Below are 144,179 nucleotides of genomic sequence, written 5' to 3'. Positions count from 1 at the left end.
TTGTGTTCTCACTGTCGGCTAATTAAGCGACCGAGAAACTACACAGACATGCTTAAGTAATAATAATAATGAGAATAATAGTACAATTAAAACTCCACGGCTGCTTGACTCACTCACTGGATCGCTACGGATTTGGGAGAAAGCACAGATGTGCTCAGGCAGCGGCTCCTCTTCTGAGTTATGGTTCAGTCTTTCCTGGTGGATGGGAGGAAGCGCTTTATATTTGACTAGCAGGTTCCAGGAGAAAACCCCGCAGGACTCTCGGCTCCTCCTTGATTGTAAGTTGCGCCCCGTGGAAGGGAAGAGAGAGAGAGCGCAACATTTCAACACTACCAACTCTTTAAACTCGCCTCTCTACAAAACAGCACTTTCTTCCTCTGACAGATATCCCATTTAAGAGATAGGTCAACTCATAAAAGTAATTCATGATTCTTTTGAGCTATTGATCACCGTTTGATCATCATTTGATCATCATCAGCTGGATTTTCACACAGGAAAATAAATACTTTGCAAACCTCATTGGTGTTTCCATGTTACAGGTGCATTAATGCTCACGTGTAATGATGAAAAAGAGGGTTTTGCAATTTTAGAGTTTTTACGAGTTGACAAGGAAACCTTCATAGAAAACACACCTAACCTGTTTTTGCAGTCTACGCAAGGCTTTACTCACCAGACTAAACTGGTTAACTGGCGTTTCCAGATTTCCACTGAACTCCAAGAGCAAGCAGCGTGACAAGTAAAACGAACACATACCTTTTAAAACTGAGGGAGGACGAAAACAAAACAATTTTTATTTAAATTACTGTACCTTGAAAAATACTTTGGTCATGTTTTTGTAGTCCTTAATAGTTTTGAGTGAACTATTTTTTCACAATTAATCTTCTCATGCTCCCACAAAGAATTGTGATGAGTCTTTTTCTGAAGTTGGGGATGTAGATTAATTTCTGGAACCTGTAAAGAGACCACATCACACACACACACACACACACTACAAACAAATCAGTTTCCTCCTGTGGCAAGAAGCGGCTGCATATCAAATCCTGGAGTTCCTGTTGACAGGATACTCTTGGGCTGCAGCCATGGAGCAGCTCCCACTCTCTCACAAACACACTTGTCAAGCCCGGACGCTGATCACAGGTCAGATAGCGTCTTGATCTATATCACGCATGCAGACTACACACTGGAGGAACACTTCTTCTTTCCTTGCAGGTTGAGTTCACAGGCATCAATGTTAAGTTGCAATATGCATCTTTCGGTTGGGTGGCTGTGCCTGCTCCTTACACATCAAACTGAAGTGTCAGCTTTGTGTGAAACTTGCAGTGCACAGGAACAGGATACGGCACCTGAAGCCACAGATTGTGTGTGGAGCAGGCACATCGGTGATATATAGCGCCACACTTCCTCTTGCTTGTCTGACAGGGGTCACACATTGATGTGTAGTCAAAGTGCCAGTGAAAGTCAGCATGGAAGGAAAGTGAACGTGCGAGATCAAGAGCTAAACATCACATTTGCAATTTGGAATTAAAACACATGAGCGCTCAAAGTTGAGGGATACTGAAATGACTAATAGCTCCTGGTATTAACCGCTGTGTGGGTGAGAGCTGTATCAGCCTGCTGTTCACCCTCTAGAAGACATGTGGCTACTGAAGACCTGGCGGGGTCTGCCTCCATACCAGACGACTGCATGTTTTTAAATCGAGCCTATATCCAAACCTATTTATTAATAGACTATTGTGTTATTATAAAAGTAAAAGCTTTGTCATCTGTCATGCATGGCCTACTGCTACACTTCCCAAGATCATCCTTTTAGTTTCAAAATAAGTGAGGAAACAGAGGTAAGTGGACAATTGCATGGCATATTCTGTTAATGTTAAATAGTTTGTTTTTAATGAAATATGATCATCGCACCCCCTCCGTGCCCTTGCTGAAATTTAGGAGGAATAAAAATCTACATTTCTAAAACCATTTACTCTTTGATAGTTTTATTTTGTATCTATCCACAAACTCATTGTGGTTTCTGTGTGTGGTAACTAACTGAATTGCATAATCCACAGCTATTGATTGCAGAGGAAAAGATACCCGAAACGTCTTTTCGTCACAGGATGACCAATCACCATCTTCACTTTCAGAGGTTTCCGTAAAACCTAAAATAGAGACGAGGAATACTACAGTGTTTTCATGTGCAAGACTGGACGTCTTAGTTTCCCTTTTCCTCCTTTGACTCATACCAGACGACTGCTGAACAAGACAGACTAGTTGTTAAGCTGTCATATTCGGAAGATTTCATAGCATTGTGCGTCACATTTGAAGTGGAAAAGGTGAATCTTCCAGAAACCACCTGTGTTTGAATATACCTGTGTGAATTTCCTTTTACTTTTTGAAATCTCTACAATCAAGCAGATTTTTTACCTCATCTCTTTCTTAATGTTTTTTTTTTTAAGTGCTCCTACAGTGCGCCGTGCAAAAATCTTGACCCATCTGGCGTTTTAATCCCACATTGCTTCAATAATGTTGAGCCCTGGGGAGGCCAATCCATGAATGATAGAGTTCCACTGTGTGTTTTCTATCCAGTTATGCTTTTACTGCATTGGCAGTGGGTTTGCGATCATTGTCGTGCTGAAAAAATGAAGCTGTTGCCTCTAATACAGTGGTGTCCAAACCCAGGCCTCAAGGGCCAGTGTCCTGCAGGTTTTAGACGTGTCCTTGATCCATTACAGCTGATTTAAATGGCTAAATTACCTCCTCAACATTTCTTGAAGTTCTCCAGAAGCCTGGTAATTAACTAATCATTTGATTCAGGTGTGCAGACCTAGGCTGAGCTCTAAAACCTGCAGGACACCAGCCCTCAAAGCCTGGAGCTGGCCAAGCCTGCTCTAATAGGTTTTACACTCACTCTCTCCTGACCTCCTCCATAGATTAGTTGATTTTGATGACCAAAATTTTCTAATTTGGATTCATCACTCCCTAAGTTGCAGCTGATCTTCAGTCCAGTTCTTGGGTTTACTTCAGCCGCTTCCAGTAAAACCATTTCAACTTCAGTGTAGATTTTTAAAGACTTCTTGTCCAGTTTTCTCAAATGTTGAAGGACAGACATGCACACCATGCTCAGATATGTCAGGTTTTCAGGGAATCACCTTGATGGTACAAAACTATTACTTTATGCTTGTCAAACAGTGTCATCTTTGTCATTTTTCATTGGATTCCACTAAAGAAATGGGAACAAATATGTTCTTACTGCAAGCTGCCGGTAATAATCCCATTCAAAATTGGTTCTTTATCAAGTTATATCTTATGTGTAGAAGCTCTGGTTCATCATGCAAGTTTTTTTTTTTATCGCTGAGTGATTCCTAGGTCAGTAATAAGTGGTTAATAAATGGCCAGGGGAGGGGGTGAATTTACGTACACATTATACATACACTAACAAATACAATCCTCTGAAAATGGATAGGTACAAGTATTGGACTGAAACAAAGTGGAAGAGCAGCCAAAGAAAAGCTTTGCCTGGAGGACTATTGCTCAAGAGCACTTAAAAAAGTAAGAAGAAAAGAGTTTAACTCATTGGAAGCAAAACAAAGAAATCGGAGGTGTCTCAATACTTTTGCACAACATTTCTCTTGACCTATGGAGAGAAAAAAAGAGGACACATTCAAAGGGTGATGGACATTTGGATTTATTAAAAACAAAAACAAAAAAACCTTCTGTAGAACTCAAAATAGTCAAGAATTCTTTCATATATCTGCCAAAGCATTATCAAAGTACATCAGTCATGTGACATCAAAGAGAAAACATGTTTCCGTTTCACAAAGCTGACAGAAGCTGTCTGAGTCACTTTAATAAAATGAAGGGGCACGAAGGGGAAAAAAATTAACCACTGTGAAAATGGCCAAATAGTAATGCATTTACATATAAGATGGTAATATACAAAATTATATTGTCCAAAAAATGCATTTTAAGATCGGCCACATTTCCTATGATACTCATTTTAATTCATTGGGCAAGAGAATTCATAGAATGAAGCACGTGTATCATCTAAATATTATTTTTATTTTAAAAAGGGATTAGACGACAGCCATGTCAACTTCTCTCTATATTAAATACATTTTTAAACATAGCTGTATGTCTATACCACTTTAATATCTGAGCAGTAAATATGAGGCTAACTTTGCTAAAGATTGGAAACAGGAAAATGGCTAGTCCAGGTGTACCCTTCTGACTTGAACACTGGTGGTAAAACATGTTGGGGGTTTTATGGGAAGCTCCAGACCTTTTTCCTAGTTTGTATTTCCTGTTGAGCCATGATAGTGGTGTTTTTATTCTCATCTCACTGTCAGCAAGATGTCCATACTATCTCCTCCTACAGCGGTGTGTTCCAGAGGCCACCAGTGCAAGGTTGAGGCTTTTTATAGGTTGCTTCAAGGTTTTTTCCAGTGACAAACACTCCCTATCAGTTTTTTCTACAGTCACTATCTAAAGAATAAGAAGAAGAAAAAAACAGCATCAATGGATGCTTTAACAGATTATTATGGTGTGTATATACAAGGCATTTAATTTCATAATACAAGTACCCCCTTAGGAGTCAGGAGAATAGCGCAGTACTGAGTCACCCTGCCCTAATGTAAACCCTGCTCTTGGTGCTTCCTTTTCTTTTTGGATTTCTTTTCCACCAGCTCTTCCTTCCTGTCTTCTGTTGCTACACTGTCCACCTCATCTCTGTTCTTCTTCTTCTTTTTCTGCACTGTATTTAAATCTAGTGTTTCATCCTCTGCGGGCTCGTGTCCATTTAGTAGCTCACTTTGCTCACTGTGTTTTTTAAGTTTTTTCTTCTTGGTTTGTAATTCTTCACACTCGGTGCTACAGGTGGAGCTACAGTTTTCATTTACTACTTCACTTTCTGCCATTTTTCTCTTTTTCTTTTTTTTCTTTGAACGTTCCTTCTCTTGATCCTCTTTGTCCTCTACTGCAGCGGGTGTGCTACACTGCTCTTCTGCCACCTCATCTGCAGCCTTTTTCTTCTTCTTCTTCTTTTTGGGCTTTTCTGTATCATCATTGCTGTTGTGGTTGAGACAGACTTCCTCAGATGCATTCTGGGCCCCACGAGCCTTTTTCAGCTGAGCCATACGCTGTGCAAAGTACTCCTGCATAGTGAGAGTACTCGTGACAGTCTTAGTGATGGCTTCTGGGTCCTGGTCAGAAGGATCAGGATTCACGCCATCCTCTGCCTCACCCTGCGAGTCACTGCTGTTGCTCTCCTAAACCACAAAGACACGAGTAAGAAGGCAGAGTCAGGCTTTGATGCATCACTTTGAGAATCTACACAGATAAAGACAACAACCAATGGTAGAGCGAGGGGGGGGCTTAAGTGGTCGTCAATCAACATGTAAAAATTACCACGGCAGACTTCAGTGAGTGAAAAGAAAGAGCACACAACAGGATGCTGATTTAACAATAGGTGTTAAAGCCTTAAAATAAGCACTGAACCACATTTATCATCCAGTCATTAATAATCTTCATAAATCCATCAATCCAGCTCTGGGTGTTTGTCACCTATCAGTGATGGCTCCTCACTAGTAAATCACAATAAAAATTTCAGGTACTTCTATTATTTTCTAGTATGTTTCTAAATTCAACAGTCCAAAAATCATCTTCTATTTTGAAATTGTTGCATAATTTCCCTCCTAACATTGATCCTTTGCTCATACCGAAGCTGCAAGCTCGTGGCTGGCTCTGCGTAGCTTTAGCCGCTTTCCTTTTGTTCGCTTCTTTAAAATGTCACTGATCGGCTGGCTGAGGGTGATTTAAGTGTCTGTTAAGGTTTATTGTTACAAACGTTTTCCTGGTGGTCTCCAATGGTTTACTTTGACGAATTTTGTCTCTTCACTCACAATGTAACACTTCCTACGCTAACAAAATGTTTGTGTGTTGCACAAGTGTGTACAAAGCTCTTTGTCAGCATCATGCGTGTTGCACACTTATTAATGCACAGAATAACTAATGCTTTGCGTTATTATTATTATTATTAAACTTTGTTTTACAAGTAAAGAGTTTAAAAATTCTAGACCTTATACCCAATTAGGCCAACAATCCCAATATATGATAAATATTTTTTTTTAAATCGCTGTATTGTGGTGTTGGAAAAACTGTCGATAAGAAGACTAAGTGAATGTAGATTTTTTGCGTTTAGTAAATGTCACAGTGATATTTCATTGCCCGGTATTTCAAAAAGATTCAAACAACTTCAGCCGACTCATTGGCGATGTAGTGCACCTGTATGTGCCTGCCACTAAGATTCATCATTAGTTTAAATCTGAATGTAAGTGAGAGGTGCTCGCATCAGTCATCATCCCCACGTTGATTGTAAAGGTTAAAAAGTAGGACAGTTAAGACTCATTCTGCCGACCTTTAGGCTCCACATTAAAAGGGGACAACTTTACAACTGTGAGGAACAACTACACTCCAGATTTTAACTCCACAGCATGAACAATTTGTCACCTCACCCCTGTGAGCCATTTGTCTTCATTTTCCTAATGGCCTACTCAATGCATAATGATTTGTTCAGAAGAATACAGAAGCTCCTCTTGAGGATCACACCAAACAATATAGCCTTTCCATATTACCTCAGAGATGGTGAATTATTAGATGGCATTTTTCAAACCCTACAGATTAGAGATAAATTGAAAACACTGTTGTGTCGAGTCACCTCGTGGTTTTGGCCTTTAAGCTTTTACATTATGATTACACTACTCTGACCCTCGGCAGTGATTCAGACAGATATGCTAACTAATGTTCGGGTAAAACAATGCATGTATGTTCTGGGACTTAAAAAGGCCTTTAATGTAGAGTGAAGTTACTAGATGTGGCTTTGGTCTTGTGTAGGGATGATGTGCTGTATGTTACTGCATGTAAAAGTGTTTTTTTCCTTTCTTTAAACCAGTCACCAAGGACTTCACCAGGGACTTCAGTGAGCCCCTAAAAGCAATTAGTCTTAGCCAACTAAAAGGCTTTTCATAGTCAATATAGTTTCATCAAGGGAAACGCTATTGTCTTTGTGGTCTGATACACCGATTCGTGTGGTAAAAAATGTCTGAAGAGCAAGAAAGGCTGCAACTTATGAACAAGATTTTAATCTGAACGATCAGAACGGGAATGTTTTGCTGTGAGGATATCCGAGTGTTACATAACACAATCGCATCTACAAAACAACGAAATCAGACGATATGAAAAAACGTGACTGAGGCTAAATGACAACGCAGGTGTTCAAATGGACAAAGTTTTCCACCACCTCAGACCCTGACTACAAAGAACTTCTAACAAGGGGAATGAGGCCCTTCAGGTGAGGTGCCATTATACAAAACTTTTCAACTTCCCTGAGAAAATCTATACTCCCCGTTACTGCACAATGGCATCCTCTCTGCTTGGGAGAGTGGAGATGGAGCTTTGAGCTGACATCGCCAAACAACATGTAACTGGGATTTGGGAAGATGGCTGGGGGCCACTTTAGAACTGCCTGTGAAATTACTCTCAGGAGGGAGAGGGAGGGTGAAAGAGCTGGGAAGAATGAGGGGAGAGTGACTGAGCGAAGAACATCTTCATCATCAGGGAAAGGTGGCTTGAGCTTGGTATGTGGTTCATCCTCACTGCCTGGGGATCTCCATTAGACGCTCATCTGACAGGAGCAGAAGTGCTGTGCTGAGCACAGGCTGGACACACATACAGTATGGGGATAAACCTACAGATCCAGTCAGCATTACTAGCAGCCCTGGAGATTTTTCTTGGCGTGGAGTGTTGAGGGCAACATGTTACTAAGAAACTACTCGGCAGTAATGTTTGGGATCTTGTTTCCCCATATCCAGGTGTGTCTTCTATTCTTTAGTAATTTCTTCTGCTTTACGGCATATGGTACAGACCCAAAACTACAAAAAAGCTGCTTCTTTTAAAAAAAAAAATATATATATATACATATTAGGATTTCACAGTACACTGTAAACCTTGTTGTTGCAATAAGATTAATGGTATGCTAGCAGCAAGAATGGTGGCTGCTTCGTGACTTATAAAGCTTCCCATATTTAGTGTCAGAAGTTGACAAAATTCCAGCGACGATGATGAAACTTGAAAGGAAATCCTTGCGAAAAAAGAACATAAAAAAAGAACAATATAGACAATTTTTAAAAAAAAAACTTAATCTTTTAAAGGCATCTTTTCCTTCATTTACACAGATATAAAAGCTGTATTATAAGGTACCAAGTATCACATAATCACTGTATTGTGGGAGTTTTTGTCACATGAAATGTATTGTCATAGCATTGTGAGCTACTCCATGATTCTACTTTTTATATCATTTTTATCTGTCTCTACATTTTAAAATACTGTCATTAAAAAAAAAACTAAATTGTTTATTTTTAAATGAGAATACACTGAATACTTACGGCCAATTATTCCACTGGTTCAGAAGGGAGGAAAATAGGACACATCATGTAACTTAACAATTTGATTTAATTTTACTGGCCACAACACCTGCAACAGTGAAAATTGAGAGCATATAACTTTTTCACTAAGGCTACGAGTTATAAATGTGTATGATTTATTAAAATCATCCAAAAGAGAACGTCATTTCTTTTTGATATTTTTCCTTTTGACAGTGGTTAGTTTAGATTCACCAATAAACACAAAATAATGTTTTTTACTTAGCATATACATACTAAGCTATCCTTTGCATAAGGATGTACCAAATGTACAAATTTATAATTGCTGGGACTAGACGAATGACTTAAATAAATAAATAAATAAATAAATAAGCCTGTGCTGTAGAACACACCTATATCAAGCCATGTCTACTCCTTCTCCTCCTCTTCTCCCAGACGCAGAACCCCAGGAAAAGGATGCACTCAATGCACTGTGTGCAGTTCTGAGATAAGGCTCCTTCAGCAGAGGAGCGGCCTGGCTGGCTATCGGGCCCTTCCTGCTCCGCTCTCTCCCCTGGCGGGGGCTGGGCAGGGAACACAGGGAGGGTCCACAGAGGGTCCCAGAGAAAAGGAGAGGGTGGGAAGACATTCAACAGGCCGTCTCCTTCAAGACACTCCAGTTCTATCTCTTCTTGGTAATGTAGTCACTGGAAAGCCGATGGTAAGACACGTGGCAGAGGTGCCAGGATACCGTGGCCAACACATTCAGTGGGAGAGTCAATCAAGCCAGCAGAGAGATGATGGAAAGGGTTCACCAGAGTGCATGCAAAACTTTTCTCCCCAGCAAAATGCAGCAAAAAAGAAACAGAACTATGTTCAGTTCATTTATTACCAATTTGCTCTAACGGCTTTTCAGAGCAAGCTGGGCTACTTTATGTCTGCCTACTTCTAAAGAGAACCCAAAAGTTCCAGGACAACAGCTCAAGTAACATCCTAAATTAAGGATTTTTGCCAAGTGCAAGATATGTTAGGTAGTAAGTGATCAATTGGTTGTAATATGTTCAGGTGTAAAAATCTGACCAAACTTTAAAATGAGCCAGATTTTACAGGCAGTCAACCAGATCAAAGGATCTCAGTAACTATAGGACTTGAGGGTGCTAGCAGTCAGGAGTAGAGTAAAGGTCATTACACAGAGAGTGTGTTGCAAAAAAAATCAACATGAAATTCAGAATTTTCTGGATCTAAACTTGCCATGTAATGTGTACACACGAATGCGGTGCATTTTTGTGGAAAAAAGAGAAATACTGCAAATCCATCCACTCAAATTCAAACACAGATCTAGTAAATATATGTAATAACAGAACCACAGTTTCTTTAAAAAAAAAAAAAAAAAAAAAAAAAAAAAAGCTTAAAAAAAAGTTTAGAAAATGCATATACAAACATGCACGTTAAACCTGGGGGAAGTTACAAAGTTTACCTGTATTTGATTTCTAAAAGTCATTAAAAACCAGGTGAATGTGAATAGTTTTGCAGACACAACACGCCTTCCAACTCATGTTAATTAGGATTTGACAATGCTCCAGTTGCTCATTTATTTTCCTAAAAAATAAATAAATAATAAAAAAAAAAACTGCCTGTTTGCATTACTTGCTTTTTTTTCTTCAATAAATTTCTAGCCAATATTGGTCGGGTCTGTAATTGCACGAGTGTGCCCTCATTGTTCTGCCACAATAATAAATTTGGTGATACTCAAGGTCTATGGATCAGGCCCTGATTAGCCAGCTGTCTCTCCCTGATGAACACGCAAGTCCAGCAGCCCCATCCTTCATGAGCCTGATGTGGGCGGACACGGGAAAAGGGGAAAAAAATAGATTGATACTTTATTTCCTGGGAAATAGGTAAATGCTTCAGTTGGCCACTTTAAGTACTGATGCTGCCTTTAGTGTCATTCTTTCATGAATCCTTGTTCTGTATAAATGTGGCCTACACAAAGTAAATTTTAAAACAACAACAAAAAAAAAAAGTAAATAAAATGATGAAGTGTACGCACATCAAATGCCACACACGGTATGAAGCTTCCACAAAGCAATACTTTGCTTAACGCATAGCCTCAGTGTGCAGTTGAGGCAAAACGCATTAAAATGGGTTTGAAAAATTACACTTTGTGCCTGGTGCGAGAACGTTTATCATAAGTAACAAATGAAGACAACATTATGCATGCAGCATGACTGCCCTGTGCTTGTTTAACATTGCAAACGCTTGCTGACAATGCCCCCATCACGAACATTGGGGTACTCCCCCCCATCCCAACCCCAAGCCCGGGGAGAGAACAGACCGTGATTATTTTTCCCAGCTGTGATTTATTAGATTAAAGAGTCAGTGATTAAACGGTAGTCTGCGGCTGTAAACAGCCGAGAGAGCTGGAAATCTTTGGGCGGTTAGCTTTACCAGGCGGTAATTACCCTGCTCTCATGTATTCTAGCTTGGGCTGTAACTAAGAGACAGACACCCTCTTTTCTTTTCCTTTTTTTTTTTTTTTTTTTTTTTTTGTGTCCCACGCTAATCTGCAAGTGTCAGCGAGCTGGCATGAGAGCAATCCACACAACTGCCAGGGAGGTAAAGTGGCAAATGCGATGTGTGTGTGTCTTTTAGGGAGTGGGGGGGGGGGATTTGGCGGGCCTTGATATTTTCGGCGGTCGTGTAAAAGGGCCTGTCAACAAAAACGCTCAAGAAAGGGAATGCTTTGCTCAAAGCAATTAGATGTTATCTGAGAATGTATTAGAGCTCTCCAGCTTCACAATGAGCCCTGCAGCCTGCGCGAATGCACCGCCCTGTTTAAAACTGCGGCAAACACACTGCGACAATGCACGTTTACACCGGCATCCCCTTTCAACATTTGAGTTCTGCATATTAATGGAAAAGTGAGCCAAAAAAAAAAAAAAAAAAATCCTTGACTTTTGGGGTTGTATTTCTATTTACAATGTCATTTTTACAATACAATGGCCTATACATAGTCTCTTTAAATTACATGATATGAAAGATAACTTCTCAGTTTGCTTACATGCCGTAAGTACAGCTGGTACTCTGGCTTTTTCTATGACCAAGCATCCACATTTCCTGGTAATTTTTAACTCACTTTAGTCTCCACTGGCCTCAGTACCAAGCTGTAAAGCATAATAGATTTATTTAAAAAAAAAAAAAAAAAAAAAAGGGTCCTGAAAAGAAATCGTGCTTCTGCGCCATCAGCAAAGTTTCGTCCGACCCCCCTGGCACTTCGGCATCGCATCTTCCAAATGCTCAAGAGCCACCCGTGTCACCCCTGCCCCATATTCCTTAACACGGCAGTATCGGGGGAGCCCCTGCTGAAGCGCGATCCTTCATGTGGACAAGGCGTGGGCAGGAAACACTTGCAACAGGTGCCGCCCGATGACGCTCGATCCTCGGCCCTTTGTGCCGGAGCACGAGTGGGAGTGGGAGAGGCCGCAGGGGTCGCGCTGACCCAAGAACAGGGCGCACCATGCCTACTGTCTGACTGGAGGTTCAGACGTCAAAACAAGGATCGCACTAAATTATTCGCCACCATTTTTCTTCCCTGACACTTTTAGGGAGTACAGAACTAATGAATGGATTGATGTTGGAACAACTGTCATGTCTGTAGTGGTCATAACGGTTAATATAAAACCGTAATCTTTAGATGTTTCTTTTTTCTTATGACTACCAGCCAAGCTTTTAGTTTTCAAACTGGTAAATTGAAAACTCAAGCACCAAACTTTTCCATCATGCTTGGGCGTCTTAACTTTAGTATATAAAAGATTAAAAGTACTAAAAAAAATAATAATGATAATTAATCTCATTCACTTTAATTTTAAACTAGTAGTGGTTTTAAAAATGCATCAAATCATAACTATTATTATTATTGTTACTACTACTACTACTACTACTACTACTGCCACCACCCACTCCCTTAAAAAGAGAAAGGAAGAAGGAAATGTAGGTGGAAAAATAAAACTATGGCTTGTTTCCACCTTTCAACTGAGCTGGCGGCTTTAAAAAATGACTAACTTTTGTTGATGTATGAATCGGCGGGGAGTCTATTTATCAGCAGGCCCTCTGCGGTCGCCCGCTTGGGTCCCTCAAGTCACAAGCCGCGTCGCTCCCCTTTGACTGATTAATTAGCCAATCAGAGGACATTTTTCACTGGGCGGCAGAATGGTTTATTTCAGCTAATGCCGGGGTTTCGAGTTGAGGCCCGTTGGAGCCTCGTTGGCTCTTTCGGCCTGCCTGAGTGGCTGGGCAGAGGGGCAAGGGAGATAAATCAAGCTGGGCTGGCCCTCCATGTGGCTCCCCTAACTAAACCCCCAGAGGAGGGCACGGAGAGCAGGGGTGGTGGAGAAGGAGGGGGGAGGAAGGAGAGCGGGACGCAAGACGGCCAGGGGCACTGCTTGCCTGCCGATAAGAACGGGGAGCAGGGCGCTGCCAAAGTGCCTTCATTTAAAAGTGGCCGGGGCTTTTTTGATATCTCGGCAGAGAGCGCCTGTCATTTGTCATGCGGTGAGTAATTGTACCGAGGGGCACAAGGAGGAGGCAGGAGATGGAGGCGGGTTGCTAGCGTGGGATGGGTGATGGATAACCGAGAGGTAAGTAGATAGGCAGGTGCTACACCGCAACCCTCACAGTAAGGCAGAGTAAATAAGGTTGTTTTTTTTTTTTTTAAGCACATATTTTCATGTGGCTACATAAAAACTGTGGTTATGGATGACATGGGAGATTCTCTAAGAACACAATCTTAGGAAATACTCTTGCACGAGTAAAATTAAGTTACAATCATGCTCAACTACATGTTTGTACATGCAATTAAAAGAAAAAAAAATAAAACAGTGCTTCTAATCCCTGCTCTATCATACACTGTAAGAAAGGAGGGAGTAATGTGCATTTCACTACGATATCCCATCTGTCAGCATACTTAATCACAGATAATCACTTGTCAGTTAAAGTTGACACAAAAATGCTTGTTTAATCACGGTCTGATCAAACATCTGCTGAACTATGCCAGGAAACAGGGTCAGTATGAGTTTCCCTTAAGCTTTCATGTGCATTTCTCATTTTTTAAATATCAAAAATAACAGAAAAAAAATTGCAAAAGAAAAGAAAAAAAAAAAACATGCAGATTTTTCATTATGTACAGCTTTAAAATAAATACATTCTTAACCTGGAAGATAAATTTTCACCTTAAACAGAGCTCTACCCTCTGAACAAGATATTTACATTTAATATTAACACTAAAGGAACAGAGCTGCTGCTCCCTGTAAATAACCAATTAAAATATTCTCATATACTGTTTCCAATACATTCTCATCTTTGATGAATAGAGGCATCTGGGACAGCTGAATGTGTACACACTGTGTGTGTGTGTGTGTGTGTGTGTGTCTGCGTGTTTGTGCGTGTGCGCATGCGCTTGTCTGCATTTCAGGGAGGGTTGTGAGCCGCGATAAGAGGTGAGCAGGAAGCACATCACTGCAAAGGAAGGAAAACACCAGCAGTGGGGAACTGGTGGAAAGGAGGCCAGAGAGACAGCAGTGGGTGGTGGGTGTGATTGTGCTGGAAGATTCATGAGGGGGAAGGAGGGTAGGTCTGGAGAAGCCGATCCAGATTTGGTCAAAGTCTCTTGGCCTCACCTTGTCACGATGCAGATATGTGATATAATGCGACCGGTGGCAGTGGCTTCTGCAAGCCACTACAAATCAACTACACCATTAAGCCAAAGCTCGTCGCTACTAAGGGTTACAACTCCATGGGGCATTGAGATTACTGCAAGCATATATTATACTTTTGCAGCAACAGCAGTTAAATGTAAGCACAGATCAGTGTGAGCTGAGGGTCACTGGCAGCGTCGCCTTCACTCTCGCAGGAGATTCGGCAAAATGCCTAGAGCTCAATTGGTCCATCACCCTCTTTACCTCTTTTCCAGCAACCTCAGATGTTGCTGGGTTTCAACACAAGGCCTCATGGGAAAGCATTGTAATTGTGTTGAGTGTTTTCGATATGGTCAATGGCGTCCCTCCTGGCTGTAAAATAACAACCCATAACCAAACGTTTAGAGAGGAAAAAAATATGGTGTGTATTGCTTGCATTTCCAGTGTTAATCAGCTGGGGAGCAGCTGCCATTGTGATGTTATGGCTCAGCACCTGCTGGGGGAATAGAGCAGGGTGGTTTTTTGTACAATTTATGGATATTTAAGATGCCAATTTCTTCAAGCCAAATGCTCGAGATAAACACAAGAAGCCAGCAAGAGGCTTTTTCTGGGCCTTGGAGTCCAAAAGCTAGATATGTTATTGTTCTTCTGGCCCTCTACTGGGCCAGTAAAAGTTCTAAGAACAACAAAAAAAAGTTTTTATTGCACATTTTTAAATGTGTTATTTTTTTCATAATAAAATAATAAAAAGTTATGTGGGTGCTTAATAATTTCCAGTTCTTCTGTGCATGTAAATCTGTTCTATTAATCAGCTTAGATAATTTTTAATAGCATCTTTTATGTACATGTATTTTTAACTATATAATTCACTCATCTGTCTTTCATTTAAATAAATGACATCTTTGATGTGAGTTTCAATAAGTACGGCTTCATATACCTCCAGAGATAAACACTTGAGCTGATTTTCTGTTTAAAACAGCTTGACAACTTATTTAAAAATCAATAGAAAGATGATGCAGGCAAATTTCATAAATAACATTTTGTTTTTGATATGTAAGCTAAAGGTTCTTACTGGATTCGAAATACAACTCTGACCCGCAGGAGCCTGTAAACCATGTTCCAAAAGCATGAGACCTACCATAACGCCAAATGGCAAAGTGACGTTTGAAGTGATGGGCCCACCAATGCCAAGAGCAAAAAAGAAACTTTTTTTTGCAAGCGTCATCATTTCAGATTTCTGCACACCTCACTGCAATTTTGATGTTCCTTTAATAATGCCCGCTGGCACTCTTAACTAGCTGATGTGACGCTTCGAGACAGAAGTACAGCAAAGCAGGAGTGCGAGGGAGAGGAGTAGGGGGTAAGAGTGCAAATCCCTTAACTGGATTTAGGCGCTCTTGCTGCCATCGGTGGCCTGTTAGAGGTGTTAAAGCTGCATGCTGTGACACGGCTAATCTAGGGCCACGGGCTGCTCAAGGAGCCGTACCCCGCAGAAGCAGAAGGACCAGATGATACCAGAGTTACCGATGGAAGGAAGCATCAGCAACCAATAATCATTTGGAATTACCAAGGAGACACAGATAAGTGCAAGCCAGCTGGGCCAGTGGTGCGGCATCTCCTGCTGGACTGCACGCTTGACTTTGACGGGGTTAAGGAAGATCAGAGTCCTATGCCCTTGCACTAATATTTTAGGAATGCATCCACTGGATTAGAATTACTATCTACAAATCTTTTGTCCGAAGCCACAGGACAGTTTGTTTTTAACTTGTTAAACTAAGTGGATTTGATTAATAAAAATGAAAAACTAATGTTTTTATAAATTATGATATTGAAGTCTCAAAACAACTTTTTTTCTAATTCTGAATGATGTAAATAGGTGTAATCTCTTACCTGATCTTGGACTTTTGCTGATTTAGCCCTCTTCCCAAAGATACAGTTAAGATCTGTTTCACTACGACTGGATAGATCCTTTCCTGAAAGAGTAATAAGCAGAAAAGATTATGTACAAATCATTAACACGAGGCTCGAAAACTTTTGTGCTGTATCACTATGACTCGGAATAAAAAGACCACCTTATGAATTAAAAGGTGATAAAAATTGATTCACAGTCCCATTTTCAACAACATGCACGCTTTCTTTCTTAAACATTGTTTATTGTTTCTCTTTTTTCCAGGCAAACCTTTAAATATTGCAGCTGAGTACCTTTGTGTGTGTTTGTGTGTTGGGGGTGAGCAGAAGGTGGTCACTGAGTAAATAAAAGAAACAGGGTAGGGGTGGTGGGGGGCTGTATTCTTTTTGCAGGGATAAAACGGTAAAGAAAAATAAACTGGACGAAAAGGTCTGCCACGCCACGCCTCCGGATTCCCCTTTTCAAGTGGGTCCTCAAAGACTCCTGAAGCACACAGTGGCTTGTCTCAAGCCTGGGTCCTGTTCATGCAGCTGCATCCTCTTCCTTCAGCGGGGCTCTGATAACATTCGGTTATTTATTGCTTTTAAACCTCTATCTCCCCTGCTCTTGGCTTTGAAAGTCCCTGCATACAAGGTCTAAGCACCAAAACCAAGAAAGTCCGATGAAAAGTAAAATAAATGGAAAGGACGGTGGGGGTGGGGGTGTTTGCTGTGGTGGCTGTCATCTAGTGAACTCCGGTCAGACATAAAAATTATATCCAATTTGACCTTTCTACTGTTTGGATGAGGAAGTGCCTGTCAAAATTGTCAGGCTTTCAGGTGAAAGTGCAAATAACAACGTTCTGATTTAAAAAAAAAAAAAAAAATCCTAGTTTTTCCCACTATGCGTTTAAAGTTGGATGAATACACTTAAATGGGATGAAGCGTGGGTACTGCCTACATGCAGTGGAAAAGGTTTGTGGTTTCCAAGGTCACAGATGAAACAACAGTTATCAGTAGAGACTTACAGAAGCTCCAGTGAACAGAAAACACTGTCAGCGATATTAGAACAGGAGGTCCTCAGCATATATACATGTAATTCACACGGTCTGTTAGGCTCCATCAATTCACTTTGGCCGTGATGCAAAAACATGTTTAATTAAAAGCCCAAAAGCTGGAACCAAGCCAACACAGAGAGTAGCCGATGGAGAGCTGTAGTTAAATTCCGCATCAACCACCCTTGCTGCCCTGACAGGTGATAGATGGAGGTAGCAATTAAAACTGGGTTACTGGTTTATGCTGTGGGCCCTGGACCTAAGCAGTGGAGATTTTGGTGCCTTTCCCCACAAACAAAGGCCATCAATCCTCAGCGCTGGCAGAGAGAGAGCCAGCATGAACAAGATATCAATAAAAAAAAAAAAAAAAGGAAAAAAGAAAGGGAGAGTCGGGAGGAGACCTGCACTAAAAGGGAGAGGTACTGATGATGCTGTGGCCACAATGTTTTTACAGCAGTACTGCAGGAATGCACTGAGCTCAGTGACTGGTTCTAGACCAAGCCAAGCCAATTCTCAAGAATGGGGCAATTCGGCAGAAGTGAGAGGGGAAGACCCGGGAAGAATTTTAAGTTAAACTTGCTTTTGAATCAAAATGTGAGTACAAAAAAAAGTTAAGCAGTACAAACTGAGAGCCAAAAAGAAAACATGGATGATTAAAATAAAGATCATAATGGAAAAATGTTTAATTATGGCTAACAAGCATTAGATAAGAGTACAGATAAACTATTAGATCCGTTTGTTGGAAAGTGCAGATAAGCTGTTATAATAGTTATAAGTAACTGAATCTTTATCTAGCAGTTTTTTCAAAGGCATAATCAATTAGTGACTAAATGGAATCAATAGCTGTTAAATGGAGTGCACCAGTGTTTTGAAATGGTGGGCCAAAAGTTGCAGATAAATAGTTTAAACCAAGGATGTCAAACTTATTTCACACTGAGGGCCAGACAATAACAGAAAAGATCCTTTTTTTTTTTGGCTATTTAGTTGTTTATCTGTTACTTAATTACTTTGGTATAGTTTGAATGCCCATGAGGGAGGTCTTTGTAGGTAAGACAAACTTATGAAAATACAGATAAAAGTCCAAAATTTATGCCCTCTTTCATATTTTCCAAAGCTGTCCAATGGTCTGGAATCTAGGCTTTGCCAGGCCAATTCTGGCTCCTGGGCTTTATGTTTGACACCCCTGACTTAAACAATTCAGAAGCATAACTTCTCTAAACCAAGCTAAAAGTAGTCCAATCTTAGAATAAAATTAATTCAACTGAAGCTGTGCGATGGTGAAGTGTTTTAGATGCAAAAAACTACTGGACTAAATAAACAATGTACTTTAAAATGGCTCAAATGAGGTTGGAATATTCAACCAGAGAAACTATCACGAAAAGACTGACAGTCCATGACAGAGCTATTACCTGATCTTTTCAACCTCTCATGTAACAAGCTTAACAACTCTAAATCCAAGCCTCAACTTGGCAACAGCTTCACAGAGAGGAGAGCGGTCGGTGGAAACTTGCAAACAGCCGTGACAGGTTATATGTTGCCAGGTAACTCTTTGGTTTTAATCTGCGCCATAAACTGAAAACAAAATGATGATCTGTCAAGAGGGCGTGCCCAATACATAAAATACTGTCACCTGCCACTTAGAGAGAACAATAAATATGTTCTCAATTTAAAAAGGTCAAAAATGACAGTTCTCTAGTTCAAAGTGCACTGAACAAAAACGCCTATCAGACCACTGAGAACTGGGAGTCTCAAGTTTCCAATTAAATTATAAGTTGCGTACAGTCAAACATTAAATACCAGCCTCCTTGTTGTTGCGTGACAACGGTTGCCACCTCTTTGTATAGAGACATGTTAAAACGGTGTTATATTCCCAAAGACAGTTGAAGGTCTACGGTCAACAGAGCTGCACTCTCCTTCAAGAGTCCAGCTACAATAATTGCACCTGCAATCCCCCTAAACGGTTTCATTCTCAACATGCCAAATGCAATGAACTGCAAATTTTCCCTTTAGTTTCCTCCGAAATTTTATAAACATCTGGTGGGAATAAGAGTAGCACTTCAGCAGGTTCACTAGCAACATGTAGAAGACACATTTAACAAGAAACTGGTGTGAAACAGTTCAGACTAATGAGACAAAATTCAACTTAAATTTTCAACAACAGAGACCACTATAAAGACGGCCGGGGCATGCATTTATGCCAATGGAACTTGCACACAAGACACACTACGATAAATCAGAGATTAAAAGCAGAATGTGCTCAGATTCAGCCGAAGACATGAGAACCCTTTAAATGAAGCCGTGTTCGTCAGGAAGACCCCCCCCCCCCCAAAAAAAAAAAATGTCCAGAGCTGTCAAACAAGCCCAGGGGTCAACAAAGGCTCCGGTCCACTGGACAGTTTAAAAAAAAAAAAAAAAAAAAAGAAAGAAAATGTGGAGGACCTCACCCATAACTATTCAAACTACACTAAACTAACCGAGTTGTGGATTTCTGTATTTTACACATTTAATTCTTACAATTTAAGCACAAAGACTCGTGCTGACAGCATTTTTTTCTTTTTCCTTCAATGATGGTTTCTCATTTATTACACATGTAGTTAAATTTCTCTACACTTACAGAGAGGGGACCTTCACTGTATGTAGCCCATGATGTAAAAATGAGTTTGACATCTCAAAGTGATTCCAATTATGTGTTAACAGTCATCCTCTCCCATACAGATGTTGATGTAAACCTACTCAAATTAAATCTAAGCTTCAGCACAGTATTTTATAAAATAACTGTCCAGAAACAGATTGGACTAAATTTTATCTTGTATACTCATGAGGCCAAATAACATATTATAAGAAACTTAGTTGGCCATATTTCACATTTCAAAAGCAGTGCACTGTATATAACAATGTAAAGCGACCAGGAAGCAGGCGGAAACAGAATGAGCCAAAGGTGCTTCTGTGTGAGTCACAAAGGTTTCAATCTAAACTAAACTTCACACAGGGCTGTACGAGTACTCAGCATCTAACTCTGATCTGTAATGAACCAAGAAAAAGTGAGCATCAGCATCATCATCCCGCCACGTCCACGCTTTATGCTTTGCGTGTCTCTTGTATAGGTGAATCTCATCTGTCAGGAAACACTCACGCAAAAAAAAAAAAAGGGTCCGTTTTTGGCTCCTGCTAAATTAAGACTACAAAAACAGGGCAAGAGGGTCTGGGGGAGAGACCGAGGCAGTGTTTTATCAGGATGGGTCATCTAATAGGTCACGGGAGGTTGTTGTTTTTGGGGGGCCAGTAAATGGAGATGCCAGATGCCCCAAACAGGAAGCAGGAAGCTGCTATTGAATGACGTAAAGCGTAGAAGGCTCTTCCAGGTGAGGCAAAAGTTGAGGTATTTTGTTTTTGCAGAGCATGCTGACTTGATGAGGTAGATTTTAAGCTAGTGACAAACAATTATTGATTATTTAGACATGTTTACAATCGATGAGTGCACTAACATAGAAAACAAAAATAGTATCTGTATCAGCTACATAATCCAAGTACAAAATAACACATAGTTTCATAATTTCACCAAAGAAGGTAGGTGTGTGATTGTGAAACTATGCTGCAAGCTCAAATACAGCGACTCAGCAGTAAAATATGGGCTAGCAGTTACCCATTTTGGTCCAGAACACAAAAGTCCTCCTTACGCCTATCAGTGTTCTGGCCTTGACCAGCAAATCTTAACTTCCTGACGTGTAAAAGAGCAATGAAAGGAGAGGGGAGAGTTATAAATAACCTCCCCTAGTGCTCACACCAGGCCAACTGACCCAGGACAGGCTGACGGCGCTCTGATCAGCGCCTGTGGTCTGAGACGAGAGCACAAAGCTTAACGAGGGTCAAAGAGGTTGTCTGTCCGTCTCCCTGAGTAGATGGTATGCAGGTGTATATTGGCATCAAAATAAGAAAGCAGGGGGGATTATTTTTGCTTGCAGTTAGAATGAACTAATTATCCTCAATGCGTTTCTAACTTTCTGCTGTGTTAAGAATATAATATCAGGCCTCCTGGCTGACTTTTTAAATTTTTTTAAATAGGATATAGTTTGACAGGTAATTGCTGCAGAGAGCAAGAAAACTGTGTTTAGCATCATATATCTTATCACATTTATCCCGGTTCATCTCGCTCCATTGCCGCCTCATGATAAACCCACCTTTAGTGAATTTCATGTAGTGGACCCTCTTTTTGGATGTCTTGGATTTTTCTTCCAAACTGAAGCCTTTCTGCTCATCTGGTGGAGTTTCTACAGAAGAAGAAAATTGAAGATAAAAGTTGAAATATGACCCAGATTGAGTTAGAAAATTAGAAGAATGTTATTTAGTATCATCATCCGGTAGTGTAAACATGTTTTTGTCACAGCACTGAGGATAATGGTTACTGTGAATATAGCCTTGCCTTTAAGTAACTAAATGTTGCACTGTAGCACCCTCTACTGTCCAACGGGCTGATTGATAAAAAAAAAAAAGACTTTTTTGTTTGTTTTTTTGCAGTTTTGTGTTGCTTGATAACAGATAAAAGTTTTCACTGGTTTTGGAAATGTTACTATTGAATAGGAGTTTGTTTTGCATTTCTTTTAACACCAGCATGCACCAACACTACATGCTTTACAATATAACATTCAGTACTGTGCAGAAGTCTTGAACCATTCCTAATTTCTTTACATTTTGCTTCCAAGGAGCCACACCGTCTTATAATCAAGTGCTCTTGACCAATAGTTCTAAAGGATTTCTGGAGGATTTTAAAGAAATGACAAAACGGCTCAAGCGAGTTGAACAATAAAGGTGGTCATACTAAATATTGACTTTAAAAGTCAGAATTCTATAAACTCTGTTGTTGAATTTTATACTGTATTTCCATGCATGTTTGAACATTTCAATAAATGAATGCATCTATTTCCCATTTTCCTAGTAAAATATATGACTCAAGACTTTTGCATAGTACTCTACATAGTTGATCAATGGCAGAATGAACTATAAAACTAACCAAATACAATTATGAACATGTAGGAAGCCACTATATCCTGGCCATCCAGGATATCATTGTATACTTGACATGCTGCTATGTTGTGCTATGACACAAGACAAGCAGCCTTCATTAGTTTTCATTAGTTTGTCTTATTAAGATATGATCGCCTTTATTAGTCCCACAGCTAAGAAATTTAGTTGTATAAAGTTGATAAAGGTTTATCGAGCTTTGTGTACATACCACTGCTGCTGTTTTGACCATGGCAGCTGTTCAGTTGAGCAAGCAGCTCATTAAAATCATCTTGGTGAGCAATCCACTTATCCTGTGAAAAAATCATACACAGCAACACAATGTGACTAAAAAATGACAGGTTAAAATGACAACTTAGATAATTAATGAGGATTTGTAAAAGTCGAAAAATCTCAAATTACACCATGCAAAACAAAAATGTGGTTAAGGTCAACACAGATGTGACTTTTTAAAAGCCTTCATTTGATTCAAATGTGAAACTGGGCTTTAAACGTTTGCTTACCTCATAGCTGGCATTTGCTCCAAGCCCATAGCTGTCATTTTTAACTTTCACTTTGATATGGTCAGTTGAGCCTTGCTCACTCCTCCCCAGACCCTTAATTCAGATTTGAAAAAGAAAAAAAAAAAGGGGGGGGGGGGGGGGGAGAGAGACACGAGACATGCTCACCAGTTCTTCCAATGTACAGTCTCTGAGAAAAAAACAAAAAAACAATATTAACCGCTTTCATTACTTACCTTTCCCTTGGACCACCCCATTCGCTCAAGCATCTTCTGGCCAAATTTGGAGTCATCATTACTCCAAGCGCTGTTCCTGGGGTCGACAGACCACTTAAGCTTCCTACGAGCTGAACATGCAACAGCAGCACCAGTGTCACATAACACGAAACCAGAACACGTCAGTCACATCGTCTCCTACTTTAAATGGTCTATACGCCTGACTGACACTGGGTTTATGGGGCCAACGCACATATGATTAACACCGATAAAAACAAAGACGGGATGCATTATGCGTGTGTTCATGACAGGAGCTAACCTGACAGTTATGAGAGTTCACAATTGAAGTTTTACACTCAAACCTTCAACCATGCTTCCAGCGAGCTTTCTGCCACAACTTACGATTAAAGAGTTAACAGAGTGCATGTTTTAATAAACTTCTGCATCCCCAGAGCGAAACCTTACAACAAATGAGTGAGTTACTGTCGTTAGGAAGCAGTCAAAAGAAAAAAACACGTGTCCACAGACAGCTGTTAAAAATGCTAATGCTAACTACCGGAATACTTTAATACACAATTCTACAAACTAATGAGCGTTTTCAGGAGGAAACTATGTGACATATGTTGTAGACCGGGTTTTGCAAAAATAACCACCTAAACGTAGCGTCATGCGACGTCAGAAATAAATAAATATATATTAAAAAAGTGAAACAAGTATACATACGCTCAGCGAGCATGGACATCCTGAGGTCCTTTAACAGCTTGACGAAGGTCCAAGAGGGTTCTCAAAATATGCCTGCGCAAAATACACGACTACGGCGGTATCGGAGGTGAATATCGCCTCACGGAAGCAAATGTTGTGTGCCTCATTCATTATGAATGACACTATACTATATGAATTTTTATATTATTTTATCCTGTCATATTATCTTTACTTTATTTGTTAACGTTACAAGTGAATATTTTTCGCAGACAGAGGGCGCTACAGCCAAACAGTCAGTCATTGGTCAGGACAGTTTGCTGCACGTGGCAGCTCACGCGTGCTTAAACAGCCAATCAGAGTTATTCTGGGTTTCTGAATTTAACACTGCTATAATGCTAAATATACAAATACATGTACAGCCCACCTATAGACAATAATTGTTAGACACAAAACTAAAATGGGCTGGTGGTGTGAGTGACATCATAGCAGAAATTAATAAATTAATACAAACAGTTTATATTCCAGCACACATCACAAGACCACTTGGCCAATGTATGTGCAGTGATCCAATTCAGCTGATATCAGCTCCGGATCTTTCAGTCAAGTTCCACCCAAACTATTCTGTGCCCAGGTCAAACAAAGCACTGCATAATGTCCTTCCCATACATGCAGCGGAGAAAGCAATATCACAGGTACATTTGACAAAATGACCTTTGACTATGCAGCAACACATTTCACGAGGTTTTTATATATAGATGATTTGTGAACCAGAAGAACTATAAAAATATCAAATGATTATGGAAATCTCAGTGCAGACCTGCTGTGGAAATATTGTTGTCTGTTTTTCCTTTCCTTTCCTTTCCTTTCCTTTCCTTTCCTTTCCTTTCCTTTCCTTTCCTGTTTTTGTTTTTTTTTTTTAAAGTTGCTTAACTCATGGGAGCAAAGAAGCAAACCTGAATCATCTCTCCTCTCTCACTTAATGCCCGATATCACTTTTCACTTTTAGAAATCCTGTTGAAAGGTCTCTCACTAACAGAAGAAGCACTTGAACTCTGAAAAAGAAGCCTGCTAGCTGCCTTTGAATTTGGCGGCTTTACCCGCAGCAGAATAAACAGTAAATGCACATGTGGGCCAACTGAAGTTCACACAAAATACCGTAGTCATGCTTATGTAACTTAGCACAAACCTAAATAAAGACACAGCAATAGTATCAACAGATGCAGTGGTGGACTCTGTAACAGTGACTTTCACTTTGATCATTGGCATGCTAAAAAATTAAGCTTAGTAGATCATGGTAGATCAAAATCTGACATTTCAACACTCACAGCTGCATCAGTTTTGACGAAATCTCCAACAACACTGATTGAATTGCAGCCCTCTTTCCTGACCTCCTCCTCCAGCCGTTTCTCCCTGTTTACCATCATTAAGAATGACTTCTTGACAGCCACCCTTCCACTGAAACAATTTCTGATGATGCTTCAGTGAACATTAGATGGATCAACTAAAGGTTCAGATGGCTCCTATGGGTCCTGTGTTAGGTCTTTGCTGGGGTTTTGTGCATTTTTTGACAGGCTGCTGGTAACAAAATGCCTAAAGATACGACTTAAAATTGCTCAAGACCCATTAAAACAAGTCACAAAAATCTGGCTCCTTGGAAACAAAATGTACAGGAATGAGGGTTGACTCAAGACTTTGTACAGTGCTGTAGATTTGTGATGTTTACTCTATATAATCTCGATATTCAGATTAGTATGAGCATATTTTAAGGTAATGGGATTTTTGATTTTGCATCTCTCAGCATTTTAAGCTTTACTGAATGAAGGGATATTATCATGTATTTCACCTGCTGTTAGCAACCTTAAAAAATCCAAGAGCACATGGCTCAATATGTTTGTTAGAGATCACTGATCTGCTTTAAAATATATGCAAATTAATTCATTTAAAACATAACAGCTCTAATATTGTTTAACAAGCAGGAAAGAGTTGTTTTCTCAGGATTGATGTTGTCACACTCGCTTTATCTGTAACTAAGAGAACAGCCTGTACAAAAGTTTTTGGCATGGCAAGCTGCCCTCCTTGAGCCCGAGCACAACAGCTTTCTCCTGTGGTGTGCGAGTCTTGAATTTGCTGGAGGTCAACAAACCAATGATTAAATAAAAGGTGTAGAAAGTTTTAATTGTGCAAAAGAACAGGCAGAGCCTAATGAGGCTTTCAAGCACAGAAAACAAACTTCAGAGATCATTTTACACAAACACAGACACCTAATATTGTTGCAGCAGTACATTGCAGGGTCCTAGCTTTGCAGGCAAAAGTGTTAGGATGGAGTAAGTGTTTGCAGAAGCTTTCTGGGAATATTTATCAGACTTCTTAGAAGAAAACCTGAAGAGTAAAACTCTTATTCTTGATATGTTATCCTGGGTCACCTTCACATTTGTTTGTGTAGAAAGAGCAAGAGCAGGAGTTGTTACTACTAAACCATTTATTTTTCATTGAATTCTTGAACAGTGATTCCAAATGAAGATTTCACATAGGATGTTGATTATTGTCTGATATGCAGCTGTTTTGTTCATTCATTGTGTTTTAAGTCACTAAGATGATCACTCAAACTGAACAATTTTGGTTTCCATGTTTTCTGTGCCAAAGACTGAAGCTTGTCCGACAGCCCAGAATAAATATGTCACTAACTGCTACATAGACTCTGTAAATAGGCTGGCATAAAGGTGAAACCCAGCCTACACTGTACACCAACATGTTTGTATGCCACAGAGTCTAGTCCTGAAAGCACAGATTTACTCAGATTAGAAGGAGCGACTCTCATTTTATCTGCTGGTCCAGTGTCAGGTATCACTTGGGGTTTCTAACGGTCAAAACTGTATCAAGGGAACATATAATCTGACCTGAACTGTGGCTGGGGTTAACACCTCAAGCAGGGAATTAGGTTGCATAACCAAAGCCATGAAAGGATCAGTAGCAAAAAGTGTGCTCATCTTAACTCACAAGACAGCAGAACCTACACTTAATCAATCATCATTCATTTTTTCATGAATCTTGAAAGAGTGCTTTGCGTGTTACAGCGACGAAGCGGGTTATATAAAATGCTAAAAGTGCTTTTCTAAGCATGTGCACACCGTGTACTTGAGGTGAAAAGGTCAGATCAGGTCTAAACATCATCAAATTAAAAACGTGGAGCTAAATTTAGAGATAGTTTAACCACGCAGTGCATCAAGGGGAACATAACCCCGCAGTAAAAATTTATTTTACGACAGCTGTAAATATAGCCCAGTTCCAGACGACTGAAACGGAGAAAAATACATTGAGAGATTTGTAACCAACAATATTTCATATTCTTTATTGCCCTATGGGATGAAGCGCTTTCTGCAAACTCATGTAGTGTGAATAAATGTTTTATTTATTTTTATGAATGCTTCCTTCACCCATGCCTGTGTGTAACTGTGTAATGGTTTCACAGAGCTGAGAAGCCCCAGTGATCGCACTCATAGGGAGGCCTATACCGTACAGCAAAGGCCTCTACTGTTTTCTGCTGATGGCGGAGGGTGTTATATGAAGGCTTGTGGTCTTGGGTCCTTAATGCTGGTGGTGTTAGGAGAGTGCCTTGGCCTGCATCCCCATGGCAACAAGCCTCCATGTGGACTAACAACTGGCTGTGGAACAGAGGCTGTGGTGTCTTCGGCTGACTGCGCCAGTGTAACATAATCTCCTGAACACTGTGAGAATCTCTTTACACGATGACGAACAGAGCAGCGGGGACCGAGCAACAAGAGAAGCTCTCTGACTGGCTGGTGGAAGGCAGCGCCCAGGGAGATGTCTTACATAAGAGGCTGAGTTCCACTTACAAGAAGGGGAACAGAAGTAGTAAAAACGTGAGAGCCTCTCTGTTTCCTGCACTACCCTTTAATGCCCCTCCTCCTTGTCACAGACATGTTCACTCGCATTCAGATACAGTCATCCATAGATGAGTTTCTCTGGGAGAAGACTGCCTCTGAGAACTTAACCTGCAGCCAGACCAAACTGCCGTATGCCTCTGTAGTGCATGCCTGCACACGAGTGTAAGTTAGCTGCGAATCCTACAGGTTTTACGTAGCTTTTTTGTTGTTTTTTTTAGTCCAGAATAAGCTTTGCTTTTAATTCACAACAACAGAGAGTGAAAATGGTGCAAATATTGATTTTTATTTTCAAGCCCATAAAGCACAAGACTGCAAGCACACCTGGTGTTATTCAGGAGAGTAGAAATCACATAAAACTCCCATTTTAAAAGGATTTGTACAAGGTAAGGTGGAGGTGGGACTAGTTTGAAATCCCACAGTTTTAAAAGCTTCCCCGGTAGTTTGTTGAGATTTTCAAATAAAAAATAAGAAACCTCTCAGCTTGGAGGTATACCTGCAGTTTTGCCGACACATATTAAGACTGAACAGGTGATCATTAGTGATGAGAGCTCATGAGAGTAAGATAAAAGGCAGCGCACATTCTTTCACTTCACTGACATAAACTCCCCGTCTGTGCTCTTTCTCATGAAGCACAAACTGCAAACAAAGCAAAGCAAGGTCACCTGGAACAGCTACAGCAGTCACTGACACAGAGAAATATGAGACAGGCTGTTGAATGTGTGGAGGACATTGCTGTCCTCAGGGTTACAGTTTATGATCCCGTTTGTAAGGAAAATCCAGCAGCTCTGGTTTATTGAGGAGGACACTTTTCTTTGGGAGGTTTATTTCCTCTTTCTTATTCTTCTGTAGGAGAACATCATTGACTATGCAAACTGGGCCAATATTCTGCATTTTACAAGTTTTTGGTTGCTAATTAATTCCAATTTCTCTCAAATAATCAAGCAGAGAAGTAGTTTGGTGTGTCTCAAATTTCAGACTGCATTACTGTTTGAGATAAAATTTGTTCTGTCAAGATGATCCAACATTGCTTCAATAATGTTGAGGTCTGGGCTTTGGGGAGGCCAATCCATGACTGATAGTGTTCCACGGTGTGTTTTTCTATCTGGTATGCATTTACTGCATTGGTGGAGTTTTTCATAGAATCAGCTAAAGGAATATTAAATACACAATTTTTCAGATACTGTTCATCTGCTGGTGATGCTTTTTCTAATTTTGTCCTTCATTTGTCCAGTTTCCTCAAATTCTTAAAGGCACACCGCACACCATCCTGTGATATACCAGGGTTTCAGCTAGTGACTCTTTGGTAAAAACCTTGTTGGTGAAAAAAAATACAATTTAATTCCTGTCAAAATGTTTTATATTTGATTCAGTTAAAGAAGTGGGAACAAATTGTGTTTTTTGACTGGCTGCTAGTGCTAGTTACGGTATGTGTAGACATTACATTGGTTCTTGCTTTGAGATATGTGCCTTTTTTATATCTTAATAATTTATAGGTCAGTGTTAAGTGGCTTAAACAAAAACTACATTCCTCTGAAAATGGTGAGGTACAAGGACTTGACTAAAAATCAGTGAGAAAGCAGCCAGTGTCCAAAGAAAAGCTTTGAAAGACCTTCAGAAAGCTGGAGAACTGTTGATCAAAACCTCTTTAAAAACAAGAACAAGAAAGTCTGGCTTCTTGGAAGCAAGATACAGTTGCCGAGAAGTTACTCGAAGTTTTGACATTTCCACTATGTAATCTTTATATTCGGATCAGTAAAGAACAGATTTGACGGTAATCTGATTGTCAGTTCTACATCTATCAACAGGTTAAGCTTTGAGCAACCATTAAGGCCAGTAAATGCATACTATAGCACACTTAACTCTGCTGTCAGTAACTAAATTATCCAAGTTCTGATCAACAACATGCACAGCTCACAGCCCAATATGTGTGCTAGAGATCACTGATCTGCTTTAAAACAAATGCAAATGAATTCCTTTAAAACGTAACAGCTCTAACATTCTTTACAGAGAAGGAAAGAGTTGTGTTCTCAGGACTGATGTGTTCACACTTGCTTTATCTGTGACTGGGAGAACAGTCTGTACAAACGTTTTTGGTATGGCAAGCTGCCCTCCTCGAGCCCGGGTTTTGAACTCACTACAGGTCAACAAACTGATGGTTAAATAAAAGGTGTAGTAAATTATTGGAAAAGGACTCACAGTTATGTGATTTCTCTTTTTATTGTCAAAGCTTGCTGTTTGAATGAACAGGCAAAACCTGCTAAGACATTCACATAGAAGACAATCTTCAGAGTTCCTTTTACAGAAATACAGTCTCCTCTAAACTCTCATTTCTCTTTCATGTGAAAATAATCAAAGACCTAATGTTAAAAATGAAGTAACAAACATGGACAGCAACATGTGGAAATAAAGGAAAAAGAGAGTGCTAAGAAGTGCTCCCGCATATTAAAACACCAACAGAATAAATAATTTGTCATGGAATACAAAGAAAAAACAATTCTTAAGAATCCCTGCACCACACTGCTTGAAAAAACCCCCGGATACAATGTATCAGGTATCCATCCCTGTAGGTGATTAGGCTCCTTTATTTGTGAGAGGTTTTAAGATCCAACTCTGTCTAAAGTGCAACAAAGGATACACCTCGTGTACGAGTATACCTCTTGCTTGAGTTTGGCCCCAAAGCTTTAGGCCTAAAATTCCCAGATTATGGAAACTTATCAGAAAAAAAAAAAAAAACCCTTACCATTTGGGTTTTCAAAAGAAAAACATAGAAATGCTTTTAGTTGTACAATGCAACATTCCCCATTTGTTAACTAGATTCCTCAGAAAATATTGCAAAATTTTGCACAATTCTTCAGCATGCAAGTTACCCTTTGTTTCATCTAAACGCAGCTTCATGTTGATAATATTGACACCAATTCAACTCATTGACTGCCCCTCACCCAAATCTCTAAATAGAAAAGGGATAAAAGAGAGCAAAGCAGAGGTGGAGAGACTAGATTCCAGGGATGGGAGTGAGGATTTTCTAGTCCTCATTGACCATAACATTTGAGACAAGCCTGGTCGGTGGCAAGCAAGAAGGACCCTGCTGATGTTACACAGAGAAGTGAGATGATGATGATGACTTACAGGCCATGTTTCTCTGTTCTCTTTGGTCAGTCTTTTACATTATGTACAAAAAGAACATTTTAAAAAAATACTACAATTGATGCAGCGTTGCCTCAGTTAAAACGAGCCATGCGTGTTTCTGAGCCAAAGAAGTTGAGCATCGTCTGAACGAGTTCTGGGAGATCATAATCGTGTTTCCAGGCCCAGTCATTCCGTGCGTTGGAGTCATCAAAGTTCATCGGCCAGCTGTCAGCTGAAAAGGAACAGATTTACAGCATGTGTCAGTTTATCTTATAGGATTTTCACCATCAAAAAATATCAAAGATTAATGAGAAGTTTCTCCTTTAAGAAATCAAAGCCTTGCTTACCAATTGCCTGTCGTACAGGGTCAACCTCATATGTGACCTCCAGCTCAGGCATCTGCTTCTGGAGTTCCTGGGCCAGTTCCTCGGGGGTGAAGCTCATGGCGTTGATGTTGTACGTCCTCATGCTTAGTGTCTCAGCCGGTGCTTCCATCACCTCCAGTGTGGCACGCAGGCAGTCGTCGATGTACATCATGGGGAGCCGTGTGTCAGGTCTCAGGTTGCACTCAAACTTGCCAGTTTTGATTGCGTCGTGGAAAATCTGGACGGCGTAGTCTGGTCAGAGATGGGGGAAAAAAAACAAAAACAAAAAGAGCCTTGTTACAGAAATGCTGAAAAATCTAAACTCTGTTATGCACTTAAAGAAAGTACATTTGTTACAAGAAAGTAACAAATGCAGCAGAATCAAAGTATTCCAAGTAAAATATTTGAGGAACATGCAATTATGAAAAGCTAAACTGTAATTAAAAATCTAACTGATAAGAGGATTTGGGTGTGGTGGCTGAGCAAACAAGTGAAAATATGGAGACACCGGATCAAGTTATGCGATGGCATGAAAAAAAAAAAATGCAACAAGTCATAACAACACTCTGAAATAGATCAGTTGCATAACAAAGTTGAGACTTGATAGCAGCACAGGAATAAGCAACCGTTAAAAGTGTAACCTTATCTGTAGTCTGAAAACACCCTACCTGTTGTGCCACCACCGGGCATGGAATCAGCAGAGATGATTCCAGGATAGCGTAGACAGCGGAAGTCCAGCCCATAACGGTGGTGGTAGTACTGTTAAAGAACAGAAAGAACTCAGCTATTTAGAACAAGCAGGTTCTCAGATGAACTTAGATTTAACAGTCATCAATTGATGATAGATGAAAACAAAACAAAACAAAAAAACGAAACAGGCACATGCACTGAGGATCATCAGTTTTCAGGACATTCTATGGTTTTGATATCAAGTTTGCCCATTAAGAGTTTAGATTAAACTCTGAGCTCTCACCTCTCCCATCAACTCAGCATGTACTTTGGAAACACCGTAGATAGTGCGGGGTCTCTGCACACACAGATCTGGCGTAGGGTTGCGGGGGGATGTGGGACCAAAGGCACCAATGGTGCTGGGGACAAAGAGACGCAAGCCGTGCTCTGCTGCAATGTCCAGGATGTTGTGAAGCCCTGAGAAACAGACAGCTAAACACTCAGCAAGTGCCCCATGAAAAACAAGAGCATCATCCTACATCTTTATGCCCACATGAGACAGATTGGTTACAAATTCACTTACCGGTGATGTTAACAGAGCGTGCCAAGGCCACGTTAGCCTCTCCAACAGCACTGAGGAGGGCGCTGTAGTGAACCAGCCAAGTGATGCGGTTGTTCACCACAATTTCCCGCAGGTTCTTGTAGTCCAGGATGTCTGAGTAGATGAAGGGGCCTGAGAGGGGCGACAGAGATGGATAAGCATTGTAAAGAGTTTTGTTTCACCTTCACTGTGACTGCGCTTGTTTGTCAAGGATGCTCCCTAGCCTTCAGTACAGGCTGCCAATAGGACACTAGTAGTTGATAATGTATGAGAGTATGTGTATTTGGAATTGGTATGTTCTCCATGTTCATAAACTACTTCTGATCATTGCTAAATGTTAGCAAAGTAACTTAAGAAGTTTCAATTCAAATGTTGATTTAGAGAAATTTATTAACACCCCCCCCCCACACACACACACACACACACACACACACAAACCATGACGCAACTTAAAGCATAAAGGAAAAATCAATAATAAAGCAAGAGGCTTTATTTGCAGACACTTTACTATTCAAATGTGCCCATTTCAGTCTGACGCAATATGCTGTGATTTATTTCAAAAGCGTAACAACCTGTATTGCCAAATCCCTGACTTTTTTTTTTTTTTGTAAGGCTGGCATTAGTCAGCAATACACCCAAAAGAGGATCATCATACTGAAAAAAAACACTGTCTGCACACTCTACAAATATTACAGTTGGACATGGCTTTTTCAATAACACCTGGGCTTCGTTGCTGTAAATTTAATGCATTTAGTGTTACTTTGCACAAAAGCACGATTAAGATAATCCATCATTTTAAAATGGTGTAAATGTATTATTTCTTCAGAAGAGGCTCCTAGTCAATCATTTACAATAGTCTCAGCAGTATCTGCAGCACATGCAGCAGAGTATGCATCGCAGCTGAGTGGTTGGTAGTGCCCAGTTAAGAGATATATATATATAGATATATATATATATATATATATATATATATATATATATATATATATATATATATATATATATATATATATATATATATATATATATATATATAAAGAAAAAGTTAAAGAAAAGGGCAAAAAATGTCTTGTATGTACTTGTATATGCTATGCAACGTAATCATTAAACACTGCTAATAGAGTATCTTTTGTGTATCTGAACTGTATACATTTTTATATAGCATATGAGTATACTCACCACTGTGGAAAACGCTGTTTTGAGGTTTCCGGATGTCAGATAGAATGACGTTGTTCTTTCCGTACCTCTTCCTGCGAAGGAACCAATGTTACAAAGTTTGCCTTATAATAAACTGTTTAACTGCAGTGTTACAATTACTAATCAACACAAATCTTGTCATTTATTATATTCGGACAAATTAAAATCCTTACCTCAACAATTTGGCCAGGCCTACACCGAGCTGTCCCAGGCCACCTGCAGAGGTTGGAAGGAGGTGGAAATATTATGAGTGATCTGAGGACACCACACACAAATCAGATGCGCAGCAGCTAATAAGTACCAGCGCTTAGTTTCCATGGAGACTGAAGTACCTCAGGAAGAGAGTGGCCATAAGAAAAAAAGGTCACAGCACTGGACGCCCACATTTTATTTTTTAATGGCATCCCTCTCAGCTCTCATTGCCAAACTTGTCAGAAACCCCGCTGATCTCAAAGTCCCAGAACAGCATATTTTCTAACCCTCATGCATTTTAAAACGGCCTTTTTTTGTTAAAGCATTAGACTAAACTGCATGGCTGCAAAAGACCAAAACCTGATGCTTCATACGTACCTGTGATGAGCACCTTGGGGTGATCTGTTTCTGAGAAGGACACAGAATGGAAGCTGGCATCAGAGGTCACCTGTCGAGGGGAGAAGCTGATGTTGCGTACAGCCACCGTTAAGGGCTGGCAGCCACAGCCTGGGGTGCTGAGTAACGCCTGCTTGGCCACCTTGCTGAAGATCCTCATGACAGGCATGTTGGTACCTGGAGGAAGGGAACAATGTGTCTGTTTACTTTTAGGTGACACTTTGGTTGGTAAATTCCAATGAAAAAACAAGTCTAGCAGAGCTCTACAAATCTAATGAAAGCCAATTTGCATTTATATTTAATTAGACTCTGGCATCATTTGGTGGCCTCACTTCGCAACATTTTTGTCATGAGGTTTTCGGCTCATTTCCAAGCCTCAAGCTCTGAGAGGTGGACAAAGAAGTTTTAAACGACAAAAGTGGCACTCGGAAATTTTTTATTTTAATTCCCTTAAAAGGCAGATTGATCAAACGCATCTGAAAACACTGAGATGAGAGAAAACATACCAAAAGCGAAAACACGATTGCAACAAATGATATGCTAATGACATGATGCAGAGAAAATGAGTGCAATGGAAGGATCAAAGCGCATAAAAACACCAAAACAGTCAAAGTTAAGCAAAACTTTAACGCAACATGACTCTAACTATATCTATCTATCTATCTATCTAAAAACATTATAAAACACGAACACCACATGTCATTAGAAAGGTACAGAACTGCAGAAAATTAAGCATACTGAGCTACTATTTCATGCAAAAATAGCGCAGTAAAACTAAATTTGTCGTTCATTACGGGACGTCTAGACTTTTACGCAACGCATCACTTCAGAAAAGACTTACCGAGGGTTCAAAGAGCTTCCTACTAAAAGAATGAACGGAGTTACTTTGGAGTATATATATACTGCCCTGCCTTCAACGAGAGCCAATCAAGGAGAGAGGGCGTACGGCGGCATACAGTAGCCTTGGAAAACTGTGCCAAGATCAGGGTGGCATGGACTCAGAGTCGGAATGTGCTTTCATTTTGTTTGCCTTCATTTTCTTACAAATATATATTGAACCATAAAATTATTAATAACAGAGATCACGGATTAAGCATAAAAACATTACTTTTGCACAAAAGCACGCTCTCCCGCTCCATCATGCTTGTGGCCTATCCCCTTCTGAGCGCATGTGCTGTTCAATATTGACCCAACATCGTTTAAGGTACTCATCATATAAGCCCCCTGTTTAACATGAGCTCAGTCTGGCTCCCTCCTCTGCTGACACAGCTCGCCAAGACTCCTTTCTATGGGACATGCCGATCGTTTAATTCCTTAACGTCAGCGTAACTGATCTCCGTACCCTCCAATGCGCAGCTGCTTTTCCACGAAGGCGAAACTGCTGCTGGTGGACGAAATTCTGAATGAGAGCAACCACTATTTTAGATCCTAAATATTTTTCTCTGTCTGAGCTCAGCACGTCACTGTGACTTAGCAACCGGCTGCACTTCAGAAAAGGACTTTGCTTTGGTTTAAAAAAAAAAAAAAAGAGAGAGAGAGAGAGAGATGGTTTGATCGGGTCGGGATAGAAAGGTTAAACACACATGATTTAAAAAAAGAAAAAAAAAAGAGTGGAAGCACGAATTGATAAATTGCGCATAATTTCCCTAAAATTAAATTTTAAATTTCCCTAGAAAAGAGGACTAATTAAAAAACGGCCAGGTTCTTAAATGTAAAAGAAATAAAATATCGGGATCGGTGCACTCACCAGATAATCTGCAGTTAACACAGCCACACACAGAAAGAAAGCTCCTCTGCGATTTGCGTCTTTTTGAGAATGGGATGCTGACGTGACGTTCGTGTTATCTCCGTTCAGTGTTGCATCAGCTCAGCTGCGCCTTCAAGCTATATATCAACGACCATCTGCTTAAGGGGAAGCCGGCTTTCTCTCGGATTGGCGGAGACCCGGAGGTGCGGTCTTCCCTCGCAGACCACTCCCTCCCCTGGCGTCACCGACGCCCGGTCAATCTTTGTGCATCCACGTAATCTGAGGCCACGCGGTTTATGCATTACTTAAAAATACCCGAGGCTGCACATTGGCAGGGGATGGTGTGATCGTGTCAAACGTGCAAATACTGTGGCAAATACACGTTTACCATGACACTCGCATTCACATGATGAACGTGGGCTCAAAGTCCAGCTTCAGATCAAGAGTGTCCACTCTAAATCGCAGGAAGAGTTTAGGATATAAGGCCCTCGCCTTTTCAGGCGACCAAAGAAAGGGGGCAGTTGACGTGAAAGGCCGTGAGGTGCTATTCTTCATCAGTTAAGTGGGTAAAAAGAGGAATGGAGTAGGTTTAAAATGTGGTTTTCAGTTTCCTTTTGGAAGCTGTGGCTGTGAATCTGCAACATGCAGTCAAATGAGATGAAAGTTAAAGTGCCTAAAAAACTGTGAGCTCAGCAACATAAAAGGGACTGAACTTCAACAAAGGGCAACAGTGGGGTAGATCATCACAGCATCAGAGTTGTGCATCCGAGAAAGCACTCTCCAGCAGGTAAGCGTCTTCATAAGTGAAGATAAGTATAAGAAATACTTTATTAATCCCAGAGTTGGGAAATAACTCCGTCTCAGCAGTTATCCTAGTCGTTTCCATTGAGAAAAACACAATCCAGAGAGAAAATACAGACGGTTTAGCACAAGGTGCAAACAAGTCATCAGTCACAAGAACAAAAAGGTCACATTAGATTTATGCCAAAAAATACAAAAGTCAAAAAAGCTCAGCAAGATCAATCACATGTGCCAGAATGAGGGGGGGGGGGGAATGTTTTATAACTACATGGGAATATGTACCAGTGTAGTAAAACACATTTCGCTATACTGAAAGCAAACAGTTCAAATGCGTTCATGTCTTTATGGATATGGATGGTGCACAATTTAGAAGTAGCAGACGTCTACGTAAAGCAAAACAAGGTGTTGAGCCTGATGCAGCCCTGCAATCAATGAAATTGAGCGATTACAGGATGGACTTTAAAAGCCATTTAACACCAAATCCTTGGCTTCACTGGAGTTTTTGTGACCTGGCAAAATTAAAAAAAAAATAGAAGCTCTCCAGCCTCTTTGATTTGAATCTAGATGTTTATCAGTGAACGATATGATGAATGCACACACTTTGTTTGACTTTCAGGTTTGTTTGCAGGAGATAGAGCCGAGTCAGAACGACTGATGACGTTGCTGAATGGAGCAAGCAAAGGGTGGGCTTAAGGCCTGCACTGGAATATGAGTGGAGCATGCGAGCACACCCCCATGCCTGTCATGACTGACAAAGAAACAGCTACCCGAAAAACAAGTTGACCTGATCTTTGGCAAGGAAAACAAGATGTAATTTTTTCTCAAAAGAAAAAAGAAATAATAAATATATTTTTCCTTTCAACCGCAAACTGGGATAATCTTCTAAGTAACCTGCAATTCCAGGAAATGTGAGACAAACATGACACTTGATAGCTGTGAGGTTACATAGCTCAGTGTCACTACTAAAAATGGGAATCAAAGTCTCTTATAAACCAAGCTATAGTTTCTATCTAAAATATTACTTGATAATACACAAAATCCTTCCTTGCTTCAAGAGAATTTTAAGGGTTCCCTTGTGAGTAATAAACATGAAATTAGGGTATTGATAGACACAAAGACTTAATGATACAGACAGAAGAGTTGTGGCTGACCAGCAGCACTGTAAACACTTACTGCAACATGGATATCTCTCCCTATGAAGCAGATGACCCTTGGCTATTTTTTGCCCCAGTCGCCGCATCAGATGATTGTGTCGTCACAGCAGTGGGAACATATTTTATTAGGGTGCTGTTTACTAATCTTTGGACAGACTGCCAAGGACAGGGTACATAACGTGGATATTTTCTAGGACTTCTTTCTGGTATTTGGAACCTTTGGAAGGGGGAAAAATAAATAATACTGATATATTTAAAGCAGATTTTTGTCCACATGAAAATAATGGAACAATGACCCTGACATGTTTACATTAAAAAGTTGTCCTGTTGAGCCACAGTCAACAGTTGTCCTGTTGACTGTATATAAAAGATGGACACAGCCTCCAAGTCAATGTGTCAGTCAATGAGGAAATGCCTTATAGTGGGATTATTTCTAATGGCCAGCAGGGGGCGATGCTTTTTCCTGCAAAAGAAAGTCAGACTGTAAAAAAAAAAGAAAAAAAAAAAAGAGTATGTTAAAAACAAATGTACTATTCTCTTCATCTCTGAATTCAACAATAAACACCTCCCTTCTGATTTTATTGTTTTTATTATACAACACTAAATGTGTACTCCTTACCTGGTTGTGATTGGTTACTGGAGGTTACTGGCAGTTGCTGTGAAATTGCTGACGTTGCACTCACGCAGGCCTACTGACCGACCAGCCTGGAAACCACCGTTCACTGCAGAAAAACATGTATTCTGCATGTGGTAGCTGGTAGTCAGTAGCGTGAAATTGTTCATAAATAAGTATAAGGCGCTGCACTGAAAAGCCCTCTGTGATTGCTTTGGTTGTTTCAGCTTGCTGCAGTCAGTAGGAATTTGCATGGAAGACGCTGATTTGTCTGCAAAAATACGCTACTCGACAAGCGGAAAACGTGAGAAGTGCAACACAAACTGTGAACAGAGCACGTTGACCTTCAAAGTAAAAGTTGAGCCTTTTGATATGTGTCGGTTGCACAAGTAAGGTCCAAATTTTACTTTGAAGGTGAACGTTCTCAGTATACCGTTTGTGTCACATCTTCTTTCAGACTCATCTCAGACAAGTCAGTGTCTTCCACCTTCCATGGCAGTGAGATCCACCACCAAGTCATCTCATATAGTTTGAAAATACAGAGTTGGAGATGAAGCTGAGGCTTTGAAAAAGGTCTTCACATACCAAGGGCTAACATTAGGGTAGCCCTTGGTATGGGTAGGGTAGGTATATTTTATTGCTAAATGCTCAATTTACAGCCAACTAGGTGGCTTTCACTTTGTTTTCTTAAAACAAAAAACAAAAAAAAACCTACTGTGATTAGAAACTAGCTTAATGAGACTGGTGAGACTGAATCACGGAAAACTGAATGATGCACAGACTGTGTGGTGATTAAAGAACTGAAACGCTTCCTTTGTTGTGATACAGATTTTAATGGCGTGAAAACTTAAAAAAACAACAACAACTTTTAATCAATATTAGATTTTTCAAGCATTCTGATCAGCAGGAAAACAAAGATATGTACACATAATTTTGAATCTGGATTTTACAGTAAGGCATTGCACAAAGTACAACAGACAAGATTATTTATCTACTGTGTGACATTACATTTTTGAATTTTGTCAACTTTTTTACAAAGCGAAAATCACTTAGGCATCACACAACTATAAGAAATGTTCTATTCATGCACACACGAAATATACATGTAAACTTTCTCTTTGTCAAAGCATTTCAAAGTAGTGGAAGTAAGTTAAGCTTAGTGTGATTATTAGTATTAGTATTGAGCAGACATTGAGATAAATCATAGATCATTTACTTTGTTACAGGCAATCAAACAAAACTGGCCAAAGATGGCTGCAGTGAATTTAATTTTTAATCCCAGACCATAATAACAAAAAAATATATTTATATTTACAACGCTAGATGATGTTTTTCTAATGGTACTACGAAAGAGTGCACTGAAAGATGAAAGAACTAAGGTCAAAGAGCACTGCGGGTTTCAGCCTGCCATAATGACACAGACGATGTTTTTATGCAGCTTTACTGACCGCTGAAGTTTAGGATAATTCCTATGTTTGTGAGATAAGTATGAGCTTGGATGTGAGAAGCTGACAATTAAGTACATTTTCCAGAAGAGACAAGTTTTGGAGTGTAACATGTGTGTAGGTTAGTTGGATACATATTGTCCTGTTTGATATTTGGACATTTGCCATCTATTATGGCAACAACTGATGAGAGATCGTTTTCAAAGTGGGAGTAAAATTGATTTGCATATACGTACATACAGATAAAGAAATGCTTTTGACACAAAGTGCATCAGTTCTGAATGTTAAACTCAAGAAGTCAGAGATGCTCAGCAACCGATCTAGTCGTTAGATTATTGTTATACGTGGTTACATCAAATCGTTTGTGTAAATTCTGGCTGTGATACTGGAATGTCAAGCATTGATCTGATATTTTACATATTATACAAACCTCCCTCCTCACTGGCCTGACCCTACCTACGCTTAGTATGTCATCTCAATGGGCAGCAAAAGCACATGCTCCCTTACAGCACCCTATATGTTGCCATAGTTACTCTGCAGCGGTCTAATGGTGTACACATTCAGCAGAACTTTTATGAAATATGTGAACCCTGTAGCAAATGAGACACTTTTTTTCTCCAGCTGTCCCTAAAATGCCCCTTTAATCCTCTACTACACAAGATCAGTGCTGAGAAGCACAAAAGGGTCCACAATATCGTTTTTACACATCGCGTGTATAGAAATGGAAGCCGGCAAGTACGAGTGTGGGTGTTTGAAGAGGCTTGGCAACAGTGAAATCAGCCGCCCAGTCACAGTACAATCTATAGAAATGAGCAGTAGGCATGTGCAGGTCTGGCTGGACACTGATATTAGACCACAGTGTGATAAGGGAGGTTTAGCGTTTATCTGCACTCTGAGAAATGGCTAACATTACGGCGCTTTTGTTTCTAAATGTTTTCCTCTTACTCGAGTGTAGTTTGCAATGAGTCACCATGATAAAAATGTTTTTCATTAAAGCGTCAAAATTGAAGTTCATTTAGTCGCGTTCATTCTCTAAAGAATAACTTGACAATAATGTTGTTTTCTTACATTATGTTTTAAAAAGGGGAAGAAAAAAGTTTAAGGCTAAAGCTGGGATGTCTGTGATTGTTTGAATGTACCATCTCAATTACTTTTAGAGGTCTCTCTCTCTCTCTCTCTCTGTCTCTTTATGGCGTATGCAGCAGAGGATCTTCAGTTTCAAGCTGGGCCAGCTGCCTGCGCAGGCTGTTTACTTTGGTCTGAAGCTCCTTGTTGTACTCTATTATATGAACCATTTCCTCATAGGCCTCATCCAGACACTTGGAGGAGCGGTTCCAACGAAGGAACACTCCTGTCACAGAAGAGCAGGACCAATCAGAAAACAACAATTCACAAACTGGTTTCTTCCAGTTCTGGTTTCTTCTAAACACTGCAGTCTCACAACCTTGATAGAGGTTATGTAAGTGTTCCGTGTGCAGCCACTGTACACTAATGGGAAAACATGCACCTTTCTTATGATAACACATACTTACACATACACATACACACATAATTTCGATAAATAAAACAAACAGCTAACAGATAAAGTGTATTATCGTGCTGGATGTGGTTCTTTGTGGAGCTTTGAGTTGGAGTACAAATACAAGATTCTGACATGTCTAAAACTTAAAGCAGTCTCGAAAAACAGTTCACACAGTTTGTGCTGAGCGCAAAAAAAACAAAACCACTGGATCTTAATGGTGGTTGGAGGCTGTTGGCAGAGAAACAGGTGTAAACACAGAGGAGCTGTATGACTGGAATGAACCATCGCTTTACTTGTCAGTCATAAGGAAAGCCAGTGTGTCAACAAACTGAGGTTTCTGAACCCAGTAACACGTCTGTAGATAACACTACTCAATAAGATCTCAGTTATTTTAGTTCTTTTTAAGTTTGTGTCATTGATAACAAAATACTTGTGAAATGTATGGTGGCTGCGGAAGGATGTGCATGTCCATTCCTATGTTTACGCAATATTTGGAACAATGAATTAACTGCAGCCAACTTTGCCCTTTGCTAGAACATGTGCTGTAACTTGGATCTGTACTCCAAATGCCCATTGATATATTTTTTACTGATATTTAGACACACTTGCCTCTGATCCCTCAGTGAATTTCTTGTTGTTTAGCTGACATTAAAGCCTTGCTTTTACCCAATTTCCTCACCTTTAATGAAAAATAAAAAATCTTGTCTTTTGCCTGATCCCTTTAGGGGCTCACCACAGTGGATCATCCTTCACTGCATCTATGAATCTTCTTCGTAGTCTTCCTCTTTCCTTCCTGCATGGTAACTCTATTATCAACATCCTTTGTCCAATATACCCACTATCCCTTCTCTGCACATGTCCAACCCATCTCAGCCTTACTGCTAGTACTTTGTCTCTATATTGCTCACTGTGAGCAATATTTCCAGTATTTCTTTGCATCTTAGGTCGTTGGCATCATATTGTAAATTTCATGTTTTGGGAAAAAAACCAAAAAAAAAACCCCTGTCATTTTTTACTCTTCTTTTAAATAAGCTTTGCTGCTGATGTTTTAAGACACTTAGCTGTGTCATCAGTGACTGTCAGAAAAGAAGGACGGAAAAGCCCTTCGTTTAGTTTGTGCTGATAAATAAATCCTTCTACCCACAAGTTGCAATCACCGTGAAAAACCCTATGCACAATTTTTTTCCCTCTATATTTTCAGAAATATCATTATCATAAATTTCCTTGAAACACCATTACATAGTTTTGAGGCTTTATCGCCCATCCAAGAACCAAGAACATGCAAACTCCACACAGAAAAGCCCAAGATGGATAATTGACATTTCACCTGTCCTGGATTTTATTACACAGTTATACCCGTGTAATTCAGAAATAATCCTGAAATCCTTTTGCTCATTAACTTTTTGGAATTATATTGAATTTATAACCTTTGTGTCTTTTGTGAATAGTGTTGACTGCTTTCCATTTCTTTCCTTTGTATTTGTAAAGTCTTTTTCTAACTGGATTTTAAAATGTTTAAAAGTCATGTTTATCAGTGTTTTAACTCTTACATGTCTTTTAGCTATTTTTTAAAATTTAATTTCAACAGTTTAAATTGTGGTTTCACTTGTCTGTGTGCAGCACCCTATTTAAAATCTGCTGTTCTTAAATGTGCTACACAAATAAAATGACTAAAACCTCCACATTTTTACTCAACACCTTTAAAGTGATCAAACTGCAGTCCAATTAAAAAAAAACATTATCTTAGTGCATTTTTTGTTTTTTTAATTAAACCATTATTTTTATTCAATGTTATTTCGCTAAGAATTACACAGAACTTTTGGGATGTAAAGATTTTACACACGCCATCAGTTTCTTTTAGTGTCCACATCACCAGCTAGAGTTCAGGACTTCCATTGGGTCTTTTAAGGTGGGCTGAGGAGTGTGCGTCACTTTCTATGAAAGAGCTGCATAAGCAGGATATCACATGCTCCACTCAGTTCTTATGCATTCCACTTCATATAGCGTGAACGTGATTCTAAGGCTTTAGGCAGTAAGAGAGGCCCCATGCACAAAATGCATGAACCTAATGACCTCTAGTTGGTCTGGATTCCCCCTCCCCCAACTTTTCTTTATGAATGGTCTAACACAGATCTCCCCAGGGCTTTGTTGTGCTTGTTCTACTATGCTGAACCCACTGACATTAAGACAACCATAGTTAAGAATAAGAATAACCACCATTATTAAAGTTGTGGGGGGGGGGGGGGGGGGGAAACCCTCATCAATTAAGAGTTTAGCAAATCAAAAAATGCTTTAAGTTTCACTGCAGTCACTCAAATTCACAATTTAGACAAAATTCAGACTTACATATTCATTCTGAATTTCTTAAAATCAAATTAGTTCACTGTCATTTCAATAAAATTGAATTGAATTGTCAGTGGTTTAAAAAGTGTGAAAAATGTGAAAAAAAAGTAATAATTTTAAACCAAAAACAATGATGATATAATGCTAACACTGGTAAAGCTGGTTTTATCTGGCAATTTAAATAAAAACGATCATGTAAAATTATCAAATAATTTTGATTTAAAAAGATTTGGGATCACATTTATATACACTGATATTCTGATATAACCTCCACTGATACATGATGTTTGTGTTTAATGCCAAAAGGCACTTGTGAAAAAACAGCACTTTAAATTACCCACAACAGATTTTGTGGTTGTACGCCTGTATCAGTGCTTCTTTATTTAGCACTATTTTGCTACTTATGCTTTACCATAATATCATCACACTGCCTCTCAGTGAGGAAACTGTCTGTAAAAAGACACACAGGCAGGCTGAACATGTCACGGACACACCTCAGGAGCATTTTGAACAATTTCCCAAATGCCAAAGTGTGTTCTACCTCTTCTTGTAAAATGATTCATAATGCTAGCTATACTGGAAACTTTTGCACAAGTACCACCTCTCCACCAAGTTACATGAAATTCAGCTGAGTCATCTTGCCGAGTTCCAGGTGGCAGGTCAGACAGCACTGATCACATACCTCACCTAGTAGCTGTACACGACATGACAAAGCTGCAACCAACAGTTCGTTCACTATTGGATAATCATGGGACTGAATGCTTATCTTTACTAAAGATCAAAGGTGACTGTAAAAGGAACAAACTGACGTGCAACATTTTGTTTATTTATCTAAAATTATTTGCTAATAATATCCTGTACAATGTATGTATACTTGTCTTCATGCTTGTAACCTTGGAAAGCACAAATAGCTGGTCCTTGGGTCCCAGTGGCTGTCAGGGTCATTCAGGGTTCAAATGCTCAAATCAATGGTGCCCCCTACTGGTGAGATTTCAGAACGTATGAGTGAGCAAATGTGTATTTGTAATTGTGAGTACGCCCAATTTCTAATCGTGTACCTGCGGCTACAACAGCAGTTTTATCACCTGATCCTCACGGTGGGTTTTTAGATATTAACCTACTCCATCTTCAGACTGAGAACTTACTTAAAGCATGAGTCAAAACTGCAAAATATGTACAGCATGTGGTCTCACTGGACTGCTTTCAATGAAGAATATTAACATGTGCCATTTAATTGCTTTCGTGTTGTAAATGAGACACTCCGTGTAACAGTTGGATTTAATGTATGTATAAAAAATACATAAATACAGCTGAAACTTAAATAAAGATTAAATTTAAAAAAAAATACTCCCAGCTATAAATGTTCCCTTAAAACATACAAACTTAAAATTATTTGGCACGTTTCCTTTTTTTTCACTTTAGGAAACTTTCTTTTATAAAAAAGGAAACAAGGTCTGAAAATTAAATTTGCTGATTTTTCTATCTATCCATCTATTATGGATCACAGAGGCAGATGTCTTTTGTACAGACACCCAGACCTCCCTTCTACCTCCTCATCCTCTTCTTAAGAGATACCTACGAATATATTTGTTTCTTACCTTCCCACAGCAGCAGACTCTGAGGGGCCACAGATGGCCAGATCACAAGACTGTTGGGCTCGTAAAGTGGGTTGGTCATACGCTCCAGCTCCTGCGGCCGATTCACCCATGACCAAAGGGACACAGTCTTTTCAGGCAAGCACAGTTTGGCTCTGTGAAAAAGACAGAAATGTGTCAGACTGACCAATAAGAAAACTGGTTCACGGCTGTTTTATCAGAGGTGGTTCACAGCTGCAGGGAGCATCGTGATTTTTGCATGACCTAACTATCAGCAATACAACAAATAATAACAAATGATGTATTCTTAAACTACGTAGGGTGACACCCACATTGACATCCACATCACACAGCTGAAAGCATAGCCCTGACATAAACTGAAGGTCTTACATCAGCCAACTCCTATCTTACCTCTCAGCTGCACTGTTGCCCAAGAATGTCCCAAACTGAGATGCGTAGGCGTGTTCGAAAAGCAGTACCAAGAAACTCTCGTTGAATTCAAAGGAGCAGGGAAATTGGCGAAGGATCTGCCACACACAGTCCAGGAAGAGAAGAAAGACAGGGGCCTCATGGCGAGGCTTGCTGTTGGAGAAGGCAGACTGGGCACAGCGCTGCTGGAAAGGGTGACCAGCCTGTGTAAGCAGTCAAAGAGGTGAAATGAGTGGAAACACTCACACTGTGGAGGAGAAGGTGAAAGAAAAGACAACGTTTGGCTCTAAACAATGCATCAAAGCTCACCTGGAGCCACTCCCGCTCTACCAGGCTTTGAAAGCCTTTAACGGTCCTGCAGCCGGGATCCAGGATGATCTGAGCCAAGGAGGTGACCTGCAGGGTGGAGTCTGTCCCTTCTGTACCGTGAACAAGCACTGACGCTCCCTCCCTGAGATAAACACACGAGCCCACAGTCTGTCACTGCTCGCTGCTTTTCGAGTTTATGTTTACTGGGACATGAGGACAACCAAATGAAAAACAGACCTGTCAATACACTGGGCAGCCAAGCAGGCAGTGGTGAGGATCTCTTTGACATTAGTTTGCCAGTTGGAAGCCTCCAACTTGCTTAACCAGCGGTCCATGCTGTGGGACTGATCGTTACATGCCTCCACCAACTTAATCAGGCTCTCCTGAAGGACATTATACCTGCAAAAAACAGATTTATTTAGATCATTTAAAGTATGAGATACATTTCAATCAGTTTCCACTTTATCTAGTCTTCTCAGTAATACTTTACAATACAGCCCACAACTAGGGGTGTGATTCCCTTTTCATTAAATTAAAAGTTAATGTATTTTATTTGAAAATACATTGTCATTATATTTACCTGCAAATAATTAAAAGTAGGGGTAACGAGTCAGCTTTTTACAGGAAATTAAAACACAAGTAAATTTAAGCCGTGCAATTTCTTGGTAATTTTGCAGAAAAACACAAGTTGCACTTTTCAGTGCCATATTATAGAGTGGATTAATCGTGCCTTTTTACATCTTTGTTTTTTTAATATTCTTTATGTTGATGTGCATGATGGACGTTCTATTATTCAAATGTCCTTAAGACGTGTTCTCCCTTATCAGCTTACAAGAAAAAACAAACACCTTCAAAATCTGCTTGGCTATCTAACTGTATAATGATGAATGATGAAGCCAAGTATTTTTTTCTTTCACAATCACTTTTCAAGCAAAACTTTCAAAAGGAGTGTACAGTAAAAAGAGTGTCTCTGTTCCTGTTAGGCAGTTAGTTAGGCAAGGTTAAGCAACTCCATAATCCAACCCAAGCTGGGAAAAGTACAGTGTACTTATGATGTAAGATGGGGGAACATTGTTTGTTTTTTCAAGAAATTTAATGCAGTGCCTAAAATGAAATACTCTATCATTTGTATCTGCTTTCTTGCAAAACTGCCAGAATTCAGGCACTACTTAAATGTACTTACAGTATAATTATTCCTTTGTTTCCTGTATAAAGGTGAGTTGTTACCCCGTATTCTAGCGAACCCACCTTTAAGCATTTATAGGCAATTATGACATTTTAATTTCTAATAAAATAAATTGAAATTCCATTTAATCATGAGGGCAACAGACTCTAAACAGGTCGTATTATAAAGTGTTACTGTCTTCTTAATATCTAAGTGTCCAATCACCTTTCAGTGGCCTTGTGGATCCTCCTCCATTGTGGGTAGTTGGCCTCCAACTCAAACCCTCCACCTCTGGCTTTGGCCTGCTGAGCAACATTGATAGCACGTGTATCAATGATGTAACCACGCTTTCCTGGCCGCAGAGTGGCGTTGATCAGCTTCTCGTCCTCCTTACACCGTCGCCCATTGGTGCCTGTCAGTGGCTGTCCTGCTCGCATCATCACCTGAAAGTGGAAGTGATTTGTCAGCCCCTATAATTAGAAATGGCTACTTTTTTTATGTCCGATACGATATCATGAATTTGGATATCTGTCGATACTGATATGAATCCAATATAGTCTATTTTATAATCAATAAAACTGTTTGTTTTCTTAAAATATCTTGCTGCATTTTGTATATGTCTAACAGTTTTATTACAGAAGCTCCTTCATTCTAGTCTAAACAACAGTGTCTCAGTAACTTTCCACTAGAGATGGTCCCCTCTTATCTGCATTTTCCCAGCATGAGCGAGAGTCTGCAGCTTTCTACTCCCCAAGGACACATGATCTCATGCTTTTATTTTCAGGGCTGTGTCCACTTAATACTACACTATATAACTTTATAACACTTATTAATAAAAAAGCATAGCATTATTGAGGCGCTGAAAAATTATTTATTCCCAACAGTTCATACTCAAATTTAAAAAGACAAAACACTAAAGCTATTCTATTACACTTGCAAAAAATATACTGCATCCAAAATATTTTGCATTTCAGCAATACTTATCTTTTTATTTAAACCTTCAGCAGAACTGTAAATCTAAGTATTTAAAGTAATACTCAAAAAGTAATTTAAAATGCAGTTTTATGCAAATTTCAAAAACTCTTTGGTTCTAAAAAAAGGAAGTGCAATATCAGCACAAAATAATGCTTATATTCAACAACAACAAAAAAACGGGTTGTAGAATGGACCCTTTTATATTTAAAGCTTAGCACAAATAGACATCCAGAGTGGAAAGCAGTGCAAATGAATGCAAACACGCCTTCATGACGCTCATGTTTTATCAAGATGGATGTCAGTGTAAGCTGTTTCAATCACATTTAACCTGAGACTGATTTTTGTGTAATTTCTATACAAAACACAAGTATGAAAAAAAGTGTTTTTCATAGTTTTTTGGGAACCATGGAACTGTTTAGCCTGCAACACAATTTTTTTTTTCCCAAAGTAAATCTTGAGTCTATCCATTGTACGGTCAGACGCACAGACGTCCGAGCTCCATATATCGGTTGTTAAGCTTAACATAAGAATGCTTTACAAACATTCAGAGATGAACTTACACACTTGCTTTACTTCTCTGGGACAGCTTTCTCAGAGGTGAAATACCGGTTTGGCAGCACGTAGCGAGGCTCCAGATGCTTTCAGTGACAAGCAACTCCAGACCACCGACAGGTCTCCCACGCAACAGCCGCACTATCACGTGATGCATACTGCTCCGACGTGCTAAGGTCACTACCTGGGTTAAGCCATTTTGCAAGTTTTGTGAGGTGCTTTTGTTATATTTAATGGATTGGGTTACATTTTTTATTTCTCCCTGATATCCGATCCAGTAATTTAGTTCAGGATCGGACCGATACCGGTATTGTATATTGGATCAGTCCATCCCTAGCTATAATGTTCAAAAACACAAACGATGAGAAGCAAAAGAGACGGTCAAAGGCAGAGTAATTATTTTTCCTTGCGCTTACCATGCCGTTCTTCTTGTGGTAGTAGCTAAGTACTGGAAAACGGCCACCGTGACGGAAAGTAGCTACTTTCTTCAGCGTTTCATCATCAAAATCTTTGGGTACTGCCACTAGTGGGGGGTATGACGGACACAAGCTGAAGTCTTTGTTGACCTCACTCAGCCTCCACTCATCTGTCTGCAAAGTGCGGTAGAGGGGATGGAGAAAACAAAACAAAAAAAGGTCCAATAACCCTGATTCAAATTGAATTACTCTGTAATGTCACCTAAACGTACCATGGACTCCAAATCTTTAAAAGCATTCTGGGGAAGAAATGAATTCCATCCATCCTCTATGACTTCAAACATTGGCCGGTAGAAGAAAGGGTACATCAGGGAGACTAAATCAAGAGTGGACAGAGCCTTGAGAGGAATGAAAACATTGACTTGTTATTCACAATATTAATCACATGCAGAATTTAACTTGACATGACAAAAACAAAGAGAGCCTGAGAGAAAAATATAGCGTAGCTAAAAATAATCACTCTCTTTCTGACGGGGAGCCTTTGTTCTTACCTCGATAGAGCTGGCAATGTTGAGACACTCCTCCATACCAGTGATTTCAAGCTGAATCATTCTCAGGTCTTTGCATTTGACAGTGATGTGCCCCAAAGACCCCACAAATCTAAAATTTAAAAGGTGAGCACAATAAAGAGGATGAATGTCATGAACAAACACAGAGTATCAGTGAACTACTCTGAGCCCTACAGCTCGGCTTTCTGTGTGTAATTTCTATGTTATCGTCATGTTGGGTTTCTGGAAGAATCATTGAAACAACTTTTAGTTTGACTGTAGATTTAGTGATTGTTATTAAAGGCAGTATCAGTACTCAGTGCTCAGTACGTAAGCTCTAAGCAGCAATGTGCCCCAGCTACAGATGAAAGAGTGGATTGGCCAGTATCCAAGTACAATGAGCTGCATAAATCCATTCTTAATGGATTAATGTGAAGGCATCTGCATGAAGTTTAGTCAGAAAGGCAGGAGGATTTATGAGTCATTTGCTTTACAATGAAAGAGACAATACAGTGCTGTGAAAATGTATTTGCCTGCTTCGTTTTTTGTTTGGTTTTTCTGCATATTTGTCACACTTTAATGTTTCAGATCAAATATATTTTAATATTAGACAAAGACAACCTGAGTAAATGCAAAGTGCCATTTTAAAATGATGTAATTTATTAAAGGAAATGGATATCCAAACCTACCTGGCACCATCTAAAAAAAACCTAATAACGTTTTGCCACCCTTGGCAGCAAGAACTGCAATCAAGTGTTTGTGATAACTGGCAATGAGTCTTTCAGAACACTTGTGTGTTTCAGACCAATGTCCTGGTGCATAACCAAAGTGTGCTTGAGTTTCAGGGCATGAACTGATGATTGAACATTTTCCTTCAGGATTTTTGGGTAGTGGGGAATTTATTAAATACAACAAGCCATCCAGATTCCAAAGCAGCAACGGAGCTCAGACCATCACACTAACACCACCGTGTTTGACTGTTGGTATGACTTTGTTTTTTAAATAAAATGCCATGTTAGTTTCATACCAAAAGGTTCAACTTCTGTCTCGTTAGTCCACAAAGTATTTTTCCAAAAGTCTTGGGGATCATCAAGATATCTTTTATAAAATGTGAGACAAGCCCTTTGTGTTCTTTTTGGTCAGCAGTGATTTTTCACCTTGGAACTCTCCCATGGATGCCATTTTTGCACAGCATCTTTCTTATTGTTAAATCATGAACACTGGCTTTAACTGAGGCCTTCAGTTCTTTAAAGGTTGATCTTGTGTCTATTCAGACCTCCTGGATGTGTCAGTGTTGGTCGGCTAGGCACTCTTGGGAAGGTTTACCACTGTTCCAAGTTATTCTCCATTTGGAAAGCCCATACCAAAACCTAAAATTAAACCTTAAGGTAGTCTGCAGGTTATTAGGCCAATACTGGAATAGAAACTGACAGTTAAGTACTAGGCAAACCTCCTGAGGCTTGTGTGTCCAACCTGATTTTGTGTCCAACCTAAAATGTTTTAAAACGGTACAATTACCAGAAATAGCAGTGAAGAAAAACAAATTCTTTGCCACTACAAGCCCTGTGTCTGTAACCAGTTAATGTTAGTTTCTCTAACCAGTTTAACTATAAGCAAGTTATGCATATGGACACTATTAATAAATAATAATCGGATCTGCAGCATGCACTAAAAAACAGGCGGAACTCAAACGGATTTTAACAAATGCATGCCCTACTGACCTGCATCTATTTAGGGTAGGTGATGTACCATTTTCACAAAGAGATTACATAACAGTCATTTAGAAAAACAATAACACAACGCTGTCACCTCTTCTCTATCGAGTCAATGTTTGAATGAAGCAGCCACAGCTCCTCCGTGTTGTCCTGTCTGGAGGAGAGAATCAGGTGATGACCAGTCAAACACAGAGTCCCCTCCACAGTAGGCATGAAAGGCCTGTGTAGGACAACCCCGTCCACCCTGGGTGTCTTTATCAGCTCTGCAAACTCCATAATCTGACCAGACAGAAAGAAAACAGCCGCGGTGATTTTAAAGCATAAATACAACGCTATTGGTTAGGTCATGCTACTATTATTGTAAAGACAGGCCAGCGCAACCTCTGTCGACATATATGAGACATATATTGTGTACGTCCATGTCGGTTAACAGTAAAGATGAAAAAGTACTGCAAAAATCGGTCATCTTGATAAAGTTATTCTATTCCGGAAATTAAACCGCTAACGTCAGCTAGCAGGCTAATCGTGACAGAAAGGAGGATAATTTGCCATAAAAAACGGCCGACATTTCAAAACTCAAGCCAAAGCACAAACATCACGTGTAATATAAATATTAAAATCAACAAGGAGCGTTTTTCATCAATACTAAAAAGATTTATCGTACAACTACCTGACACTGTTTTCTTTTATTTGGTCGCAGGTCGATGCTGGTACGTTAAGAAAAACACGCCGACTAGAAACAACCGACTTTTCTCGGCTCAGTTTTGCATCCCAAATTCCGCAATTCTCATCTAAAACGGGAAGTGACTCTGTGCTCTCCTGTGTTTTTTAACATTAGCGTTATACTTTAAATCTGTAAAGCCCCCGAAGAACTTATAATGTCCATATATTATATATAAGTATGTTTAAACATACATACAGCAACATAGTGAATGAGTTAGAGTTTAGTGGTTTGGAGGCAGCGTCAGATCTGTGGTTCATCCACAAGGCTTCTGAAAATCCGTGAAAGGCTGTTTCATTTTAGTGTCTGTGTGTTTGGGGTCTACCGAGAATATCAAAAAAGGTCACTAGGTGGTGACATTGGAGTACGTTTGAGAGATTTCTGGCTTTCAGAAGTCTAAACAGTATTGCCCTGATTTCACCGGGTACATAATGTATGATGATAGATGTGCTGTGAGACATGTTATACATTTAGACATGTTATTTAAGATTAAGTTTAAAACTTTCCTTTTCGATAAAACTTAGAGTTAGTGCTGGATCAGGTGACCCTGAGCCATCTCTTTGTAATGCTGTAATAGGCTTAGACTGCTGGGGAGCTTCCCATGATGCACTGAATCACGTACCTCTTTTGACTTCATGCGGGTTTACACACACTACTCAATTTAATTATTGGCAATTATTAAACTCTGGCTCTCTCTCTCCTGTCTAATTGAGTCTGTTTCCATTGGAGATTTCTCCTGTTAACAGAGAGATTGTCATTCCCTCAGTTTCCAACTGCTTCCTTATAGGAGCTCATCTGGTAATAGAAGTTTCTTTCTAATATTGTAGGTTCTTTACCTTACAACATGAAGCAACTTGGTGTGACTGTTGTTGACAATTGTTGCTATAGACTGTAAAAAAAAAATTTGAATTACACTAAATTATTGATCCAGCCTGGTGGTGGAGGCCTGATAATACCACTGATCACAGATAGGTATGCAAGGTAAGACTGCAGTAAGTCAGGGAAACGCACAAGCTGTAAACTACAATGTAAATGTATCAATACAACTTAGACAACAACAAAAAGAAAAAATAAGTGGACAACAATGACCTGCTGAGTCCGGTATACAATTGAAAAAAGAGGAGTTAAAGTGAACTGAAGACAGAGTTTTAACAGTTAATATTAAGTCCAATGATTCAAGGCCCCAAAGGAAAAAAAGTCTAGTGTTGGGTCTTTGTGTAGTTCCAAGTACAGTTTGACAGGCTGGTGTAGCAAAGTTTAACAAGGAGAGCAAAGAGAAGTCATATCTGGCCTGAGGAAGAAGAGGAGGGGGGGGGGGGGGGGTAGAGAAGGAGGAGCCAGTAGGCAGCTGGCAGGGGCAGAACTGACACAGGAGACTTCAGTACCCTTAAACACAAATGACAGAGGAGGAGGGGACCTACTGACAAGGCTAAGCATGAGCTCAAACTAAACTGCACTTTTCTGCTTTATGGATGCTGATTAAATAATCAGGAGATTAAAAAGCTGCACACACTCATACTCATTAGAGATAATGACATTTTGACTCGGGCTTTAAAGATCATGTGTGCGCTGCATTAGCTGAAGGCGGCTGGGGAGTTTATTCTAAAGAAAGGGCGTGCAGCGGGGGGGGGGGGGGGGGGGAGAGAAGAAACGTTGCCTGAGGTTTTTGTCTTAGCTCTCTGAATAGCGAGGACAACTGCCTGCTGAGATCTTAAACCATATGAAGGAACACACAAGGAGTCTGAACGGCAGACTCCCTAAAGAGGTGAACGCTTTTGGAAAGAGAAGAAGAATAGCAGATAGCTTGGCAGAGGCTACTGTGGACCATTTTGTTTTAGACATTCTGAGCATTGTGTGGGTGTGTGGGTGTGTGTCTGTGATGTATTGCAAATCAGCACGGTATTTGCTTCACTTGCAGCCTGTCTAAGCTTCACAATAGATGGTTTGCTCTGGGCCTTCCCAGCCCACATCATAGGGAGCGCTGTATAGACACCAGGGCTAAATTGAATGTGAAACCCAGCATTGCTTTACAAACCAAATAACTGCTCTTCTTCTGGGGAGAAGATGCTTTGCTGTCATGAGATGAACTGATAAAAAATAACTTTCAAACCAAACATGCACTTTACAGAATACAACAGAGTAACTTAACCTCTATCTTTTTTTAAGAGGATGCTCTGAGAAATGTGAAGCTGATTTAGTTTAGCATCTGTTATAAAAGATCCACAACCTACAAAAAAGAAGAATAAGTTATAAATATAAAAGTGGGTGAAGCATAATGACTGTAACTCCGTGGAACGTGGGAAATCACTGCATGTAATTCTTGCCAAAGACGTACCCACATTTCCCATTAAAGGTGCACTGACAGGCTCCCAGTTAACGTCAAACTGTGATCTGTTAAGTGTCCAAATTTTTCGCGAGGGAACTGAATGCTCACTCCCACACTTCCCACAGAGCAATTTTTTGACATTTATTGAGGAGTTCCGAACATGCTGGAACATCGTCTGGCAAATTTTAGGGGCTGGATAATTAGTACCCACACCAACACCAATTACTCACCCGGGCTCTTCATTCATCTTCTGATGAAGACAATCTCATCCATGATTCATTCCTTCACTTTAACCTTCTGTTCTGAATGGTTCTTGTTTGTGTGATGTTATTTTGGGCATGTCCAGTGAATCAGAGCTGTCTGTCAAGGCAGATAATGACTTCAATGTAGTTGCGGAGTCTAACACCAGAATCTGTTGTGATTTTTCACTGTGACAAATGTCTGGATTTGCACTTCTGTGCTCCATCAGTAGGCTTATTGCCTCTGATCAAGTTGATTAAGCTCCTTCAATGAATAGTGATAGAGCTCAGTGTTTCTTTTTTGTAATTGATTAGAACTTCTTTTTCTCTCATTCTTTGTCTTCTATTCCTGGTTTATATACATTTACATACACACACAAACAAAAACAAAGCATGACCTGCCTTCTTAGATTTATACATTGATATTCTGGGGATAATTATTCACATCAGTAGAAGTGACCCATAGTAAAATTTAACATAAGCCAGATAGATGTTATTTACAGCATCACTAATACTCATCCAAAGTAGAGGAGAATCCCACAGTCTTGTTATTAGCTTCTCATTGCCACTTGTATTGATTTAACCTCTGAAATCATAACACAGCCTTGCCTACAGTGCATCATTGATTTGTTCAACCTGAACATATTATTCACAGGATGCCACATTTACATTTGAAGTAAAGCCACACTGCTTCGCAGATTCTTTGTACTTGGGTGGGGATCACACACATACTGCCTGAATAATTTTGCGTATGCCACCCTTAGAAAATCGTCACCCCAGACCTACTCCTCAAAAAAGCCTTATTGTTCCTGCTTTGTATTCTTTCAGCCCTCTGAGTCCATCTGATCCCATGCTATCTGGATGTGTCGATTTTTGTATGTTTAAAATGTTCTCCCACCAATTAAAAGAAAATGTTCTTGGAAATTAGAAATAAAAATATTTGAATTGATGCATGTAACAGCTATTTACATTGCTTTTTCTAACAAATAAGTATTTATTTGTTTATCTCTCAAAATGTTGGGATTTAGGACCAGGTTTGGGGTCATCACTGACCTCACAGGGTTAAAGGTAACTCATTTCTGATCCAAATCACTACTGTAGGTTTGTGTTTTGCTTTTTTGTGTGTAAAATGATTGTTATTACAAGAAAACAGTTTTGTTTTTTAATTATTATTGCTCTGGGGCCTTTTTTTCACTGCCTACCCCAGGCCATTAGACCTGAGTGTGCATCCAGAGTGCTGCTCACAAGGCACTGTTTAGAGACCTGAGGTACTAACGAAGTTATACCTGCTACTCTGAGCCAAATAACTGGTGCTGGAAACGCTCCTCAGAGATTTTGTTTGACATGAGGATCACAAAGTTGCTGCAGTTGGCTGCATATCCTTGATGTAAATCCCAAAGATGCACTATTGGATTGAGCTCTGGTTCCTGAGCTTACTGAAGTAGTGTCACTTGGTGTGGTCTGGTGTGGTTCAAGATTTGATGTGCTGTGCATTCAGAGATGCTCTTATGCCTTCCTTGGTTGTAACAAGTGCTTACTTGAGTTGCTGTTGCCTGTTGCTGAAGCAGTCTGACCTTCTCCTCTGACCCCTGCTTCAGCAAAGTATTTTCACCCGGAGAACAGCTGCTCACTTCATATTTTCTCTTTTTCAGCCCATTCTCTGTAAACCCTAGAGATGGTTGTGTGGGAAAATCCCAGCAGATCATCAGTTTCTGAAATACTCAGACCAGCTCGTCTGGCACCAACAACCATCCAACGCTCAACATCACTTAAACCGCCATTCTTTCACATTCTGATGCTCAGCTTGAACATCAACTAGTTAGGCCTGACCCCTAAATGTAAATAAGTTGCTGCCATGTAATTGGCTGATTCGATACTAATAATAATAATAAGATGATGACTTGATGTACCTAATGAAGTGGCCAGTGAGTGTAAATATTTAGGGATGCTTTTGTTAGTTGAGTACCAGACATGTTATAGTTTTGTGTCCTCCAATTAGTTTTCATTTTAATTTCATTTTGACTGTTTGATTTTGAGTTAGTTTTATTTAGTTAGGGCTTTTTTTGTATTTTTTGTATTTTTTTTTTGCATTTCCGTTTAGTTTTTCATTAGTTTTTGTGTTTTTATTTAATATTGTATGAAGGAACATGCCAGAGGCAAGATAAAGGAAAATCAGCATAAGTAGCACAATACAAAACAGAGCTTTTTGAAAGCAGTTGACTCACAGTTTTGTAGAAATGCTAAGTCTCAGTACAAACTAAAGCCTCATCAGGCAAGCTGTGATAATACATTTTGCCAGACTGACAAGGAGTAAACCTAAGGATGTTTTCTTTATAGTTTGAGTTTATTTGAGTTAGTTGTTCACAAAATCATTTCAGTTCATTTTTATTTTCTTTCCCTACAAAAAATATTTTAGCAAACAAAGTAAAATTGTATATTTCACGTTAATTTTCAGTTTCAGTTTAGTTACAGTAACCTTGTTAGATAGATAACTAGTTCAGACGAAGCGTTCTCAATTAGGGCCTTCGGGAATAAAGACAGAGCTGTCGAGGATTCAGCACTAGACAGCTCCCATCAAGTCCGCACAGGCAGAGCTGAGCAGACAGCGGGGGTGAAGCGGACATGATCCAATCAATCTCACATTGGATATGACCCTGCGTGGCAGCTCAGTGGGCACATTCTAATCACAGTTGTTGAGCCTGCAGCGGACTCACCAGCTCTTTGTTCCCACATGTAACCCGAGGGTGGGGTGGGGGTGCTTTTCAGTATACGCTTAACCCCTCTGATTCCCACTGAAACAAACCCCATCCTATATTTTGTATAGAAGTTACCCATATCGCTTTGTATTGAAAGTCTAAACGTTTACGAGAGAAAATAACCTCATATGCGCTCACACGCATAGCGAAAACCACAGCAGTTCACGTAAACTCTCGGGAGCAGACGTTTTGGGTTTTTTTTTGTTTTTTTGCGTAAGCGGAGGAGCTTCTGTTTGCATCCCACAAACAGTGACTCCAAACTGTGTCAGTGTGATTGATTCAAACACTCAAGACATCACCAAATCACCATCTACATTATGCAGTCGGCCCACTCCTGCATATTTTGGGGCTTCAAATGAGACACTAGATGGCAACCACGTTGGCAGTGAGTCTGTGTGTGCGTGTGTGTGAGTGTGTGTGTGTGTGTGAGTGAGAGAGAGAGAGAGGGGGGGGGGGGTGAGTTACGTCGGCGTGGGACAGTGGAGAGACCGTCTGCTCATGGCACTCCGCTTGCAGCTGGAGGCGAGCTGCAGAGATGGGAAACAACTGAACAGCAGGAAATGAGCTTAATGCGCAGGTAAAAATTGTTGGATCGCAGTCGGACGCATGAGTTGCCAATTAAATTGTTTGAACTCGCAGATTAGATTGTTGTTGCCAGGTGGGAGTAGATCTGCAGTGGAGGGAAAGCAGGGGAAAATGTGCCGCGTCTGTTGCGCCACCGGTGCGCTTTCTGGGGACGGAGCGAGCGACGGCGAAGCGCTGACACCCCGCTTTTAGATGGCTCCAACATTTGGGGTGCAAAACAGGTGTCAGGGAAGTGTCGTCACGAACCCCGGAAGCCGGAGGAGGTGGGAACATCAGAGGGAAAGATGGCAGCGAAATCCGATGGTCGCGGGGTCGTCACCGGTTTCGCCCAGCTGCACAATCTGGACGAGGTGGTGGGGACGGGAGAGGACGACACTCGGGACGGCAGCTCATTCCACATCTGTCACTGCTGCAACACCTCGTCGTGCTACTGGGGCTGCCGGAGCGCCTGCCTGCATTACCTCCGGGGGAAGGGGAAGGGGAAGGGAAGAGATGCAGCGCGACCACCGCAGGAGGAACGCCTCTGGCTGGACTGCCTGTGGATCATCCTGGCACTGCTGGTGTTCTTCTGGGACGTGGGGACCGATTTGTGGCTGGCCGTCGACTATTATCACAAACAGGACTTCCTGTGGTCAGGCCTGACCCTGTTCTTCGTGCTGGTGCCCTCGGTTTTGGTTCAGATCCTGAGCTTCAGGTGGTTTGTCCAGGATTACACGGGGGGAGGACTGGGCTCCGTGGAGGGGCTGAGTAGTCGTAGAGCTACAGCCAGTTTGCAAAGAGACAGGTGCTGCCGCCTCTCCGTCTGGGTCTGGCAGACCCTTATACACATCTTTCAGATGGGACAAGTGTGGAGGTAAGACAAACTTTTAAGTTTGGGCCTCAAAAGAATCGGTTAAGCTCCTAAAAGCGCAGTGTTTCCAGCTCCTCTCGCTCTATCCACTCAGCCAGCCTTCTAACCTCTTCTTGACTGTCACCTGGTATAACCCGATCTTGTGTACATGGCTGGGGTAAAAAAAAAAACATCAGCACCACGGTCATGCCGTTACGCTCGGCTCTCAGCCTCATTGTGGCTCACATGTATGCATTTACATTTTAGCTTATTTCGACATTCAGTCACACCACGCGCGTTTTCGCTGCGCAAATGTGTCCACATCTGCACAGAAATCGCACCGCTGTGCGTGCACCACAGTGCGCCATTGCGCTTTTGTGGGGAGGGAAAAGAGCTATTTGCTCAGACGGAGCAGGTAGTAACCTAAAGCTCGTGTGTGTGTGTGTGTGTCGCTCACATCACAGTGCACAGTCGCCTCAATGCACCCGCTTTCCCCTCCCATCAGATACTCCAACCAGAGGCCAGACGAGCATCTGTTTTCACGGCTCGCAAAAACTACATCTTCCCCCCACAGACATGATGTCATCGATTCCTCTGCGACGCTCGACAGATTTTGGTCCCCAAAATCCGCTTTTTTTGGCCATGCAAATTGATGAGCCGGGGGGACTACGGAGATGCTTAAATGTGTAGATCTCAGCGCGCAATCTGTGACATCTAGAGTCTATAGTAGTAAATGTGACACCGGTGCGCATAGCTCTCCTACTATATGTGGGCTGTTTAGTCGGAGCTTCTGGCCGACGAGTTGTTGTTTTTTTTTTTTTTTTGGTACAGACAGACGCAGTGGCTGGCATTTAATGGGGGGAAAAAAGTAACGCATGACGGCTGCCCAGAGAGAAGTGGGGAAAAATGTAAAGCAGTACACCGTGGGAACCGGCGGAAGGGTCCACCTCATTCTTTTACGGTGTTTGTGTTTGAGAGCAGCCTTCTTGCTCATCGGACAAATGGATTTTTTTTCCTAAGCCGTGACTGATTTTAGTGTGATGCACAATAACATCTGTGCTACGGGCTAAATTACTCACACGCGTAAGAGAAAAATGTGAACTAAAACTCACTGACCTTTATGGAAAAAATGGCACGGGCAATTAAATTAGATTTCTTGCCATTTCTCCAATTTTGAGCCTTGCAGTTTAGTGTAAAGAAAAAAAGCCCAATGTCCTTTTTATTTTCTTGAAAAAAAAAAAAAAACCAAAAAAACAACAACAACCCCAAACAACCTCACTACTACACTAAAGTTAAATTTAGTGCTTGCTGGTGGGTCTCCAGTAGCTTTCCCCCATCCAACCCGTTTTGAGGTACACCTATAGGCTGTTAGACTGATTAGCTGCAGTTGCATTGGCTCATGTTTATTTACTCTAGTGTGGTTCGATTGATTCTTTTTGCTCATGTCTGTAGTGGGTTGAGGGCATGGAGAGTGCTGTTAGCAGGCACCCAGTCAAAGACACTGCTTGTGTTGATGGTAAAAGTGGTTGGTCATATGCATCCTAAGTAAAAATGTACAAAAATGGAGAGAACCCCAATTTGCCTAACCTCATTGTTGCACACTCTGTTTTAGAGAAATACCACTGAGCATTTGCTGAAACACATTAGATATTTGCTTCTCTTCAGTTATTCAGCATGTAAGGAAAAACACTGATGTAAACAATATAATTGATTATGGCTGTATTAATTACACCAGGGTCCTGGTAGACATGCTGGCTCAGTGGCTTGGCTTACAGAGATTTGTAAATGGAAGTGAGCCATCAGTAGTGTTATTAGTCTGATATGACTGTGTGCATCTTTGTTTAGGTGCCTACGAACTCCAGTAAACCCATTATATAATAGCAGCTGGAAAATAGGTATTTTTTCCTGTTCTATTGCCATATTTAAATGAGCTCAGTGCCACACTTGAACTATTTAAAAAAATCTTTTTAAATATATAAACTTCCACATGCAGCTGGCTTGCTTAGCTAAGCTCAAAGATGGAAATGGGGGACCCCAGCCTGACTCTTCCTGTATAATCTCCTCTGGTTGCCTGGTAACTGTTCCCCTGACCCCAGCTGCATAACCGTAAAATAGCAAAGTTAAGTTTATACCAAACAACTTCAACTTTGCATGAACATGAAAAGTAAGAATTTGCACAAGAGAAATCCAAGATGGTTAAAGTACAACAACAGATTAAACGTTGCTTATGAGGAACTCAAGGAAACATAATGTGTTGTTGTGTATGTTGTGACAGCACAAAACCTGGGGGCAGGGGATCATTGTCAGGCCACTTTCTCCCTTTGGACATGATCCGCCTGGCTGCTGGTTTGGAGTGGAGGGTCAGAAGCTGCTCTTGTCAGCTTAGTGAGAGTTCATAACCTGAGCCCCACAGGGATAACAGTTGATATGGAGATTATTAGACGCTGCAAGATGCCACCCTGCCAATAAGCAGCATATGTTGTCATACTGCGCTGCATCATGTGGCGTGCGTATATATTAAACTGTTCTCTACCTAGTTCACTTTGTTGCATTTCATCAGCTGTGTCTGAACTTTGAGAAGCATGTCTTTTGTTTCTTTTATGGGTGATGTTGTTGTTTTTTCATGACTGGATTTCAAATGACCAATAATGGCCATTCTCAGGCGAGCTGCTGCAGTATCAGTTTGTGAAATGTTTTGCCATCATTAATACGAGGAAACAACCTGAAGTGCTGACAGGAGTCAAAAACGCTGCCTCATCATGTCTCATTACTGAGTTCTACTTTCAATTCTACATTCAATTAGCTCCTTTCTTTCCCCCCTCTCCTTCTCTGTGTACCTGAGGACTGAGCCGATGACAGAATCGCCGAGCTTGTTTTGCAGTTATCTGCTTGTTAATTGTTGACAGAGTGGGGAGGATTCCTCTCCCATCTGTAATCCCACTATGACACCGGCTGTCCGTAGCTCTTTCATGTCCTCTCTCCCCGTGAGTCGCCAGCACCGCTGATGGTGTCTCCTTGAGCTTTAGAGATTCTCCTCACATACGCTTAGCGGATCGCACATACACAGCGGTCTCCTGGCAGCACGATGAACAGCTTAATCAGTGTAAGCCCAAATTAGCACCTGGCTGAAAGAGAACTGCATCCAACCGCACCTCATTGCAGGAATCCATACAGAAATTTCAGATGGTTTCAGGAGGTTGGGAATTCCCCGCTGTGTAAAAGTGGCAAGCTCCTGTGCTGTTCCTCCAAAGTGAGCAACACTTGTGCAGCAGCGATTGCTAACCACTAAAAAGTGAATGCATAAACATCACATTGCTTCTTCAGCCACAGATACTGGTATTTGGCAAAACATTTTTAAAGATTGTTCTAACACGACTGAAGCGTTTATTGGTTTAAACAAGCAATCCAGATGTAAGGCAAAACATTCAGTTTACATGTCCCAACACATCTGTCTTCTGTCTTGTGTGGTTGTTGGCTGAAGGTGAAAGTGTGCATCACAGGTTAAAGAAGCGGAAGTCGTGGGCATATTTAAGAGGTTGGAACCATCCAGTATTGTCGTTTTTTAAACCAACCTTAACGATTAAGGTCAGAATATTTCACATTCTTCTGCATTAACTTTGGCCATTCTTGTTTTTTGTTTTTTTTTTTAAGCTGTTTCTCGTCACCTCCCCGACTAAGGGCACATTAAGAAAATATGCATCAGAGCAACAAGTGGCTAGTCTGAGACATCCATTCCCATTCAGCGTTTTAAACATTGTGTCGTTCAGCCCTGGATAAAAGACTGTACGTGGTATATTATGAATGACTATTAAAAGTTTCATGTTGGTGCTTTTATAAGTCCAGTAGGTAGCCATGCGGGTCGTTTGAAAAAACAAAATCCTTCTGAAGAGGTTGTTTTTCTTTTAAAGGTTTTGGTGATCACAACTGGCATTTGAGAAGTAATCTGAAAGATGGTGATAATTTGTCAGAATATAAGAAAAAGGCTGGGGAGCTGAGCCTCTATGAAACGACTGCTCTGCTGGTGTCAGTGCTGAAATTCTACCTCGAGCACCAAGAAAGTTTCAGCACCTCATCTTGGTATTTTTAACCTTATGAGGTCCAGATTTCAGATTACACTCAGTGAATATTAAAGGGTGCTTGTATACATGGAACAGTGTATTGATTTTTTTCTGTCTCCCAGGCATATGCAGCTCTGTTTTTTCACAGTGTTGTAACCACAGTGATGAAGGGGTCATCTGGGAACTGCGTACCGTGTTTGGATATGATCAAATTTGCTTGTCTTATTTTGTATTTGGTGCACATTTTAAATCCTTTCTCTCACACGCTTTAAACCTTCACTCGGTTCTTGACAGTTTGTCAGCACACAAGGGAAAACTTTGAAAGTATTATGAGTTTATGTATATTTTTCATTTTGCTATGTCCATCTGAATCAATAGAGTAGGCTGAAAGGTTTCAATCTGGTTAGCGAGAAAGTAGTATTTTAAATATGGTGTCTAAGATCATCGCTGTGTGTGGGATGTATTACTGCTTTTTTTTCCACTCTTATAAATTTTTTTCCCAACTCAGTGCAAGAAAATGAAAAAAAAAACAAACATCTACAGTGTATATGGAGAATTGCCAGTGAGATTGCTACTCAGACCGGTTAACATATAGCGTCAATCAAATCCTACGATCATCTTGGTTTTTAAGGAATTCTCCAGCTGAACAGAAGCCAACAGCGTGGGGATTTCCCCCCCCACCAATTCCTCACACCCCCTTACTGCAGCAAGCAATGTTTAAACACTGCAAAATCTGGTTGGTTGGATTATGCTTTAATCCAAAAAACAAGAACGGGCTTACCACCAAGCAACACGAAGGAATCGCCTCATGGTCGATGTCTGCCTGTGTTTCAGAGCCTGGTAAATATTAATACAGTCTGCGAAGGAGTCAACAAAAGCCTCCCTGGGCTGGCTGGGCTGCTTGTAGTTGCCAAAAAAGGTTTGTAGACGCAGTGAAGCAAGACACTGAGATGATTCAATGCAACCAGCTGCCATGTCAATGCAAAAAAAACACAAGAAAGACAAAAAAAAAAAAAAAAAAAAAACAGCCGAGAGGGTGAAAGAAGGGAACGATGAAGGCTTGGATGGATTGGTGATTGGCAATTACATATTGAGAGTTTAAAGCGGTGAAAGATGGGAACATCTTGTTCCCTCTGCCGTGGAGGCACTGGAGTATTTTTGGAATGAAGGGAAGGAGCGATCGATGCCTGGGGTCTTATTGGACTGCTTATTCTCTTTGCTGGTAGCAAAGACAGGGAATCTCCTTTAAAATAAGATATATAAAACATATTATGTATTTATATTTACATGCTAAAGACATCAAAATACATCAGCTAGCAAACCTCTATATGCTTCCCCTTTAGAGAACAAAAAGACGATAAGAGCATGCGTGCATGGACACCAAAACACTTGTTTTTTAAAAAATTCAGGTGCACATCTACCTCTGTTGTGTGTTATTTACAGGCAGCACATTACATTCCAATTGGTGGATCACATCAGTGTAACACTGCTCATTTTCTCATTAGCAGTGATAACAGGGAACAAACCTTTAAAGCCAGCTCTCCAAGAAAGCCCCCAATTATGTGACAGAGGAGCCCATCAAAATACAAGAAAAGCCGGCTTTCTTGGGAATGCGCCGCAGCCGGGGGTAAAGAGACAGAAAGCCATAAATGGCAGAGAAATATTTGCCTTAGTCATTTGAGAAGCGGAGATGAGGGGGAGAGAGCTGAAAAAGAGAACTCAATTGCTGTTTTGGTTCCATTTCTTCATGATTTCGGTTGAGGCTGGAGCATTGCTGGAAAACGTTTCATTCAGTGGGTATTCGAATCCAGATGTTTCACCTCTTAATAAACAGATGGGTGATTAAACTGGGTCTTGTAAAAGACTCAACAAGCTTTAGCGGAGGGTTTTGACAACACATGGGTACGTAAGGGTAACCCCGTAAATAAAAGAGTAGCTAACATGTTGGTTCATTCCAGTCTTGTTTCTACAGGCGGTAACGCCAGCTGTTACTGTAGAAGGCTCTTAAGTTCAGTGCAGGGCAAATGAACATGGATAAAAAGCATGTGATCATGCTTGATTTAACCGCCTCAGGCTGGCCTCCTAAGCAAAACAATATTTTGTCATAGACGCCTGAAGGCCCTGATGCTAAATTCTTTCTGCCTCTCCACGCTGTTCAACAGACAGAGGCAGGCTCATGACTGAATATCAAGCACACGGGGGGCAGATGGGTTACCAGACAGAGATCTGTATGCGGATCACACAAACACACACACAGACACACACACACATACGTGTGTACATGAACCTCAAGGGAGTAGGGAGAAGCTGTTTTTTTATACACCTCTTTATATGCAGTCTCACGTCACAGCATCTTGCTCTCTTACAGGAACCACACACCTTGAGAATAACACATTTCCAGGTTCTGTTTCTCAAGGCGCTTTGATCAGAGAGTGGTGAGTCAGCTGGCAGTGAACTCCTCCTGTCCTCCCGTGGCTCTTTCCTTTTGCCTGAAGTCATCTCCTTCACTCTCTTCCTTAGAGAGTACAGTCTGCCTTTTGTTGCTGATTGAGTCAAGCGTGTTTGTGACGCTGGTGACATTTGGAGCATTTTTAATCAGACTACATGACAAATAATGCGGCTTGTCTGTGTTCCAGTTTTGGTGAATGGAGGTGTAGCACCAGATAGCAAGGATTTGGTTCTGTGGGGTGGATTCATATGCAATCTCTGAAAGCAGCCGTGCTGACCATGTTAAGAACCTAAAGTGTGATTTAAATCACTGCTGGCATTAAAATGAGGGTGACATCACAAGGGCTATGTCCATCTTTTATATACAGTTTATTGGCAGTAATATCAAACGACTTCTTAAACTGCCCATCACCTTTTGTTTTGTTTGTGATTGTTGTACGAAACCATACATTTATTAATGATTCTAAAGTAAACATGTCTTTAAAAGGCACCAGTGGGCTTGTGAGTGCCTCAAACAGGGTAAAAATGTCCCGAGAACGGGGCTAACATGGGTGTTTTCATTCAAACCCAGCCTTATCTTTACATTTGATTAGACAAATACTCACCAGATTCAGAGTATTGTTCAATTTGCCTTTGTGTATGCTAACATGTTTACACTCGTCTTTGCTGCTCGCTACAGTTGTAGCTTGCCAGCTTGTGGAAATTGGCTTGTGACGATGTAGGATTTATTGACTCTGAAGTCTCTTGTTTGCTCAGCGTGGCGTGCGGCTGGTTTTATTGGTTGCATCATTTCGGTTCCCGGTCCTCCCTACAACTGTCTGCTAATCCCATTCTCCTCTAAACAAAACCCTAAATCGGCCCTTTTTGCCACTTTCCCCTTTGAAGCCTTCGCAACAGCACGTGTGATGTATATTCCCCCATTACCCAACTACATATTCTACTCAGAGAAAATCATTACGTGGGCCCATGGGCTATCCAGTGCGAGCTGAAATACTCACATACAAAAGCTATTTTTCATCTAGAGTCCCTTGCCTAATAGCTGCATCTCTAATATATATTTATGCCCCTTTTTCTCCTGGAATAGGTGAGGCCCACACTCCCAGATGGACCATTTGAGTTCATCATGTGTCCTCCCCGTATAGTCTCTCTATCCATTAGTGCTTCATAAGCTCTATCTACCCTAACATATGTTTTTATTTTTATCCCTCTCTCTCACTTACATCTATTAATGTTCTCAGCCTCCTTATAAACCCCATTACTCCCCCCTTCATCTATCCTGGAAGTAGACACCACACAGTCTTATCCTCCCCTGCTGTAGTTAGAAAGATGGGGCTCTCTACACGGTGTGCAGTGTCCCTTACCACTAGTTAAAGTCATGATGCTGCCTCCCTCCCCTCTATATTTCTCTCTATGTCTGTGCCTCTCTCTCTCTCTCTGTTGCCTTCACATAAAGCTGCATTTGACCTCCATTTCTGTCAAGGAAACTGGAGCATCTGGCTCCTGCCCCATTACAACACAGCGCCTCTTCCCTCCCTGCCTTCCTTATCCTGCCATACCACCCATCTTATGCTCCCTGCAGAGCCCATTTTCAGATCTCCCACGTTCCGTTCCTCATTTCAGCCCTGACAAAACGTCTCGTTCCTGCAGGAAACTGTTACACCTCGGTTCAAGAGTCCACCTGTGGCGTAATGGCTCTATTCTCGCAGCTCATGGCATTCCTTTAGATTCACAGCTTTTCACACGGCCACTTATTTATGCTCTGCTGAAAAGACCGCACGCAACAGAGCAAGTCATAGTTCACGTCGTAAAAAAAGGGAGAGGGCACAGTCTTTCATTGTAAAATCTGAAGCGTCTTCGAAGGTGCATTGAATGAGATTTCGATGCTAGGGCAGAAAAACAGGTTTAAAAAGGTTTGCTGGTATTGCAGATCCCACTGAGAATCAACACCCGGCCGTGCAGTGCGTGTGTGTGTGCGGTGCAGCTTATGGCCACTTTTCAACTCAAGGCAAAATAATGTTAGTTCAGAGAAGCTGCAGGCAACCCACGAGATCACACCAGCTGACTGTACACAAGCTGTTCAGTGTGAAGTGGAGAAAAACAAGCAACAGGTGAAGGAAGGAAAACATCAAGCCAAACAGAAAGCAGTCTTTCTCTCAGTAATTGAACCGATAAATCGAGTAGAACATATAACATTAGAGTGAATAATAATGCAAAGTATGCAAGTGTTTTGCTGATCGAAATAAAAACTCACTAACAAGTGATTCCAACAGGACGCACGGCATATTCTGCTTCTGCAGGTTGTGTAAGGAGCTGGAAGAATCTGGTTTGATATAAGCAAGAATATTTTCTGCAAGTGGGTAAAAGTTGTTTTATTGCCACTTTAAAGAAGATATTTCAGCAGACTCTTACATAACAATGTGAACAAACAGGTTCAAAAAGCTTTTAAAGACTTTACAGCCTGAGCATATATCATCCCAAAGGAGCTCAGGTGACTATGGAGGCCATTTGAGTGCAGTGAACTCACTGTGATGTTCAAGAAACCAGTTTCAGGTGATTTGAGTTTTAAGACATGCTGTGTGCTTCCTGCTGGAAGCAGCCATCAGAAGATCCGCATGCTGTGCTGTGGTCAAGGACGGACACCATCAGCAGCAATAATCAGGTAGACCATCGCATTTAAACAATGCGTATTTTGTGCAAAGGGATGCAAAGTTTGTCAAGAAAACATCCCCCACACCATTAAACCACCAACAGCAGCCTGATAGAAGGCAGGACGGAGCCATGATTTCATGTTGTTTACACCGAATTCTGAACCTGCCCTGTGAATGTTGCAGCACAAATCGAGTATCGTCAGACCAGGCAACATTTTTCCAATCTTTTATTGTTAAATTTTGGTGATCCAGTATGAATTTTAACCTCAGTTTCCTGTTCTTAGCTGACAGCGGCAGTGCCTTGTGTGGTTTTCTCCCCGCTGTAGCCGATCTACTCCAAGGTTCAATTTGTTGTGCGTTCAGAGATGCTCTTCTACATGCCTTGGCTGTAACAAGCACTTATTTGTGTTACTGTTGCCTGTTATTGAAGCAGTGCACCCATTCTCCTCAGACCTCTGGGATTAACAAGGGCATTTTCACCCAGAGAACCACAACTCGCTGGATATTTTCACTTTTTCATACTATTGTCTGTAAAACCCAGACCCTGGCTGGTTGTGGGGAAAACCCAAAGTATATCAGCAGTTGATCTGATGATTGGTTTGAACTTTTGCGACCATGTCTACACGCCTCAGTGCACTGAGTTGCATTTGGTTCGCTAATTAGATATTTGCATTAACCACCAGTTGAACAGGTGCATCTAACACATTACAGTATGCTACAGTCGAGGTCTAAGCAGTTAATTTTTCAACAACTATTAGTTTCCACATGAAGTATTCATAAGAGGTGCATAAATGATGACTGGATATTTTACAACATAATAATCCATTCTTAACAGTGTGAAAACCAACACTGAAAAACTATTTATACACACAAGCACACATACACACACATACTCACTCACACACACTTTGATGCTGTCTGCGCTTTATTCATATCTAGTCTGTGTCTTGAAAGCTGGCTCAGCAGTGTTCAGTGAAGACCACCATTGTTTGAGTCTAATCATGGCCGACGCTCCAGGCGTCAGTTTGATAAACAGACAATCTCTGCTTATAAATAATTGAACAGCCCCGTTAGTTCTCATGCTCTCTCAGTGTCACACTTGCAGTGTTTCACACTCTTCTCTTCTCATTCTCATATTTGCATGGTGATACCCTGCTTAGTGAGCTGTTACACTCACTGAGAAATTGGGAATGTGACGATAGAAAGTCAAAAAGTGCGCACGCACTTTCAAAAAAACCCCAAAACAACGTGATGTTGTGCGGAGCGTGCACGCCGTCTCAGCTCGCTATGCCTGGATTTACCCTCTGAGACAGTTTTATCTAGTCTTTTGCTGAGGTACTGTAACACTTCCCTCATTCTGGCTTTCTTGCAAACAGATGCTCATGAAAGCGATCCTTTTCTCCAGATCCCAACAAGGAAACAAAAAAGCACATTTCTTTACAGTATGTGTAAACCCACATGCTTGAATTCATCTTGGGCTTTCACGCATGACATTTACTGTAAGAAAAACATCTGTTCTGTCCTACATAATGTTTGTGGCCTGCTCGTATTTAGAACAGCCTGTATTCAGGCCTCTTGCTCAGTAGTCCATCGCTGTCCTTCTTGTGTCCTTCTTTTCTTCTTTATGATTGCGGCTGGATGGATTTTTCCTTTATTCTGGTGGCTGTGGTGAGGCAGAAGAGCTAAATTGGGTTCTTGTGGAGGGCTGAGCATCACAGGAGAGAGTTCATCTGCTCAAGAGACCAACAGTGATCAGTTAGATGTCATACATCACCACCACTTCAGGACTAACAGGGAAGGGGGTTCATTAAAAGTGCATTTCATATGTTGGGACTATTTTCTCTGTTTACCAGTCATTTTTTTCTCTCTCTCTCTCTCCTCTGACTCTTGCCCCTCCTCATATCCTTCTGTCTTTGTTTCTATTTGTGTCTGCTCTTTGCACTTCCTGCTTCCCCTCCCACTCTTCGCCTTCATCCCTCTGTTTTTCAGCTCTTATCTCATGTCTGTTTGTCCTCAGAGCAAATTACATATTAACAGGAGTCTGAATGTTTTGTGCTCAGCAGGCCATTTAAATGCATTGTGGTCATTATGCCTGGCAGCAAAAGCAGCAATGCCCAAACAAGTTCCTATAGATCGAAACGGTTGCCTTTGCAAAGGTTTTTTATGAACTGTAGAGTATGCAGACTTTTCCCCTTTTCTGCAACAAAAGCAGCAAGACTGACTTTATACTTAAGTCGGCTCTTACTCATATCTAAATCTGTTTGTTTCCAGCTACGTGTGCAAACGTGTGAACAGGGATACATGCATAGGCGGCGTGAATGTTCTTTTGCCTTATGTTTCGATGAGTGTTCAGAAGCACTCGGCTCATCTCATATGGTATAGTGTAAAACATCAGATTATATGCTGTGAAGTTTTGCTCTGCGGCAGCACAACAACACTTCTTATGTCAGATTCAGACCTATATGAAAAAAGAAAACATAAATCCAAAGGTTCTGAGAGAAGAACGACAGAAAGGGAAATACGTAAGACGACAGACATCGCACAAAATAAAAGTTAAGCTATATATGTGCGCACCGGGTTGATTCTTTGCAGTGTTTGTAGTCAAGATGACTGAGCAGTCTGAGCGCTGAATTCAGGTCAATTTCCCCCAGAGACAAGGGTTTCAATGCCACTTCTTAGGCACATACATACATATACACTTGTGTACAGTTTAATATATATATATAATATTATGAACATGGAATTCTAGTATATAAGGAATAATTATATACAGTATGGATATGGATTATGGGCCCAATATGTCAGTGAACATTGCTCCATTTGGTTCTTCCCCTGCAGTGTTTTGAGGATGAAATGGAGTCAGTGAGATATTTTCAGCCGCCGTAACTGAGTGGATTAGTCCACTATTCCTTGAAGGGACATAACAGTGTAAAACTGCCACTGTGACTCCCCTGCCTCTATACGGATTACAGGTTCAGAAGAAACAACAAGAAGCGTGCTATGAACATCTCATATGCAGTATATCCTATACAATACTGTCCAAGAGATTTAGATGGAGACGTTTCAGATGGAACACGTGTGATTGCTCCCAAATGTGTTCATTCAGCACACGAATGCACCCGCAAACATACAGTCACAATCTGAGTGAGTAGCAACAAGAAGAACATGGAGTTGCACAGCAGTTGCTTTGGTTCTGGCCTTGATTTTAACTTTACAGTCATATTCTGCAGAGGAGCCTTGACAAGTCCATCTAAGTGCCCAAAAAATATACCTGCAAAGATTCTTGAAGAATGTGTGCAAGTATTAAAAGGTATTAGATCCTGATATATTTTGGCATTTGGTTTCTGCTTAATCAGCAGATTACCAAGAATCTGATGTGAGGGCACACAAATGAATGCTTTGTTCATCTCTCACAGCTTTGGTGCTTGCAACATGTTTATCTTTTTATTTATATCAAGAAACTTTCATGCAGCACATTTCCACCAATGTGTTATGTCATTTCTTGTGTTTGGTGAACAACCAGTTGTAATAAAATCCATCCAAGAAGGAGTTTTAGCAAACTGTCAATTTCTGGATGGCATGAAAATATTACACACCAGCCATTTTTTTCTTTTCTTTTTTTTTTTAGAAATTCAGCAATCCAAGCCATATGGCCAATTTACACATTTTTAACCTTGATGAGCAGTGACGAGCAAACACATTTCCAAATGCTCCACGTCTTTATGGTTGCCATTTTCACCCTGAAAATTGTTAGCAACCCCACTTTCTGTTTGCCTTCCCTCACATTTTGCAGTAAATGGATTTATGCTCTGTGGATTTTTATGTAGAACGCGCCAAGATTAGCAGGACGTTTAATCATGGAGCCTTTTGAAATAAGCTTAACATTTATCCGAGTGCAAGGCTGGGAAAAAAAATAGCATGGGAATTCTTTTTCGTCTGCTCTCAGGAGAAAAGTCCTTGGGAATGGAGAAAAAAAGAGAAAAAAAAAAAAAAATCAAGCAACGCTATCAAATATGTGGGTGTCTTTTTATTGATTTATTCGAGACTATTTTGATGCAGAATTTCTGTGGAAGACTTTGAGGCTTTTCCCACACTATTTTCATCCAAGCGAGAGAAGGTTGCTTATTTGATCATTTATTTTTGTCCACTTTGGCATTTTCCCTCTCACTGCCACAAGAGATTGCTGACTGGGTTTTGTCTTTTTGGGCAAGGCTGAGCTTTCCGCTCCACTCTCTCTCTCTCACACACAAACTTCCCCAGTGGGCACAAATCTCTCTTTTGAAGACGAGTCAGTGTAACAAAACATGGAGCAATATAGATAGTAGTAGAGCATAAGGGCTCCATTTCAAATATGTATTCACAGATAATGGCATTTTCATACCTGATTTTCTCAAACGCTTTACTTGAAAACCTCTCAAAGTGGTGCCTGTGAACCTGTGTGTTACTAAAAACAAAATGCTCTCCTATTATTACCGTAAAACCTTGTCATGTAGAAACTTATTATGATTTATGAACATATTTTTATCTTACTCGTGTAGAACAGTGACACAAACAATACTACTTTAAACACAAGTTGTACATTAATTTATCTCATGATTTAAATTAAATATAGCATTAGCTGTTATCTATCTATATTTACTATTAATGCAATATTTAGTTACATGTAATTCATTCATCACTTTTAAATTATTAGTTTTAAATAACAATTTTCTTGAGCTGGTTCTTTCTAACTGAATAACAAAACATTTTTAATCTTTGCATTTGCAGTTTGGTTTATTAAGATCAAAATCACACATACCTGGAGACTAGCCGGTGCCCCCCTGGCTACCATGGGTCACTAAGGGAAAAATGGTTGGTGGCTGGTCGCTGGCAAATGGACGGTGACATTGGTCGTAATTGCACATACAACCTCCTTGCGATTGCTTTGGTCACTATCAGAAAGTGTGAAAAGTACAATGTAAACTGTGAATGGAGACTGTTCTCCTTAAAAGTAAATGTTATACTTACCATCTTGATGGATGCTCAATCATCCAGGTAAGTAAATCTCCAAAACTTGATTCTGTTCATCTGGACGTAGCGTTTTCAGTGGGAGAAACGTTTCGTCACTCATCGAAGTGACTTCTTCAGTCTCAGTGGTTGTTGATCAATGGTCATGAGAATTTGCATAATTATGATTAAGGAACTGACCTCCCAGCCCACTGTTCCTTCAGTGGGCTGGTTTGAGTCATTATGCAAATATACTGTTTATAAGATTGGGGAAACCTGCAGTCAGCTGAGACTGAAGAAGTCACCTGGATGAGTGACGAAACGTTTCTCCCACTGAAAACGCTACGTCCAGATGAACAGAATGAACTTTTGGAGAGTTATCCTTACCACTGCAACCAACACATTTTAAAAGCCACAGCCTTTTTTTTGAAGGAGAATCTCTGTTTTTGGAGGAGTCACAGTTTATAGTTTGCACTCAGCGAGTAGTGGGCCACAGCTTGCAGATGAGATGGCATCTTTCATGCAAACTGCCAGCAACCATGGTATTCAGTGGGCGAAGCAAGGGAGGTTTTTGGTGCAGCATCCTCTTTGCAACTGATTTCACCCAGTAATTGGCAGCAACCGCTCGCCAATCAGTTGGGGAATACACACTTTTGTGAGTTTTCAATTTTCTAGGCCTGCATGATTGAGGCCTAACGTGCACATACACGTCCCATGACATGGAAAACATTTTGAAATATTAGCAGACATTTAAGACAACTTGCAGTTACATCATTGTATTACTGTCATGAAATGTGAAGAGGACTGAAGTGCAGCTTGCAAACAAACTAACGAATCCTTCAACTAACAAAAGCAAAGACGCCCCAAAGTCTAAAATATACATAAATCCAAAAAAAGGAAGCACACAGCTGATACCGGGGAAAGACAAAAGTCCAAATAATACACGGCTTGGAAAAAAAAATGACAAGGCAAAATTCCAGGCAAACAGAATGATGAATTTAGTAAGAAACACCAGAGAAAATTCAACAGTGGGATCTGACAAACGAGAGAAGGTGAAAAAATAATTAAAAACTAGTTTCAGGAGAGTCTCAAAGGGAGGAAATAAAATTACCATAAGACAAGAAAGAAAACTATCCTACAAAGTACAATAGGAAAAAGCAAAATGAAAAGATAACTAACACTGGAGATTAACCTAAACATTATTACAGACAGGGTAGCATTGAAGGCTCACCAACCCATTTGCTGCAAGGCTATTTTAAAGGCCTGAGTTTGATTTTACTTGGTCATTTGCTTTTTCTCCTGCTCTTCTACTCTTACTCCCACTTTTCCTGTCCACTCCTGAAACCTGTCCTATCATAATAAAAGCTAAAAATCCCCCTAAAGTATGAAAAAAAGCACAAAAGGTGAAAGCAAATGAACGAGACAGAGGAAACACTGAAAGTGAAGGTTAGACTATTAAAAAGAATGAGACCAGAATAATTTAACAAGATCTAAGGCTTGGAATCTAAACTTTGTCATGAAATGGAAATAAAAACTGAAATGAAGCTAAATATGACCATAATAATTGACTCAAAACAGGAAATCAAACTAACCAATAATAGACAAGAACCCAAATCTCAAAAGCCACACCAAGCTCCTGGATCATGGAAATTACATCAGACTGTATTTCATTACCAACTGACAAGGAGGCCACCATGCCCAGGGATATCCTTTGCTATTCACCCAATGTCAGCAGGGATTGGTTCCAGCCTCCCCATCCGCACTCAAGGGTAAGAGGATGGATGTATAGCACTGCACGGCTACCAATGATAACTTGTAATAGGTCTTCTGAGAGGTTTTGCACAGTATAAATCTACAGTTTTACCTATAATTATATTACATTTTTATACCAAGCCAAATGCTGTTAATGCTGTACAGTGAGTTTGACACTTCAGATGACTTTGTGTGTTTGTGTGCATGCGTGCGCACATTCTGGCTTGTGTTGTTGTGTGTTTCGCGCCTGGATGTGGACTGTTGATGACGATTTGATGTGTCAGGTTTCATTTACACCTGTCCTTGCCAGAGACTCTGTGAAATTAATTGAGCCAAAACACAAAGTTGCCTAATGTTTCTCCAAATGTCTAATCAGTCATTAACATGCCTTACCTCAAAGTTGCACGTCTATGTGCAACAGAGAGGAAATGAGAGGAAAGAGCAGAGCAGAATATCTGTGCTATGTGTGTACGTAAGTGTGACTGAAGGAGAGAAAGACTAAGAAGGAGACTGGGAAAAGAGAATATAGGAACATGCTACAGTAGACACTGATTATGAGATTGTAAAAATGCTCTGCCTGCTGAGGGAGATTTCCCAAACTCATTTGTTCTTTAGTGAGAATTATTAAATAGATCATCTGGCAGTACAGTAATAATGCAATTAATTATTCACTGCTGAATCCCCAGTACAGTTTTAATTAGCTCTTTGCACAGCATCTGCCCATCAGAATTACAAAAAAACAAAAAAAAGTGACACTTCCCACTAAACATTGGGTGTCGGATAGAAGTGCAGATCTTGACAATATTAGGTCTGTTGGTCCATGACCAAATCTGGACATCTATACGACGTCCAGACTAGATCCAGAATTTGGACACCAAACAGTGACCCAAGCCGGACAATACGACGGGGTTTTTTGGACATCATGTGGACGTCTATGACAGGTGCAGGAAATTTACATGAGCAATACATGTAATAGATTTTTATTTACAAATATTAACGTTGTTATCAACATGATACATGAATACAGATTATTTAAAAACAAACAGAATTTATTGTGTGTTAACCTACTGATTTATTCAAGCATTATAAAAATGACATCTAAAATGAGTCATTTTTGACATTTGTGTTTGAGTTGTTTTTTAAGTTTGACATTAAAAAGACATCCATAGCGACCACGTTTGGACTATAAATAGCCTGTACATGGAGGTCCTACAGACATGAACACTAGACGTTCAGTAGATATTGAAAAAAAGACACCTGGTGTTACAAAACAACCTCTTCAGTGGACCAGAATTCTACATCCAAAAATGACATATAAAATACATTGGTGCAGTGGGTTCACTTAACCAGAGTTAGGAGAGTTGGAGAACTTTTCATAGTGTTGTTGTTGGAGAACACTATGAAAAGTCTATCCATCCATCTATTTTCTTATCCAAGGATGGGTTGTGGGGGGAGAATCCTAAAGAGAGAAACCCAGACTTCCATCTCCCCAGCTACCTAAATTAATCTTATCTGGGGTTATGCCAAGCTTATCCCAGGCCAGCTGAGAGATATATTCTCTTTAAATGTCCCCGGTTAACCCTGGGACCTCCTCCCAGTACGACACCACTGCAACACCTCACCCAGGAGCTGCCTAGGAGGCATCCTAGTCAGATCACCGAACCACCTGAAGTGGCTCCTTTCAATGAGGAGTAGTAGTGGTTCTGCTCCGAGCCCCACTCAAATGACGGAACTCCTCGCTCTATCACTAAAGGAGAGGCCACTCTTCAGAGAAAAGCTTTTTTTCTGCTGTTTGTATCCACAATTTCATTCTTTCAGTCTCTACCCACAGCTCGTGGCCATAGGTGAGGGTGGGAATGTAGGTTGACCGCTAAATCAAAAGCTTTACATTTATGCTCAGCTCCCTCTGCACCACAACAGGCCAGTGCCATATCCACATCACTGCATCACTCTATCCGTCTGTCAATCTCCCCCTCCTGTCTTTTCCTGTTGTTTAATTTTTAAAAATGGTCTTGAACAATAAGTTTTTCTTTGGACACTGGCTGGTTGTCACTCATTTTCAGTCCAGTCCTTGTACCCGAACATTTTCAGAGGAATGTTCTTTTGTTTTTAAACCACTCAACACTGATATATGAATCATTTAAGCTTTCAATAAGGCATCTAACGCAAGGGATGAACCAGTGTTGTATCCACACATAATCGATAACTTAGCAAATAACTAATTTTAAATGGTATCTTTAAAAGCTGTGTTACTAACAGCCTGTCACAAAAACACATGATTTGTTCTCATTCCTGTAGTTGAATCTGCTTACAAATTGTCAAAGATAACACAGTTTGATAGGCATGAAATAGTACTTTTGCACCAACGAGGTGATTTCCAAACAGATAGCAGCTGGAAACTTGGCATAGCTCAGCATGATGTGCAGTCTGTCCTTAAAAAAAATGGAGGGAAGTTGAGAAGTGGAGGACAAAAGAAGAAGCCACGCCTTAAGAAACCAGAAAAAATATCTAGCAAAGACCTGACACAGGACCTGAAAGAACCATCTACCCTTCAGTTAAAAAAATGAATGCAACTCTGGATGGAAATAAATGTTCTGACATAGCATGTGCTTACTGAAGTAATGCCACAGTGAATGTGTGTCATCATCAAAGCTAAAGGTAGCCCAATGAAATATTCGAGAATGTGACTGTGTTTTGGTCGGGCAGTTTGAATTTGTGCTTTCTTATTAGTTTGTATGAAAGTTTCTACATGAAAAGAAAAGGAATCTGTATTTAGGTGAAAATATATAAACAAAATTATTTACTCAATGTAGTGAAAGATGATAAAGATTCTGTTGCCGAGATATCAGCTGACAGTAATGAAAAATGTAAATTATTTACTGTAACGCGGCCATATAACATAGGTTATTACAAAGGTTTGCTTAGGGTAAGTGGAAATTGTGACTAAAGCAAATGAACATAAAGAACATTTTTTGAGAACCCATCAATTCATCTGCCTTGTGAAGTTTCCCTCTGTACATTTTTTCTTTTACTATCTAGACGCCTTGTAGCCAGAGAGCTAAAATGTAGACACGTGTATTGAGAACTGTTAATTAGGTAATGCCCTGCTGCAAACTGTGACCTAGATTCATAGCAGAGCCCTACACTGACCAGTCAGACCGCCGCTGCCGTACAGTGGCAGTGCTCTGTTTTCATTAAAAGCACACTCAGCTTCAACCATGCGTAGAAAAATGAAGAACAAAAAGCACAAACCCTCTCTCGCTCACTCTGTGTCTCTTCTTCTCTCTGCCTGTATGTTTCATCAAATGTGCTCAATAAGAGAAAATGGATTTGAAGTATTTATTTGGGTATGAAATTCCACTCCGATTTAACTCTATCATGAGACAAAATATTCATCAAGCATTGGCCATATAAAAAAGGAACAAAAGAGAGGTTTGTAGTGAATTTAGATGTTGAAATAAGAAGTGGAGGAAAGCCTATATTTGGCTGAAAGATCCAAAAGCCAGTTAGAAAGGGGAGGTTAGCAATACTTATTCAAGTCAGATGGACCATACAGTTTTTCAGCTATCATGATCCTGTCATTCTGTCTTTCAGACCTATTGAGCAACCCAGTACCTCCACATAACAAGGTCACCTCCAAGATGTTAAGGCAGATTAATTTTAATGCCTCTGAGGATACCAATGAAAAATAGCTTACTTAAAAAAAAACAAAAAACACAAGTCATCTGTCACCCACCTACTGTCTCTATCTATCCAGCGTTTCAATGCAGAAATGTTTGGCTTGCATTGTCTCAATTTTGATTTATTATATTGAAATTAGCATGATGTTGCAGTAAGTTTTGTGCATTTTTCCTGTTTACCATAACTATCACATCAAGCTACCGTAATGCTTCAGGGGATCTTTGAGAGGCATTTCATGGTATGATTTCAGGCCTCTTATCCCCTTAGAGAGAAGAAACACCAAAAAACATTATAAAGTTTGTTCAGAGTGAGCAACCACATTTATTGCGTGATCAAACATGTCTACCCTGGTGGGAGTGGTCTTTCATAGGACGATAGCGTCTCCATCCTCAGGGCACCACATGAAGGAATATCTTTTAAAAAATGGTCTCTAGTAGAGTTTCAAAGACTTGTAGATTCAGTGATTGATAATCTGAAGAAGTTCTGATGGTATGTGGTAGATCAACACCTTATGAAGATACTTTTTATTGTTTTTTTCCAAAGTTGTCGCCCATCGGCAGTGTTGAGTAGCGATACTTTTGAAAGTATCTTGTCATATTACTTTAATGATTATAACCCCTCTCCGTGAATCGCTACCTTATCGTGGTGGAGGGGTTTGTGTGTCCCAGGGACCCCAGGGGCTATGTTGTCTGGGGGATTTTGCCCCCTGGTAGGGTCTCCCATGGCAAATTGGTCCTGGGTGAGGGACCAGACAAAGAGCGATTCAGAAGACCCTTATGAAGAAAACATCGAGGGAACAGTTTACCCTGCCCGGGATAGGGTTACCGGGGCCCCGCCCTGGAGCCAGGCCCGGGGAGGGTGCCCGAGGGCGAGCGTCTGGTGGCCAGGCCTTAGTCCATGGGGCCCGGCCAGGCACAGCCCGAAAAGGGGACATGGGCCCATCCTCCCGCAGGCCCACCACCCACAGGAGGCGCCATAGGGGTCGGGTGCAATGTGTGCCGGGCGGCGGCCAGGAGTGGAGGCCCTGGCAGACTGATCCCCGGCTGCCAAGACTGGCAATTGGGACATGGAATGTCACCTCTCTGGTGGGGAAGGAGCCTGAGTTAGTGCGTGAGGTTGAGAGGTACCGGCTAGATATAGTCGGGCTCACCTCTACACATGGCTTGGGCTCTGGAACCAGTCTCCTGGAGAGGGGCTGGACTCTATCTCAGTCTGGAGTTGCCCCTGGTGAGAGGCGGCGGGCTGGGGTGGGTATTCTAATATCCCCTCGGCTTGCTGCTGGTACGTTAGGGTTTTTCCCGGTGGATGAGAGGGTTTGTTCCCTGCGCCTTAGGGTCGGGGAACGGGTCCTGACTGTCATCTGCGCTTATGCGCCGAGTGGCAGTTCAGAGTACCCAGCCTTCTTAGAGTCCCTGGGTGGGGTGCTGGAAGGTGCTCCACCTGGAGACTGGGGACATTGAGTCCAAATGGACCATGTTCAGCATCTCCATTGCCGAAGCTGCTGCATTAAGCTGTGGCCGCAAGGTGGTTGGTGCCTGCCGTGGTGGTAATCCCCAAACCAAATGGTGGACACCAGAGGTGAGGGGAACCACCAGGCTGAAGAAGGAGTCCTGTCGGGCTTGGTTAGCCTGTGGGACTCCGGAGGCAGCCGACAGGTATCGACAGGCCAAGCGGAATGCGGCTCGGGCAGTGGCTGAAGCAAAAACTCGGGTGTGGGAGGAGTTCGGAGAGGCCATGGAAAAAGACTTTCGGACTGCCTCGAAGAGATTCTGGCAAACCGTCAGGCGTCTCAGGAGGGGAAAGCGGTGCTCTACCTACACTGTGTATAGTGCTGGCGGAGCACTGCTGACTTTGACTGAGAAAATTGTCAGGCGGTGGAAGGAATACTTCGAGGACCTCCTTAATCCCACTGACACGTCTTCCGAGGAGGAAGCAGAGTCTTGGGATGAGGGGAATGACCCACCAATTTCCGGAGGCGAGGTCACTGAGGCAGTTAAACATCTCCTTTTTGGCAGAGCCCCTGGTGTTGATGAGGTCCGCCCCGAGTTCCTGAAGGCTCTGGACGTTGTAGGGCTGTCCTGGTTGACACGCCTCTACAATGTTGCGTGGAGATCAGGGGCAGTACCCCTGGACTGGCAGACCGGGGTGGTGGTCCCCATCTTTAAGAAGGGGGACCGGAGGGTGTGTTCCAACTACAGGGGGATCACACTCCTCAGCCTCCCTGGGAAAGTCTATGCCAGGGTGCTGGAAAGGAGAGTTCGTACGCTAGTCGAACCTCGGATACAGGAGGAACAATGCGGTTTTCGTCCTGGTCGCGGAACACTGGACCAGATCTTTATCCTCTCAAGGATACTTGAGGGTGCATGGGAGTTTGCACAACCAGTCTACATGTGTTTTGTGGACTTGGAGAAGGCACTCGACCGTGTCCCTCGGGGTGTCCTGTGGGAGGTGCTGCGGGAGTATGGGGTGTCTGGCCCATTGTTACAGGCCATTCGATCCCTATACAACCGTTGCAAGAGCTTGGTTCGCATTGCCGGCAATAAGTCGGACTCGTTCCCGGTGGGTGATGGGCTCCGCCAGGGCTGCCCTTTGTCACCAATTCTGTTCATAATTTTTATGGACGGGATTTCTAGGCGCAGCCAAGTGGCGGAGGGCTTTCACTTCGGTGGCCTCAGAATCTCATCTCTGCTTTTCGCGGATGATGTGGTTCTGTTGGCTTCATCGGGTGAAGGCCTCCAGCTTGCACTGGAACGGTTCGCAGCCGAGTGTGAAGCAGTGGGAATGAGGATTAGCACCATTTATATTTTGCTTGCTCTTGTTGGGTTACGATTCTAGACAGCGTGTGTGAAACTTTGCCTAACAGCACAGTAGGGATGTCACGTTACCAGAAATTTAGTATTCAGTACCAAAACCAGTTGAATTACACAATTCTCAATACTAAATTCGATACTAAAAAAATGACAATCTCATCTACTTGAATATAAACTCTATCATTAAAAACTTGATATACCAACATTTTAGCAATCCATTTATTTAAAATTATAAAATGATATCCTGTTTACAAGACACAAACTGAAATGTTAGGATGTTTGCTGAGTAGCCGACTAATACTACATTATGTTAACATTAGCCACTGCAAACAGTTCAGCCTATGGAACAAAAGTTGACTTCACAATTGCAGAGCCATCTGTCTCACAAAAAATATAATGTCCATTTCAAGATAAAGTAAAAAGCTTTGGATGTTTTTACTGTGATTGAGTAATAGAAATGTAATCGACTGAAATTCTTTGAAAAGTTCTGGAGGCTGATGTCACTAAATTGGAAGCATTTCCTTCATTGGTCTGAAAACATGACAACATGGTTTGCATACTGCCTTATTAATGAAGCACATAAGGCTAGACTAGTACACTTGTTGCTGCATGCCTTTTTCCAAAGCACTTGCCACCTCAGTACATATGCTGCATGTTACCAATGGTAGCAAAGAGCAACAAGTACTGTTGCATTCTCAGAATTTTGGTATTAAATAGTAGCCTAAGTATCAGCTCTGGTGACGTCTCTATTTCATAATGAGGTGATATCAGTACTATTTCCTGCACATTTAACCACTTACAAGCTTGTTAATTTTACCTCAGCACTACAAATTGAACCGAACTAACAGTTAGCTGGTGCTGTTTTGGAGTACCACAATTAGCCTCACCTCCATGCTTCATCTAAATGTTAAGTAGAATGCTTTGGCCTTATCACTTCATTAGCACAAAATAATATGAATATGGTAAGATAGTCCTCTCTTCCGTCAAACTAGCTAACGTGAGTGATACAACTATAGGATACATTTTTGCTAGTATGCAGCTGCTAACCAAGCAGTTTGAGCCTTAACGCCTTTATGCACTGGACACGTAAAATATATATGTAAATATTTTGTTTCACCTATTCTTAATGCAGCCATTCACATTGACCACATAATTCCACATAAGTGTTTTTATTTAATTTTTCTTATGCAAATAAACAGATCTGCCTTCTCTTGAGAGATGGGCAAACCCAGTGTCATTTTTGTCACAGTGCAGTTTTTGACAAAAAATCTTCTAATGCATGCTTTCATGCATACATTGCACAACAAGTTCGTATCCCAAAAAAATTTAATTTTGTGACACTATTTTGCAAAGCACTTGGTGTGTACTGGCCTTCAGGGAAGAAGAAAGAGTCCAAAAAAAGTATTTCGTAATTATATACTCATTACAACAAACAATTAACACTTAATGTTGCACTTTGTAATGCCATACACTCAACAATGCCCGTCTGTAGTTGAATATGCACATGTGCATAGCAGCACTATGTGCACCCTGTTGTGTCCGGTGAGGTGGAAATCATTGTGTGTTCAGAGGCATCCACCTGTTGACCTGCTGACCATGATGCTACAAAGTGCAGCCTTGTCACGGGACGACCTCGGTGACTCACCATAGCCTGAGCAGTCTGGCTAAGCGGCCCACTCTTCTCTTCCTCACCCACTGACATAAGTTCTGTCTCACTGAGCTTGTCTGCCGTCCTTCTGTTTGCTCTGCAATCTCGCATTTGTACTCCTCTCTCTCTCCTACATGCTCTTGCCGCCTTCTCTCATGAATCTGCTCACATGCGCCTCTGGTTCTTTCTCCCTCTGTCTCTCATTCCTCTGTTGCTTTTCCCAGACCTACCCTGGTGGGCCTTGGCGGGCAGCAGGCGATGACAGTTGTATTAGCAGTCGATTTCGAGGTCACTTTCGCTCAGCTCCACTGAGACTGAGTAACAGTCGCTGAGCCGCAGAGACAAAGAGGGAAGAAGATGGAGCAAGTAGTACATGGAAAATATTGAATGACAGAAAGACAGAATGTTTGTGTATGTTTGTATGTATGTGTAATAAGTAAGGATCAAATAAAATACAAAATAGTATTTGAGGTAAAATGAGGTGAGCATATACTTTTCAAGTGCACTGAATTTGCTAAAGAAATACAATCCTTTTGACATCAGGCTTGGATAATTTTCATGATTTTCATAATTTTCATCACAATCAGTGAACTCCACCTACATATGTTTATGTTTGTTTGCTGTAGTCGTTTTAGCTCAAATAAGGCAAGTGTGAGACCTAGTGCCTGTGCATGTGGGTGTAAAATCCAATGTTGAGAGCCCCGCCATCTCTTGATTGACATTTAATCACCATGGCAACAAGTGGGCTGCAAGTGACTGCTCCCCTGAGAGCTTTTAGTCACCAGGTTGCAAGAAATAAGGAAGACTTTTCTGATTGAGCTCATATTCCACAGCTCCTTTTCAAGTAGACCAAACCCATATAGATGTTTACCCCCTCTCCCTTACTGTCTCCTGTCCCCCCAAACAAGCTGTTGGCCCAGTAATCAAATACAGCAGCTATGATGATTTAGACGACAATCTCCACATGCTCGTTGGATTTTGGTGGCTTTGGTTGTGGCAGCGTTTTGGGTGCTAAGCACCATCACTAATCGTTTCCTCTCTCTGCGGGATGTCGGCTTCCAGCAGCACTGCTGATTACTGGTTTTGTGGTAGATTTCAGGTTGAGAGGAAGAAAATGATGATGGTGATGCTCTCAGCCTTCCAGACAGCATTCGTCTCTGCATTGTGGTCTGCCTCTCTCTACGCTGTTGACTCATCCCATTGTCTCCAACTGCCTTTACCCCTGTCTTCCCCACCTGTCACTGTCTCTGTTTTTTCTCTCTGCTTGCAGACACTTGTCCCCTAAGCTTTGCACAAGGTGTGGAATCGGTATGAACTGTTGAGCAAGTTGTTATATGAGAAATTGCTCCGACATTTGTGCACGGAATGCTGAAGGAAGGAGAAAGGCAAGAAAGACAGGTGGTGGGAGGAGGGGAATCCCTCAGAATCTGTAGTGCAGGTTTTTTCTGTAGTTTTCTAGCTTCTCAGCATCTTTCTGTCTCTGTCTCACAGACGCACACACTCCAACTCCACTTCCATTTCACATCCAGGTATAGTTGCATAAGGATGTTTAAAAAAAAACTCACATAAGAGGCTCATCTAGTTACCATAGCATCCCCTTCTGTAAGCACAAAGACCCCTGCTGAGGTCCAAGTGCGGGGGCGTTTTGAGCCCTCTGCAGATGGTGTCATTCCAACGCACCACCCAGCAGGGGTCCACTCAACTTATTGAAGAGTCAGGGTCGGCAGAAATGTCACTTAGCGCTTTGCACAAGATGCTTCATCTTACTCTGCTCATTATGCTAGTTGATCAGAGGCATGTGTGTCCCACAGACCTTCTCTGTACACTGCTTATGGTTTCATATCTCCTCTGGACACAATTTCTATGTTTCGATATACTACAAAGTATGTCTTTGTAATATGCATCATACTGACTGCACATTTATTTTACTAATACTACAAGTAATGTTCATTTATATTAGTTCTGCAGGATGCATTTTTCAAACTCCTAAACCCTATGGATTCAGTTGTACAGATCTGTGTCGTAAGGTTTACAGTTGTAATTGCCAGCCTGGGAAGACCTGCTCAGAAAGGTCAGCAGAAATATTGCAAAGAGTCATAAGGCGATAAAGAAGCTGCACAGGATGTACCTGATATTTTGTCTCCAATAGTTTGCACCCCACTCCAGGTTGTAAAATTGGCCTAATTGTAAAAAAGTATAAATCATAAGATTATCAAATCTACTTCTAAACAGGGGGAATTTTTGACAGGGTGAAGCAAAGCACAAACAATGAAAAGCAGCTGTATCTGAATCGAAGAAAACAGGGGAAAAAAGTACTCAGCAAAAAAATCGCCGCATATCAGTTTATTTTCATACGATAAATAAATAAAGACTGTAAAGAATCGTAGGGTGGGGGTTTGTTTTATATTTTATCTGAAGAGTAGGGCCTCTGTATTATGTTCCTCCTCTGAATCAATGTTAATTAAATGACAGGCTATACAAATTGTGTAATAAGACCTCAAGGTTGGAGGGTACCATGTAAGTATCTTGTGATTTTAGAAATCTGTCATTGGCTCCACCCACAGTTACATAGGTTTTTCTCATTTAAGCTGTCGGGTATCATTTTGGTTACTATGGCGTTATTTTTGTGCCACTATTCTGAGTGCACGTAAAAGAAATTTGAGCGCACGTAAAAAAAAGTTTGCAGGTGCAAGTGTTGCAGTTTGACGAGAAATTTATTTTGAGCAAAGAAAAGCTGAATTTGAGTGAACAAAATTCATTGCTGCGTGCAAAAAATGTATTTCAGTGTTATGTGATGTCTTGATAAATCGAGCAGATATTTGAAGTTTACACAGCACCATTCTCGCATAACAATATCTTAAAAGTTTATTTTGTGACCCAGAAGAGTAATATTTCAAACTCCGCCACTCTGTGTTCCTCCGCCACTGCCTCGTTTGAGCTTTGGACGAAATGGATTCTGGGATATTGCATTTCGTCATTTCGAGCTGATTGGAGACCAGAACAGCCAATCAGATATTTTTGCATCCAAGTCTGTGATTGGCTGGTTTTGTGGCACAAATATAACGGTGTAGAGAAAGAGTTAAGCGCGCACGGGCAGAAATGTTGAGAGCGTGAGCAACACATTGTGAGCGAGCGCAAATGCAAAAACTGAGCGAGAGGGGCTGCTGTTGTGTGTGTGTGTGGATAATAGCAAACACTGAAATACATTTTTTGCACGCAGCAATGAATTTTGTTCACTCAAATTCAGCTTTTCTTCGCTCAAAATAAATTTCTCCTCAAAATGCAACACTTGCACCTGCAAACTTTTTTTACGTGCGCTCAAATTTTTTTTTACGTGCGCTCAGAATAGTGGCACAAAAATAACGCCATAGGTTACAGGCTGTTCCTCTGAGAATCTGATAAGGGAGCTGTGTGTAAGGCCTGAGGCTGTGCAGTTTCTCAGACAGTTTCTTCTTCTCCTCAGAAATTACAGTTTGCCTCACAGTCGCTCGCTCACACAGAGCTTTGTGGAGACAGGAAATTGACAGGGGATACAAGGATGAAGGGTAAGATACATGATGGTGGACTAACACGTGCTCAGGATCTAGTACATGCATTGTTTGAAAGTAAAGCAAATAGCGATGTTGCAGTCTTATTAATATGAGATTGCAGCATCAGTTTTTAGAGATGTAGTACTTTATAGTAGTAATATATAACATGTGTAATATATAACATGTGTCACAGACTGTACGGACAATACTTAAACTTGAAGTCTCATGAGTCCATCACCTTCACTCATCACAATCTAGCTTGTGAATGAGAGGTGAGAGGAGTAGACCAAAAAATGTAATCAAGTAAAGGTACTTGTACTTAGTAACAGCAAATATCCCATTCCTGTAGAATTCAAAGTAGTCATCCAAATAATGCTGGCGAGAGTAAAATGGTATCTACTCAAAAGCAAAGTAAAAGCAAAGATCTTCCTTAGTAAATAATTCAATAATTTTTCCTACTTTCATTAGTCTAATGTAAAGTAAACCTCAGGAAAGGTTTTTCTGTAGCTATGATTTACAAATGTCCTCTAAACACTTCGAGTGCAGGCAATCAGTAGATGCGAAAGGGTAACAGAAAACCCCTTTTAGCCAAATGTGAAAACAGCTCAAACTCAGCACTGCATATCCCTGCATCCCTATGCACCCGCCAAGTGTGAAGCAAATCTGCTAAAAAGATACATAGAAAAAAACTACCACGAACACAGACACACAGACATACACAGCCTGTTCCAGTTCAAAGCATGGTTGTGCACCAAATTAAGAGCGACTGCTGTAGCTGAACTAAACACTAGCTGTTGCTGATTCAGTTACATCGCTGGCATCCATCTCTTCTTCAAAGTGCCTCACCACCAGTGTTTTAGAGTTGTTCTTCTTTAAATTTAAAATAGAGCTCTTGACAGCTGACAAAGACTTCTGAGTCAGGAATAATTTGCATTTCACTATTTTGTTCTTCTTGTGCGTTTTACACACAAATTCCAAACGTTTCCATGGCACTCTAGCCATCTCACTAGCTGAGCTACACATGTGGAATGGAACCTTCCATCTCGACTTCTAATGTGTCACCATGAGATGAACATTTGTTTTTTTTTGTGTGAAATAACTTGTTTACAATAACGCTTGTTATAATGAAATTGTGGTTCATACATTTGGATTTTCATATTTGCATGCTCTTCTTGCCACTGGAGGTTAGACTTGCTGTCCTGGACCAATGATATTGCTGTTTGGTTAAGAGATAAATCAAAACTCAGCTGTTTTACACTTTTGAAAACCGTTTACACACACTGCTGCCGTCTTGGATTGTTAACTCTGGGTTGTTGGGATGGCACCAACTTTAGGAGTAGGAAATATGACTTCAGGGGGTGTTCCATTTTAAAATTCCGAACACAGAACTTCCGACTTCAAATGGAACAAACCATCCGTCTTGATGTGTTAGTCCTTTTGATGCAGTTGTGACTTATTGCATCAGTAGGATAAGTATTTAACAAAATGGATGAAGGGTTGGATGGATGAAGAGTCCCCTTAAAATAGAATCATTTTTGCAATTCCATCAGCCTCAGCCATGCCTTGCTTAACATGCCAACAGTGTGCGGTCGAATAGTTACATTTGCTTAGCAAGATATCGAGATGAGTAAAGTGACTTGGAAAAATGCACACAACAGCCATATTAAGAGCTGGTCAAGTCCAGGTATAGGGTATTTCTTCTTTAAAAATAAAAGCCTTTGCAGTGAAATATTTTTCATTGGTGGTTCACATGTATATGTCCTGCTGGAAACAACATAATAAGAACACATAAGGTAAAGTAAGATGTGAAGTGCCTTTCAAATCTCTGCTGGCAGCTAAAGTTAATTGTTAATTTTAGTAGTCTTTAAACTACTTGAACTAGGTGAATAGTGAAATATGCAATAATGTGAAGTATGCAGTTCCTATAGCATGGGTTACGTTTTTAGTTAATTCACTTACAGGGAGTACCCACTGATGAACAGGGAAAATAATACAAAAGCAGCTTTCGGTGGGAATACCCGGTGCCCTTGTAATGAATCAATGAATGTAGGTTACAAATGGGCAAAACTTGAAACAGTCATTATCAGATCTGAGCTATCTGTATTGTCACATCATTGCCACACTAATGCTGTTTCAGGGTCATTTAATGAATTGGCTAACTGCAAGTGTTTAATCTCTATTAAACTGGCATAACTGTACACTTAAATCAAGCGTCAGTTCCTTGGCTAAAATACCTTTGGGTTGAACGGCCTACAAACACATTGGCTTTGAGCACATTAATATCTTATGTGGCTGCCAAAAGTAAGGAGGGGAAAGAAGCCAATGCATCACATTATGGTTAGGAAAAAAAACCTTTACATGTCTCCTATTGTTCCTCTATTCAATTTTAATTTACTATAGGTAGGATCCTCTTATGTCTGAAGAGCTAATTAATACTGATTCAGCTGTGGGAGAAAGTGCCATTGTTCATAGAAATTGGAAAATGTATGAAAGATATTCCCACAGTGACTTAAAAAAAATGGCGTTACCACAGGCTATAGTAGAAGTCCAATGTTAAAAGATTCTTTAGAAAATAAGGCACAATACTAACCTAGTTCTAATCTCCTGAAATATATGTACACTAGTCAGCCACATGCCTAATACTGTGTGACCTCCAATAAACTGGCTCAGCAAAACTTGGGAAGGTACCCTTGAGCAGCAGATGAATTAAGTTGTGTTATTTCTAATTTGGGACCTGAATAGATCCAATGTTTGTACCATATCTATATGGATAGACAAGGAGACTGGGATCTTGGAAATTCAGAGACCAAGTCAACTCCTTGCCGCCATGAATGGGCGTGGTCTATAGCAGCATTAAGGCTGTACAAAGGAACCGCCACATGAATGGCAGGATCAAAGCTTTGCCACCAAAACATTTTCCATATCACCAAAATGACTAAGGTGGCTTGCATTCTCCCCAAAATCCTATACTTCTGTGCTCTCTTCCCACATGCAAACAGCACATTCAGTGTCTGCATCACTGAAACCACATTCTTTCATTGTTCCATGGTCCAGTTCTGATGCTTCATATGTTTCTCACATTAACAGAGCTTAGCACTCATCTTCAATCACGAAGATCCCAGGGGCAGCATGCCGTGCATGTTCTGACAACTTTCTGCGGTAGACAACATTAACATTTTCAGCATGGAACAGGAGCTCTTACATGGGATTGGACCACAGGGGCCACCTCTTGCTTCTCACACACATACATGAGCCTTAAACACTCATGATTCTCTGTCTGGTTGAACTATTTTTGTCCTTGGTAGGTACTAACCTAAGGATCTAGAGCTAAATGAAAGGTTGGTGGCTCGATCCTTAGTTCCTCTATTGTCTACATGTTGAAGTATTCTTGTTCAAGAGTTTCGAACCCCGAATTCATGCATCCATTCAAGTGTGAGTGTGTGAATGTTAAAAGTGTGTGAGTAAGCGAGCGAGGCTTGTAGTAAGAAAACGCTTTGAGTGCTCAAATAGAGTAGAAAAGCAGTATATAAGTACAAGTATATAAGTACCATTTACATAACATTTACACTCCAAAAGACCTGCCACTTTGGAGATGCTCTTAACCAGTCATTCAGCCATCGAAATCTGGCCCTTGTCAGAGTTACTCAACTCCTAATATTTGCCTATTTTTCCTTCTTCCAACACATCACATTCTGTGCCTAACCGCTGGATGGTTGCCTTTTTGACAAGATATTCATTATTCAGTATGTTGTTCAGCTCACCTGTTAGTTTTAACGGTGTGGAAGTGTATAAGGCAGCTGCCTCCCCATTCCTTTGGCCCATGAAATGTTTAAATAACTGTTAAAGACCTCATATTGTTCTTTTGAACCACTGTTCACACCTTCATTATAAAATGTACTGCCTTTCTATTCTTTTTACAGAAAAATGTACATGCTCTTGCCACTTTTACAGCATTAAAACAACAAAGATGAGCAGTTTGTCATCACAGTAGCAGTTTTTGCATTTCTCTCATTGAGATTTTTCATAATTGAGTAAAATCGCTGGAAGAGAAAAAGGTGAGAAATGCAGAGGAAGAGGTAGAAACACACATGGTAAAACAAAAAAGAAAATCTGGGAAGGATGACTAAGAGTGGAAAGGAAAGTAATAAGGAGTTGAAGTTAAAAAGACAGACGGGTTCAGTGTGGGTTATAGTGAGAAGAGCCATGAAAGAGACTTTCTGAAGCCTCTGTGCACAGTGCATACAGGTTTTGATCTCAGTCTCCAGCCCTCATGAATGACTGATCTTGCTGCGAGTTTTTACTTTTAAATTCTGCTATCACATCTTTTTACAATGTCTACACAGTTCAACTTGACCCGGTTGAAGCTATTCCTGTCTTGGTTGTAGTATAAGATTTTTATTTATTTATGAATTTTCTAATCTTCTACACAGCACCTAATTTCTAATTTCTAAGCTTCGAATTATACACAAATAGGACTTCCACGGGGGCATGTAGTTTTCTAAGATTATATAATACACTTTAGCACTGTGTCAGTGATTTCAGATGTACCAATGGTGTTGATCTTCATGAGTTTTTATTGATTGACCTACTTAGGAAGAAAGTACGGAGCCCCGCAGGGGACATGGGAGAAAAAAAAATTAAGACGGACTTTTGCGAGATTTCGCAAAAGTTTTGCGAGATCTCGCAAAAGTTTCATACATCTCCAAAAACGTCTTTTGCAAATATGTGATGTCTTGTAAACCGAGCAGATATCTGACATTTACACAACTACATTCACGCCTCAAAATATCTTAAAAGTGTATTTTGTGACCCAGAAAGAGTAATATTGCAACTAAGTAGCTGCCGCCATTGTTGGAATTCGACTTTTGCGAGATCTCGCAAAACTTTTGCGAGATCCCGAGTTTGTTTTGCGAGATCTCGCAAACGTTTTGCGAGATCCCGAGTTAGTTTTGCAAAACTTTTGCGAGATCTCGCAAAAGTCCGTCTTAATTTTTTTTTCTCCCATGTCCCCTGCGGGGCTCCGTAAGAAAGTACATGGAGCTCCCAGAGTTTAGTTTTGATAACACTCTTGTGTCTATTCAATAAATATGAAGCTGCAGCTAGCAATAACATGTCAAACTCTTTTTTCATTGTGGGCCACCTACAGTCTGCTTTGATCTTAAGTGGGCCGGACCAGTGAAACTCCAGTTTCTGTCAGTGCAAAGAAGTCTAACAACACATATAGTCCCAGAGATATTTTAATATAAAGAAAAGAAGTGAAATTTCAGCATTACATCTCAGTTTTTCTACATGTTAAAGAAATGCTGCTTGGACTTAAATTGCAAGAAATAAACATAATAAAAAGATAAATTATAAACTTCCCACACTGTCTTTATTAAATTACAATGTTTTGGTTCCTCCGACCTTCATCAAGTACAAACTTGGACCAAAACATTGTGATTTAAAAAAGATAAATAATTGTGAGACAGTGTGCAGAAGATATAATTGATGTTATTTAAAAAAAGAGGAAGAAAAGCCTCCTACGCACCTGTTGTTCACTCACTTTTATGAAATTTAGACAAGTTGTAAGAAATGAATGTGTAAAATTACATAAAATGTTCTGACAGCTCATTGTCCATTTGTTTGTTTGTTTTTTACTGTGAACCCACTGTAAAAAATCATAATTTTTTATAATATTGAAAACACAGGAATTTTCTAGCATTTGATTGTTTATTTATTTATTAATTACTTCAGTGTAGTATGAATGGCCTTGGGGGAGGTCTTTATCAATAGAAAAATGGTGTCAAACCTGTGAAAATACAATAAAAGTCTAAACTTTATGCTCTCCTTCACTTTTTCCAAAGCTGTCTTATATTTGATTCATATGTTTTCATCCCCGCTTTATATCTTAGAAACAGGGAAAGCAGCTAGCCTGTCTCTATCTAAAGTTAGCCAGCATGAGATTTCTTCTTTTTATGTGCAGCGGTCTGTTGGCTGTGTACTCTATCTACATTAGAATCAGAATACTTTCTTAATCCCAGAGGAAATTATGTAATATATACATAAAGTGACTTCACCCACAAGCTAAGTGTCACTATATATCACACTACTAGTGTGCAGTGATATGGCCTCAAAATGATATCACAATATTTCAGTAAAATTTGCAATAACAGTATTTCTGATGGTTTAGGAAAAAAACACTGAATGATGTTTTATTGATGCTTGCATCTTACAGGCAGCAGCATTTATAAGTGTATGTAAATAAAAGGCGTTTTCCTATCCTTCTTTTTCAATGAGCTACTGTCACTGATGACACACTACCTAATTCAATGTGTGAATGTTTGTGCCTTTAGCGTTAGCAGTTTTCTTGCATATTTTACAAAGTGCTGTGTTTTCTTGGAGGTTTTATAAGTAGCTAATTTTTTAGATACTAAATCTCTAAAGACTCTTGGTTTCAGACTCTTGGTTGTATCCTTTTTTATACACTAGAGGACATAAGCGCATGGCTTTGCTATAGCAATGATACTGCTATATGACATTTTTATATCATGTAGAAATTAAGATTTCCATTATTTCACCAATCGGCAGTTTTAAAATTTGGTTTCAGAAGGTAATAGACAGCTCTTCAGCTTACCTTTAAAGGCACTTCTCATTTATCCTTTGGATCTCTGTGAGATGAAGGCATGTGCAAGGAGGTACTCTGGCGATCCCCGGTCAGACTCTGGGTCAGCGCACAGCCTCACAAGGTGAGCAACTGCCATTGAAGCCTCAACTAATGACTTATTGACTGGGTACCACTGAGCATGCTCAGTCCAGGGTGTTTCAAAGATAAAGCTGAAAGGGCTGTAACATGTTTTTCATTGAACAAGACTGTTTGAAGTCAACTCTGCCTTGTTTTGCACTCTGACACAGACACAAACTGTTTAGAATAAAGTGAAAAAAAGTGAAATCTAAGAAAGTGAAGGTCAGTCCTGTTATAAAGCTTTGAAAAAAGCCCTATAATTTTGGCTCCTTGTGTTGCCTTAGATTCCATCTATTTAAATGTGCAGATCAGAATATGTATATGTATATATATATATATATATATATATATATATATGCTGAATACAGCAATGTGTGCTTCTTTAAAAAAAAATTTGGTTCCATTCACAGTAGTATTTATGTGTGTGTGCATGTGTGTGTGTGTGTATGTGCATGCGTGTGTGCTTCTAGTGCTGTATATACTCAGGGCTGCTTTAGGAAGGCAACCCGACCGTAACATATTGAGCCTTTCTAAAAAGATTTCTCTCTCTTGTGTGCTGCTTTTGATGAAAGTGTGTCACAGACTTGAGATGCAGCCGTTTGATCTGGTCTGATGTGAATTGGAGAGGTGACCTGGTTGCAAACAGAAACAACCATGCACATACACACCAGCTAATTATCCTCTCCCAAATGTTTAGTTTTGGGATACATTGTGACCGTGACACAGAGGGAATCCATATGAAGGAACACAAGCGACAAAGGTCTGCACAATCAGCTTATTTATAAACTGAATTTTAAAAAAAAATAAGCAAATAAGATAGATGCTGACAGAGAGAAAAGAGCTGGCGTACAAGCTGGCTCTCAGGCCAGATTAACTTCCTACATCGTGGCCCCCTTAAATCATGGATGCTATGTCCTTTCAGACTAAAGAAGAAAGGGACCATCTGGCATTTTCTTATAGCACAGTTTAGAAGCCATCAGTTATGGTATGTTGAGAGGCACTACTGTTGTTTTCCTTCTCTCCTCTGCTCTCTGTCACTATTGTAGAGAAAGATCATATTGAAATAGAGAGCAGAGGAGATTAACAAAACAGTAGCACTGATCTAAAATTAAAAAACACACATTTTTATTTAATTATTTAATTGATTTGTTTTTTTCTGAATGCATTGGACTGCACTGCACACCATCTTACTTTTACTTTCATTCATCTCTTTACAAATGCTGGGATAACCAGCACTGAGTTGGTAAATGACCAGCACCTGGGCATGACTGTATAGTTTGGATGTATTTTTCATTTTGTTTGAAAAAATAGTCATATTAAAAATGCACTGGCTTCAAACTTTGTGCTTAACCAATTTCACCTTCAAGATCCTTTTCACTCTATAAGCTAGGCTTAAAGTTTTATAGCATATTCACTGTGCCTCTTGGGTGAATACAGCTACCAACACAGCATGGCTTAGCTCTCCTCCTTAGATATAGATCGGCATTCGCTTGTCACAGACAAGCACCTTAGCCCATAGTGAGGGAGAAAAAGATGTCAGTGTGTCCTTTCTATATCGTCTTGTCTTTCTGTTTCTCTGCGTGTCACTGTCTGTCACTTTGTCTCTTTTAGGTTCTGTGTGCTTCCAGGGATATTGACAGCTTTTTTTTTCTACAAAGTGCTGAGATTTTGAGAGACTGTCGCTTCCTATTTGCTATTTAATATTTCAGTGTGAGGTGCTTCTGTGTGTTGTTGCTGCAGGGTTTGCTACAGGAAATGGGCTTTGGTGACTTGCTTGAAAAACAATGTGCATTTCAGAGGCTAATGTGCAAAACTTTGAATGAAAAAGTTTTTTTTTATGATAGTTTGAATGCAATGCCTTGTTACCAAAAAAGTCTAAAGTACAACCTTTATAGCATTTCCTATGTCATTTCAAAACAAAAATGTGAAATGAAATTGATGAAATTAGTTGACGCCACATTTACCTTCTGATGTGGCAAGACAGGGATGCTTAAGTTTGGGCCCACAAGGTATCCTTGACAATACAAGCCTGAACAATCTAGCTAATGGGGCTAAAGTGGAACCTTACCCATAACCAGTGAAGGTATGTGTTAGTTGTTATGCTTGTTACTAGAACAATATATATTGGTACCTAAAGAGCAAATTTCAATTGTTGTAGTTGTTACCAGTTGTCTGTGACTATGCTGCATGTGGTCCACAGAGAATGTTAACAATGGCTAACATTAACCTGCTAGGCTAATGTAGTGGTCTGCTGGCTAGTGATATCGTTGTTTAGCAACATTATCTGTTAGCACAGGTGCAATGTGCAGCATTGATCCATGGTATTAAACCTACTATGACTGTCGAAATGTTGAGTGTACTGGTGTTATGATCAAGGGCACTTACTGTAGGAGTTAGTGGTTATCTAGCTAACATTCATCGTGGGCGTGAATGTCATGGGCTTTTAATGATTTTGTTGAACTGCTTGTGCTGCCCGTGATGAGTGTGTGTAAACATCTTACCACAGATGTAGTTCTTTGGGCTCAGATTTATAAAAACAACACGATATACTGCACTGCAGCATTTTAAAGATGATAGCCTCAGCTAATGCTGTACAGGCTCGGATCCAGAAACTGTATTTTTGGAAGGTCGATACGTCACCCCTTAACAAGTGGACAGCCCCATGCACACTGCTCTGGCAAGCTGGGAAAACTGTAAAACTTAACAGGCTTACTGTGAGGGATTTAGCCAACAGACAGTTAAGGCTTATGGCTAAAAATACAGTCCAAAGGAGTGAACTTCATAGTAGGCTTTGCCTTGACCACTTTTCATCCGCTGATAAGTTGTACTAAATTATTTAAAGGTATCGCAATATTGACACAACTAAGCTGGAGAGAATCCTGTTTCAACGTCTGATTTTTTTCAAAGGTTTTGTGCTGCTTCTAACAGCAGCCTGTGTGTTTTTGATTTCCCTCTTCGATGTTAAAGCACGAGTAGGATTTTTTGCTTTCACTTCATGTGAGAGTGCTGGACTAATAGCAGCTGCTCAGTCCAGATTAGAGACACCATCGTTCCACAGCCGAGCCCACCCATCTTTGTCCTACTTTCTCTGCCTGTCTTCTTCCTCCTGATCTTCCTCTTTCCCCCCAGCACACCACCAGCTCTAAAAGTCATGCTCCAACTACAGGGAGTGCAGAATTATTAGGCAAATGAGTATTTTGTCCACATCATCCTCTTCATGCATGTTGTCTTACTCTAAGCTGTATAGGCTCGAAAGCCTACTACCAATTAAGCATATTAGGTGATGTGCATCTCTGTAATGAGAAGGGGTGTGGTCTAATGACATCAACACCCTATATCAGGTGTGCATAATTATTAGGCAACTTCCTTTCCTTTGGCAAAATGGGTCAAAAGAAGGACTTGACAGGCTCAGAAAAGTCAAAAATAGTGAGATATCTTGCAGAGGGATGCAGCAGTCTCAAAATTGCAAAGCTTCTGAAGCGTGATCATCGAACAATCAAGCGTTTCATTCAAAATAGTCAACAGGGTCGCAAGAAGCGTGTGGAAAAACCAAGGAGCAAAATAACTGCCCATGAACTGAGAAAAGTCAAGCGTGCAGCTGCCAAGATGCCACTTGCCACCAGTTTGGCCATATTTCAGAGCTGCAACATCACCGGAGTGCCCAAAAGCACAAGGTGTGCAATACTCAGAGACATGGCCAAGGTAAGAAAGGCTGAAAGACGACCACCACTGAACAAGACACACAAGCTGAAATGTCAAGACTGGGCCAAGAAATATCTCAAGACTGATTTTTCTAAGGTTTTATGGACTGATGAAATGAGAGTGAGTCTTGATGGGCCAGATGGATGGGCCCGTGGCTGGATTGGTAAAGGGCAGAGAGCTCCAGTCCGACTCAGACGCCAGCAAGGTGGAGGTGGAGTACTGGTTTGGGCTGGTATCATCAAAGATGAGCTTGTGGGGCCTTTTCGGGTTGAGGATGGAGTCAAGCTCAACTCCCAGTCCTACTGCCAGTTTCTGGAAGACACCTGCTTCAAGCAGTGGTACAGGAAGAAGTCTCCATCCTTCAAGAAAAACATGATTTTCATGCAGGACAATGCTCCATCACATGCGTCCAAGTACTCCACAGCGTGGCTGGCAAGAAAGGGTATAAAAGAAGAAAAACTAATGACATGGCCACCTTGTTCACCTGATCTGAACCCCATTGAGAACCTGTGGTCCATCATCAAATGTGAGATTTACAAGGAGGGAAAACAGTACACCTCTCTGAACAGTGTCTGGGAGGCTGTGGTTGCTGCTGCACGCAATGTTGATGGTGAACAGATCAAAACACTGACAGAATCCATGGATGGCAGGCTTTTGAGTGTCCTTGCAAAGAAAGGTGGCTATATTGGTCGCTGATTTGTTTTTGTTTTGTTTTTGAATGTCAGAAATGTATATTTGTGAATGTGGAGATGTTATATTGGTTTCATAGGTAAAAATAAATAATTGAAATGGGTATATATTTGTTTTTTGTTAAGTTGCCTAATAATTATGCACAGTAATAGTCACCTGCACACACAGATATCCCCCTAAAATAGCTAAAACTACAAACAAACTAAAAACTACTTCCAAAAACATTCAGCTTTGATATTAATGAGTTTTTTGGGTTCATTGAGAACATGGTTGTTGTTCAATAATAAAATTATTCCTCAAAAATACAACTTGCCTAATAATTCTGCACTCCCTGTACAAGACTCGGAATCACATTTAACAGGAACTTTTTCCTTATTAATATCCCTATGCTTTTAGCTTTTGTTTGTGTTTTTTCTACCCCTGCTGGTTGACCACCCAACCATTACTTCTTATGCTGTGAAGTGTGTAAATGGAAAATCTACACATATATCCAGATTTTAAGTATTTAGACAGCTCCATGATTCCCTTTGATTTAAAGTAACATAAAACATATTAAATAAACGTACCAAGAGTCCTCTGTAATTTGAGGAGATTTGCATTATGATGCCATGAACTCTGTGGGAGACATGCCCTTTTTTTTTTAAAGCACACTGCGTCCAAACTTTGAAGTCTCCGACCCATATAGATAACTAGAGGTTTATTTTCCCTGGTGATGCTCTCTCAGGCTTTCACTGCAAACATTTTTAGCTCTTTAATCAGGTATTCTGCTACAAGATTGAGATCTGCTGGCTGGGGTTATTCCAAAACTTTACCCTGAAAGGCCCATTGGTTGCCCTGATGAATGATGAAACGTCCAGTGAGTTTTGATGCATTTGGTGTAATCCAAGCACAGAATGCTTCAGTATACCTTTGCACCCATCCATGTGCTCTTATCAGCAGTGAAACCATCAATAAAGAGCAACATTAGAGTGTGTCACTTCCATTCGCAGCCATATATAGCCAAATCACCATAATTTTCCCCTTGGACTGTTTCTTTTTTTCTCCTTTTTCATTAGTTCACAGTTGTCTCTAAGACACAGCTAGTTGATATATACAGTCATGGTAAAAAAAAAAAAAAGAGTACACCCTCTTTTAGATCTAAGGTTATATATTTAAATACATCATATGAACTACAAAACATTGGACAGCAAATTTTGACTTAGTTTAAGCCGTAGCCTTGATTAAAAATTTGTGTAGTTTTAGTAAACTAACTATCATAAAAGTGTAATAGACAAAATGTGAACTTGATTGCGTTCACTAAAATATAAAGTGTAAGAGTTTGTTGTGCTTTTACTGGAGAGTTGCTCCACATGGTTTACAAAGCGTCCTGTTTTCCTTGACGTCGAATGCAAAATGTGTCTCTATGTCTGCTCTTCTTTTCCTCCAACCAAAGCAATTAAAACACATTTTCTTGTGTTTTAATGCGAAAAAGGGAGCATGGGAGCTAGTTGTAACCCCCCCAAAAAGAGGCAAATCAAATCCAACCTCACTTTAAAGTGAGATTACTTCTGATTGAATCATTTCCAAACTCATCCTGCCTTTCTACACCACTGAATTAGTTATCATTGGCCTTCTTACCATACTTGCATCTCTTTTATTCACTGACCAAAGTGTCAATACATTTCCTCATGCATTCGTTTTTATTTAGTTATCATCTTCTTTTCATCAGAAGAAAATGTTAGCTATGACGTGGTGTACTCTGGAGCAGACCATCTCTTGTTGTGTGCTGTATGAAGGAAGAGACACTGACACTGTCTGGACTGTCTGGCAGATTTTTCCTTGTTATTATCTTCTTCTCCACTTGAATCATCATTTTAAATTTGACGTCTTACAATAACTACGTCTCACAGTCTTTCAATATTGATCTAAAGCTGCGGGTTGTATAATTTCAAATTTAATATGTCGCAGCACAGATTCTGGATTCTGTATGTGTGTAGACACAAAGGCCCAAATGCATGATTTAAGAAATGTGTTTTCTTAAACTATACTCCTACACATAGACACCTACAGGCACTTACGTGAACACAACAGTCACTGAGTTGGTGAGTCAAAGCAAATGCATCAACCCTGGGTGGCTGTCAATAAATAACAAACACGCACTAAAGTGTGTTAAATTTGTAGCTCCAGCCTCTTTTATGATACAGAGTATGGGTAAAAAACTAAACTGCTTTAAGTTAAATTGCTGATCATTCGGCATATCATTTTTGTGTAAGCTGGGGGGTTTTCTTTTAAAATGATGACCAGACTAACTGGAGCAGCTCCTCTGACTCAAATTACCCGAGGGTCAGGGTCAGTTGAGCAGCCTCATGTCAGATGGAGGCTTTTTATGAAAAAGTAAAACCACATTTTTCCATTTTGAAGAGTCTACTGTAATTTTAGAAGGACGCAATGTTGGCACACAGGCCCCAGTAATTTGGTTCGGTTAATTACAGCAGCTACATTACCCTGATAGTACAAGCGTGTAGGTGATATACTGTGTTCAGATGCAGATGCATGAAGATGTAGTTGGTCCCATGCCAAATGAGTCATTTTAGACTTGAAAAACAAGTTAGTAAAACCAGCCAGGGATTCTCAAAGCAGCATTCTTGTTGGCCATGTGGACAGATCCAAAGAAATGTTGATTAATGAGGTAACATTTTTAGTATGTCCTGTAAGACATTTTAGTGGGGCATTTGGAAAGTGCATCTTCCAGCAAGACCAAAACCATATTATGCAATTAAAAAAACAAAACACAACAAAACAACACAACTCTTTCCATGAAGTGTCAGTCCTAACAGCACTAATCGCTTACCTATAGTTCAGCTTTTGAAAAGTAGGGTGAAAAAAACAAAGGTGGAAAGAAAGAAAATAATAGGTAGGTGGAGTGAGAGCTTTCTTCCCTTTTTCCCCTGGGCTAAGTAAGAGCAGATTGTTCAGCCTAAGGCTGCACATGCTCAGGGGTTTTGTGAATGAAATGGATGCCTTGGCATGATGCCTGTACATTACACAGGCAGGTTTTCATCGTGCCTGCCTTCTTGTCATCCCTCTTCCACAGTCTTCTCTTCCTCCTATTCATCAGCAGATTTCCCAGACTGCAACATGTTGGAATCCAGTTACCACCACTTAGCAACTCCCAAGAGTCATCAGCCCTACCCAATGTTCCCCCACACTCTCTCTCGGTTCTTCATCATATTTCTGTTCATAACTAAGTTTAAAATATTGTTAAAATATATACTGTTTCAATATCTATACCGCTTATGTGTACAGTGAGTGAAAACACCCTGGAATTAAATGTTTATTGTGCAGTTATAAAAGGAAAACAAAAGCAACTACGGCTGTAATATTATAAGGAGCCTATAAAATGGCATAAAATTCAATAAATATTGAGCTTTTATGTATTATCTAAGAAATCATATGTGGTACGAGACCATTCTCATTCCCGAGGCGTAACATGCTGACGTTTTGTCACGTCCTGCAGCGTTCCTGAGGAAGGCAAAAGGTGACCTTCTGCATTGTTATGGTACGTGGCGGGTTATGGAAAAGTAATTGCCCTCTTCCTGATTCCTTTGTTTTTTGCATATTTGCCACATGAGGGTTTGCTGACTTGTTTCAGATGAGCAAGCAAATTTTAATAATAAACTAAGGTAACATGAAAAAAATAATTTCTCCCCCATCACCCTTTTTAAATCATGAATTACCTGTGATTAACCACATTTTCATTTCACTAGCTACACCCAGGCCTGATTACTGCCAGACATGTTGAGTCAAGAAATCACTAGAACCTGTATGACAAAGTGAAGTAGGCTGAAAGATCTCAAAAAGCAACACATCATGTCACGATCGAAAGAAACAACTGAGAAACAAATTAATTGACATCTATTATTGTGGAAAGGCTTTGGGACTTCAACAAAGCATAAATGGAGAAAACTTAAAACAGTGGAGAAACAGTAGCAGGACCTACCAAATTACTCCAAGAGTGCATCAAAGACTCATCTAGTAAGAGCCACAAAGCATCTTGATGATTCCCAAAACATTCTGTCCACTGGCAAGATAAAAACTGTCCTGTTACAGCAACACTGAAACATGGTGGTGGTAGCAAAGTGGTCTATGGCTGCTGCTTTGCTGCTTCAGGACCTGGATGCCCATAGTAAGTGGTGGAACCATGGACTCTGCTCTTTAACAGAAAATCCTGAAGGAGAAAGTCCAGCCATCAATTTGTGCCCCAAAACTCAAGTGCACTTCAGTTATGTAGCAAGACAATGATCCAAAACAACACTTTCAAGTCTTCAAGTCCACCTGTGTGTGGCTCAAAGGGAACAAAATGAAGGTTTGAGTGGAGGAGAGTGGGCCAAAAATCCTCCACAGACTCATTGCCAGTTATCGCAAACGCTTGATTGCAGTTCTTGTTGCCAAGGGTGGCACAACCAGTTATTAGGTTTAGGGGGCAATCACTTTTTCCCACAGGGCCATGTAGGTTTGGATAGCTGTTGTTTCCTTAAGAAATGAAATCATTGTTTTTAAATGGCATTTTTTATTTACTCAGGTTGTATTTGTTAAATATTAAATTTTGTTTGATGATCTGAAACATGTAAATGTGACAAATATGCAAAAAAGATAAGAAATCATGAAAGGAGCAAATCCTTTTTTACAGCTGTGCATTAGTTGTTTTATACTGTGAAGTGTTTTATGCAAGATAATGTTGATATGAAACATAAATCTGATAGATAGTCTTTTTCTTAAACCATATGTCCAATTTTAATGGATCAGAAAAAAACTGACAATAATGTAATTTTTTTTAAGCTAAAAAGTAGCTCCATCTTAGATGTACCAATCGCATTCTGGCAATTAATTACTGCTTCTTCTTGTTATTCGTTTTCTTGGACACACACACACACACACACACACACACACACACACACAACCTCATCCAAACAACCGCAGACCCTCTCCTCTTTCATCCAAGCTCTATCTGTCCACTCACTGAACTTAAAGTGCTCTGCAGCGGTAATGGCCAACCTGTGTTTCACATGACATGGAACAAGCTTTAATGGAGGGAAACATGGTTCCATTGAGGTTTATCAGTTTTTTTCAGGTAAGAGAAGCAATCTGTATGATTGGAGTGTTGACATAAAAACTTCCCTGATAAGTGTTGTGGCACACACGGTGATGTAACATAATAGCTGAACAGTATGTCCCGCTTCCTTTTGAGCTTCTCAAGAGAGATGTGGGGGAGCAGGATACACGTGCAATATAAGCCCAGATTCAGTTTTTAGCAGCTGACCTGTGAGACACGTAAACAAACAAACATTATTTACCCTTAGATCCAGACCACTGGTCCTGTAACCAAGGTCAGCTATTTGATAGAGGAAAAGGAAATAATCCGATGCACAGCCAGCTGTGGGCAGCAAACATGACATGATTAGAGCTATTAATTACACCGGATGTATTAATCATACATGTGTATTGGAAATAGATTTCATATCTAGTCAGTGTAATTTGTGATGTTAGCGAGAGTATATGTGTGGGTGGTGTTGACAAAACCAAGCAAACCTAGATTTTTACACGCACTATATATACTACACACACACGAACACACACACACACATATATATATATATATATATATATATATATATATATGTGTGTGTGTGTGTGTGTGTACACAGGTTATGTTCATTTATATATGGTAGCACATTTAAGCACAGCAAACATTAACCATAGGGCTGCACAACAATCAATAAAACAATTGTAAAGATGAAATTACAAAACAATAAGAGTACATAATTAAAAGCATGATTATAAATAATCAAAAACAGCAGCCTGCACGGCTCAAAGGGTGACACAGTTGAAAATTTTAATGAAAATGAAGAGGCTACAGAGAAGAGTTGTGATTTGAAAAGAGGGAGGCTGTTCCAGAGTTTTTGAACTGCTGTACAAACCAGCAGCTGGTGTTAGGAATGACAAACTGCTCCTGCTCAGCTGACCTAAGCATTTAACAAGGAATATAAAACTGTAGGATCTCTGAGAAATACTTTATATTATTTATAGTATTTATAGGTGAACAAAAGGATTTTAAAAGGAATTCTAAACCGCGCAGGTGGCCAGTGTTCATGTTGTCATTTACCAGTCAGGAGTCTAACAGCAGCAGATTTTACTAACTGCAATCATGATAACAGTGCCTTTCCCAATCTGGCATACAAAGAATTACAGTGATGAAAGCATGGATCACCTTCTCAGGGTCATTAAAAGAAAGAAATTTTTTAACTTTAGCTAAAAGTTTTAACTGAATTATCTAGCTTTGACAACAAATTTCATCTCCAAATCTAATTTCATAGCAGAATGAAAAAATATAACAAACGTTTTTCCCTGATGTTACACTATGAACCCAGAGAACCGAGATATGAACGAATACTTCGGAAATAAGCTCCCTGACAGTGCAGTTTGATTCTCATTAAGGGAATGTATACCGAAAAGAGGATAGGGCCCAAAATAGACCCCTGTGGTATGCCACAGGTCATAGTCTGACAAAAACATGGCTTTGAATGAATGCTGATAAACAGAATAATTAAAACAGCAAAAAAAAAAAAAAATTAATCCCAGTTTAAGCAAAGTATTGACAAATAGCAGAGCTTACAGTTATGTTGGACACTGACACAAGTTTTAGGTTGTTTTACCTGTTTACTGAAACATATTGCAATTACTGGAAATAACTGACATAATGTGTAGACTCTCAGCTTTCATTTAAGGGTATTCACATTCAAATTGGATGAAAGATTTAGGAGTTTCAGCTCCTTAACATGTGCCACCCTCTTCTTAAAGGGACCAAAATTAATTGGACAATTGACTTCTGCAGGTGAAACAAGCCATCCTTAATCTGCTAAAAACCCATCTAAGAAATTGCTACATTATTAGAAGTGGCAAAATCTAAATCCTCAGAAACAAAGAAAGCTCTGGTGCACTCAGCTTTGGACAGAAAGGCCCCAATCAAACAGCAACTGAAAGCTGCTGCACTAAAGACCTGGAAGAGCATTAAAAAGGAGGAAACCCAGCATCTGGTGATGTCCATGAGTCTAAGACTTCAGGCTGCCATTGCCTGCAAAGGTTTTTCAACCAAGTATTAGAAATGAATGTTTTATTTTTTTTCAGTTATTAAGTTTGTCCAATTACGTTTGGGCCCCTGAAATGAAGGGATTGTGTTAAAAGTGCTCAGTTCCTCACGTTTTTACACAATGTTTTTGTTCAACCCACTGAATTAAAACTGAAAGTCTGCACGTCAACTGCGTCTGAATTGTTCATTTAAAATTCCTTGTGGTAATGTGCAGAACCAAAATTAGAAAAAGGTCTTCTCTGTCCAAATAATGATGGATCCAACTGTAAATACTTCAACAATCTTTCAAGGTTGTGACCAAAAAATCTGCAAAAACTCACTGACCTTCACTTACACAGATGCCATCTTACTGGTGTAATTTGAATAATGATCTTTTTCAAGGTGGTGTTTATGGGTTTATTAAACATCCGTTGTAAAATGAAACCTCGAATAAAAGGTCGAGCAGTGTACAGAATACTCGGCTCCAACTCAAACACACCTTGATAGTCAACCAGCTCACAGCTGTGTTGCATGTTTTATACAACAAATGTCCAAACATTTTACTTGTCAGAATTTGTTTTTTATATCCCGGTGAGGTTAAACCACTGTTATCAAGCTACTGTACCCAATTAAAAAAAACACACACAGATCATTCTTGTCATATCATCAACGCGTCGGCGAAGCTTCACTATTTGTGCACGATTTTCATCACAGTGTGTGTGTCTTATTGCACATCTCAGCCCTTTTTAGCTCTGAGGCAGAGACAAGCAGATACAGCTGCAATCACAGACACTGCTTTTATTGACTGCAAGGGATGTTTGCGTCTCCTCAAATGGCCAATCAGTAACTCCAGTGCACTGATGAAAAGAACCTTAGATGGGGATGAGGCCTCGCTCTAGCGCTGGAGGTGGCTTTGTCCTGTCAGCATCCACTCTCCCCTGCATAGATTCATTGAGGAAAGGATGGGTTCTCAGGATACCACTATCGATTTTGGCCCATCCCCCCCACCACACACACACATCTTTTTCCTCCTATCATCCATCTACATCCCCCAATAGCCCAGAAATGCAAAGGCACCCAGGAGTTCCCAATCTCAGCTGTACATGCGTGTTATGACTGCCTCCCTGTGTGTGTTTGTGTGCAAGCATTTTTAAGAGCTGGAAAAGCTGACACCATGAATCTAGTCCACTGTCTCAGAGGATTTATATCATATTGTGTTAGAAAAATTTTGGGTGATGGGAGGAAGCTGTTTATGAGGGGAGAAAATGCTGCAAAAGGCAGGAGAGATTTTTTTTTTCCACTGCAGCTCTGTGGGAACTGTGATGACTTTTAATTTTTTCCTCATTGTCAGTAGCTATTTGCATTGCAGTCTGCTGTGCCAAACTGCAATAGTACCTACTGGTAACCTGAAAGCGCTCCAGTATGACTAAAACACCTTTTCTGTTTTGATGACAATGTAATATGCTTTCTCTTTCACTTTCTCTCTCTCTGTCTGTCTGTCTTTTCCCCTGCACCTGCAAGGCAGATATTTTGATCTGTCACAACAAGTTATACTCAATGGGCCTGTCACAGAGTAGCAGTTGAGGCTAACACATATGCTTTGTGTCACCAGATCCCCTCAGGTTAGCAGTGGGGCTCAGGGCTTTCCCATAGTGGCGCTGTGTGATGGTGTGAAGCCTGGTGTAAAAATCTGATCGTGTGTGAACGCGTGTGTGTGTGTGTTACTGTGTCTGTGTGTGTACGTTTGGGCTTTTTATTGCTTGAAAGGAAGGATGGTAGCTGTGCAAGTATTTAGGTGGCTTTTTAAGGGTTTAATTACATGTTTCAGGGAAGGTATATGTGGATCTGTGCCGAAGCTGAAGTTGAATTTGTCTGAATATGAATGCGTTTTTTGTGCGTTTGTCTGCGAAACAGACAATGTCTACATTTTGTTGCGTTATGATAAACATTATACCTGTATGGCTGTGTGTCCCTGTGTGCCTCAGCAGTGTGAGAGCAGTTTCATTTGTGATGAATGAGGTGACATAGTGCATGTCAATAATGAGTTGCTCACTTTCCTCACACATTTACACCTTTCTCCTTGAGAAAGCATTCCTATCTCTCAAATTAACACGTTATATGACTAATATTGCTTTTCATCCCGCGCGACTGTGAAAAAAAGGCAGGTTTGAGACTGCTGTGAGCGGGAGCTTTCTGCATTTTCTCTTGGTTATTTCCCCATAAATGGAAGATTAATATATGAATGGATGACTTGATTATAGTTAAGCATTCACATGAGCTGGTATGTGTGTGCCTGTGTGTGTGTTTGTGAGTGTGAGCATGTGCGCAGTTCTATGGAGCCGCCTGCTGTATTTGCATGTCTGGAGTGAACATCTATCATCATCATCAAGGCGCTGCAAAACAGTGAGGCAGGCAGCCGCCCGCCGCCGCTCTCGGGGGAGAGACTCGAGACACTTTAAACCTTTACTGCTGCGATATCAAACGTTTCCTAAATTCCTTCGCCTGGGGGAAAACACACTCTACGCACACACATGCACAGATGCTGTTTTACATCATTTTTTTCCCTTCTCCTGTTGTTGTATTTTCCACAATCACTCGATTTATCACAAACAAGCCGTATCACAGAAAGAAGAAAACAGCCCTCACCTAAAAACCCCCCAACCCTTATTTAGCACTAAATAATACATTTTACCATTTAAACATGATACAGAATCACCCAAGTCGCTCCATTAGAAGCCCCTCTTCCTTCATCCACAGCATATTTTTTGAAATGCTGATGGCCAGAGTGGATCAATCCATTTTTGGGAGCCAAAGGGAATTACAGAGCGGTACTACAGAAGCGAGAGGGGAGGGGGGACAGTGAAATGGTACAGCCTGATAGATAGAGGAGCGAGAGACAGCGTGTGTGAGCGGAATAGTAAAAAGAGCCCCCGAGATGAAGGGGGGGGGATGTGCATGGTGGGAGGGAGTGCAAAGGAGGGAGGAGTATGACGGGGTGGAGGCACAGAGCCAGAAAATTGCATTGCGTGCTCAGTGATTAGTTTACCTCCTGGGTCTCATTCTCTCTCACTCCTCTCCTCTCACTCCCCAGGTTCTTTTCTACCTCATGTAGCTTTTCCTTGTGTCTTTGTCTTGCCACTTTGGCTGCTGCTCGCCTTCTTGCACTTCCTCTGTCACTACATCACACTGTCACTTCTCTCTATCCTCTCCCTTCCTCTTGGCTGCTCTCTTTCCACTCGCTCTGTGGTTATCTCCACCGCCTCAGCCCCCGTGTCCACTCCTCTTTTCCTCTTTGCATGCTGACTTGACTCTCGCCTTCATTCTTGCATTATCTTTGGGGCTCGAAAAATGCAAAATGCCACCTAAACTGCAAGCAAGCCCAGAATAATAAAAAAATAATAAATAATTAAATACATTTTTTTTAAAACTGCTGTGAAGTCTATTTCTTGGGTATGGGATAGTACTGGTAGATTTACACGGGGAACTCTCAATCAGTCACTAAGTCAAGGAAGCATTTAAACACCATAAGCCAGCCCTGCTAATTATAGTCTTAAGAGCAATACACGTGAACTTCAAGTGTCAGAGGCACAGATGCTGAATGAAAGCCAGCCTCCACATGGGCCTTTTTTGGGTCCCTGCAAAGCAAGTGGGTCATGCCTTTCTTCTTAATCCGTACATAATCTCGCTTGTCCTCTAGTTGTAGATCAGCCACAAGAACAGCGCAGGAGGGGCGAGGAGACTGAAAAACATACAGCGGGAAAGGGAGAGTAAAGCGGGATTTCGCTTTAAGCTGTCAGGGTGCTTCCCACTAAAAAGGCAGTTTGAGGTAGGAAAATGATACAGAGTAACAAACTACTGTACTCAAAGAACTCCCTGTCCTACTATTTAAGCTCCTAACATCAAAATTGTCATCAGTTGTGGTGGACCTCATATAGCAACACGTGTGAGTGTGTGTGTGTGTGTGTGCCTTATCTTAAAATTCAACAGGACCTTTGACATGAAGAGCTGTGATATCAGCTGCAATTTGTAATGAGTTTGAGGTCTTTCTGAAATATCCCTGCAGCTCACGCTTTCATCTTTAAGAGGTCAAAAACAAATGAAAAAGCAACTATGGATGAGCTAAATGGTTTTGCTAGGGGTAAAAATGCAAAATTTTGTATTTGTTGCTATTTTAAGGCAGTACTGAAAAAAAAAAATCCCAATGATTCACTAATTAATAGTGAGCATTCATGTCTGTTTCTTTATTTATCTTTTAACAGCTTGTGTGGCAGCTTTTGAACCGATTATCACCATGTTTCTGAGGAATTATGGATAAATTATAGAACTTCTAGATTTGGCACTTCACGCTGCTTCAAGGATGCACATTTGTTGTACGCTTTTAGTCTTTTTCTAATCTGCATTAGATCATTTTTAAAGCTGAAATATGTAGTTTTGATTGAATTAACTAATTGATTTAATTAAGCCTTCCTTTCATTTGATCAACCATCTGAATGCTGGAGAGCCCCGGTGTCGTTGATGGATGCTGAAGCAATCAGTAGCTGAATCTGCACATCCTTATCCTTGTCATGCTTTCGTCCATTACTGACCTCAAATTATCACTCAGAATCTCTGGCTGCCATCCATCCTGAAGGCAAGGTGACCAAATCTCTTTCTCTCCTCTTACCTTTCCTCCTCTTATCTCTCCTATTGCTCCTTTTTCGCCTCCTCGTCTGCCAAACATGGTCACCTTATAACCCTTTGTCTTGTTTCTTATTTTACCCCCTTCTCTCTGCTTTCCTTTAATCTAAGTGGCTGCACCATGTCACATGATCACAGCTTATTGGGTTGGGGTACCTGAGGACTGTTGCTAATGGTGACAAATGACTGGCTGCACAGAAAGGAAAAGAGAACGTGTATAGCAGAGGGGAACGCTAATATACATGATTAAAGTCAGCGCAAAGTTGGTTTTGTTCCAAGGGTTTAATGTTGTAAGAAAGATTTTTCTTCACATTTTAGTGTTTGTTTAGAAGATTTGCAGCCAGTTCTTAAAGCTAGAATAAACCAAGCATCCCCTGGTTTCACATTTCAGATGGTGTCTAACTTTTAGCACAGAAAGTAATGTAGACATCTAAGACAGTATGGGAAAGATAGAAGGGGGAGGGCTGGTGAAACATTCATATCTTATCATGTGGCATATGATGAATTTATTCGTACACACCCGATACTGTCACCATGTAACAACTGTACTTCTGTGTTTCTAATAGAAGTCTGTGCTGGGTTACATCTGAGCAATGCTAACTACCTCTATTTCTGTTGTGGAGGATGCCTAAGAGACAACAGAAAGAAGATTTTTCACCTTGTAAACTATATCTGGTAAATCACTCTACTACTAAAGGATCCAATGTGGTTTTATAGTGGTCGCCTACAAACAGCCGTACGGACCAACATTTTAATCCAGTGTCACGTCAAAATGTGTAATAGACATGCCAGTCCACCTTGTCTGTTTCATGCTTTGCCTCTCCAAAGCATGAAATGGACATTCATGCAGACGTTGCACTATCAGAAGGGGGAGCTATTATATTAAGCCAAGAAGTTCTTAATTGGTTGAACATTTACATGTTTTTGCTTTTTACTGTCACCAGGGGGCAGTGTCACAAACAAGTGGTTTGTGGGACATTCTTGTGGTGTTGTTGATCCATCGGCAAAGCCAGGGAGAATGGCGAACTTATAACATGGAAAGAGCTGAAATGAGACTGAGTAGGTTTATCTTCCATTGTTAGAAACAAATAAAAACATTCAGTGCAGCAACCATCTGTACCTTTAGGCTGTATGTTTTTATCTTCGATGTTTTTCCATGCGTCTCCCATTTGTGATGTTCGGTTGACCTCTGCATAGCAAAATCCACGTCAACCTTAGCATTAGCTGCATGCCCCCTCCAAACCTACGCAAAATGGCACAAAGGTACCACCAAAAAATAGCATAGCTCTGATGGTTAAACTTAACAATTAGTGTTTATGATGTGCGGAATTGCTTGCTCGTTAGGTTGATTAAACCATATAAACTATAAAGTTAACGGACTAAACTTGAGCTGCAGTACATAATATGCTTATCTGACCAATTTTTTATTTATTTATTTTATGTATATCTCTGGTACATCGCCTAAGGCTTCCTCAGTTGTCAGATGGCATCATGACAAAATAGAACTTATGTCTTACTAAGAGGACCAGAAGATGCAGATTTTTTTTATTTTAGACTCATAACTGGAAAACAAGTAAAGAACCACAATTTAATACATTTTCATTAATAGTTTTGTGGATGCTAAGTTTCAGTTTGGGTTTTTATAGCAATACCAATTTATTACAGAACAAGGGCAGGTTAATGAGCTGGAGTCATTAGCTACATGAATGCTAACAAGCTAACTAGAAACTAAGCTTTTTTACATCCTATGTCTTTAATGTAGTCCTAGAATCTAGGACTAAAATCTAAGCAAAAATACTGACTTTGTAATTTACTGTCATTAACACAAATGAGAATCTGATTAATTATAATATATAGTAAATATTTAAAAATTATAATGATTAAGTAATTTTAATTTATTTTACTTTTTATTCTCTCAGCTGCACACTCATTAGTGTTTAACAGTCTAAAAGTAAAGATTAAATATAAAAACTGTATTCAAATATACACTTTTGTGAATATTTATGTTTGTGTTATCATATGTTTGTGTGCAAATATGATATAAGCTCAGCAAGTACAGTGTACATGTCCTGTTTAATGTTCATAGAACAATAATATTGTTGTCAAATAGTTTGGAGCTAATAGGAAAAGTATATATATTTATTACTGATGGTTATCAGGGAAAGACAAAGACATAAGTCGCTATTTAAAAACTTCACGCCCAGAGGTCCAAGGGATGATCCAGGTATGGATGGTATGGTATCCATGGATGAATGGTAATAGTATTTTCTGGAGCACTGATTGGTCAGTAGGTGGTGATTTAGTGCTGACCTCTAATCTGGAATTAGGTTTGTAGCATTAGTTACCATGGCGATGCATCTCATTTAAAAGTGATCTACCTGTGCAGTATAGAAAACCCAGAGTTAACCGTGAGGCTACATGCCATAATGGTAAAACACAAACCTTCTGTAATTTACAACAAGTAACTGTATTGTTAAATATTTTGTTGGCTAATTAATCCAGATACAAAGACAAAGAGCTCAAACTGAATATATTACTGTTAGAACTGGACTTTATGTAGCCGTCACGTAAAGTTTGTTGAGAATTTATTGCCAGGTTTCAAGACTTGTAATGATGAATGACAGATATGATGGTGGTGGCCAATTGCTGGATGCTGAACATTTGCTCTCACTGGACTAAAAAAACAGTAAGAATGATTTGTTGTGAGCGTCCGCTGTTTTTGTCTTCAGTTTCATGACTAAACTCAGACAACTAAAGCCAGTTTTGATCCAACAAAATGAATTCAATGGAAAATCAAAGAAATTCCTCGTAAATCACGAACGGATCACATGAAACATTGTGTGTGTGTGAGACGTGTTACAATTACAGCAATAACATTTAGTCGAAACGTCAGAGCTGGTTAACCATTAGAAACTCTAAGAACTGACAAGGCGGAGCAGAGTTGACAAAGCGTCTCGCATCTCAGCCTGCCGCTCCCCGTCGCTTTCAGCTTGCATCATGTCAACCTGGTCTCCATTCAAAATTCCAGCACCTCTCAGTGTCAGAATCACCCGAAGACACTGGTCACACATCGGTGTGTGTTTGTATGTAAGTGTATCTGACTCGCTTGTGGGACTCATCTAAACTCTACCAGCTTTTCATCCAGGGCTATTCTTCACCCTAAGGAGGATAAATACATATCTGATATAGGATCAGTGTATGCTGTAAAGTTGAGCCGCACTGAACCACAAAGTGTTTCTGGAAAGTGCAAAAATCCTATAAGTGCTGGAAATGTTAACATTTAAAAAAAACAACAACATTTTGACCCCTTTTCTTTTTTCCCTACTGGAAGCTAAAATGTTGACTGGAAGAGATGTTTGCTGTAACAGTTTTCACTGGCATGCTACAAATTGGCAACTGATGAATAACACAACACTGACATCACTGTTAAGCTCCTGCCAGAGTTGTGACACTTCCATTGACTGGAAAGGGCAAAAAGAAAAAGAAAACTGACTGATTCATAAGACGGCCTCCTTAAATGTCCTTGAGCAACGAGCAGACCCGTACTGACCTCACTGGTAGAGTGAAAGCATAATGTTTTCCTTCAGAAGTCAAGCATTACTTCTGATGCTTGACTAGAAGTAATGCTAATGCTATGTAGCCAATCATACATAGACAGCTATCTGTTTGTTGCCCCTGCTGACATCTCCGTGAGATGCTGTGCAAGACAGAAGCATCCATCCCTGTGCTCACATACGGTATGTGACTGTGGTAAAGAAGAGATTGTGTGTGTGTTACATCACTTTGTGCATTCCCAAAACTATTTTTCTGGAGTTAGTGTTGGTATATGTGTTCATAATGAGGCCCACAATTTTTTTTTGCACACACATACATATACAAACACACACACGTGAAAATTCTGTGAAAGTCTGTGTGTGACTTTGAGTCCTCGACCAGCCATCCTTCAGTTACAATATTCAGTTTTCTGTATGATAGGAAAGGTTGTCCAGTAAAGTTAGAAAGGCCAGAAGGATGTACAAGCTGAAAGAGATAAACTGAACAAAAAATACATTTTTATGTTATAGTACATCGAAAGGAGCCAGCTGAGGTGGTTCGGGCATCTGACAAGGATGCCTCCTGGGCGCCTCTTGGGTGAGGTGTTCCAGGCATGTCCCACTGGGAGGAGGCCCCGGGGCAGACCCAGGACACGCTGGAGAGATTATATCTCCCGGCTGGCCTGGGTACGCCTTGGTGTTCCCCTGGATAAGTTAGAGGAGGTAGCTGGGGAGAGGCAGATCTGGGCTTCTCTGCTTAGGCTGCTGCCCCCGTGTCCCGGCCCCGGATAAAGCGGAAGAAGATGGATGGATGGATGGATGTTATAGTACTTTTTTATCTAAGAGTAAACAATATCACCATCATCCAAAACCAAGTTTTAGTCTAAAGCCCCCTTTTTTTTTGTTTCTTTGTTTGTTTAAGCGCTTTGAATCTATGTGGACCTTTCTTTCTTTGCATGTTCTCTATCTGCCTGTGTGGGTTCTCTGCAGGTACTTTCAGGTTAATTGGTGATTCTAAGTTGGCTGTAGGTGTGAATGTGAGTGACAGTGGCTGTCTGTCTCTCTGTAGTAGTGGTGTGACAGGCTGGTGACCTGGGTGTACCAGGGTGTACAGTGCCTCTCACCCTATAACAGCTGGGATTACCTCCAGCACCTTCTGCAAGGTGCCTAGAACAGAAGAAAACTTAATCCCATCCCAGAAGAAAGTGTATAAGTGTTCTGAAAAGAGATAAAGGCATAAAAAGTAAAGATATTAAGCAAGAGGAATAGAGGTGTAAAACTCTCTGATAAAGGAGGTTTAAGCCTCATTGAGAGTCGATGTGTTGCCCCGTGGAGTGACTCAGGGTGTGACTCATTGCAGCTGGCATTGCCTCCATCTTAGACACACACACACACACACACACACTTTTTTATATACCCACAGACTTTGCGTATGTTACATGTCCCCTGTGCTTAGTGTTCTGCAAGAATCCCACCTGTTTCAGCTGATGCATGAGCTCTGCTTCATGCTGCTTGTGATTGTCTTATGAATCAGCCTATGACAAGATATGAATACAGCCTGAGCTGCTGAGCCTTCCCACGAGCATGACTGAGAAGACAGATGCTGTTAAACTTGGCAAGGTGCGTGTGTGTTTGTGTGTGATCCTTTTAACCGCACTCTCGAGAGATTAGTGTAAGGGTGGTTGGATGACTCAGTGGTCAATGACTTTGGAGGAGAAGGAGGAAAAACGCAGCCAAGTCTTCCACATGGTGTGGGTTTGTCATTCCACCCATCTCTTACAGCAGCTCATGCTCTGATCTCAAGATGTCATACAAATAATACAGTTCAATGTCTGGATTTGTCCTTTAGCGCTCCCGTCTTGGTTTGGTTAGTATATTTAAAAGGTAGTGGTTGTGATTGTATACATGGGTGCAACGTGCCATGGTGATGGGAGCTTTTAATGGCTGCCTGCACTCTGACAGCAATAGCAGACAGCTGGTCTTGGAACATGACCCCGGCATCGCATTGAGCTGTTAGGCCATGCGTACGCTGCCTAACGAGCCATGAGTGATCGCTATGATCTCACCACAAATAATTCATGAGGAGCCCTGTAGAGGAGCTATGGACCTAAAAGGGAAAGGAGGGGAGAGGAAAACGCATCAGGGACTCGAGGAGTACCCCAGCCTAAGTGGAGAGAGGGTCAGGGAGGGAAGGGGACGAGGAGAGAGGGGCAGAGATGGATCCGTCTGACAAATGTGCCTGGAAAAAGAAAGGAAATCCCCCCCTATTACCTACCGTGCTGACAAGTATGTGTGCGCAATCATGTATCCATCTTTGTGTGTATGCGCACGCTTTTTTCTCAGAAGACGTTTGTGTGTTACTACATCTGAAAAGGCACAGTGGGAGTGTTAACAGTATGCATCACAATCGCAGGATGTGTGTGAGATTGTAGGAAGGGAATGTGCTATGTGTTTGTGTGTGTGTGTGTGTGTGTGTGTTGGATACATGATGAAGTGAGCTTGGATTTTTCTGACAGCCCTGAAACCCAAAGTGTTTAACTCTACAAGTTTTTTTGCTGAATCCGAGGCAGTATGAGTTTATTCTGAGAAACGAAAACAGCAGACGAGAGTAAATGACAGATGTCGTTTAGTTTTGTGTCCTTAGATGTGCTGAAGCAGTATAAAAATAAATTGAGGGCTAAAATATTGTCATTTAGTTTCTTTTTAGTTCCTGTCTCATTATTGTAGTTTTTCTTCCATTTCTTTGTTTCCTACACATCCTGTCTGCGGCTTTTTATAGGTCCAATCTTTAATTTTTATTGTCACTTAGTTTAGTTAGATAATCACTTTCTTTTAACATTTTTGCTTCCAATTTTTCTTTGTTTTCTCACCCCTGTGAGTGTCTGCTCTAAGTAATTATTTCTACCTGTACTTTGTCACCTGTCAACTGTTGTCCTTGAGCATTAAAATGTGTCATACTTTTTTTTTTTTAACCTTTTCATTAAATATTCTCTTTGACATGTTTTGTTTTGTTGACCCAGATTTTTCTCAGTTTTGGTCATTTTTCAAAAACTGAAGCTCAACTAGCATGCGTAATTAAGCTGTTTCTCAGGGACTGGAGTTTTGACCTCCATTTTTAGCCAGGAACCTACCCAAGCTCTCACAGTGCAAGATGTGGGGTACACAGTGGACGGTTGGCAGTCCATTGCAGGGCTAAAACAGAGAGACAGACAAGCACTCAAACATATTGCCCATTTAGAATCGCTAGTTAACATAATATGCATGTCTTTGGACTGTAGGAGGAAGCCAGGTCACCTGGAGAGAACCCACGCAGACAAGTAAACCCAACACAGGGAGGCTCCAGCGGAGTCTTGCTGATAGTGCTAATCACTGCACCACTGTGGTGCCACAATATGTCTCACAGAAAAAAGGAAAACCACAACATTAATGACTAGTGCCACTAGTATTAAAGTGCTAATGCTAAATTGTGATGGTGACCCTGTTTAGCATCAGCCTGCTAGCATTATTTCACTCATGTTAGCATGCTGGTAGTAGCATTTAGCTAAAACACTGCTGTGGCTAACCACAGCTGCTCATTTCTAGATTTTTTTTTAAGTGCGCAAGCTATGAAGGCCATGAAGATTACTGTTTCTGATGGTGGCACTACAAACTAGTGAGACGTATCTGGAACACAGGCTAATGGAAACTGGGGGATGGAGACAAAGGGCCTGTGTAGGTCTCTGTGGCATGTCATTAGTGAGGGAGTGGGGTTGACTTGTTCCATCTGACATTTACCAGTCTCACAGAAAATGTCACGGAATGCCAGCCTTTACCTCTGAATATAATGGTGCCTCTTGCAGCCCAGAGCCATTGATGCCAAAAAACTTGCCCATTTTGCCCCTCTGTTGTTCCTCTTATCCACTGTCCTGAGAAAAACCTTCATCCCTGTGCTCCTAATTTCCTTGCCAAGCCAGATCTAGCTCTGCTTTACTCCATTACTCCATGCAATCCCACTGCATGGAAGGGCTTTATATAACAACTTTAAGAACAGAACAGATCTATTACAGTAAGTTCAAAAACTTTATACTGTATGCGTATTTCATGGTTATGTATGTTTTATGCCATTTTTATTCTATTTATCAACCACATTTTCAATTCTGCTAATGACAGTATGAGCTACCTATGGAAACCTACTGTTGAACCATGAACATGTACCTCATTATACAGCTAGTGTCTAAAGTCTGCAGATTAAGATTTTTTGTCCTGTGCTGTCAGTTATGTTTTAGCCAAAGTGAAAATGTGTCATTAATATATCATTACAAGTTTTGTTTATTGGGGTATAAATTACTAAATATGATTAAATATTCCTAATATTTTCATTTTTAAATGACCTAAAATAGCAGAAAAAGCAGACATTTTTAATGTTTCTCATACATTTCTCATACACTGGTTTTAATATGCATAATATGCATACTGAACTCCTCCTTATCTCCTCTTTGCAGATTAAATAGTGTAGCATTATCAGCTGTCTAATGTCATGTACATATGTCAGATTTATAAAGTGGAATAAGGTAATATAACAAAGTACTGGCCATACAATTTGGGCACAATTTGGGATGGCTGTAGCTCACCTACAGTAAGACAGTGATTATGCTGTGTTTAAACAGCAAGACCTGAAAGAAAATGGAAACTGTGTCATGTAGTGAAAGAATGAGTCAAGACGTTCACTAAGAAGTCAGGTTTTACTAAAGGAAATGTTAAAATATTGCTACATTGCTACATTTGATGGGCCAAAGACTAGTATCCTGAGATATAAAGCTGTGTATCTACACCCTCATTTTGCTACACTACACAGATCCTTATGCTGGAGGATAATCATATTGTCATTTCGGGAAACAAAGCATATATAGAGGTCATCAATTACAGCTTGAGCACAAGTAATTATGTACCATATGTATATTAAGTGTTCTCACATTTAACTGAAAGTCTTGTCTCTTAATTGGAGTTTTATGGTAAGGAGGAATCTCCTTCAAAACAGTGACCAAAATCAGTCAGACTCTATTTGACAAATGCATTCTTTACAGTGCACTGTTCTCAGCTGCATTTCAAATTAAACAGTAATCTCTTACCCAGTACCCAAATGCAAAAGCTAATTATGCTGAAAACCACTCATAAGCATTTTCTGGTTGTGTTTGTTACGCTGCAGTGAATTTGGGTCTCACTTTTAGGAGCTGCATTTAGATCCTTTGGTTCTCTGTTTGTTTGGGGGAGTGCTACTGTCTAGTCTATTTCTGTCCTTGCTACACTATTGTCCTCGGTTGACTGCCTTCACATCAAGTGCTGGATTTATCTGGCCACTCTGCCAGCTCAGGCAGATAGACCCTGCAGCTACCACCTAATATGCAATAGAGGAAGTGACTGTTAAGATAACTATAAACCACTATAACTGTCAAAGTCATTTATGATAACAGTTTTCTCTAGAAAGAAGAAACAGCCCTGCTTTGATTTTGTTGTTTTACATTTTTTTTGTTCTGTTGGGTGGATTGATATTTCCACAGAGGATTTTTAAGCGTGTTGTGAGACGTTCCTGACCACAGTAGGGATGTCAGTGAGCTCATACAAGGCTGAACTTGGAAAACTTTCTGAAATCTCATTATAATTTGAACGTAGCACGGTATGGAGAGTGGTACAGCTTTGATTGCACCAGAAGTGAGATTCAGTTAGCTGCCACATCTCAGCTGCGTTACCTAATTCTCCGGCTTCATCAGAGTCACTTCACCATTATGAAACCCCTTCAGTCATGAAAGTAGCCACTGCACCAGCTGACAATATGAGTCATGTGCAGACATAGAATTATTATTATTATTGCCTTGCTTACTATCCGTGTCCTACTTTCATAACAAGTTCGATCACCGCACCTTCAAAGGCCAGAGAGATGATCATGCGTTTTCAATGCGATCATACTAGTGGTGTGTTTTTCTGCTTTAGACAGGGCTCCGTCTATGCTACAAATTTGTTACAATTTTATCACTGAAAATTCACAAGGTTTTGCAAGATCCATTAAATATTTGAACCATTAAAGTCTACTTAATCTGTTAGCAATCTGAAAATTGAATTTTCCACATTAAGAGCTGATTATGTGATTACACAGTTGGATATACAGCATAGTCACCCAAAAATATATTTAGATGCACCTGTGATTCTATTTTTTTGCTGTAATTGTCAAAAAGTGATAATGCTACTTTGTTTATTATTAGATCACAGCGAGCGGTTCTTACCTGCATTATCTTTAAATGTGTTTGTGATATTGGGTCCACCCCATTAACATATTCTCTGTGTAATATAAATGTAAACCCAATATGACCTCAATAATAAAAAACAAACTATCATATCTACAAAAACTGAAATTGAAGGAACTTCATAAAGTTGTATTAATGTTGTATTGGATTGTGGTGTATTAGATTTAACAGTTGTGCCTAATAAAATAAGCAATGAATTTCTTAGACTGTTAGGATAGGTTACCATGGTTATTTTCCTTCTTTTTTTCTGTTTTATCAGTTTTAACTCTACAGCGCACTGCTCTGAGAAAGACTAGCAAAAGTTAGCTTGAGGCACAGAACTCATCAATATATTGCTGGTAAAGCATGTAGATATGTTTCCATTTTTAGTGCTGCTAAGAATGCCCTCTAGTGTTGTCAAAAAAAGTGATTTCATACTTACATTTTTGCCTGTTTTGCATAAATAATATAAAGTATTTATTATTGTGTAAACCGTAAAAGACTTGAACGCTGGAACTGTCTAATTCTTCACCTCCTCCACCCCTCTCTCTCTCTCTCTCTCTGCAGATACATCCGCACGATGTACCTCGGCATTCAAAGCCACCGGCAGAAGGAGAACCAGCGGCGTTTTTACTGGGCTATGATGTACGAGTATGCCGATGTCAACATGTTGCGGCTGCTGGAGACTTTCTTAGAAAGCGCCCCTCAGCTGGTGCTGCAGCTCTGCATCATGATCCAGAGCAACAAGACTGAGTGGCTGCAGTGTAAGGGCTTCTCTAAGGCTGTGCATGAGGAACATTTGATTCTGAAATTTTGCTGACAGTTCAAGACATTTTCTTTTTTTGTGTGTAATGCATCAAACGCGTACCGAGGTCGTCACATGCCTCCATAATCTCCAAGCGACAGTCCATTTTTTGTGGAGTTCACATATCAGCTTATTTAGTGTTACCAGCAGTCTTCACCACTTGTATCAGGTTTCCAACACTTACCACTCTTGTTACTGAAACCTCTTTTGCAATTCTAGCTTTCTCTTGGAATACAGTTCCCCAAGGAAGGCAATTCAATCATAACAAGTGATACCCTTCTCCGCTGGGGTGTCTTTAGAAACGCCATCAATACATTTGCAGAGAGGCAGTATGTTTCTGCTCTGCAGATAATACTCTATCATTTTTCATGCAGCAGGTTACTGCTCCGACATATCTGCTGTCTGTACAATTATATGTCTTAAGGAAACTGAATTGGTGCACTAAACGGAGACTGTGTTGACTGGATGACGTGGGATCATCCTGGTAATAATATGCCTTTGAAAAAATGTGATGGATTGCTTTGGATGTAATAAAACATACCGTTTGCTAGGAACAGCAGCAAGTCCAGGATAAAACCATAAATCTTCAGGTTATGATTCATGCTTAAAGATGAAACTGGAAACTTCTCTCGGATGTTTTTAGAACCAGTATCTTTTTAATTCTTAGCTTTCCTCTGCTTTTGTTTCCTCTCTCCTTTCATTTTCTCTAGGTCTTTCTGCCGTGTCCTCCCTCCTGTCCCTGGCATGGGTGCTAGCCTCTTACCACAAGCTTCTGCGTGATTCACGTGACGACAAGAAGAGCATGAGTTACAGAGGTGCCCTGGTGCATCTGTTCTGGCGCCTTTTTACCATCTCTTCACGGGTGCTCTCCTTTGCCCTCTTTGCCTCTGTTTTCCACATCTACTTTGGCATTTTTGTGGTGCTCCATTGGTGTGCCATGGCTTTCTGGGTCATCCATGGCGGCACTGATTTCTGCATGTCCAAGTGGGAGGAGGTACTGTTCAACATGGTGGTGGCCGTGGTCTATGTCTTCTGTTGGTTCAATGTACGAGAGGGCCGGACACGGTACAGAATGGTGGCCTATTACACAGTAGTACTGTTAGAAAATGCCATCCTCAGCTCCCTTTGGTATGCGTATCGCGACCCAGCCACCACTGACGCCTATGCCTCTTTTGCCCTCTGCGGCGTCTTCCTGTGCTTTGCCTCAGGTGTGGCCTGTATGGTTCTCTACTACGGGGTCCTACACCCCATGGGCCCCCGACTGAGGGTGCTGGCCAGCTCCTGCTGTGCTGAGCTGTTGTGGGGCCTTCCGTTACCCCCTGAAGCTGAGCCGATGGCTCCCACACCAGGGCCCCGTGGCTCCCAGGCCACTCCAACACGGGGTCTGGCAGGGGAACATGTGGAGTCAGACGAAACAGCCACAGACACCTGCCTTCCAGTTTTCCAGGTGAGGTCCACAGAGCCTGTGGATGCAGCTGGTAGGCCCATCCGACCTGAGGGTCCACTCATCAAGATAGACATGCCCAGAAAACGTTACCCAGCCTGGGATGCGCACTTTGTGGATCGGCGCCTGCGCAGGACCATAAATGTGCTGCAGTATGTCAGCCCTAATGCGGTGGGCATCAGGTACAGGGACGGTCCACTTCTTTATGAACTCCTGCAGTATGAATCCTCCCTCTGAAGGCTTCTCCCACAGCTCTGTCATCCCCTCGTCCACATTATGATAAACATGCTCTTATTTTCTTTCACTTCTCCCCTTTCCTTCTCTCCAGATATGATCTCTTTCCATCCCGCATTTCGACTCTTTCCTTCTCTCATCCGTGGTCACTCAATTTCCTGCAGGAGATGTGTGTTTTGTCAACCGGAAATCTGTTAAGACAGTCTAAACACACAGTCATGATTTATTTTTGGAAATAAACATACAGTACAGAGAGAAAATTATGAACCTAAAATATGTTATGTGATATAAACAAATCCCTCTGCACTGATAGAGGGGGATTATGTATGAGAGTGTAGATAACATATGAATGTTTCATTATGAAATGTGTTTAATGCATTATACTGTATTGGTGATTGAACCTGTGAATACTTGTGAAGGGCATACTGTATGTCCCTGGGACTTGCGCAAAGCCTGCTGGGAATGATGGAGGAGAGGGGGCAGGTCTTTGCATATGCCCACATTTACCACCAATTCTTTATGTAACTCATTGAACTATATGATAATGTTTACGAAGTCCTCAGCCTAAAATTCCTTTAATGATTCTGTAAATTCTAACAATGCACACAATCAAAATTTTTTCCAAAAGACACAGTTCTGAATATATCTCCCTCCGGCAAGCTTATATGGCACAAGAGCGTCCCGGCTATGCCACTTTTGTTAAAAATTTCCAATCAAAACTACAGCCTGCATGGAAGGGAAAAAAGCACACTGACCTTCAATCAGTTTTACCCACACAATCCATTTATAAAGTACAGACTGCCCTCTAGTGGAGGCAAGCTCCAACAGCATGCCTTAACTTATAATTGTATTTTTTTCCCCATATGGTTGTGACAGCACTTGAGATAACAAAACACAATGAAGGGACCGTAGTAGAAATGAGCACAACGTTTTCTAAATTTGTGAGGAAGTAGAAAATCATATGAAAAACATTCCAAACACAAAAAAGATTAGAGGTGTTTAACAAAGAGTGAAGGAGCAAAGTGCAGAGACAGCCTTCAAGGAATCCTCCACCATTCCCTTTTGAATCCTTTTTCAACCTCCCTATGTTGTTTTTATATTTAAAAAAAATGGTTTAGGTAATACACACTTATTGGCTGCAAAGCCCTGTAATAGGTTATTGGGGGGAAAAAGAGGTCTGAGAAGATATTTCTGTGCTATTATACTTCAGTGCATATTTGTGTCCACATTGATAGTTACTGACATAGCTTTATATTTTGCCACACACACTTTTTTAACATCGCCATGTTAAAAGGTATATTCTCCTCAACATCAGTGTGCCCTAAAAGAGATGATGCTCTTATATGGGTGTACAGGGCAACTGTGCTGACACCTGCTATATCGCAGTTGAAACAAAGCCAAATCGTATCTTACAGTACTGTCTTTCCAATTTATTCTGCCCTCCCCCCTTGAACCAGTTGAATGAGTCTGTGCGAAACGTGTGCCATCTAAAGGCCTGCTGTACAGCAATTATACACTTAAATACATCTCCTGCTGAATCTGCAGGAGCTCTCCAAAACCGATACCCAAGGGAAGACACTGAATTCACTCGAAGAAGTGAACGCAGTGATCCTTCGAAGTCAAAGGAGCTCGACTAACATTTCTAGAGAGGGCTACAATTCATGAGAAAAAAAAAGAATGCTTTTCATACTTCAATTGTATCTATTTACTCGATGACTCATCTGAATACGTATATAATGTGTGTTTTTTACATTGTAGTGTTTGGCATGACTTTAGTATGAGGCATTAGTACAAATGCACCCAACAAGGGATGCCCAAGAGCTCTACGCAACACAGAGATTCCTTTTTCCCCTGGCTCACTGGCTTTCTGCTTTGCTGTGGCCTCACGTGCCTGCTAACATCGTACTGTAAAAGGCAGACACCATGTGACTCAGGGCTAAAGGTGAAAGAGGGTTTTTGCCAGGGTTGGAAAAGAACACGAGGGCAGATCGTGGCAAAGGGCCTGATTGAAGTTACGTATGATTCCTTGAATGATCGTGTGAAAAGGTGAATGTTTGGCCCGGCGTGTGCTGAAGTGTTATCAAGTATGCTTGAACGGTTCTAGGTGCATGTGTGTGTCCCCAGCCCTTTCCCACGATTCTGTTCTCCTGCCGATTGTTCGGCTCCATCCTCGGTTGCTGCTTCGCCCTCTTCCCCGTCTCTGCGGTGCTGGGCCTTGGTGCGCTCCCGTGAAAACACTCTCGCACTCTCTGGTAACTGAACAGCGTAGTTGAGGCTGAAACAAACTGAGATCCTGACATGAGAACATGCAATGAGGTACACTGCCATGACCAAGAGCTTCAACATCCAGGGTCTGCTACCCTTCAGCGTAAAAGCGATGTTCAGCCCTGAGTAATTGAGAGCTGTTGGGTCAGCTAGGCTGGAGCAAACATCCGACACACCATATGTATAGATATACATGTGTATGCAAATAACCAACTTGTTCACTGTTTACCACAGTAGCCAGAGTATAGTTCCTCTATGTTGTAGTGAATGAACAGCCATGTTAATAGTTCATTAATAAGTAAATAATGAATAATAAGTATTGTTAAACTAAAAAAATCTAAAAAACAATTAAAAAAACACTTAAAACAGCCAATACAGGGGTTCCTCAGGACCAAAAAAACAAGACCACTGAACCAGCTGACTCAGGGGTGTCTCAATGCAGTTCTCATCTCCAGGCATGTCCTCAAGGGTCTCCATTTTTTTTCCTTAACATACTGCATCCTAGACGACTCCTCGGCTGGGACTGTACCACTAAATTATGGTTTGCACATTTTTATTTATTCATTTCCTTCGTGGGAATGATTATTCATTGTGATTAACGGGCGTAGGGGCAGTTTTTTGTGGTAGTTGGCTGCCTGGCATATAATGCATCCTTTCTAAACACTGCTGACCTTTTCCAGAGGTGGACACATGTCCAGATCAGGTGCAAATACACTGTGACTCATTCATTTTTGTGTGCATGTGTGGTTGTGTGTGGAATGACAGTATTATATAGAGTCAAAAACAAGATTATGTACAACTGGGCTGCATTTCATTTAGTGGTGCTTGACGCGTGACGCAGAATATTTACGCCTGCGTAACCGTGTCATTAAAATAAGCATAATAATGGCTAGGGATGCACTGATCGTTAATGCCGATACCAATGTTTTCCACGTTGTTGTTATTTATTATCACTTTTACGCCAGAGAGTCAAAGATATCTATACTTACAATTTTTTTTTCACTTAGTCATCACAGAACAGATGAATATTGACCACGCCAACTGGTAAAGATAATTCTTTTTGCAGATATGCCGATATTAGTTGCTACTGATACCAGTGTTCATTACGTTGGTGCATCCCTAGTAATGACAGTTAAAGTAATTACAAAGAGTCTATATGTACAATTCTGGATTTTTATAGAACATGCAGTATATTTTAAATATTTCTACAGAGCAATCACCACTTTGTCACAATCTGTAACTAGTAACAATGATTAGCTAGAAGCCAGATAATAAGCGGATTTTACGTTTTATGTATTTTTCTTGTTTTCTTTAAATTATACACGGGTTTCAAGAGCTAAGCTACACACAGGTTTAAGCGGGAGTAGGAAGTATACTATTTCGTGTAGCATTCAGGCTGCCACACTTTATACCATAAACAAGGTCACAGAGAAATCCCTCGCACAGGACAGTTTCTGTTAGGTTACCTTCCAAACACCACATCGTCCGAGAGCCACAAAACACAGCAAGAGGATTTGAACAGCAAAGCTTGCTCTTCTCAGTCCTTGTTGTGCCTTGTTACTTTGGGTGCTTCGAACCAGCCATGGCAGCCAGGTCCGCAAACAAATGCCAATGTCTTTCTTTACTTGTTTCATGTGCCAGCACACCCACCAAGATGATAACACCAAACAATATTCTTCCTGTCTGTGACCCCTTTCCCACCCTAAACTAGATCAAACCAGGTTCCCAATTCTGTGAGCTAACACCTCCGTTGACAGTGCTATTTAGTCTTACAGTTTCATCTAAGATGTCATCTCGAGGACTGCGCTGTTTCCTCATTATGGTGTTACATCTGGACTTTACTGTGTGACAGAATCAAGTGATGGGTATTGTGTGAAACCCAGTAATTCGTTATGTCAAAGACACAGGAGAAAAAGTAAGGCAATACTGAACATCTTCTGTACTTGAACCCAGGGTTCCTCATCTTTTCGAGTATGACGCCAACCCCAGCTGATTCGGCGAGTAACAATATAACAGTTAATAGTCCGTTTAAAAGCGTTAGTTCTGAAGTGTTTGATGGAGAGTCACGGTCGCAGATAACCAGCCAAGTTACCGAAAGATTTGGCCAATGATTGTTTTTGTACTTTCGTCTATGCCTTTACATCTTCTTCTGTCTTGCAGTTATGAATGATTTGTAGTGCTAAGGCGTAAACTTTCTGTGTCGTTTTCTGTGTCTTGTGTGAACAATACGTCCTCTAGCCAAAACAAAAATGCCTGCGTTTAGAATACAACGTGGAAGAAACTGACGACAAAAAGCGCAAAAAATCTGTTGTTACGTCTTCTTACTATGGAATGATCACGAAACAGGCCCAATCACTGCTTCTCTTTTGAATAACCTCATTTTCTGGATTTTCTACCACCTCCCAGCATGCCTTTATGACTCATCGTGAGGTGACCCTCAGCATTTAGCATGCAAGTGCTCTCGACTGCACAAGAAACCCTCTGATTTTTGCATTAATGTGTAGCAACAGGCCATTGTAGTGTTTGACCTGGTTCGAGTCTATACCTTTGTGTCATGACCATCCGTTTGACCACAGGGGCAGAATGTTCAGATGTTAAAAAACGGTGCATTTTTGTTTTCTTTTTTTTTTAAAAAAAAAAACTTTTATTCCTTCTTTACGTTTTTGTTCATAACCTGGTGCTGAATAAATACATTTAAAAAGGTGCTACCGCTGTGGACTAAGAGTCCACTCTTTGGCTTTAGCCTTCCAGTTGACTGAGAGATCCTGCATACCACAAACATGCAGTCTCAAAATGCTCTACAGCCAGCACCTCAAATCCACACAGTTTACAGCAGAACTCAGCTCTCAATGGTGCCATTTTGATTTCCCAGTCTGCACAAAAAAAACAAAAAAACCCAATAGTTACTCTACTGCTCATATAAGATTTATTCTACTGGGTTCCGCATACGGTACGTTTTTGTTTTACTATAATTCAGTCTGCACTAGGATTTTTTCTTTTCGGACAGAATGAAAATGGCAGATGACAAAATGCATCTTTTTAGCAAATACACAGGAGCACAAATGTACTTCTGCTAATGGAATTTGGGTAAAATATATATATATAGAACGTGATTGCTGTGTTGTAAATTCCTGTCATCTATATGTCCTTAATCTGTGTGTATCTAATTTTGTTGTTATTGTAGAATTGGCTGTAATATTTTGTTTGAAAATGGATTTGATATTCCAACGAAGCGACTATGGTTGTCATATTAATTGCTGCTGATTTTTTGGAATCGTTATCAAAGGTGTTGGGAAATATTGCTTTGTTTATATTCAATCAATTTATAGGTTGTGTTAGCTTGTTGGTGTATTTCACAAATCTATCAGGATACTCCGTAGGCTATATGGTATATCCGGGGTATTCCAAAAGTTGGCACAATGTTAGTACTCAAAAATTGCTACAAATGTAGCATGTTTATGAAAGTGGACCCATACGACCCATGTTGTGATTGAGTACATATAAGGAATGATTTCTTTGTTGTTGTTAAATATAAAATGTAAGTAAATTGTTTCATGGAATCCCCATTCTTTAAAAAAAACAAAAGAAGCAAAACTGATGTCCAGTATTGTACCTACGCCCTATTTTTGGGAACAATATGAATATTATTAATAACATATGGTGCTAAAGTTTTTTTTGTATGTTTTGGTTTTTAGATGAAAAGAGAAATATTATGCTGAAAATGTAATGTTAAGCCTTACTGTAGATTCATATATCAGACTGTTCATCCCAGAAGAGAAAAATAAATATAGTATTTGAAAGTGCACTATATATCGGTAATGTCTTCACATGCATGTCTCACATTTTTGTCAGATGACTGCGACTGCAGTCTGACTTTTCTACCAGCTGGGATAAGAAGGGAACAGCTGTTTCTGAACGTGACCCACATAGGTTGGGATTAGTAAGTAAAAGTAAGCACAACTATATGTTCGAGAAATGCTTCACAATAGAAATGTACATCCTTTAGTTGAGCTTGTTTAAACCCTGCACACACATGCGCACACACACACACATTGGCTCTCCAGAATACAAGACAAAATGCAATAGTTTTGCAGATCCACTGCAACTGAATTAAGTAAGTGTATTTTCATATTTGAACATACACTGTTAAAGACAACTGGTAAAAAACTAGAGAGAGGGAGCGGAAGTGGAATTTGTAAGTTAGCTCACTTATAAATGAGTGAACAGTCTCTAATTTTTAAGGAGATACACAAAATATCAACTAACACTCCAGAAAAAAAAAACACATTACAAAAAAATTGATTTGTATGTTATTGAGTTAAATAAGTATTTGATCCCCAAGCAATTCAATTCCATTTTATTTATATTGTGCAAAATCACATCAACCTTGAGTTTCCCTTAAGGAGCTAAGCAAAACATGGCTTACTTGGTGGGGAAACCCTTTTTGGGAAGGATGGCGGTAAGACATTTCTTGTATAGCTGGTCACTCAGGGGGAATTCTGGCCCACTCCTCTTCACAGAAATTCTCTAAATCTTTTAGGTTTCTAAATAAATTCAGTAATTTTTAAATGTTTCATTTTAAAAAAAAACAAAATCGATCAATATGTAAATATTAAACTACTGGAGTCAAGACGTTTCCTACATGAATGACAGCCCATTCACAGACACTTGTGTAATTTGCCTGTAGCATGAAGTCATAGCTCATGCACAGGTATACAGCTTTAACTCTGTGCACACAGAAATGTTTGATTTACAGTTGTTTAACACTCTTAATACATACATAATTCTGCACAGTGAGGGTCAAAGAGAAGAAACAGCTGAAAATTTAATTAGAGAAACAAATCACTGATGACCAGTTCCTCATAGTGTGAAATAACATACAGCAAAGAATAGCTTTCACCTGCTTTATTCACGTGTTTGGGACAACAGAGCCTAAGTACCACCATTGAGCTGTCCCTCTGATATAATCCTTTCTAACCCTGCTCCTCCTCATCACTCACAGCAAAAACTTTAGCATCTTTAACTCTGCAACCTACACCTCTGCCTCTGTAAACGATGCATCATAGCAGGTCTTAAGGCTGCGTGACAAATCACCCCTGACACTCAACTCCACCCCATGTCCGCACTCTCACTTTCGGATAACTAAAAGCTCTCAGAGTCATCAGCTGTTAGTCAATCTAATCTCTGATGACTTCACGTCAGTGGGCTATTGTTTAAAAATCCAGTGAGATTTGTTTTTGACAAAGAAGGCTCAAACTCGATTTTAAACAATTTAACAAATCCCGGGCAAAGAGGAGTACTATATGAAGCAGTAAACGTAAAGCATTAAAACAATGAAGAGACCTACCAGTTATATAAAACGCAAACACCCTCTAAACTGAGCTGAGATTATGTGTTTCCATAATTAATTTTTCACTGCAGTTAATAGCAAATTACTCCGTTCGTGAAGTTGGTTTCTCCCATCAGCCGGCAGCATTGACAGCTGTAAAGCACAACAGCTGCCCTGTTTTGGTTTGTGCAAAGCAAAGCAAGGCATGCTGGGCCTGGATTACAGTTAAACGCCCAAAATGGCGGCACGGTTGAAAAGTTTTGACTGTTTTGTTGGAGTTTGTCTTCTTCACAAACTATTTCTTTGACTGTTTAAACTGCACGGAATCGGCTTCATTTTTTCCACAATGGTGGAGCACCGGGATTTTTTCTAATGGTTGAAGAGTTACACAAGAATTAGCATGGCGTTTTGGCATCAGCTCAAAATCGGGCATCACTTTGCCAATGCTAGGTTTGGCTAAGCTAGGCTAGCAAGCTAACTGGTCTTAGATGAGTGCTTGGCTAAAACCTTCACGTCTCACCTGGGTCTATAAGCTGAAGTGAATATGAAGATGAAATTCTTCCCATAGAAATGGAGGATGATGTGAAAAAAGTAAAAAAGGTAAGTTGGACAATTTGCGCACTTTTATAGCAGGTTGACTACCTGCTACCTTTTTAGCTAAGCTAGCTGAGCTGGTAACTGGCTAAGATAAGTAGCAAACTATCAAGTAAAGTTTAGCTTACGTTAGCTGGCCAGCGGACCCGGGAATCAATCAATCAATCAATACGACTCGGACTGATAGACTGTGCTTTCAATCAGCCGGCGTCACTTATAAAAGAATAGAATGTGCAACGTACCGAAAGGATTATAGTAAGAAACAAGTAAAGTTTGGGAAGTTGTAAAGGATTTGCTCGCTTTATATTTTCGTGCGCTTAAATGTAGTGGATGTTCGTTATGGAAAATATGGTGTATTAACAATTAGGCGAATATATTATTGGATATTGGGCTTTAAACAGCGAGCTTGATGCTGGTATACCTCATTGATATTGTTCACCAAAAAGCTGAGGAAAGCACAACCGAGTTTCCCAAAGTAATAGCTCGTTGATATGGCAGGCATGGGTCTGCTGTCAAAGGCAGCTGTTATCAGTGTCAGTCATTCTAAAAGGAAGAAGCACCGCTTGGTCGTGCCAACAAACCTGCCCTCACACAGTGATACACTGATACAGTACATCCTCTCGTTTGATATGGAGGCAGGTCGTTACAGTAAACACACGCAGCAGATAGTTGTTTGGAAGACACTCCTTTTATCCTGTTCATTAGAGCAGACACGGGGAGGGCTATTGCTCCTGTTCTGTTGGCTGGAACAGGAAGAAACGGGATGGCAGGACATGAAAAAGAAGCATAATGAAAACTGAGATGTCTGACGCTTTGTTATGATTGTGTTAGTCATTCAGTCGTTTTTTCCACGAAAGGGACACTAATGCATCTTCCTATCTAGTTCAGCTTCCTCTTGATGCAAGGGGAAATTTGGGAAGAAATCCAGTGATAACCTAGATGGTTTGTTTTCTCAAGGACATGGTTTTCCAGCAATGATAACATACCAGAATGTGCACATAGCCCGATAAGACATAATTTCCACTGAACCTTACACCCAAAATATCTGATCACTAATGATTGTCCAGACTCCAGTAGGATGCTTTTTAACCACAATTTTGGATTGTCATTATGTGGAAGGTCCTTTTACTTCTCATTGCAAATCTGCATTATGAGTGGACAGTGTTCAAATAGCTGATCACCTATTTACCATGTGGTGCAATGTTACTAGGGTTTAAAAATTTAAACATGAGTTGTGCAGTTCCTGTTTGTACCACTTGGTGCTGACTGTGGATTACATTTGGCTGAGATTTGTTTTATGGAAAAGCTCAGTTGCCTAAGTCGATAAAGTGTTGCTATTATTCTTCTGACTGATTCATTAATGGATCCTCCTTGTTAGTATATTTGTCAGATAGTGAGGCATTAAGGCAGGTATTCTGCAAGCAAAGTCTTGGTTAAAAATTACCGGTATGTGCCTTAGAGGAACATTATAGTGTGAATACGCATTGTTTTGAGTTTCTGTCATCCCTGATTGGATGAACTGCTGTTTCATCCCCTTAGAATTATACGTTTCTTTATGGATTCTGACCAGTTTTGAGATATTATGTTTTCAGGTTTTTGCAGTCCACATCGCAAAAATTACATGTGGAATAAGTCTTACTCGCATAGGATTATGACACACACCCTATATGTATTTTAAATCTATAGTCTTGAACCCTGTCAAGTGTATAGCTTTTGAACAAGTGAAATGCAGATAAACCTTTTAATTCTACAAACTTATTTTTCTTTGGAAACATTAGGTTCATTTTACAAAATGTGAAATCAGATTTTCAAGTAATTATAAATGGTTAACTTATAATTAAGACAAGACAATGCTTAAAAGAGTGGCATCTTTTCAATGAATAAATGAATGATTGAATACAAATTGTAAAAAAAATAATAAAAAATGGCACATTTCAATACCCTCATGCTAGCCAACTGAGCACCAGACTCATTTCGTTTCCTTTCTGGTTTCAACATGTCATCAAGTTCTTATTGGCTCATAGATGGCACCTTTTAATGCAAAGTTAAAGAATCCTTATGCAGAGACTTTTTTTTTTTTCAAAGTTGCAATTGAAAAGTTAAAAATGAAATACTTGCATTATTTTTAAGTTGTCAGGGAATAAGAATATTAGAATAAGTCAGGTTTGACAGAAGTGTCAGATTGGACCTTATGATTCTAAAGGGGACACGATGAAGATTACACCTTCTTTTATGAATATTTCATGCAGAAATTCTAGTAAACCTCAAGGGTCCTCGAACTTTTTCCTACAACTGTATATGGTAATGTTCTTGAATACTTTACTGTGAATGATTTTTTTGTAGGATTTAATTGTTATTCTTAGGCCGCATTTCTGAATAGGTCTCAGTGAATTGAGAATGCTGGCTTCTCTTACAGCTGGTCTAGGTTTTCTTGCATTGTTTTGAAGTAAATGTGAAAGTCTTACCTATCTCATTATTGTCACACCCCACAGAAACTATGCAATTTCTTCATTTATATGTATTTTATGAATAAAAAAGACACATCAGCTTGTGGCCATTTACTGGGGTCAACTATAGTCTCACATTTCACAAGTAAAGGCCATAAAATGTTAATGTACTTCAATAGTTGCATACTATTAAATAATGCAGTGGGTGATGGAGCTCGAGTTCTATAGTGACTGAAGGCTAAGAAATATCAGCACGTAAGAAACAACATACATTAACACACACACACACACACACACACACACGTATGTGTGTCTGTGTGAGTGAATGTATGGCTTTTAAATTTGCATTTAGTTTGTCTCTTATGTGCTGATATTTCTTAGCATAGATATAAAAAAGCCAGGTTTGTAACATGAGTTTTTGAGTGGCACAGTTGGGAGTGGGTGAGATGGCATCAAAATATTGTTATAATATTTCAAGAAAATTTGTGATGATATTTCTGATTATATAGAAAACAAGATGCTGAATAACATTGAATCAGTGACTGCAGCTCACCGGTAGCAGCATTTATTTATTGCCACAAACAAAATCAAGGGGATTTCCATCCTTTTCAAGTGTTGCCGATGACAGACTAACCCTTTCAAAGTGTGACTGTTATTACCACAAGTCACCAGCAGCAGCATTTAAGTGCAAGAATACGAACAGCATAAGTCAATGGTAAAGCATAAACGTAGCCTAGGTAGTGTGTTCCTTGGAGATTTTCAGTAAAAAGATAACATAACTGCTTAATGCTTAACTATAGAGATTGACAGACCACGTGACTTTCGCGCATTGCATGTTGGGTACGAGTGGCAACAAAATCAAAACACTGCATCAAGCGCTAGTATTTCCAGCACCGGTAATCATTAATTCTGCGGTTTTAATCCCTACTTGCATTTTATTTGCCCCAAAAACAGTTATGTACAAAATGACGGAGAACACGGCAGGTCCGTACAAAGACAGATGTGACGAAAAGGCAAAAAAAAAGTATGAGGAAAAAATCAAAGGAGTTAAAGCAGCGTTCCCCAACCTTTTTTGCACCACGGACCGGTTTATGCCCGACAGTATTTTCACGGACCAGCCTTTAAGGTGTCGCGGATAAATACAACAAAATAAAACTAGTACCGGTACCGGAAGATTTATTCATAACACACGTGAAAAGACCCAGGAAAACCGAGTTAACGATAACAAAATAACGCTGAAAACCGATAAAAACCCTGAAAACCATACATTTCACACCTGAGCCTCAACTCTCACGGCCCAGTACCAAACGACTCACGGACCGGTACCGGTCCGAGGCCCGGGGGTTGGGGACCGCTGAGTTAAAGGGTCAGACCCATACGAGCATACAGAGTGGAGTAAGGACGTTAGCGTGCTGCCCAACTTTCATCACGCACATATTTATTATTATATGGCTTATATGGTCCTAAGTTTTAGTGCATACACTAACTCACAAGATGTTTATTAACTTCAGATCCCTGCAACAAGCCCAGGTCCAGTTTACTTTGGTGATTTGGACTATTCCATTTCACAGCTTTTGTTACATTTTTTTTCCTTTGCATTGGCCTGTACAGGAGATAATTTATTTGTCGTTTCAGGTTGTAGTATTACACAACATTTTCAGATCTAATAGAAATCAAATGAGTGTTTCGTAATTCATTCAATTCATTGTCTTTATTTATAACTGGCATTATTGTCTCATTCTATTATAGAATCTTACAGAAAAGACGCAAAATTGTATTCCATTATGCTTTATTAGCTGCTTCGGTAAAAAAACAAATCAACAATGCAAAAAAAACCCCAAAAAACATTGCAAAACAACATACTGGAAAAGAGTTATTCATCACTTGATTGCTTCAATACAACCCTTGGGCACATATATGCAGGACGTTTCGTGGCTGTTTTGATATCGCACTCTCTTAACCGATCAAATCTCGCTGTGGTAGTAGCTTTAAACTCAGTATGACCCCGGTTGATAGAGGGTGCCCAGTCTGGATCGCATTCCAGCATTTTGTAGGCTGGTTTTCCTACAAAACACAACAAACATTAGCCCGGAAAGCCACAGTGAACAAAGCAGCATAGCGCAACGAATTCAATTCAAATCAATATAAGACTTATTTGTAACCTACATCAACAATTATGTTATGATAAATTACGTAATAACTACAACAGAAGACTTACCTTTGTGGAAATGCTTGGAGCAGACTAACATGTGAGCTGGAGTGTTTTGGAACGTTATATTTAGTCTTCGAATGGCTGCAATCCAGGCCATCCGTCGGCTCTTTGTTACTTTGGAAACACTGCTTGAACAATTTGTCTTCCACGACGTAATCCGATAAAAACCGATCTCTTTACCCGTCGGCTTCCCGTGGCTGTCATTCGACCGGCTATTGCAGTTAATAATACAACAGCTTCTTGCCATTTTTTGTGTTTCTTTTTATCGCTGTGTGACTGTTTTCATGTGAAAGCCTGCGTGCGCTAGTACTGCTTGCCACTCGTTCCCAGAATTCTTTGCCGTTTTACCCCGGAATGACGTCACATTTTCAGTCTCTATAATAATAACTAGCTTTGTAACATAATCTGAGCCTGCACAATATTGTCAAATATGAAACTGAAAATTATATTTTACCTGGAATGTTGTTTCTTGGGTCAGCCTTCTTAATAGGGTTGGGCGATATGTAAAAAATTTCCAACAATCATCAGTCCAATAATCGACGATGGGCGACATATTCGCACATGCGCAGACTTTTCGATGGGCGGAGCAATGTAGCACGGACTGATTTGCGCGTTTATAACACAACATGTTGTGGGCGAACTAATTTCCCCCCCAAAAATTAAGGCTGTCAGTGTTAATGCAGCTCTATTAAAAAGCATTTGGGCACACTCTGAGGCTCGCAGATGAAAAAGCATGTTGCTAAAACAGTGCTATTATTATTATTATTATTTTCTGTTGACTGCTTCTGTTAGCTCCATCATTATTAGCAAACTTAGTCATGGGCAAATGAATAAATAAATCGCCCTTGTAAAAACGATCGCTGATGGGCTCAGCCTATCGTCAATAGTTGATATATTCGTCCAATTGCCCAACCCAGTTCTTCTTAACCAGTTCTTTAAAGTCCTCCTTTACCAGCATGTAACTGACTCCGTAATTTATTTTTCCTTTAATTACTTATTTCTGCCAGAGACTATGGCAAAAATGCTTAACTTCAATTAGCAAAGACATAAATACACTCACATACCTCCATACATACACACACACTCTCACACACAGGCACATGTGAGGAAAAAAAACACAACTGTCACTGTCACTGAAATTCTACAAAAGCAAGAAACTAATATAATGAAATTAATGACATTATCTTCTCAGATCACGAGAAAAGATATAGAAATCTGTTAAACCAAATTCTAGCTACAAATTTGGGAACTACAAATGACTAAAGTAGTCCTTCTGTTGTAGATGGTGTTTGCAAACTTCTAAATGTCTGCTCTTGATTTGCTTTTATTGTTGCAGAGAACAGTTTTTACTATTTATAATTTGCCTGTTTTATTAAAAAAAAATGAACATCTGTCTTTAGATTGCCTGCACTTTTCACCTTCTGAAATCTGCACTGTAAACAGCGTTGCAGATGTCATAGCTGAGGAGAAAGAGACAAAGTTGTCTAATTCTGTGGTTTAGCAGCAGTATGTATAAATGTGCTTTCAGAGTCTTGCAGAGTCCTGTGACTGTGATAGAAACAAGCAATCGCATTGAAATGTTATTAGTTTTGAAGTAAAAGTGTACCTTTGAGTCACATTTACTAAAATTGCATTCAGCATCTGCCAAACAGTTCTCAAAACTACATGACAAGTTTCCTGCAGAGAAGTGTCTAAATATTCAAAGCATCAATACACGTGTCATTGCAGGAAGCTGTGGTTGGTCTCCTTCCTGTTCTTGTGCTTGAGTATAAAGTCAGAGACACTTCCCTTCCTTTGTGGGGAACACACCCCTGACATCTATACCCCGTGTGCTATACTGAGTGTCTCTCGCCAGTTGGCAGCTGTCATTGCATGTGAGTGGAGGCATCAGGTGATCTTTAGTTTAGGCAGTGTCTGAGCATTTGTGGCCAGGCTGCGAGCTTGTTGCATAGGCGTATCCCCGAAGTGCGGGTTCATGGAGAACGAGGTATGATTTTATTATTATTATTTTTACATGCTTTATCTTTTTTATGCTTTTGAAACATTTTCCAAAGGTAATATGTCAGAGTTTATGTTAAGTAACTGTATTTGGGTTTCAAACATATACGAGATCAACACTGGTGCGTAATGTTGTACTACCTATATGCAGACAAAGGAATGAAGTGAAATAAACAGACTTAAAAACAAAGATGTTTGAGAGAGAATGAAAATTGATTTTTCTATGTCTTGATGCATGCTCCAGTTAGGGAAACCTGAAAAAGGTCGTCAAAATCACAAAACGTATTGTTTACATGTGCTTTTGTTAGTGTTGTAGCATAACGTATTGCACAACATTGAGGTTTGTAATTCTGTGGTGTCTTATTTTGGAACTAGCAGAACAGTGAGGGGAAACGGGCTCAGCAGAAATTATAGGCCAGGCGAGAAGAACTGTCAACAAAATTTAACGTAGCTTCCCTTTTTCATACTGAACTCGTAATTCCACTTGCAAGTGTTAGATTGTCACACATGTATTTTTTCTTATATGGTCTTATAGGGAATTACTACTTGTATTTACTCAAACTTAAAAGGCGAGTTCAAGTTACTGTTACACAGACTGCTGTCCTCTTACTTCACTCACCTTTGCTCTTTCTTTCTTTATTCAATAGCCTGGTATCGTCTCTCCGTTCAAGCGAGTCTTCCTGAAAGGAGAGAAGGGGAGGGACAAGAAAGCCCAGGAGAAGGCCACAGAGCGCAGGGCCCTCCACACCTTCTCACTCTCTCAGCCTGACCACCGCATCGACCCAGACATCCTGCTCAATGACTACATTGAGAAGGAAGTCAAAGTGAGTGTGATAAGGACAGATGTTAAACTCCCACGCATATACTTAAGATTCTATAGAGCCATTAAACTGTGAGAAACTACTGGAGGAGACTTTAAGTGCAAAAATAACTTTTGACCCTGAAAGCTGATCTTATTAAGACCATTTATGTTTTCTTTGAAGCTCTAGTCGTTTTGTTCACTTATATCAGGTTTGGTCTTTTTGGAGTTTTTTTGGTTTTTTCTTGGGGTTTTTTTTTTCTTTTTAAATGATTATTAATTTTTTAAATTTAGATTTTGGTGCAACTTTCTCTAATATGAAGTGTTTTTTTTCCTCTATCATTTTCAGTACTTGGGGCAGCTGACATCAGTTCCAGGATACTTGAACCCATCAAGTAGGACAGAGGTCCTGCAGCTAATTGACAATGCGAGAGTAAGTACCTGAGCAAGAGGATTTATCGGAATCTTTAAATGCGATTACTCCCCCCGTCTCCTGATTTTTCTTTCAAAACTGTTGAAAAGTTATTCCTACATAACTCACATATACTCAGTGGACAATATATTAAGTACACCTTGCAAGAATTGGATTGGACTCCTTTTTGCCTTTTGAACTACTTTAATTGTTCAAGGCATAGATTCATCAAGGTGCTGGAAACATTCCTCAGAGATTTTGATCCATTTTGACATGACAGCACACAGTTGGTGCATAATGCAAATCTTCTGTGCTCTATTGGACTGAGATCTGGTGATTTTTGGAGGCCATTTAAGTAGAATATGTTACAATATGTTGTGTGTGTGTGTGAATTCTAGCCTCAGTTTCCCGTTCTTAGCTGATATGAGTGGTATCCAATGTGGTCCTCTGCTGTTGTAGCCCAACTTCTTCAAGGTTTGTTGTGCATTCAAAGATGCTCTTCTGCGTACCGTGGTTTTAACACGTGCTTATTTGAGTTACTGTTCCCTTCCAAGAACTCAAAGCAGGCAGAACATTTTCCACTTGACATCAACAAAGCATTTGTCATACAGAGAAGTGCCAGTTTTTAGACCATTCTCTGTAAATCCTAAAGATGGTTGTGTGGAAAAATCCCAGTAAGTCAACAGTTTCTGGAAAACTCGGGTTACATTTAGTCACTTATATCGCCTTTCTTCCCCATTCTAATGCTCAGTTTGAACTTCAGCAGGCTTGTCTGCATATCTAACATGAGATGTTTGTGCTAACTGGGTGGTGAATAGTTGTATATCACAAAGTGACAAATGAAAGCATATTTCTTAAATATTTCCCTCCCGGTATTTCAGAAGTCACATCAGTTGGCAGGCCAGCTGACATCAGAGCAGGATGCAGTCGTGAGCTTGTCAGCATACAACATCAAGCTGGTGTGGCGAGATGGAGAAGACATCATTTTAAGAGTGCCCATCCATGATATTGCTGCTGTCTCCTACATCAGGGATGACTCATTACACCTTGTAGTGATAAAAACAGGTAAAAACAAAGCTTTTCAGGTTTGACTTTTGCTAAAAGTATTATGGATATTAAGGATCAGGATTCATGCATAAAATCTGAATAAGTAACGTTTTGACTATATGTTCATTTTAAATGTGGGTTGTTTTTTTTGTTTGTTTGTTTGTTTTCAGCCCAGGAGTCAGGGGGCTCGCCCTGTCCCAGTTCATGTCCTGATCTCAATAAGTCTCAAACTCGGAGCTCCTTGTCAGAAAGTGGAACTGTCCTTGTTGAAGTCTGCTGTCTGCTTGTGCTGGCAGTTGATAATAAGGTAACATTTTGCATGTGAGGCAAACTACAGACTCCTTTTGAAATGCTAGACAGGGTTTAAAGATCTAAATTGAAGTGTTGGCTTCGAGCCACCTGCAGCACTTTTGAACCTGAATTGGAACCAGCAAAAACCCTGTTTTTTTTTTTTTTGTTTGTTTGTTGTTTTTTTTATCCTGGTAATTTAAAAAGATGAAACAAGTGTATGTTAATCTACAAACTGTAAATTTTTTTATGATGCATTCATCAATCTCTAAGAGATCATTTTAGTTTTGATGTGTTTTGCATGATAAAAACTGTGCACTAACTGTATTATTCTTTCGTTTTCTTTTTTTTAGGCAGCAGCCGAGGAGTTGTGTCTTTTGCTTAGCCAGGTTTTCCAGATTGTTTACACAGAATCAACCATCGACTTCTTAGACAGAGCCATTTTTGATGGCGCAACTACACCAACCAGGCACCTTTCTCAGTACAGTGGTAAAGCAGAAAATTGTTTTCCATATGGACAAAAGTGATGGGAAAATTAACAGACTTTTAAATATTTGGTTTACTTGATAAGAAGCTTAAAATGTTTTTTATAACATGTAGGTTGGTGCTGTTTTGTAGCTTTTTAAGCTAATGAAATTTAAGATTTTCCATCAATTGTTAGTCTGTTAATATTTCCTTTTGTTAACTTTAAAGATGACTCTTCGAGCAAAGTAGATGTTAAAGACTCTTTTGAAGAGGAACCCAGCCCACTGTGAGTACACAGCTCAGTCCAGCTACAGTGCAGTTCCATTTTTCTTTTCAAAGTTTTGTCACATCTGTGAAAGTTTTGCTCATCACTTAAGTGTGTTGCGGTCTCTCAGTCAGTTCCTGGTTACAGAAGGAAGCTCTCCATCTGCTTCCACTCCTGCATCTCCTCAGACCAAAACTGCAAGCGAAGGCGAGCTCAGCACCACAGCTGCAGAGCTGCTGCAGGACTACATGACCACAGTATGGCTTTCACTTCACTCTTTTCTTTGTCTAATTCTGTTTGTGAGAATAAGAATATTGAAAGCTATGTTGATACGAAACTGTAATCATTCTTGTTTTTATTTTTTAATTTCCCCCCTCCCTTTCTAGCTGCGGACAAAGCTCTCATCACAGGAGATCCAGCAGTTTGCTACTTTGCTCCATGAATACCGTAACGGTGCCTCCATTCATGAGTTCTGCATTAATTTGCGACAACTTTATGGGGACAGCAGGAAATTTCTTCTGCTCGGTAAGCCCACACTACAACTGAAGATTCAATTATTTTAAACTTCATATCATCAAGTGTAAAGTGTTAGCAGTTAGCTTTTGTACTTTTGCTGAATATCCTAAAAAGTAAAATACCAACTTCAAGCAACAACATTTTTATGGTACTCTAATATTGATGGTATGAACGTACATATATACTTGTAAAAAGAAAAAAGTAGTTTGTGGTTTTAAGTGTCCCCCTTCCTGATTTCTCATCTTTTTTTGTTTTTTGGTTTTTTTTTTTCATATTTGTCACACTTTGATGTTTCAGATCATCAAACATTTTCAATAGACAAAAATAGCTCTGGTATAAAAATAACGTCATACCAACAGTCAAACATGGTTGTGTGATGGCCTGGGGCTGCTTTGCTGCTTCAAGACCTCAATGACTTGCAGTAATCGATGGAACCCTCTCTACTAGAAAATCCTGAAGGAGATCACGTGGGTTTTGCAGCAGGACATACCAGAAAAGCTACCTCTGAATGGCTAACCCATGGCTAATTGTCTTAATTAAAACAATTCTGCAAAGGAGAGTGGATCAAGATTCTGAAGTGATGTGAAAGACTTGCCAGTTATCATAAAAGCTTGATTGCAGTTCTTGTTGCCAGAGGTTGCACAACCAGTTATTAGGTTTAAGGGGAAAGTGTGACATGAAAAAAAAGAAATGAGATCTTTAATGGAAGGACTGCCTCCTGTGGGCATGTATCAAGCAGTCACCTGTGTTCACATAGACTGCAAGTATCAGGATTTTCTTTTTTTTCTTTCCACTCCTGGAGGACAGCCTGCAGCTTTGTTGGCTAAGGACAGGGAGCTGCTACATGAATGGAACAAGCACTTATTAGAGTGCTTATCTTAGTACCTGTTTCTGGCGAGATTTTCACCAAGAACAGTCAGATCACAGATGGTGCGCTTATGTAAGGCTACAGCAACACCTCAGACATACACGCCAATAGACTGGTCTCAGGGCATGGTGGGACTGAAGTAGAGCACACTTGTGTGTGTGTGTGTGTGTGTGTGTGTGACCTAAGACAGGTGTAACAGATCTTGTGTATTCAATTCAATTTTCAATACAGTTTTATTTAGACAGCATCAAATCACAACAACAGTCACCTCAAGGTGCTTTATATTGTAAGGTAGACCCTACAATAATACAACAGAGTAAAGCCAACAATCGTACAACCCCCTATGAGCAAGCACTTTGGCGATAGTGGGATGGAAAAACTCCCTTTTAACAGGAAGAAACCTCCAACAGAACCAGGCTCAGGGAGGGGCGGCCATTAGCCGCAACTGGTTGGGGTGAGAGAAGGAAGACAGGATAAAAAAAACATGCTGTAGAAGAGAACCAGAGATTAATAACAAGTAATGATTCAATGCAGAGAGGTCTATTAATACATAGTGAGTGAGAACAGGGACTGAAGAAGAAATACTCACTGCATCATGGGAATCCCCCAGTAGCCTACGCCTATTGCAGCATAACTAAGGGAGGCTTCAGGGTCACCTGATCCAGCCCCAACTATATGCTTTAGCAAAAAGTAAAGTTTTAAGCCTGTGCTTAAAAGTAAAGACTGTGTCTGTCTGCCGAATCCAAATTTCAAGCTGGTTCCACAGAAGAGGGGCCTGAAAACTGAAGGCTCTGCCTCTCATTCTACTTTTAAACACTCTAGGAACCACAAGTAAGCACACAGTCCAAGAGCTCTGATGGGGCAATACCAGTGACTGTACTATGAGGTCATTAAGATAAGATGGAGCCTAATTATTCAAGTTCAAGGATTTTTGAATTCAATTCTGGATTTAGCAGAGCAAATGAAGAGAAGCCAATATAAAGAAATATGGTCTCTCTTTCTAGTCCCTGTCAGTGTTTTAAAGTAACTTAAATACTTCACGTAATAAAATGTGCAGTAATTCAGCTTTTTCTTCCTCTTGCAGGCCTGCGGCCCTTCATACCAGAGAAGGACAGCCAACACTTTGAAAACTTCCTTGAGACCATCGGTGTGAAGGACGGCCGAGGCATCATCACTGACAGCTTTGGTCGTTACAAGCGTACAGCAAGCTCTGCCTCAGATTCCACCACCAATGGCAACGGAGCAGCAGGAGGAAGTGGTGACAGTGTTGCCTCGGACGAAGGCCACGAGCCCTCTGAGGGGGATGAATGGGACCGTATGATCACCGATATCAGCAATGACATTGAAGCTCTCGGCTGTAGTATGGACCAGGATCCAGTGACACCTTGACATGGGGAACAGAGGGGGGTAGTTTGGGGAGCTGTGGACATGAACTGATGGCCACTCCAGCAGGCATGATGTGAGTGGATGAGATGAAGGTGGTCGTTCAGCACTGACCTAAGATTTGATTTATTGTATTTTCCTCTAATTGTCAAGAGGACGTTCCATAGTCCCTACACACTCAAGGAAAGCCTTAAGTTGTTACTATTAAGTCAACAAATGCACTTATGCAGAACCTGTAGATGAAACGCAGTGAGTTGGATTGTTGGTTTTAGACTGATTTATTTTAAAATTTTTACTTTGGTTTTGTGCTCATTTATTGGCAGTATCTGCCACTGCTATGAGCAATGTAGCGAATATCTTCAGTCTTTGAAATCTGTAATTTTGAAAATTGTGGATAATCCATCAGAGGACTGTGTACACATTTTAGAAGGTGAAGCCTGGGGCTGTTTTTGTGTTTGCTATAGATCAGTCAGCTTCATCCACAAAGAGAACTTAAGTTTTCTTCATTCACATTGTGTGTTACGGTGTGTGTAACATTTTGCGCCATTTTTTTTCCAGTGAGGTTTGTGTACTGCTTTGTTTTACACTATCATTTGTTATCATTGTTTACTTATTTACATATTTTTGCCTTACTCAAACTGACCGATGAAATGCTGTAAAAACAAATTCTCATTCATTTAGTGAGTGAGGACTGTATTTGACAAAGCCAGTTAGTTGATGGCTGATGTAAATTTATAACGTTTAAAAAGTCGTTCTTCACATGCAGGTCATCTTGTTATGTTGTGCCTTCACACTGCAGTACTGCTGCCTGCTGTCTGTCACTCACAGACAGATAATTATGAACTGTAACTACAGTTGTTCAGCAAAACATGGTTATTAAATAACAGCTATTTTACACTGATTGTATCTTATTGCAAAATTTACACGCATCTTGATGTTGCATAAAAACAATATAGTATTATCCCTTACCACCTGTCTGCTGCGTTATCAATGTTCACTAGCTCTTCATTTGACCTCTATACATAAGAACTGACACAAGGGGAAGTTTTGTAGTCCAAATATGATCATTTGCTTGGATGCACCTAAGCTGCAGTGGAATTTCATTCAGAGCTTCATCAAAGCAGCCAGGCTGGATGCTGCTGAATGCCCACAAAGTCAGGGATTAGTTTTGTGAGTCTTGGGGACGGGAAATTTTGAGGACAGCACGAGTTGAGCACATTCCGTTCCGTAAAAGCCCATCAGCAGACTTTAACTCGGCTTTTCTCACCCCTCAGTCCTTGAACCTGACCATTTTCACAGGAATATCTTTGTTCTTCAAGCTACTCGACACTGAGCCACAAATCTTTCAAGTGTAAAAAGGGATGCCCAACTCAAGGGATGAACCAGTATTGTCTCCACTTAACAAGTAACTTACCAAAGAACCAACTATCTTTTAAATTGTTTCTTTAGACACTTTGTTACGAGCAGCCTGCCACAAAAACACAATTTGTTCACATTTCTTTAGTTGAATCAGTCATGGATTGGCCTCCCCAGAGCCTGGAACTCAACATTATTGAAGCAGTGTTGGATCATCTTGACAGAGAATGTAACAAGAGATGGCCAACATCCAAAGAAGAGCTTTGAATGTCTCTGAATGTCTTTCCTTACTCACTTTATTTCCTTGCACGTTTCAATAAATTGCTGCACCTATTTCACATTTTCCCGTTAAAATATAAATGAATGTGGGGTGGCTAAAGATTTCTGCACCGTACTATGTTAATCTCTGGAGTCATTCTGTGTCATTTATGGGATTGGAGTAGAGGTACCCATAGTAAAACTACACTTTGGTTCAGATAATATCTTTGGCTTTAGACAAA

At 40.3% G+C, this 144,179-nt stretch overlaps 6 protein-coding genes across 8 annotated transcripts in view; 2 read left to right on the top strand and 4 right to left on the bottom strand.

Moving 5' to 3' along the window:
• The window catches only part of sox7 (SRY-box transcription factor 7), a 3,209-nt gene extending 2,994 nt beyond the window's left edge, over positions 1-215 (bottom strand). The window contains exon 1 of the mRNA XM_084953263.1: positions 1-215. This exon is cut by the window's left edge and continues 279 nt beyond it. The gene's annotated coding sequence lies outside the window, so the exon portion shown is untranslated.
• Positions 216-3,654: 3,439 nt separating this feature from the next.
• pinx1 (PIN2 (TERF1) interacting telomerase inhibitor 1) lies at positions 3,655-23,602 on the bottom strand. Its single transcript, XM_084953264.1, has 7 exons — positions 23,492-23,602; positions 22,790-22,899; positions 22,557-22,649; positions 22,265-22,346; positions 21,213-21,302; positions 15,983-16,065; positions 3,655-5,249 (listed from the first exon to the last, which is right to left on the bottom strand). Exons 1-7 carry the CDS (start codon positions 23,508-23,510, stop codon positions 4,611-4,613), a joined length of 1,116 nt encoding a protein of 371 aa, XP_084809390.1. The 5' UTR covers positions 23,511-23,602; the 3' UTR covers positions 3,655-4,610.
• Positions 23,603-29,573: 5,971 nt separating this feature from the next.
• Positions 29,574-35,866, bottom strand: tdh (L-threonine dehydrogenase). Of its 2 annotated transcripts, none has more exons than XM_084953101.1 (9): positions 35,669-35,866; positions 33,904-34,098; positions 33,507-33,549; positions 33,316-33,386; positions 32,119-32,268; positions 31,840-32,012; positions 31,535-31,625; positions 30,849-31,118; positions 29,574-30,733 (listed from the first exon to the last, which is right to left on the bottom strand). In XM_084953101.1, exons 2-9 carry the CDS (start codon positions 34,088-34,090, stop codon positions 30,594-30,596), a joined length of 1,125 nt encoding a protein of 374 aa, XP_084809227.1. In that variant the 5' UTR covers positions 34,091-34,098; positions 35,669-35,866; the 3' UTR covers positions 29,574-30,593. The 2 variants fall into 2 exon arrangements, with proteins under 2 accessions (XP_084809227.1, XP_084809228.1); XM_084953102.1 differs by lacking the exon at positions 35,669-35,866 and adding an exon at positions 34,763-35,396.
• Positions 35,867-39,049: 3,183 nt separating this feature from the next.
• On the bottom strand, positions 39,050-52,027 carry mtmr9 (myotubularin related protein 9). The gene is made up of 11 exons (XM_084953100.1): positions 51,921-52,027; positions 51,345-51,529; positions 49,539-49,647; positions 49,260-49,385; positions 48,988-49,161; positions 47,270-47,487; positions 46,117-46,278; positions 45,880-46,021; positions 45,553-45,773; positions 45,145-45,296; positions 39,050-41,032 (listed from the first exon to the last, which is right to left on the bottom strand). Exons 2-11 carry the CDS (start codon positions 51,524-51,526, stop codon positions 40,869-40,871), a joined length of 1,650 nt encoding a protein of 549 aa, XP_084809226.1. The 5' UTR covers positions 51,527-51,529; positions 51,921-52,027; the 3' UTR covers positions 39,050-40,868.
• Positions 52,028-57,771: 5,744 nt separating this feature from the next.
• On the top strand, positions 57,772-127,505 carry xkr6b (XK, Kell blood group complex subunit-related family, member 6b). The gene is made up of 3 exons (XM_084952558.1): positions 57,772-58,730; positions 119,520-119,716; positions 120,468-127,505. Exons 1-3 carry the CDS (start codon positions 58,162-58,164, stop codon positions 121,436-121,438), a joined length of 1,737 nt encoding a protein of 578 aa, XP_084808684.1. The 5' UTR covers positions 57,772-58,161; the 3' UTR covers positions 121,439-127,505.
• Positions 127,506-129,219: 1,714 nt separating this feature from the next.
• On the top strand, positions 129,220-143,291 carry ccm2 (CCM2 scaffold protein). 2 transcript variants are annotated; one of them, XM_084952901.1, is made up of 10 exons: positions 129,220-129,629; positions 136,928-137,104; positions 137,429-137,512; positions 138,373-138,556; positions 138,709-138,845; positions 139,180-139,315; positions 139,520-139,577; positions 139,687-139,813; positions 139,943-140,081; positions 142,025-143,291. In XM_084952901.1, the coding sequence occupies exons 1-10, from the start codon at positions 129,600-129,602 to the stop codon at positions 142,327-142,329; spliced, it is 1,377 nt and encodes a 458-aa protein (XP_084809027.1). In that variant the 5' UTR covers positions 129,220-129,599; the 3' UTR covers positions 142,330-143,291. The 2 variants fall into 2 exon arrangements, with proteins under 2 accessions (XP_084809027.1, XP_084809028.1); XM_084952902.1 differs by lacking the exon at positions 129,220-129,629 and adding an exon at positions 129,639-136,269.
• Positions 143,292-144,179: the final 888 nt, after the last annotated feature.

Source organism: Perissodus microlepis, chromosome 15 (assembly GCF_051167445.1).
Source record: "Perissodus microlepis isolate ML-2025 ecotype Zambia chromosome 15, ASM5116744v1, whole genome shotgun sequence".
Classification (NCBI taxonomy): domain Eukaryota; kingdom Metazoa; phylum Chordata; class Actinopteri; order Cichliformes; family Cichlidae; genus Perissodus; species Perissodus microlepis.
This window is presented reverse-complemented; position numbering and strand designations above follow the sequence as displayed.

Excerpts from the sequence above, each read along its gene's own strand:
- pinx1 (XM_084953264.1), bottom strand. Across the intron at positions 22,347-22,556 it reads GAGCAAATGCCAGCTATGAG|GATAAGTGGATTGCTCACCA; the intron begins GTAAGCAAACGT and ends ATTTTTTCACAG. Across the intron at positions 5,250-15,982 it reads CAGCAAAAGTCCAAGATCAG|GAGAGCAACAGCAGTGACTC; the intron begins GTAAGAGATTAC and ends TTTGTGGTTTAG.
- tdh (XM_084953101.1), bottom strand. The coding sequence starts at position 34,090 with ATGCCTGTCATGAGGATCTTCAGCAAGGTGGCCAAGCAGGCGTTACTC. Across the intron at positions 33,550-33,903 it reads CCCCAAGGTGCTCATCACAG|GTGGCCTGGGACAGCTCGGT; the intron begins GTACGTATGAAG and ends CAACCTCTGCAG. Across the intron at positions 31,119-31,534 it reads GCCCGGTGGTGGCACAACAG|ACTACGCCGTCCAGATTTTC; the intron begins GTAGGGTGTTTT and ends ATCTCTGACCAG.
- mtmr9 (XM_084953100.1), bottom strand. The coding sequence starts at position 51,526 with ATGGAGTTTGCAGAGCTGATAAAGACACCCAGGGTGGACGGGGTTGTC. Across the intron at positions 46,022-46,116 it reads GCTGCCCAGTGTATTGACAG|GGAGGGAGCGTCAGTGCTTG; the intron begins GTCTGTTTTTCA and ends TGTTTATCTCAG. Across the intron at positions 45,774-45,879 it reads TAGAGCGGGAGTGGCTCCAG|GCTGGTCACCCTTTCCAGCA; the intron begins GTGAGCTTTGAT and ends CTGCTTACACAG.
- xkr6b (XM_084952558.1), top strand. The coding sequence starts at position 58,162 with ATGGCAGCGAAATCCGATGGTCGCGGGGTCGTCACCGGTTTCGCCCAG. Across the intron at positions 58,731-119,519 it reads CAGATGGGACAAGTGTGGAG|ATACATCCGCACGATGTACC; the intron begins GTAAGACAAACT and ends CTCTCTCTGCAG. Across the intron at positions 119,717-120,467 it reads CAAGACTGAGTGGCTGCAGT|GTCTTTCTGCCGTGTCCTCC; the intron begins GTAAGGGCTTCT and ends CATTTTCTCTAG.
- ccm2 (XM_084952901.1), top strand. The coding sequence starts at position 129,600 with ATGGAGGATGATGTGAAAAAAGTAAAAAAG. Across the intron at positions 139,578-139,686 it reads GAAGAGGAACCCAGCCCACT|TCAGTTCCTGGTTACAGAAG; the intron begins GTGAGTACACAG and ends GCGGTCTCTCAG. Across the intron at positions 140,082-142,024 it reads CAGGAAATTTCTTCTGCTCG|GCCTGCGGCCCTTCATACCA; the intron begins GTAAGCCCACAC and ends TTCCTCTTGCAG.